General features: G+C 32.5%; 2 protein-coding genes across 18 annotated transcripts; one reads left to right on the top strand and one right to left on the bottom strand.

The window, feature by feature from the left end:
• Positions 1-2060: 2060 nt before the first annotated feature.
• Positions 2061-34659, bottom strand: LOC148623478 (eukaryotic translation initiation factor 5-like). Of its 2 annotated transcripts, XM_088565306.1 has the most exons (12): positions 34613-34659; positions 34368-34500; positions 29978-30203; positions 29090-29171; positions 27159-27331; positions 22537-22653; positions 19920-20075; positions 15475-15636; positions 14759-14923; positions 11791-11955; positions 8784-8918; positions 2061-3025 (listed from the first exon to the last, which is right to left on the bottom strand). In XM_088565306.1, exons 3-12 carry the CDS (start codon positions 30050-30052, stop codon positions 2927-2929), a joined length of 1329 nt encoding a protein of 442 aa, XP_088421432.1. In that variant the 5' UTR covers positions 30053-30203; positions 34368-34500; positions 34613-34659; the 3' UTR covers positions 2061-2926. The 2 variants fall into 2 exon arrangements, with proteins under 2 accessions (XP_088421432.1, XP_088421433.1); XM_088565307.1 differs by lacking the exons at positions 34368-34500; positions 34613-34659 and adding an exon at positions 34099-34265.
• A 10049-nt stretch (positions 34660-44708) lies between these two features.
• LOC148623477 (kinesin light chain-like) lies at positions 44709-96726 on the top strand. 16 transcript variants are annotated; one of them, XM_088565292.1, is made up of 20 exons: positions 44709-45031; positions 55006-55068; positions 65299-65542; positions 66826-67059; positions 67966-68004; positions 70525-70615; positions 73384-73612; positions 74511-74598; positions 77751-77852; positions 78948-79031; positions 80104-80193; positions 81514-81613; positions 83777-83826; positions 85294-85361; positions 87475-87583; positions 88380-88526; positions 89249-89358; positions 90563-90658; positions 92697-92757; positions 93921-96726. In XM_088565292.1, exons 2-20 carry the CDS (start codon positions 55022-55024, stop codon positions 93996-93998), a joined length of 2067 nt encoding a protein of 688 aa, XP_088421418.1. In that variant the 5' UTR covers positions 44709-45031; positions 55006-55021; the 3' UTR covers positions 93999-96726. The 16 variants fall into 16 exon arrangements, with proteins under 16 accessions (XP_088421418.1, XP_088421424.1, XP_088421421.1 ...); XM_088565298.1 differs by lacking the exon at positions 55006-55068; XM_088565295.1 differs by lacking the exon at positions 67966-68004.
• The last annotated feature ends 5293 nt before the right edge of the window (positions 96727-102019 follow it).

Raw genomic sequence — 102019 nt, 5'->3', positions numbered from 1 at the left:
ACACTTTTGATGTCAGTAAAAACGTTCTGAAGTGAACCCCCCCCCCCAAGAACATGAAAATAACACAAGAGGCTCCCAGGAGCCTGAATCGCTCACCTGGTTCAATGTTGCCTTTCAAGGGCAATAAATTAAACAAGTTGTCCAACAATTTTGACTCAAGAAAACTTTGATAGGACTTATCATAAGGATCATTTCAGTAAATGAAAGTCTAAATCTATTATAGTTTTCAAGTCATTGACTGAAACCTGTAAAAAAAGGCATTTTCCCCTGTCAAGGGCAATAACTCTTATAAGAAAGCGTCTCACAAATTTTATGGCTGAAGACTTTTGTAGTCCTAAAAATAAGGATCATTTCAGCTGTTGAAAGAATTTGGCTAACGGTTTTGGAGATATAAGCGAAAAACAACTGTCTGACCCCTATGTTATATTTTTAGTAACAGAGGTCATGTTTTTCGATGGATCACAGAACTCCACTTCCATGAGTTTTGTTTCAATCGGTAAAATAGTATCAGAGATTTCTGAAAGATAACATTAAAAATTGCAAAAAACTTTGAAAAAGGGCAATAACTCCAACATGGCTTCATAGATTAAAATGAAAATATGACCGCAGATAGATCTCATCATGCAGAACACTTTAACCAAGTCAGGATTGGGCTTAACCATACCGTTTTGGAGATATATGCGAAAAACTATTGTCTGACCCCGTTTTATTTTTAGTAACGGTGGCCATGTTTTTCGACAGATTGAAAACCCCCACATTAGTTCTATGCAGGATACCTTAAGCCAGCACTCTACAGTTTAGTTTAGTTTCGCACTTTTGGCTAGGGATGAAAAATGACATAAATGGAAACCGGTAGTTGCTATAGTGATTAAAAATGAAGAATCTATTGTTGATAAAACATTTTCTGAAAAAAGGGGACTTTTAAAAGTATTTTGCAATGTTTTATATATATTCAATGTTGAAGGGGCTTTTTTTCAATGACAATTTGACTTCATTGTGAAAGTAAGTCAATTTTTTACCATGCTAAATTTAATAAGTGGATTACAAAGTGAAATAGCTCAAAATCTAACCGGCGATGCCCATATGAGGAAGGGGTTTTTGAAGGGAAAAGTTTGAACAGTTTCAGGGATTGAAATAAAAATTTCAGATATTTTGCGGGAAATTTGATATTTTTAAACCTGATTTTATGAACTTTTTTGCAAATTTTCGCATATTTTTGCATGGTTTCTATGGTAACCCTATATGCTGTGGGTAATTTTTTTCCAGAAAATTTTTACTGCATCCTGAAGGCCTTGGCTTGAGCTACTTCTAGATATATAGATTTACAGATGCTTGACAATTTTTTAAAGTGATAAATGTTACAAAGCATCAGATTACAAGACCAAAATTAGGCAGTTCTACAATACTGTGGAGTGCTGGCCCAAGGAACATTCATACCAAGTTTGGTTCCAATTGGTCAAGTAGTGTCAGAGGAGAAGATTTTTGGAAGAAATAACATAAAAAATAGCAAAAAACGTTGAAAAAGGGCAATAACTCCAACATGGCTTAAAAGATTAAAATGAAAGAAAATTTGACAGCAGATAGATCTCATCATGCTGAGCACTTTTACCCATGTCAGAATTTGGCCAAATCTAACCGTTTTGGAGATATATCGGAAAAACTAGTCTAATCCCTACATTCTATTTTTAGTAATGGCAGCCATGTTTTTCAATGGATCGAAAATCCCCACATCAGTTTTATGCAGGATACCCCAAGGAACATACATACCAAGTTTGGTTCCAATTGGTCAAGTAGTTTTAGAGGAGAAGACTTTTGAAAAGTTGTTAATAACCACGGACACCAAGTGATGGCAATAGCTCACATGGCCTTTGGCCAGGTGACCTAAAAATCAGTTCAGCTTCTCTTGGAGGCTCTCCCCCGAATTGGCACATATCAACGAAACACCATGTTGTTGAAATTTGGATTAGACCACTGTTATAGCTGAGTATGAGCAGTTTTAAAGAGCTTGATTATGTGACAAGTGTGTAACTATTTACTAGTAATGATGCAATAAAAACTAATTTTAATAATATGACTTTATTACAACAAATCACAGATAAAAGAAACCTACTGAAGACAACCCAACAATTCAGAATGAAATTTAATGTTTGGAATGTAGACCATCATACAGGATTACTCAAGAAGATCTAAGATTTATACAGAAAAGGTAAAATATCAAAAATTATATTATTAGAAATGAAAAAAAAAATCAACATTATATTCCTCATACTAATAAATTTTATAATATGGTAATAATTATCAACATTTCAATAAACCTGTTTCTTGTTTAATTATTTACAAATTATTTGTATTTTACCAATAGTAGCGCCAATTTCAACTTGGAAAGCATGAAATCAAGCCGGACACAAAAATTACGAAATGAGTAGTTTAAGAAGTTTTGGTTCATACATATGAAGTGATAATATGAACTAACTACCCTTTACTCATCGAATCAACAAAAGCATATTTTATTTAGTCAATAACCTAAAGTTGTTTAAATCAGACTTGATGGGGATTAAAATCTGACAAATTCTAATTGATAATATAGCTATACAGCTAAATAGTGCTTTGAAAATGAAAATCATATGCTTTAATAAACCAATTATAGTGTAACAAAAGATAAACAATGGTCCATGAATGTCAAATACTTCCAATTTTGAATATAATAGCCCACAACATAACACATATAAGCTATTAATGTCAGCATCACAATAAATGCCTGATAGAGACAAATATCATTCAGCACTGGTGAATACTGAAGCACTTTTGAGTATGGACAATGGATAAAAATACATAAAACTTTATCAAGACCATTATATATCTACTTAATACTACAGATCAGGTTAACATGTCTTGTTGATTATAAACTAAGGTTTATATAGGAAATTTAAATAGCATCAATATCAAAGTCCTCATCTTCTTCCGCAGCTTCCACCTTCTTCTCTTCTTTAACTTCGCCCACTTTACCTGCTGTGGTATACACAACCTGTAAATATTAACAAAATCATACTATTAATTCATTTGCAAAGAATCACTTCATCTATAATTGAGTTTTTATTTTGCAAAATCAGTAAAATTATGGCTTTAATTGTTCCTGAAACTTTCCCTCAAAATCTTTAGCCCAGAAGACCTTAACTTTAGGATTAATAAAACCCAGCCTTCCTTTGGGGGTATTGCGTACAATATCAGAAAACCTTACTTGCGTCAGGAAAAAGCTTGTTTCTATACTTTTTTTTACCTGACAATCCTAAATGATTCAAGCTAAAAGTGTAAGAATTAATTTATCAAATTTCTCCACAATAAGGGGCAAAATGTGGAGGATACCAATTCAATACTTGTATGAGAAACATATTATGCGAAATAGGTACACAGTTATCAGATAGTGGATATGGTTAGGGATGGAAAATTACATTGGCACTTCATGTTTCAGGGGAGTTGATCTTTGAAAATTGACCAATCAGAAGTTTAGATAACCTCTGGTGGCCATAGTGGATCTTTTGTAAAAGCTCTTTCAAACATTTCTGCAAAGTTGGGTTAAAATTGGTCAAGGTAAAATTGATTAGAAAAATGTGAAAATTATATGCAGGACATATACGAAGTTGTATAATAAACTCGTGTGGACCTTTGGTCTAGTTGAGCTATAGTAAAGAAAGAGACATTCTATGACTGAACACCAACATAATGGTGTACCACTTTTAGAGTGATCTTTTTTCTGTAAGAGATTTTTTTGACATTTTCTTTTGTATTGTGAGTGGTAAGCTCTACCACTTGAAATGCAGAAAAAATATATAATGAAAGAAACTTATTGAGCACGCTCACATACCCCACATGTCCACACAATGGACTCTCAAATAAAAAGTATTTCGGAAAAAAATGTTCAAAGGGCCTTAATTCATAGAAAATCCCTACAAAATTTAAACTTGATCCGTAGCTTATCATGGTGCAATGTAGACTCACATACCAAAAAAATAGCTCAATATCTGAAAGTGTTGAGAAAAAATTCAGAAAACTGTTATTTTTTTGTTTATAAAATTTGATAAGTCCACAGCCTGTTATTTCAGTAAAAACAGCAGAGCAGCACAAAACATTTACCTGTAACTGATCATGGTAAGCTCACATACCAAAAAATTGCTCAATATCTGCAAACCGTTAGAAAATAAAGCATTTACCAGCGCAGCATGATCTGACCGCAGCCAGTTGAACTCTAGTGTAGACACAATATTAGTTTTTGACACACTAAGCATATGGACTTACACTTCATTATGGATACAACAACTAATTTGGACACAATATTGCACAATATTTTGTATAAAGGTCTGCTTCAGGGTGCATTAATTGATCACTCTGCACCTCATTATCTCAAAAACAGTAAATGAAAGGGTAAATTTGGTAAGCATACTTCTTAAAGCTCTTGTATTAATGCTGGGATTTTCATATGAAATCCAATTAACAAAAAAATAATTTCAAAATTAAACCAAAAACAAACAAGAGGCTCCAGGAGCCTGAATTGCTCACCAGGTTAAATTTTTGCCTTTCAAGGGCAATAACTCTCACAAGTTGTCTGACAATTTATACTCAAAGAAGACTTTGTAGGCCTTATAAGGATCATTTCAGCAAAGGAAAGTTTCTATATATCATAGTTTTCAAGATATTGGCTGAAAAATGTAGAAAAAAAATTTAAAAAAATCATTATTCATCTTTTAAGGGCAATAACTCTAACAAGAGTCATCCAACATCTTTGATCCCCTGCAGACTTTTGTAGGCCTTATAATAAGGATCATTTCGGTAATTAATTAAAAGAATTTAGCTAAACTTAACTGTTTTAGAGATATGAGAAAAACTTCTGTCTGACCCCTTTGATCTAATTTTAGTAACAGCAGCCATGTTTTTTGATTGATCAAAAATCCCCACATAAAATCTATGCAGAATACCCTAAGAAATATTCATACCAAGTTTGGTTCTAATTGGTCAGGTAGTTTCAGAGAAGTTTTTTGAAAGAAATAACATTAGAAATAGAGATAATACTTCAAAAAAGGGTAATATCTCCAACACTGCTTAACAGATATAAACAAAAATTGACCATAGATAGATCTCATCATCCTGAACTTGGCTCAACTTGATATATGCAAAAAACTTATGTCTGACACCTTCGTTCATGTTTTTTGACGAATCAAAAATCCCAACATCAGTCCTATGCAGAATACCTTAAAAAACATTAATATCAAATTGGTCAAGTAATATCAGAGAAGATTCTTGAAAGAAAATACATTAAAAAGAGCTGAACACTTTAATCCTATGTCAGTAGTTGGCTAAGCCTAATGGTGTTAGAGATATATGGGAAAAAACTACTGTCTGATACCTATATTCTATTTTTAGTAACAGTGGTCATGTTTTTTGACAGATCAAAACTCCCCAAATCAGTTCTATGCAGATACTCCAAGGAACATTCATACCAAGTCTGGTTCCAATTGGTCGGGTAGTGTCAGAGGAGAAGAGTTTTGAACAATTGTTAACAATAATGATGACAACCGGACACCAAGTGATGGCAATAGCTCATATGGCCTTCAGCCAGGTGAGTTAGAAAATCAGCTTAATATCCTCAAGTGTTTTGAAAAAAAAAGTTCAGAAAACTAAAGATGGAATGACCAAGGGACGAACAGGTCAAAAACATTATACCCTTGGCAACTTTGTTATGTAGGGTATAAATATCTTCAAAAATCTTTCTACTACCACTTCATACGTAGTACACCACCATGTCGGCTATAAGTCTTGCTACTGTAATATAAGTTGAAGGAAAAGACCACCTTTACATTAAGTTAGGCTCTTATGATAAATCATACCCATGTATACAAAAATAACCTTTAATGCAAAATGTGCTTTTGTGAAAGCACAAAGCTATGCACAATTCGAAATCTATGAAATGTATGTGGATAGCCATCTTGCAAAACTCTTCTATCTGAAAGAAGATCATAAGCAGACTTTATTGATTTTTACCAATAGCTTCCAATTAACTCATGATGTCACTAATACAATTACTGCACATATAATGTGTAAACAAAGAATATTCCGCATATATTTCTACGATCTGGTTTTTCTGATCACCAAAAACATGCTGTCTTGTCAAGCTTGCAACTGCACAAATGATAAAAGAGACATATTCAAAAAGTTCACGTACACTCATCGGATTTTCCTCTGATGTACTACCTTTCTAGCTGCATATCCCAAGAGTCAATATTGTCTTACATATTGTGCCTCAATCTATTCTTCTGTATATTTTGGGTTGAAATTATAGGGGGAAAGTCCCAAATTTGCGATTTCTTTGGACATCATAATCAATTACCTATTTACTTTCACTTTACAAACCGACTTCGTGAAGTCACAGCTCAAACGATCATGTTGGCGCCCCCAGATGTGGGAAATTCAAATTCCCTTATTATAAATAGTGATTAAGAAAAGGAAATTATTGTTTTTAAATTTAATTTTCATGAATATTAAACAGATTAGTTTCCATATTAATGACTTGCACAACAACATGGTCTTCTCCTTTAAATGTACTCACTTTACTACATAACTTCATCAAAATCACTTAAACAGTTTAATAAGAGTTACCCTTTACAAAGTTTTAACATGTAAAAAAAATTAGTTGAATTATCTCCATTGGAGGCATCAGAAAATATCCACATCTACATACATTTGTACGAGCCCTTAAACCTCCTTCAAAATAAAATCAAAATAGATGTTTTGAAAAACATTACACATACATGTCTGGACCAACTAATATTTGTCAGTACATAAGTCTTCAATATGTATTAAACACAATAATAGGAGCTGCACTTCTATTTAAATATGAACATCATATGCAAAGCTACAGTAATATATGGTTAATACATTTTGTTCTCAGATAATGACACAAACTATGTTCCTTCCTCGACATTTAGTGATATATCAAAAAATGCTAAGAACATTTGTCAAATTTCTCTATAATAGGACATGCATATATTCAATATGTGCATACACATTGTGAGAAGTTTTCATATGATTGGGAATATACTTTTTGAGTTACAATGCAGATTACATAAACTGGGAACCCCCTAAGTGTGCAAACGGACTGGAGTGTCTCCTACATCAAGCTTCACTGTTAGTGACACAGGAAAATCGAGACATTGCCCCTAACAGGATAAATATCCTCTGCAGCCCAAGAACCCTGTACATTTGGAGATCAGTGTGGACAATCCAGGCAGTAAGAACATCTCCATGTGGTTTCATTACATACCACTACGTTTCATAACACTGCTGCAAGCTGCTTGGAAAATAATTGCAGACAGACAGGGTGAAATCTATACACTTTGTTTGCAGGGGATATAAATATGTGGACAGAAAGACAAATTTCTATATGGCCCAATACCTCTAGTCTAATGAACTTTTTTCTGAGTCGGACGAAAAATGAGTACTGGACAGACACTAATATCAGTTACATTAATTACTCAGACGGAAGTGTATTAGAGATCTTGAAATCTTTGGAATGCTTGACAATAAGATGGATAAAATAAAATATACACTCAGTCCTTGCCTTCAAATTTTTTGTCCAGTAGCCCTTTGGGCAAGCAAGTTTGAATTTTTGGTAGCCCGAACTCCAAACTAATAGCCGAAAAATTCAGAAAAAAAATAAAGAATTTATCAATGAAATATATATTTTATTGATTCAATAAACAGTCAGTGAAGTCTCTTTAGCAAACTTCTATCATTCTTGAAAGACTATTCTTCATATTCTTTCAAGAATGAAAGGTTTTGAATGGCTAAAATTTCAATACCGAAAACTGTCGACGGACAACAACGACCCTCAAATCAAAATAAGAACCACAGTAATTTTAATTTGACAACTATATATTATGTTGTCCTACAAGTATTTGTGAAAGATTTTATTATATTAATTAGTTTTTATTTAGTTTTACTTTTAATCATTGTTTTTTATAGTAACTCTAACATAAAATAAACGTTGCGGCATATTGCTGTTTTTAATTAACGCCCGGTTTTCAGATATCGTCAGGTTTAACTCGGAATGATTTGACACGAAAGGACAAAAGGTCGCGAAAGTAAATAATGACAAAAATAAACAATAGTGACAGTGTTGTAACTTTGTAATTATATTTCGGACAGAATGTAATCACAACAACGTACTGTAGGTCATTGAAACACTTTAATCTTATACCTTCACAACTCAAATCTGACTAGCCCAGTCCGGCTACAGACATTTAAATTGTACTAGCCCGAGGCTGATTTTACTAGCCCCGGGCTTCGGGCTAGTGGCTAACGTCGAGGACTGTACACTCAATTTACATGCAAACTAAGTGCCAGTTTCAAGGATTATTTTGGTGTTCCAGAGGACATTTAGGCATTACCTCAGGGTTTGGAGATAAGAAGAAAAACGAATCACACTCTGTCCCCAAGATTTTACTCCAAATATTTCAAGTTGAGTGTCCTTATATCGTCCTTATATCATACCAGCAAGCTACAGTCAAAAATGTCAGTGCAAAAATGTATGGAACCCTATGGAATCACTAATTGAAGGGCTATAGCCATATACACCGCCATCAATTTTGTTTGTGGTGGGGTTTAATAATTTCAAGTTATTTCATCTGACTTGCTGATCATACCACCTTCTCTAAATACCAACCGAAAAAAAAAAAAAAAAAAAAAAAAAAAAAAAAAAAAAAAAAAAAAAAAAAAAAAAAAAAAAAATTTACCTCAATATTTTCATCTCCTGCCTCTTCCTCGCTATCACTTTCTTCTTCTTCCGCTTCCTTCAACCATTTAAGAAATGGAGCAGATTTATCATGAATTTCTTGAGCAAGCTTTTTGTCAACATACTTCTTAGAAACCTAAACAGGAGAAGAGAAGAGTTAATTGATCTGTGTGTCCCTGGTCTTCCAGTGACACTGTTTGCCTTAAATTACCTTTGAAATAAGGCTGTTTCTCTTGATGAAAGTTTCCCCAACTTTTAAAAAAAAAAAGAAAAAAGAAAACAAAAAGCTCACGAAAAGCCTGAATCCATCACCTGGAAAACCATTTTGCAGCATAAAAATTGATGGGTCGGTGTGCCAGTTTTTAAGATACTGGCATTTGAAATTTCAGCAAGAGGATTTTTCTTCATTTTCATAGGTTTGAATAAAATGTTTTGCAGGGTGCAGCTTGATACAGTTCAGAGTTTGGATTGTAATTTAATGTTTGATACAGAATAAGATACTGATATAGAATGAAACTGTTCTAAAAATTTCCTTTATCTGACCCAATTTCCATAACTAAAAATTAAACAACAGGTTGTATGCTTTGTATACCCAAACTCAACCTGGAAAGGGAGACACTAGGGCAAATGGTAAACAGGAAGCAGATGGGCAAGAAACCTGAAAAGAGGAGACATGGTAAAAGTCATCATGCAAAAAGAATTACATTTGGACTATATTTTTGTGTAGTGTTAAGAAATAATAGGGAAATTCCTCACATAATCCGGTGATGTAAGGTATTTTGATCCTGAAGGATAAAAAACCCAGCAGTATAACAGACGGACAGATGGATGGACATAGCCCCAAACTGGTCAAAGAATAACACTAGTTTCATGTAAGACCACATAAGATAAATCTTGATACTTATATAAATGTGTTAGTTACTCAGCTGGTTGTAGAAATTTAAAAAAAATCGTTAAATATCTCACCACACAGTATACAATAATTATCATGGTATAATGCACTTACAATGAATTTAATGAACCCTACTAACAACAGAAAAACTGTTAAATATCAATAAACAGTAAGTATATAATTACATTGTATATTTTGTAACACCTGAACTGGGTTTATTCAAGAAAATTGCCAAATGGGACCAGCGGCCCTCTTGACAGTAAAACAGGGTCATTTTCAGAAACAAGAAGCTCCCAGAAGCCTGAAACGCTCACCTTCTTGAATTTTGCCTTTCGAAGGCAATAAATTAAACAAAAAGTTGTCCAACAATTTTGACTGAAGAAGTCTTTGGTAGGCCTATCACAAGATCTTTTCAACAATAGAAAGTTTCTTTTAATCTATCATAGTTTTCAAGATATTGACTGAAAACTATTTAAAAAAAAAAAGTCATTTTTTCCCCTTTCCAGGGCATTAACTCTTACAAAGAGTCTGAAGACTTTTGTAGTCCTAATAATATGGATCATTTCAGCTATTGAAAGAATTTGGATAAACCTAACAGTTTAAGAGATATATGTGAAAAACTACTGTCTGACCCTTATGTTCTATTTTTAGTAACGACGGCCATGTTTTTTGACAAATCAAAAATCCCACATCACTTCTATGCAGTATACCCCAAGGAACATTCATACCAAGTTTGGTTTCATTTGATCAAGTAGTGTCAGAGGAGAAGATTTTGGAAAGAAATAACATTAAATGTAGCAAAAATCGTTGAAAAGGCAAAAACTCCAACATGGCTTAACAGATTAAAACCAAAATTTGACCAGAGATAGATCTCATCATGCTGAACACTTTTATCCCTGTCAGGTCAGCTAAACCTAACGGTTTAGAAGATATATGCATAAAACTACTGTCTGACCCCTATGTTCTATTTTTAGTAACGGCGGCCATGTTTTTTGACGAATCAGTAATCCCCACATCAGTTCTATGCAGGATACCCCAAGGAACATTCATACCAAGTTTGGTTCTTATTAGTCAAGTAGTTTCAGAGGAGAAGAGTTTTGTATAATTGTTAACGATGATGACGGACACCAAGTGATGGCAATAGCTCACATGGCCTTTGGCCAGGTGAGCTAAAAAAGGGGGGCAATATGGCTGTGTAATGGGGGCAGGGTTCTCCACGACCTCTTTTTGCATGGCATTGTGTCATGTGTTACTTTCCTCGCGTCATGAATTCAAAACAAGCATCGTATTCATTTGGTTTGAGTCATGCATTGCAAATCAGCACTATATTTCCCAACTACTCTTGCCTATTAATCACCTATACTTGTCATAAATCAATCTGATTGGCACATGTGTTTATTCTAACAGTAATACAATGTTTTGAATGGTAAGTTCCAGGGGGTTAATGTGACAGAGGGTGAAACGTGTGTGTGAACAAATCTCGGATATGTCAAATTGGCAATTATCACCATGACAAAACTAATTAGATCCAAATAAGCTGAAGGATTTTTATGTTTTTTTTTTAATGAATAAAATTTGATAACTTTTCATTGAATATAATATAGAAAGTTAAATTCAATTTGACAAAGGTCGATGTGATCAGAGAGGGAGTAAGTACACCTTTTTAGGGCTGTATCACATATTATAGAATTTGCATGATACTTAGCTGGAGTACTACTTAAATTATTGTCAGAACATCAGAAAAATGCTTGTTTCTGGCCCCTCACTCTGAAATGGTTGAAGTCACAACCCCTACCCATCAAAATGAATCCTGACCTTCCTCAGGTGGTATGGCACCTAATGTAACAATTGCAAAGAGATCAAATCAATTTCACTAAAGTCATTAACTAAACTTGAAAAATGTTTGTTTTCTGGCCTCTTTTACACCCTCATTCTTTAACAGTTAAAATCACAACCCACAAATTGAATTCCAACTCTATTTGTATGGAATGACACATTGTGGTAACATTTAAAACATATCCTAACCATTTTACAGGGGCATTTACCCCGTGAATGCTAAGACAAAGGTCTTTTCTCTTACAACTTGCTACAAAATCAGTTTGTTTCTAGAACTTGCCTTTTCTCCCCAATCAATTATGACCTTCTCATCAAGAATATCCAAATCATAGAACATTTGTAGGATATGAGGCATCTTGGGCAACAATTCGTCCTTATGCTGTCCAACCAACTGCTCAAGAGCTCCAAGTAAATATTTTTGGGCTTTCTCATTCTCATAACAGAACTGAAAAGAAAACCAAAATATACAAAATTAACCAGTTAAGGAAGTTATATTTCTATATCTTATCAGTACAGTTTTATAAATAACATAAATTCTTCAATAGTTGACCGGAAATGAAACATTTTTACCAAATAGCACCTTAATTCAAACTTAATCAGCACTTAGGCCTAAATTATAAATATGTTAGTTAGCCGTTGACCAACAGACCGGGTTTGAAGGGCCCAACCAAAATTATTTTATTACCAGACATGCTCTTATCCATTTCTCGATCTGTGTTACAAATACACTTGGAAAGTCTGGTAATTGATCTTTTTTAAAAGTGCCATCTCGACTTCCTTAATCAATGTGATTTTAATGGATGCTCAGCCCAATGAGGCTAAGTCCTTACATTCTGGTCCTCCGTCAAAATAAAATAAGGAACACTTATTTGTTATAAATATACATTTTTGCACTTTACAATTTTTTGACACAATTCGCATGGAAAGATCTTTCAGATGTGTTTGAATACATTCCGATGATTTGACCCTTGATAACAGAGTCGGTCTTGGACAAATAGTAACAGTGTAAATTTTTTCTGTAAATTTAAAATTGGACTTTGAAGAGGGGAAAACTGTGGTTCATGATTTTGATCAAAAGCTTAATATTTAATTTTGGAAGTTCTGAGGGATGCCCCAAAAACACTCAACAGTAACACAAACAATATCTAAAGACCTAGACATAGTGGTTATGATGTTATTATGGGTCGAGCAATAACACTGTAAACATTCACTAGTAAAAGTGTCTAGTCTGACATTGTTGGTTTTTGTTTGATACTGAATAAACAGTTTGTTCCATTCTATTAGATCATTTGATATCAATTTTAAATTCTCGTGTCCATATATCAAATATATGTATAAACAAAATACGGAAAGATGTACATGCATTATGATTCAAGATATGGAACATTATCATTACAAATTTGCATATCAATGACATAACTGATACACACTTTTTGTATAACTTCTTGTATAACTTCATAAACAACAAAGAAATACAGATAATATAATAAAAAGTCATCAAAGATACTTATGGAGACCAACTTACTACCTCGCATATGTCACATCTCTTATACATTTAATTCTACATTTCTTCCTCTCCAAAAATTTCAATCAAATTAAATTCTTCCCTATCTGCCGACCCACTCTACAAACCATTAGGTAGGGGAACAGCAAACAAACATGTTTATGCTTGGCCTATTGGTCTGTTCTCGACATATTATCTCAAGTAGAAAAAATATGTCCATTGCAAACAGATGCCCCCAAAGTCCCTAAAATTTAAACATTAAACAGGAATTGATGGATCTAATTCCAAAATGGTTCAAGTCTCAACTCCAAAATCAATTTCAGCCAGACCTTCGTAGTACAGAATATTTTAATTTAAAGTGATTGATTGATTGTTGGGGTTTAACGCCCCAGCAGCAATATTTCAGCTATATTCAGGCGATGAACATGAAATGATGATGAAATATGGGATGGGACAGAAAGATAATGGGGTCAACGAATTTTGATTGCCATGTGAAATAGGAAGAGGTGGGCAGGGTTGGGCAATTTAGCCTCCTGTGGCGGAGCCCTATGGTTCCTACAGGAAAATACCACAGAAGGATTCTTTAACGTGAGAAACATGGCATCTTTCCTAACACAGTGCACCACTATGGTTTGCGGTCAGGTTTTCTGTATTATAGCCTGACAACCCAGCATGTAACACGCCAGGGATACTCCATTCCACCACCTGGGGCACACATCCCATTTGCTCTGGCTAGGGTTCTGAGCACCATTTAGTCACCTTTTACGACAAGCTTAGCGCTGCTGTGGGTCTATTCTTTTGACACCCAGACCCACACGATGCGAATATTGTGGAGCAATGTCATTGACATCCTTATGCTTTTAAGTTTTTTTAGTTAATTCCTATGAAATGCTTGTTTTTGGCCCCTAATTCCAAAACACATGGTGATGTTCCATCTATTTTTAAAAGGTGCCTGTGCCTTTCAATTTAGGGAAAAACTTTGAAGTATATGACAAACAGGAAGTAGGAAAGATAATTTTATAAATATTTCATAATACAGCTAGTTACACAAGTCCAAAAATTGACATCTTTTTAATAAAAGATAAAAAGTAACAGACGTGAATTTTTGAGTTGAATGGAATGTTTTCCACCTGATTTGGTAAGCCATGACTTAATGTATCACATTGTAATAAAATGCTTCGCAGGGTACAGCTTCATGTAACAGCAGATCTCAAGCCCTATAGAATTGAGTCAAGTATGAACACATCATTCAAACTTGATATAGAATTGAAGTGGTCACTTTTTGGTTCCTTATTCGTAATTTGTTCCATTGATGGGTATGGCACCTTGTTGTACAACTTCAAAAGCAATCCATTCCCTTTTACAGAAGTTATTACCAAGAAATCAGAAAAAAAATACTTGATCTGTTCTCAAGTTATTATCTGTAAATTATTGTGGGACAGACAGATGGACGGACAGATATGAAACTTTTTTATGGGCATCACATAATACCTAGCAAATTCGTGTGGCAAGGTATAAAACCTAGAATTTGGATTATCTCTTCTTCAAGTTCACATCACGATTCAATAAGGATTCAGAAACAAGTTTCGGAAGAACTTATATAAACCCGTCTATACTATATCATATAAATATCATTCTTACTTTATTCGCATCTGCATATGATGCTTACAGTAATCTTACATGAAATTACAGAAGACTTTTGAGGAGGAGTTTTGGTTATCGAAACTATTTAATTGACAGTTACCTTAAGAAACAAGACTTTGTATTGTTTCAACTGTTGCAGTATCTTGCAGTTTAACAATAATTCAACCAACACCATTGTAGCTTTATCATTGACTTCTAGTCTTTCAGCTTCTCCAAATATATCCTTAAGAGCTCCTGTAACACCTTCACTGCTATTCATTTTATTCTGAAATAAGCAACAAATACAATGCTTTGCAGCTTCCGGCTCCGAACAACCATTGAGGAGTAGCCCTGAACAGTTAGGACAAGTATGGACCTACTAATCAAGCTTGATACAACTTTTAATTGTGATTTAATTTTTGATACAGGAAAAGAATTTGACCAGATTTTAAGTGGTCCATTTTTGGCTCCTCATACTTATAAGTACAACTATCATAATCAACCCAGACTTTGGACCCACAACTAATTCATCCATCAATGGATCTCTCTGAAAATTTTGGCAAAGGTCCATTCCAGCTAAACCCAACTGAGTTATTTGCAAATCTGCAATTTGACCCCTATAGTCTATTTTCTGGCCCTGTTTTTCGCCAAATCAAAAAGATTGTTTAAAATACCCTTAGGAACATTCGTGCAAAGTTTTGGTTACTATCTGTCCAGAAGTTTCAGAAGAGAAGATGTTTGAAAAAATCAACTGATGACGAATGGCAGACAAATAGTGATGGCAATAGCTCACATGGACCTTTCAGCAAGGTGAGCTAAAAAGGAAACAAATCAAACCTTAACATAGCGATAAAATATTTCCAGCCTTTCCTCCGTAGTTTTCTCTAAATCATCTGTAAATGCCATTTGTTTGGCTGCATTACTTAATTCCTCCATCCTCTTTTTAACAGCATCCTCACTAAAGTCTTCACCCCAATCATCATCTCCCTCATCTTCGTTCTATATCAGAAATATATATATATAAAAAAAATAGATCAAGACTCCATGTGAATGTAAAACCTTGAACAAGTGCTGTAACTAGTCTGTTTGAATTTGTTCAATCCTTGAAAAAATAGTTTAAGAGCCTTTATCAGCATGTTCACAATACGCCAAATAAATCAGCAAAACATCAAGTTACACCATTAGTTGTACAGGAGGTTGATATTGGACAGATTAAATTCAAACTTAATCTGTGACTTCTCATAGTAAGACTAAATACAATATATAAAATCAATAAGTGAAAGCATTACAAAAAAAAGTGTGGAAAACTGTAAATTCATTGAAACTTTCTAAGTCAAAGGGCCATAACTTCCCTAAAAATCATTCAACCGTAACCAAAGTCTAACTTAATCTGTAACTTCTCATAGTAAGACTACATACCAAATTTAAAATCAATTGGTGAAAGCATTACAAAAAAAATGTGAAAAACTGTTAATTCATTGAAATTTTCTAAGTCCAAGGGCCATAACTTCCGTAAAAATCATTCAACTGTAACCAAAGTCGAACTTAATCTGTAACTCTTCATAATAAGGCATCATACCAAAAACAAACTTATTTGGTAAAAGCATAAGAAAAAACAAGTGCGGAAAATGCGGACAGACGCCGGCATTTCCATGTACCCTTGCGACACATGGCAGGGACAATTAATTGTTTTCACAGAGATGTGTTTCGCCTGTCACACGTTATTCAATATTTTATAGTGACTGCAAGGGCAAATGCACAAAACAGGTATGAAATTGCAATGTAGCGATGCTAATGTACTAAATACCACTGACCTAGCATGAGTAATTTGTTAACTGATCTAATCAGAAAACACAAAAACCTTAAGAAAAAGATTCTCTAGGTCAATATACCTTGTCTACGGGGCATGTGTACAAAACAGATATGTCACTGCGTTGTAGTGATACTAATGCAACTGCATACCAAATATGATTGACATAGTGTAATTTATTTACATTAAACTGACCTAGTCAGAAAACTTAACATTATAGTCAATAACAGTAAATAGATCATGAATGCCAGGCATATGTATGAAACTGATACAGAATTGTGATACACCACTTTGGCCCCCTTTATCTGTTAAATATTTATAATAAAAATTTCATAAGGAACAATTTAAAACAAGAATTGTTAGAGCTGCATTAGCTGCCAAATTAGTTTAGTTCTATTTCTACTGAATTTTGCTGATTCAATGAAACAAGTTTGTAGTAATGCAATTTAATCAGTAAATGCCGATAATATCTACAGAATGTTGTGAAAACGTTTTTTTTTTATATTGAAGACAGCAAAATTAATTAAATTATTAAGTTCTTTATTAAGGTATTCTATTTCATGTTTTCTAATATGCCAGTGGGGTTTAATACTTTTCACTAAGTTCAAGATTTAAGAATCCAACCTAACATTATTGTTTATGTGCATGCAGCCAGAAACATTACATCAACATTTCATGACATTTGGTTCACTACAACTAAAGCTATCACCAAAAACGAAAAAACCAGCATAACATTACCACAATATTGGATCGTATAAAAATAACGTGTGGGTTACGAATTTCCTATATTAAAGTTATGAATATACTACAGATAGCATATACTGATGAAAAATTGGCTTATAAAAAAGGAGGAAAATCAAATTTTAGGAGGAAAACATTGAAGGTATCTGAGCATTTCTTCTCAAGATCGTGACTGTGGGGGGATTTGCATAATCAGATACAGCATTGTGATATGGTGATGCTTATGCAACTGCATACCAAATATGACTGATCTAGCATAAGTGATACATGTTTAACTAATGTAATCAGGAAACTTAACAAGAAATTTTAAATTTCAAAGTTAGTACTTAGTAGACTGTGACTGCAGGCCATATACATGAAACCCATACGGAATAGTGATGTATTGATGTTAATCCAACTACATAACTAATACGATTGTCTTTGCACAATTTGTTCGTATTAAACTGACCTAACAGCATGCCCACCAGTTTCTACAGGGATTAAGATTAATGATTGCACAGTTGCTAATGCAACCAAAATTTTCAGTGGGCGAATTATTTCTCTCATTCCTGTCGCCCAGGTGGCAACTAAAGGGAAATAGGTAAGTTTGTATACAGATTGCAGTGAATTTTCCCTTATGCAATTTAAACAAATACCTTTCTCGTTAGAGATCAGTGCTTTAGACTCCCATTAGAAGATAAAATCTGATGACAGTCGAATGTTTTTAACGGGAAGCAAATTATTGGCTCTTTTATTTACTGCGGATGTAGTAAGAAAAGTCAGTGGAACAGCCAATCGGGATCAATTAAGTGACTTCTGTTTCAGGTCTGATGCTTTGTTTTCAGTTTTTGATTTCTCATACAACATGAATTTTTCCTGGTTTTCAATTTTTAGTCATAATAAAACATTGAAATAAATAAATTTTAACGTAGTTGTAAACCAAATTAAAACTTGTGTTTAAATCCCTATTGTTTAAATTGTTTACGGTGGGGGCATGCTCCTATTCTGGAGTTATATACATGCAAGTACAAGTAGACAGTGTGGCAGTACCATAAGGGGGTTGAGGAGCCTAACCCTAATAGAAGAAAGTCAATGGAAGAGAAATTGGAATACTATTTAACAATATAATAAACAGAGGAAGTGTCCCTACAATCCTGAATGGGAAATATATTACCATTGGTTAAGGGACACAGAAGATGGGATGATTTGCAATGTGTGCAGGGAACACTGTTCAGATCACAAGGGAAATTCGTTTGTGATAGGTTGTAATAAGTACAAACTAAAAAATGTATGTAAACATTAAAAATAAAAAAACCACGAAAACTCCATGGTATACAAAAAATCAAAAACTGAAAAGTCATTGATTGATTGATTGCTGGGGTTTGATGCCCGAGCAGCAATATTTAAGCTATATTCAGGCGATGAACATGAAAGGGATGATAAAATGAACATAAAATGATGATGATGAAATGAAAAAAGAGATGGGACACAAGGATAATTGCGTCAATAACTTTTGATTGCCAGAAGACAAAAGGGAAGAATGGGAAATTTAGCCTTCTGTGGCAGAGCGCAAAGGTTCCTACTCACATCGAAAACCACAGCAGGGTTCTTTAACGTGTGAAGAATGTGGCATCTTTTCTAACACGGTGCACCACTATGGTTTGCGGTCAGGTTTTCCTTATTATAGCCTGACAACCCCAGGATGTAACACGCCAGGGGTACTCCAAGAAACAGGAAATGTGGTGTTTCAGGACCTGCAGCGCCGGAGTTATAAATGTCTCTTTTATTGGAGTCAAAACAGTAGAGCGTGCAAATGCTGAGAACATTAATGATGGTGTCATGTACATTTTGAAAAAAATAGTCTTAATGTGGAGTATGCTGATATTATTGCCAAGGTTGTTGCTCTTTGTTGTGATGGTGCTAGTGTTATGACTGGTTCCAAATCTGGTGTTGGTGCTCTTTTTAGAAATGACCAACCATGTATGTTGACAGTGCATTGTTTAGCACACAGACTTAAACTATCACTTAAAGACAGTGCTAAATCTGTCAAATCATACGAAGAGGCTGTGTCAACCCTTGCTATGGGCCTGTATTACTTTTATCACAATAGCTCTCTTAATAGAGCAATGCTTACTAGAAGTTTTGATGCTACTATCAAGTCAGACCTGGATGATGAAAAATTTTGAATTTGATGCCATTTTTATTCATCAAACTGCATAGTAATGAACAAGAAACAACACCACCACATTGGAGGAAACTAAAACATACATATTAATCTACGTGTATTTTATCACAAAAATGGGGTCCCCAAATTTTGTGTTGAGGTCCTGATTTCATATACCTGACCTTTAAATTTGGGGGTGCAGAAATCATGTTCAGGATACAAAATATCGATTTGTTTTTATAATTTAATCAGACTAATATTTCACTTTGGCTTTTGAAATTGTACATGAAAAACAAACTGCAGTACACAAATTGGTATACTGCCTAATCAGAAAACTTAACATAAAATCTTAATGTAGACACTGACAAACAACATCTTTGTCTCATTTTTCAAGAAACTAAGTGTCTATAGACAATATGAACAGCACCATACAATTTATACAACCACAAATTTATATAAACAAAACCTCAAGGTAGTAAAGCAATAATCTCTAATTCAACAACATATTTTAAATACACCATCTCTGGTCATCCCCAAATACTTTTGTAGTCTTGTAAAAAAAAGACATATTTTAAAACTTGTAAGTACCTCAATTTCTGGTGGGGCATCAATTACCCCACCACTAGCTCTTTGGGCAGCCATTTGTTCCTGCGCATTAGCTTCCGGACTTGCCCGATCATCATTTTCTTTATCTTTCTTCTTGCTTTTTTTCTTTGAAACTTTTGTTGGAGTTGCTGCTGGATCCTACAATAAAAATAATTACCTCAAAATTGAACAGTACACACAAAAGAAATAAGATCAATCAATCAATCAATAATGTAATTCCTCCTTTAAAGTAAACTTGAGATTATAATCTTTAGTAATCTTATAAAATTGTTTTCACACATTAATAGATTAATACCTGCAAATTAATTTTTCACGCATATTCATTCAAATTTCTAAAAACTGTCCATGGAATATAGGTCAGTTTCACTGACCACAAAGGTCGACCATAAACAGTTAGGGCACATACATACACTTTATTCAAGCTTGATACATACCTGAAAATTGAGTTGCACAACTGCAGGAATTTAATTTCAGGAATTTTCTTGGGTTATTTATCGACTTTACCAAGCATACATATTCCCTACTTGTGGAGCTCAGGATACAGCCATATTTTATCCTGTTTTTGCAGAGTTACCTCCCATAAGTGCAGGTATAATTTCGAAGTCTCTCTAATCGATGTTCGAATCGGGTGCAGAAAAAAGAGGTAACTCGAATGAAAATGGAATCCCCAGCAGACAAACACAACAGTGTTTCTAAAATTTACAGGGTGTTTCATTTGTATCCCGGGTAAAGAAAATTTATTGCAGGGTCAGTAGAATGAGAAATTCCCTTTTGTCTTTCGAGATTTTCTGAAGTATCGTCCATATTGGATGGAAAACCTTGTGTGTTCCGAATAGACACCTGCTCCAAAGGGAGATAAATGTTGACAAAATGTTGGTCCGCAAGTCGGGAATAGCAAATTTAAGCAAGTGGAATAATTTCTAATAGCAAAATTGAATCTCTGCTTGCATTTAGCAAGTATTATTCCTTAAATTTGATCACTGAACTGATTTTTCAGAGCCAACCAAATAAGCAGAAATTGCCAAATTATACAGTAAAAATAGCTGTTGTAACATTTAATTCCTGATTTGAAAAAGTGGAATTCCGCTATAAATCAGAAGAAAATTAGGTCCAGAGTTGCGATTTAACATTGGATAAAGCATAGGTCATGGAAATAGAATGAATGTGGTCAATGAACTCCAGAGGTCTGACAAACCAAATGGACAGTTAAGACCAACTAAATTTATAAAAAAAAATGGGTCAGTAGGTCGGGATTTTCATTTTATTTAAATTACTTATTTTTACCAATATTTTTACAAGATCTTGTATCAATTAAGAATAATTCTTGTAACTTCAGGTACACCAACACAGCAGAAATACCAACCAAGAGTAAAAACCACCAGGTATAGTCTAAAATTTTTCAGATATACAGCCCCAATGATTTGGAATAGTCTTCCAGATGAACTAAGAAAGCAGACAAATGTAAGTCAGTTCAAGACCCTCATTGATACATGGAAAGATCCCATTTGTGCCATGTAGTATCTGTAAATTATAGGGCTGAATGTCTATATGCATTATCCTTGTTTTCTTATGTTTTGTTCAGCTTTTGCACAGTTGCTTTTTTTGCTGAATGCCTTTGTTTTTTTCTTTTCACGCTGTTTAAGTTTCATCTGCTTTATGTGTGTAATATTATAGTGCTTTATATGTTTTACCCTACGTCTTGTGTACTTGAATGTTTTTATGTTTGTATAAGTCAGCATGCCTATGTCTTTTAAACATGTATGATGCTTGTAAGCTTATATGTAGTCAGTAAAAAAGCCCCTGAGAGCTTATGTTATTTGTTACATGTACTCATTAACCTGGCTTTAAATAAAAATTACTGAAGTTACTTACATACATTTGCGAAACAACTTCAAAAACATTAATCACCCGGACTTTGTGGAAACCAAAAATTGACTACTATCTGTAAAATGTCGGGTTGTATAATTGTACTTTTTGTTGTTTGTAAACTTGAAAATAAGTCAGTCAGGAGTCCAGGCACGAGTCGGTCAGGTAACAGGAAACAGAGGTGTAATTTTATTTGGCCTAAATTGGAAAGATCACTGCATATTACCCCATTCTTAAATTTGATAATCACCAGTTCAAGGCCTTTTGAGGCTTTGGCAATTATCGTGCCTTTTTTCATATCTAAGAGGAATATCAATCTTCAAATAAAGTTTCAAAATCCATTGAACAGTGTAACGGTTGTGCATCAGAACACTTTAACTTTAAAAAGTAATTTAATCAAAGGTTGTTAGATATCAGACATGTTATTTACACTTTACATCATTCTCATATTGTTACCTTTGAACATTGGCTTAAACAACACATCTCTGAACTATTTATATGTACCAGTGTACCAGTCAGTGTTCTAGGATTTTTGAAAAATTTAAGTTTCCATAAGAAAACTCCAAATGAAGATTAACTTTCCCACAATTAACGTCTGCATTCAGAACTTACTAAACAACTTTCCTTCCCCAAAAATTGCACTTGCCCCTGGAGTTGTTAAAGTGGAATCCTAGAACACTTTATCATTCTAATCATCATTAAGTATAATATATCAACTATGGAGAAAATGTACCATATCTGGAGGATTCTTCAAAATAAATGGTGTTAACTTGTGCCTCATGTCAACCATTCCATTATAACCACAGGCAATGCACCTCTGTCCAATAGTTTGTTTCTTCTGAGAGACTGCCTACAAAACAAACAAGAGGCTCCAAGGAGCCTGAATCGCTCACCACATGGAATAAGATGAACTTTTTTTTACTCTGGGCCAGTCTGTAAATTCAAGGAGCCCAGCTCAGCTGAGTATAATTGAAAGTTTTTGTTTGTATTTTCATAAAATTTTAGTAAATTTGGTTTCCATTCTATTGAAAACCATTACTTCCAAAGATCGCCAACAGGACATTCACCTGGGTTAAAAATACTTTAACCTTTGTAAAAAAAAAAAAAAAAAAAAAAAAACAATAAGGGATACACAGGTAAGCATGTGTCTTGTTTTCATTTCATTTCATCTATTTCTTGATAAGTTTTCAAATAAATAATAAACATATTTGAGCCACATTATGTCACAATAGGTAAATTTCAAAAGGATCCTTGCATTATATTCGAACTTTTTTCTTTTACTGCTTGAGTCCATCGGTCTTCCTTACCATTGAAAAACCACTTTCACTTTGCAATCTGATTTGTTATGAAAGAGGCAACCCTTACAGCACATGAACGGATTGAGGTCACAAGAAGTCACATGAATACAGATTTATCTAGGTCGATTATTTGTCATGCAAGACAATAAATATATAGACACCTATTTCATGTATTTAATGCATTTTATTTGTGGATATCAAAGTCTCTACTGATACCCCTGCTTTCAATCACGATATCAGGAACATAAAATAAGTCCTCATTAAATATAAAGTTGTTGTTGAATTTTTCTGAAAATAAATCCCACCATATGGCATATCTACAGAAAGAATGAGTTAATATTTCAAGCCGCTTTGATGAGTATTTACTGAGAATAATTAAACCTTTAAACCATTACAAATATTAAGTAAAAAAATAAACAAATTCCTCTGTAAACTGGAAATTGTTGTCAATTTTTTCTGAAATGGAGCCCACCATAAAAAAGAATGTGTTAAAATTTCAAGAAGCTGTGGTGAGCAGTTGCTCAGAAAAGTGGGAGGAAAATTTCAACTTGTAAAACATAAAGTAAACAAGAAGTTCCCTTCACAGGGTTCTCACTAGGAATTTTACATAGTGAGTCCGACCCTTTTTCTTATTTAAAACCAGTTCGAGCGCTACATTAATTACTTTAGTGCGTACATAGTTCTACATATATGTATGTACAATCATACAAAACCATACCTCACTACAATTATGCATGTCATCTATATTAACTTGTGAAGCATCTTTTTCTTTTACTTGAAAGCAAACTTATTCTGTTTGCTGGCTTCATGACATAACTCAATACATAATGTGTATTTAGTTCCATGTAACTACATTTATATACTAACATACCTGCCAACTCTTGAAAATCCCCATGGAGGTTTTTATGCAGGACAATGTATGAACCAATATTTTCAAGACATATCTTGCAAATTGCATGGGTTTTTACTGTATGAATGTATGAGATAATCACTACAGCATTATTGCGCCTTTTTCAGTTGAGCAACAAGTGCATGCACTGAAGTTTGTAAGCCCCTTTTTTGTGTTGGATCCCTCCAAACCTAATTTAAATTCCTAAGTTTTATCAAATTCAACAAAAAAAAAAAGAAAAAAAGAAATGAGAAAATTTACATTTACATTCAAATTCATTTCTACTACATGTATTTGAGAATACATTGAGCAAAATTTCCTTCTTCCCATTGATGTCAGTATAAGGGGGTTGGGATTCAAGTTTTGAAATTGAAGAGTTACAGTTCAGCAAGTTTGTATATATCAATAAAAGGATTAAGTGACAGTGTAATGCTGTATACATTGTAGTTTCCTCAGAATAGAATAGATGGAAAACTTGGGCAACTCTTACTTTTAATTAAATGCATACCATGAGATGCAGTGTATGAGGAAATGTAACAAACATTCAAGCAAGTTGATACTGAATTTCCAAAATCATCCCAATTTTATAGGAATAGTATTTCTTTTATTAATAGCAAACAAAACTTATGGGAAAAATAATGCACTGTTGAAATTACAGGAAATGCGAAGACTGCAGGGGAGGTAACTCATTTTGTATAGGTCTCACTAACCACTTCTGGGTCAAATGGCCACCCCCCTATGTAGTACCAAAAACACACTGAACCTAGACATATGCATTGTAAGTACATTATTTGTGTATATTATGATTAAAAGTAGTCAAAATAAAGCTGAGAATGTGTACTTTAAAATCATATATGTAATTAACTACAAAAGTGTATGAATATTGTTTACAAGTGTGAGTAATTTGCCTCCATGCTGTCAGTTAGCAGAACAGGTAAAAATGTGGATTTTCAGTATTATTTATTCAAGAAAATTTTGTGAAGAATTTCTACAATCATTGTACCATTAGCATAATGATTTTGGAAGCCTTATTTTCCAAGCTTTCAACAGTATGCAACTTTAAGATGTCATTTGTCCTGGGAATTCACAGTGAGACTTTGAAAATTACTTTTTTAACATTTTAACATGTCAAGTAATGGAAACGTTAGAAGTGGTTAGTGAGACCATAAACAGTGATAATTTTAAAATTTGTTTACACATCTAATATCTGTTAAAATGACAGTATTTTCAAATTAATTGTGGAATAGAAATTAGTCTTTAGAAAATGATTGGATGTTCACAAAATAGTGGTATATTCAATCAGGATTCACTTTCCAATTGTCAATGATTGTTCCTTGGAGATTATTTACTTATCACAAAATATACCCTTACCTGTTTAGACAACAATTAACACCTTTTGTCAGATTTATGACTCTTCTTATCAAAGAAATGAGATTGAAATTATTTGTCACAATTTTTTATAATATACTTCGTAACTTAACTTTGAATGGTAAAAAAAATCATATGATGAACATCACGAGTAATTAAACTTCCATTTGTCCAGGTTGTCAAAAAAAGAGATTTTTTTCATGATTTTTAGGATAGTTTTAATGATTTTTAAATAAATTACTGATTTTAAGATACAGCTGATATTGTGAAGACGCGTCCTTGTGGACGCACAATGTTTGAACTAGGTGCGTCCAGCAATTTTTTCTTGCGTCCAGGACACGTGTATGCGCCTTAACAAGAACCCTGCCTTCAGAAAAAATGTGTTCAAATTTTAAGCAACTGTAATGAGTAGTTGCTCAGAAAAATGCAATGAAAATTTCAACTTTCAAAATATGTCAAAAATAAACAAAGACCTCAGTAAACAGGATGTTGTCAAATTTTTCAAAAAATAAATCCTACCATATGACATACCTGCAGGAAGAATGTGTAAAAATTTCAAGCCGCTGTGATGAGCAGTTGCTCAGAAAAATGTGACTAAAATTTCAACCTTAGTAAAAAATGTACAAAGTCCTCGATAAACAGGGATTTTTCTGAAAATGAATCTCACCATATGGCATACCTACAGGAAGAGAGTGTTAAAATTTCAAGCTGCCGTGATGAGTTGCTGCTGAGAAAACTGACAGAAAAAAGTGTTACGGCAACACAGACAAGGGTCAAGTCAGAGGGAGTAGCTTGATACAATTCTGAACAGTTAAGAGAACCCTTTCAAGCATAGTACAGCTCTAAATTTGGATTGCAATTTAATTTTTGACACAGTATAAGATTTTGACCAGAATTTGAAGTGTTCCCTTTTCAGCCCCAAATTTCTAAACATTTCTAGTCAAACCTAGCATTACTTAAGTGGTATGGAGCCTTGTTGTACAATTTAAAAGAGATCTATACAATACTACCTAATTTATTGTCTAAACATTGGGAAAATGATTGTTTATGACCCTTTAATCTTTCATGGTCAAGTTGTTAAATAACTATTATAGCCTTATTCTTTTAAATATATCGGACTCAGTGTTCTAGCTAGGATTTGAAAATAGAGGGGTGCAGGGAAAAGGAATATTATTTCCTATAACTATTGCAATCGTAATTTTTTGAAAATGTCCTGTATTGTTGAAGATATTAAAAATTTATAACATATTGAAATTATAAGTGAGGTAATTGACATTTTGAATAAACAAACATGTGCAACATGCAATTGTTTACATCTGTGGTTCTACAAAACTTAGACCTGTTAACTTGAAAATATTTGTGAAAATTAATTGTGCAATATAAATTAATAATTAACCAATGACGGGCTGTCCATAAAACGGTTACAGATCCAATTGGGATTCATTTTCTACTTGTCAATCATCATCAATAGAACCTGATCAACTGATTAATCAGTGATAATTACCTGAGGTTTACCTGAGGGCTAATTACCACAGGATGTAGTTAATGAAGGTGACACTTTTTAATTGGCTTGGGGTAATTTATTACCAAGAGTGTAAACTTAAAAGGTCATTCAGATAATTGTAAATGGGCACTAAGGGGGTACTCAATAGGGGAGAGGGGTGCAAAGTCCCTCCATTTCGCTTTAACTAGGACAATGTGACTTGTGTATAACAATGAAAGTTTTGAGCAGACTTTTCAAAGAATCTGATAAACATTAAGTTTTTTTTTATACATGTACTAATCTATGAGTCAACATACCAAAGTAGTTTCTGGGTTGTGGCATTCAGGACACAAAACGAACTTCTTTATAAAAACATCTAACAGCTGTTGAAGTTTAGGTGCATCATGTGATCCATTAACAATGAATCGGTCATTTTTTAAGTCAACCTGAGTCTGAGCACCCAGTTCACATCCAAAAAATTTGGTAGGATCTGAAAATATAAATTACATATACAGTCTAACTTTGCTCGCTCAAAACTCCGATGGCTCTAAGTAGTTTCCATCTAACATACTTTTTGATTGAGTATGAAAATGTTCTGAGGTTGGCTTGATGCAAGCACCAAGAAAAAATTAAATGAAAATAAATTATTGTCAGATGAACCCAAACTCTGAATAGTTTTCAAAAGCAAGCATAGAATTTTTAATGTCTACAAATCAACATAACCTTCTAAAAGTAAATAAAAAAGATACAATAAAATGAACCAAAAGCGAAAACCCATAGGGAGTAAATGATTTCTGATAATTAAGTCAAACTCGAACAGGCAATGAAAAAAAATCTGAAAAATTTCAAATTTCAATTTCTCAAACTCCTGATTACTGTAACACATTTGAATGGTCCCTTGGAGTTTGAGCTATAGAAGTTTGGCTGTATATACAGCTTATTTGGCAAGGGAAAAAGGGATGTCAAAATTCTTGTTCAGAAAATATTTCCTATAATTAGACCCATGAAATGTATAGACTCGTGTCACGGTCATATATTTGTCAGAACAAAAACATCTTCATTAGGCATAAACGTTTAGTTTAAATAATATTGGTGAAATGGTTTTTGAGTTCCAGATTACTCAAAGTACATGTAGGTTGTGTCTATGACATAGTGACAAAAATTGTTACAGTTGAAAATGTAGGGAAAACATTGCCAAATGTCTCTCTAATACAAGGTGAAGATCTACGTGTATATAAACACAGTGCCAAGTTTGAATAATGAATGTATCCAATACTATTTGAGCAACCAGTGCTACAAAATGTACTACCTTATTCTTCCGTGTATTCTGCACACTTTTTGCAACTTTTTCTTTGTTCCAGTAGGGGGTGCGCAGTTAAACCAAAGCAACGAGTTTCTAGATTTTTTTCTATAGACATTTCAGGAATTAGAAATAGGTTGTCAAAATAAGACAACATCAAGCGATTTTGTAGTTTTGAGAACAGTTTTATTTGAAATAAATAACAATTTACTGCCATTTAAGAGTTGTTTTATCCATCAATGCTGTTTTTTTGCATTTCATAGTTTGTACAAAAAAACCACGATTAGCTTCTTATTTTTCTCTCAAATTATTATCTCTTCACCTGTGTGCAATGGAGCTTCAAATACACAATACTGGGAGTGCCAGTATGTCCTCGACCACATTGTCATTTAATTATCAAATAACAAAAGGTCGATTTCAAAGGTGATAACAATTGTAACTAATCCTTTAATCTGCTTGATGAAATTTTTTAAGATGTCAAATCTCAATACACAAGCTTGGCAAATTTAAAATATCTTTTTTTTGTAAAAGGTCAGATTTGATGACATTGTTTTAGTGAAACATCTGATTTGAATACGAACAGGAAATGTAAACATATTAGCTGATTCATTGAATGGATCCAATACACCGCAGTATTTTAATAAATAAATGGCTTGCATATGTGGAGAAACATAAAAAATAATTTTATCTAAAAAATTAATGACAAAAGGATACAAATTTCACGGAATAATTTCATCTCTTCTGCTGGTGATATTTCTTCACTTCCCAATGTGCATTGTACATGGAAACAAAGTTTTTCGTGAATCTCCCTTGCCAAGAAGGGGATGCATGGTTTACATGATTGCATGGATAATATGGAAGAATACGGTAGTTTTCACACTTCATGCCAGTGTACTACTAGTTAAACTAGCCAGATCTTGCAGTAGAATATGAGAACAAATAACTTACAAGTTGGTGGTCTTGATAAAGCCTTAGCAACTTCAGGCATGTTAACAATGACAGTTTTAATTCCATTCCCTTTCCCTTCAACCTGAAATCATAGTTTAGATTTATCTAATCAGACTATTTATATAGTTATATATGACTAGATTATTAGATTTAAAGAAATATGCTTAAGTACAACTAGATGCATAGATGATACATTGTAATACCTAAAATTTTGAAAAAATAATTCATTTACAGTAAGTTGAAATAGACCAGTTCCAATTTCAATACAAATCTAGGTAGGCTACTGAGAAGTTTAAATAGCCCACTAGGTAGAAGCCTTACATATACCAATTACTACAGAACACCTGTGTGATCTTCTGACACTGTCTTTTAAGTTAGAATACAGAAGCTGTCCATTATTATGACCTTAACCTCTATATTAGACCAACCACCAGTGTGTTAGGGTAGCATGTACTCTACATTTAAGGGATTTATTTGTTTTGTTCAACACAAATGGATGAGTAACAATATGAATAAAACCAGGCAATAAGGTTAGCAAAACCTTAACGTTTTATGGCCATTTTTGCTCAAGCACCATTACAGTCTAGATTGTTTTCCCATTAACTCAACCTAAAATGTTTTTGAAAAATTAATTTCCTTACCTACCTACCCTATTTTTTCTTGCTGGTAGCAGGAAACAATACTATTATTTTTTTGGCCTAACAAAAGAATTACTTTTGCAAGGCCAAAACACAAGTTAGTTGTTGAATTGAAATTACAGTTGGGTGCTGCAATAAAAACTTTTCTTTGTTTTTCTGCATTACTACATCATTTATGCAGAGGTATAGTACTCTATACAGGGCAAAAGAAAGTAAATGTTGCACAACAAACCTAAACATGTATACTCACCTTAGCTATGATCCTAGGCATCTTATAACGGTAGAACGGATCAGTGATGTCGCTGTTGATGTTGATACTAGCCATGATGATATCAAATCTTTTATACTATGTTTTCCACTCCCCGTATAATACAAATGACAACAAAATCTTTGGAAATTCATAAAACTCAATAAATGACTTATAGTCCGATCGTATTCTTGATGATCAAGTTTTCTCGAATGCCAAGGCAATGGCCCTGAAAAGATTGTTAAGACATGTACATATTAGTCATGAAAATTAGCATGTAATCTAAAACTTTTTAGGGGTGTTTTTTCCAGGGGTAAAAGAAACATTCTGAAAGTCTATGGAATTATGAAGTACTCTTTCCTGCAGAATAAAATGCTTTGCAGGATACGTAACAATTTTGGAGATATATGTGTAGACATTAGTCGAATTCACCTCAGCCTGTTTGCAGTTTTTTTAGATTAATTTTTTTATTACTTAAAAGTTCCCTTAACAAACTTGCCATTTTATTTATGTCGTTCTGTACTACAACTCTCAAACAATTATTTCTCGTTCTTACCTCAGAGATTGAAAAAATTCCATATTGATTTTTTCTATGAGAATTTTGCACTGAACGTATTGTTTATCTGCCATCTTGTGTCTATGGATATTTTAAGATGTTCCCTATTACCTTACAATTGAAGAGTTGAAATACCATGATTTCTTGAAGAAATAACATTAAAAACAGCAAAAAAAAAACAAAACAAAAAAAAAAAACCCCATAAAAATGGGCATTAACTCCAACATGACTTAAAAGATTGAAATGTAAATTAAGCCACAGATAGATCTAACCATGCTAAACACTTTTACCCTTATCCTGTATGTCAGGACTTGGCTTAACCTAAAGGTTTTGGAGATATATGCAAATAACTATTGACTAACCCTTATGTTCTATTTTTAGTAAGGAAGGCCATATTTTGGACGGATCAAAAATCTATACACAACTTTTGTGAAAGATACCCTAAGGAACATCTGTAAGAAGTTTCATATAGTTCTGCTCAGAACAATGACAACGACGAATGCCAAGTGATGGCAATACATGTAGCTCAACTAAAAAAGTCAGGAACAATTTTGATTGGTAACAATGCTTGAAATCATACATTATTCTCAATAACATCCTACTTCCTGGAAGGTATGGTTTAATGCACATCAATTTATTTGTTGTAAAGCAATCAAATTTCCTAAGCAGATTGGGTCCTTGATATTGTCATCTTCTGGTAGATATTGCCCCCTCCTCTTTTTCAATACATGTTATAAGTGAATTAGGAAACTAAATGGCTTCCTTGCCAATAAAAAACTGTGATGTTAATCATATTTCATTCCCATTATTATTTTTTTGGATAAAAATGAAAATTTCAACTTTTCCAACATGTATGCAAATACAATAAAAATTATCTAATTTCAGAATGATAAAATACAAATTTTTATCTTTTACAATTGACATTTTCCATAAAAGCCCCAAATACATTGTATATGTATCAACTGTAACTTTATAATATTTTCCCTACTAAACATTTGATTTTTACTGACACCTACATGTAATCCTAATAAAAAAATTAATAATAATTATTTTTTTTTGTGTCAATATAGCTCAACTGAAATTCCCTTAAATTTTAATCTGATTTTTATTTACAAAATTAATACCACTTTTCCTCTTATGGCGCATGCAAGAATAGAACACCAGAAACTTCGCATTTTACATATTCTTTTAACACTGGAATAAATTTATAATTTAAAGAGTCCTTTTAATGTAGAAATAGAAAATACATGTACACCTGGACCATAGAAATACCCAAAAATATTCCAGAATACACAAAAATACCTAATGAAATACATTTGAACCTTCAAATTGATTGAAATATGTTTTATTTGTAGAAAAATAATATTTTTTGAAAGTTTTTTTTTCTGACCTTTTTTTTTCGACTAACATCCACAGTGATTGGGATTAAAATTTTGCCAATGGGACTAAGGCCCCCTTGCCCATCAATTCAATGGGCCATTCTAAAATAAACATGGGACAATATTTGAAATAGCGGCTAAGGCCAGCTATACATAGATATTGAAGATCAAATGTACATTTGTAGCATAAACAAACTTTAATTCCCCGGTCTTCAAACCTCCGTGAAAACTTAACGATCAAACATTCACCTGCAGCTAATAAAAACATTGTTAAAAGACACGTTCATGCCCTTTTTTACTGCCACATTTAGTGGACAACACTCCAATGTATTACAATGTATTTTCATCAATGATGAAAACTTAATGCACGCACATTACACGACACATTAGTCACTCAATGTGCCATTCTAAGAGGAAACGTGACTATGGCACATGGCGCACTGTAATCCCAATCACAGCGTCCATAATTCATCAATGTGACCAGTAATGCAATGCTTACTATGCATGATAATTGATTTGTTTTCTTTGATATATGTTGACTTAGTTCACAATTCTGTATCAATAAATGGTAGTTTTCAAGATAATGTAAATAAATAAAAGTGTAAGGCTGGCCACGCACTGCATTATCCTTTGATGTTAGGGTAAGGTCTACAATGTTCGATCAAACGAATCCGGATGTGTGGCTATAATTATGGTGGTAATTTCAGTGATTGATTTTATTGCTATTCATAATTATCTCCTTTTGATAACTAATTGTTGGAAAATATTTGTTTATACAAAGATTTGTGGCTAGTTTTTGTAAGAATTATAATTTACTCACAGCAAATACTATCTAAATGTAGAATAAACACTATACTAAAGATCAAACATGGATAAGATATTCGGAAAAACATTTAAAAAAATACGAAAATTTATAAAAAAAAAGCTTAACTAAATTTTGATATGATTTCCTGAACAATTAACATTCTTCATCAATTGTAACGTATGTTATTTCAACATTGTTACATTTTTATTATTATGTAACGGTTGACTGGTCACAAGGGTGAACACACTTTGTTCTTACATATTAAAGAGGATACAAAATATTAATACAATGGTTGAAATAACTTATATTATACAATCAATACAAACCTAGAAAATAGAATACAGCCGTGAATATGTTCACATGAATGAACAAGGATACATTTAATCCATGTCTAAACTCACCATTTTTTAATATTTTTAAAAGTTTCTGTTTAAAATATCATGTCTCAATAGAAAATTTATACTTTCTACAATAATCATGACTACTCTATAATGTTTTTGGGTGTTTCCATGTGAACATGCATTTCAATTTATATCAAACCTTGCTACTGTATTTTCCAGACTGTAAGTCAATGTGGAGTACAAGTCGAATTGCCTAATTTTGACCAAAATATAAAACATAATGTCTTTCCAGTTAACGAATCTTCTAGAGTTTTTTATTATCTATTTTTATAAATTTTGACAGTTTCAAAGTTTTTATTAACACTCGTATTCATTCATAAAGGATAGTGGTACTGATCAATAATCGGTCGCCAGTTTGCCTGTTTGAGCGAGTTATTGTTGATTGCAGTTTACTCAAAATTTTGAAATAGAGCAATCAAAAGTGAACTGAACAAATCTAATGAAATGCATTGTAGATATACATTTTTCTTGAAAAATCCTTATATAAGTTGAAGTGGATGATATATCGAAGCTGACACTAAACTGAAAAAAAAAAACATCGACTTGTAGTCTGGAAAGTACAGTATTACTGCCATCCTTTCTCATGTAAGCTGATTGAGTTAATTTGTACAAAAAACGTAAAAGATATGTTATTTTTTTTATAGTACCCCTAAAGAAAACCCTTTCAGACACTTGTGTGGTTAATCATTGAAAGACAGGCCTTTCATCACGAGGCAGTACCAGGTACTTTTACCCGTCTACACTTCTGAAAGGTACCTCCAGAATTTTAAAATTTCATACATTTTCATTAAACAAAATAATGAAAAGTACCTCCTACAAAACCAAAGATACCAGCACTGCAAAAAAAATAATGAAACCCTGATAAGGTTGTGTATGGAAACAATTCAATGGTCGTGGAAAACATTTATAAAATATCCCTGAATTAAATTTGATATTTTTTTTCTGGTGTAAAGTATTTCAGACTGGATACTATTGGATGTTACAAGATTATGTCCTTCCTTGTTCCCTGTGTTAGTTCCTCGTCCACAAGAAAATTCTTGAAGTAATATTCAATTATAATTCTCAAAAACGTGAAATATCCCAACTTCCCTGCAGCATTTGTTCAGTGCCATATGTCAATTACGAAATTGAGCCACCCACGTGTTATATTATATGACGTTGTATGGCGCAAGTATCACCATGAAGAAAAAGTAGAAATAATTTCTAATACGGAAATAAAAACGCGATTAAAAATTAATTGTTCGAAACTTACTGTCTGGACGCAAAAACTTCATACGACTAATGATTGCTGAATAAGTGAAAAGCTGGCGATTTGCCTGGGATATTCAACTCCCAATTACGTCGGTCAATAACTGTGCTGAGAATCTCTTTAAACAAGCCAGAACCTGCAAAACAGAAAGGATGAGGTAAAAGCACCTGCAGTTAAATATGGCAAGTTTCCATTCGAAGACAAAACTGAGAAAATTAGGTATCTAAAAAAATTGCCAGACGATCGACCTTCAACGAATTCTGGTGCGCCGTTAGTGTGTAACCCGGATGTATCTGATGTCATGTGTTGTCTGGTAACCTCATATCAACTCGGCACAGTGAGCTAAGTGGTAATGGGGATTATGTAACGAATACCAGTTGCAAACGCAGAGATAAAGGAATGATTTTAAAAGCTACGAAGAATTTCATTTCCAAATTAAAGGACTCCATCTGATCCATGGTTGACGGCACAAACAATCATATTTTATACAAAATACACTTGCCTTATGCAATACACAAAAAGTCACTAAATTTTGTAATGATGATAAGAACATATTTGCTATGAAAACTAGAACCATATTCTGGCTAGAGTTACACACAAAAAGTAACAAAGATGTCCATGATCAATCCCTTTTCGAATAACACTAAAACAATAAAGCAGAAAAAGATAGCACTTTCCGTATATCCGTTACACCCATCATTTTGTGCGTTATAAAGCCAGGATATCATGGCTTCTAGCAGACAATTTGATATAAACCACTAAAATCCCCCAAAAATCTTAACACATCGTTAGCCAATCAATTGCACGATATGAATGACACTGACCCACAGGCACTTGAGACCAGGATTTTATTACCTATAAAATATCATTAAATCATTTTGTTACCAGATTTGAGTTACTATGTGTATTCTCTGACATGTCCGCTTGCTATTTAATGCTGTTTATACTATGCCCAGTTTTCAGATATATACTTCTCTAACAAGGCTTGAAACATTGTAAATTCTAAAAATAGAGCATTTTTTAACCAACGGTAAATCCGCTTCGTTTTTCTCTTAGAATTTTTTTTCAGTCGGTATCGACGAACTGTTCGTTTCTTATCGTATTTTCCTTCTTGCATAATATTTATTTTCGGCACGACGGTGTCTTTATAGTCAGAATATAAACTTTTAAAATTCCAATGCATAGTAAACGTTTCCGTGCCCGGAAGTTTCTAAGAATTTCCAAGGGGAAGTAACACAGATGGACACCATAATGCAATTTCCGTATGGGGGTGGGTCCTCACTTCCACTTAAATCTAAAAATAGATCCGGGTGAAATTTCTCTAATCTAATGCAATGTTGCTAAAATACACCCATATAGCTTTTAAATTTTGAAATAAAAACCACCATGTCATGTGGCGTTTCTGCCCGTAAATTAAGGTTAAAAAAAGGGGGATACTTTTTCAAACATCATTTTTGCAGTAGCCACCCTAAGCATTAAGTGCTCCATAAAATACACATATATGGACTGCTAGCTTTCAAATTCGATACTTTTGGTTCCTTACTGTTCGTACAATTTTTTCATGAAAATATCTTTTTTTATTATCCACCAATCGTGAACGTTTCTGTATTTTCCACTGGGCTGCTTGTTTGGGGTAAAGATCTGAATACCGAGGAGTGTAACCAGATGGTTTCGAAAGGCATGAAAAGTTCCGATCAGGAGTATACTTGTCGCTAAATTTTGAAAAGTTCTGAAAATGTGGGAAAAAGGGAAAACAGCCAGAAGCTGTCCATAAGAATGTAGAAGGACAAGAAGGTTGCATTGGTAAAGATAACATCATGTCACGGTAATTTTTGAGACAGGAATACAAAATTTTACAAAATATTAGCCTTAAAAAGTTTTTTTTCTCTCAAAAAGTCCATTTCAAAAAGAAGGAAAAAACCTCTCAAAATTAGTAAATACCCAAAATGTTTATTCATCACAAATTATATTCATTATTAAAATCACTGTATTCTGGTAATGAAGATGTTCTTTGTTTGCTCTCTTTATTTTTAAGCCAATTTGCTATTTTTTCAACAATAGAAGAATAAAATGAAAGCTACTCATAAGATAAACAAGATATTCTGAGTTGACTGGCAGAATTGAACTTATTTTGAAGAAGTCATTTTGCGACCATTTTCACCAGTTGCTCAGATTTCAACGATTTTTTAATTTCTATGGAAAACTAGGTTTTTTAAGTTGAATGGTGATGACAAAAGATCGTTCTGGGTGGCCATTTTTCTGCTAATTTTTATACTTGCTTTGATTTCAACGATATTTGGTTTGTATAGTAAATACGTTCTCCTGATATGAATGGTAATGATGAAAATTTTGAATAGCCATGGTTTAACTTAATTTTATGTTCTTTTTCAGCAAATATATACTGGACTAATGCCCCCGCAGACACGGTCCAAATTTTTCGCAGAGGTTCTAAAAAAACACTTTGAAGGCATTTCCAGCATTTTACAGTGCCTAAGTTACTTTTTTTAACTGACAGCATTCATCAAAATATACTCTTTTTCAATTTTTAATGTCAAACATGGTAACAAAGCACGATACCTTTACTTACTTAAGAGGACAAAGGGCTACACCAGAAAAAAGTCGTTTTTTAAATGTTTTGTCTGATTTTGAATTTTTTTTAAATTAAATATTTTGTGCAATATGATTTGTTGTGTACATAAAAAATTGCAATTTCCTATGCTAAAGTGTGTCAAAAGCTAATATTATGTCCATACTTGCCCCAACTATTCTGGTGTGACCAATGCGGTTGCATTATTCTGTGCTCAGCAAAGCAATTTATTTGTCAAAATGAAAAAAAAAAACAACAACAAAAAAAATGACTGACATGAAATCATTTTAGCATCACTCAGTTCAGGTTAAGCCACCATGGTAACAGACAAAATGAACCCAACTGGCCAAGACAATTAGGTGTCGTGTATTGAAGATTTTGGAAAGCAAAATTAGTATATATATAGTATAGGTTACTTGAAGAAAATGCCAGCGTAAGCTTATGTGGTTAACATAAATAAAAGAAAAACCTATTTTTTCAAGGAGGTGGGGTGACATAAACCACACATATTCCTTTATTAGGCCTTACTGAAAATGAACAAAAACACATAAGGTAGCTAGGGTGTTTGGAACCACATAATTAATGTGTGTGTGTGTGTGTGTGGTTCAATTCTACACGTAAATAAGAAATATGTCATTGGTGACTTTACTGGAAACATGTTTTTTTTTAATATATCTTATAACTACATATTTCAATAACTTGTAAATTCAGTTTAATACATGTACATAATATATGGTATCATATTCATCAATTGTACAAGTATATTAATGGCCATTTATGGTCCTATTCCTATTCATATAATAAGAACAAACCATTTAATTTTTAATTTGTAATCAGTTGCTGGGTTTTATATGTCAATAAGAAAAATATTTTCAATTCCCATTTTTGATAACATATGTATGAAGCCTGTAAACTGGGGGAGGGGCACTTCTTATATATCAGGTGATAGTACATGCCATTTGAATAGAAACTATTTTCCATCTTGCAAATATAGGTAAAGAAAACACAATTATATGATAAGTCAATAAAGTTTCCAATACAAATTATATGCAAGTATTATTCAAGAAGGAAGATACGATAAGAAACGAACGGTTAAAAAATGTTCTATTTTTAGAATTTATAAAGTTTCAAGCCTTGTTAGAGAAGTAAATATCTAAAAACTAGGCATACAATAAACAGCATTAAATAGTAAGCGGACATGTCAGAGAACACACCTAATAACTCAAATCTGGTAACAAAATGATTTAATGATATTTTGTAGATCAAAAAAAAAAAAAAAAAAAAAAAAAAAAAGTGGGTCAGTGTCACTGTCACTCGGATCGTGCAATTGATTGGCTAACACTGTGTTACGAAATATTTTGGGGGAGTTTTCGTGTTTTATATCAAATTGTCTGCTAGAAGCCACGATATTCTGGCTTTATAATGCATAAAATGAAGGGTGTAACGGATATACGGAAAGTGCCATCTTTCTCAGCTTTATTGTTTTAGTGTTATTCAAAAAGGGATTGATCATGGACATTAATTTGTTACTTTTTGTGTGTAAAAAAATCCTGGTCCCAAGTGCCTGTGCACTGACTATCAGCTGACTGTTCTTATACTTGGTTTAATTGTCGCCGTGCCAACATATACATTCAGTACTGTTAGACCCGGTTTGCATTCAATGTGGTATTTGTAATACATGATAGACTGAGGGGTTTCTTAAAGCCCTTGGCTATCATTTAGGGTCCCTCACGGACGGTGTAAAGCATCAAACCGTCAACACAGTCTCCCGGCATAGTCATACCTATGGAACGCCTAAACTGTCTGATGAGATACACGTTTATTTATGTGTTGTCAGTTTTATATTACTTGCTGTGGTTTTATAATTACATGTGATCATTTTGTATTTACGTTATGTATGAACATCATTATATTATGTCGTTTTGTCTTTACGTTCTGCCATTTCGTCTTTTCGTTCAGTCATTTCGTCTTTACGTTCTGTCGTTTTATGATTATGTTATGTCAACATATATTTACGTTATGTGTATTTATCTTTACGAGCAGTGTTTTTTATTACGTGAGGTCGTTTCGTCTTTACGTTATGTCGATCTCAAAATACTTTATGTGCATCTTTCTTTTCTTTACGTGATGTGGACAAAAATGTCGTGATGACGTGTCACCCCGGAACTTTTCGATCGTGTAAACTTCAAATCAAACCGTAAAATGCTACATAGACGTCACAACGCCGATTAAAAAGTGCTGGACGAAATTATTTTGGGTAGTCTGTCCATTAACTTCATTATACAAAATGAAAGAGTAATTCATCGACAAAAAATGCAAAGAAAATGCAATTGGCCATTAACTGCTTCTAATGCTTTGAACAAGCCACAGTAATTTGAAGTTTTAGTGGTGAAAAGTGAAAAAAATAAAGAAAAATCTAATATATACTATCGATTTCACTTTATTTTGTCACCTTTTTTTCACCAATTAAACGGCAAATTACTGTGATCAAGCGCTCCTGTTTTACACGGCTTTTGAAAGGGAGTACATATAATTACAAAGTATCAACACGCAGCAATATTCCAACAGCCAAAACTACAAAGGAAAGTGAGTCAAGATCAACACACTCAAACATCATAGCCACCCATATTCGGTTCAAAAAATAATCACAAAAAACAGAAGTGGTGCCAAGTGTTCCTGAATGGTATACAAATAGTACGTTGGCTGAGATAACAACCGCGCACCCCCACTCATCAACCAAAATATGATTTTCAGCTTCCCTTATACCTCCCATCTACGAACATTTTGTCGCTAAAAAACTCAAGCATTTTTGTATTTTTTGCGTACTTTTTATACCTTGTTGAGGCAAAAATTATTTTTTTACGTTTTTTTTTATCCTTCGAACTTCATTTTTTTTCTACACAACGAAGTAAATTTACATATGTAAGAATCAACATGTAGCCTAATGTCTCAGCTTCACAATGGTACGAAGAAAGTTGTGGTAACACTTAAGGTTTTGGAGTAAAGTGAAATCAATGTACCCTTCTCCACAGGAAAATCGCTTAAATTGACATATTTTTCAATGTCAAAACCCCCATAGTATTCATTCTTCAGTAAAAAGATGTTTTTTTTTGTATTTTCCGTAAAAAGACATATAAATTCAATTGACAAGTTATTGCTCAGCTAAAACGTCTCTAATTTGGTTTCATTCGATAGATAATTTAATTTCTACGCCAATAAACTACGAAAAACTAATTTTCAAGAAAGAATTTTCATAAAATGTTAAAAATATTACCCCTACCCCTAGAAAACTCATTCACAGCATACGGACACCGTAGAGCTCATAATTTAGGCATTCATAATTAAGATGATGATACTCAACATATCTGATCAATTCATGCGCTTAGATTTTCATTTTGGTGTGACAATTACTATAAAATCGAAAAAATGGGAATTTTCAGAATTTCAGAATTTCTTCTATATCGCCCTCAATTGTCATTTTCTTTCATAATACCGTAGTTTAAACAAACTTTTGTGTGATACGATACGGTACATTAATACAGTCCAAGCTTCCAAATTAGCCCAAGTAATAAATATATGAACTTTTCCATGTCCAGTTATGTGGAAAATGACCACCCCTACCCATGAAAAAAAGTACCTCAATATGAACTAAAATGTTAATTTTTAGCATATAATCGATGTTAAAAAAGGTTGGGTACTAGTGTTTTAATTATCGGTGTATCCAACATAGCATATCTTCTCATTTAGGCGCATATTTTTCAGTTTCAATGTGGCAATAATGAGTTTTTCATAAAAAGGGAATTTTCGGAATTACATATTTTCTTCCATTTCACCTATAATTGGCAATATTTTTCAGAATTCCGTACTCCAAACAAGCTTTTGTATATTTGAATACAATTACATTTTGGTTTGTATATAGTGTCTTAGCTATCTAATGAGCCCAAGTAATTAATATTCGAACTTTTTTTAAGTCCAATTAGGTGCAAAATTGCCACTCCTATCCATGAAAAAAGTTACTGAACATGAACTAAAATGTTAATTTTTAGAATATAATCGATGTGAAAAAAAAGTTGGGTACTAGCGTTTTAATTATCGATGTATTCAACATACTCGCTCATTTCAGTCGCGTATTTTTCAGTTTCAATATGACAATAATGAGTTTTTCATAAAAATGGGAATTTTTAGGAATTTCATATTATCCTTCATTTCACCTGTAATTGGCATTTTTTTTCAAGTACCCTATTTCATTCAAGCATCTACGTAAACGTATTCCAGGCCATTTAGGTGAAAGAATGGTACCCCATACCCATTAAAATTTCCGTGAAAACCCACAATTCGTATGTGGTAGATTAGCATTTTTAAATGGTGTTATGGTGTTGGATACAAGTATGCCAATCATTCACCGTAGTTGCTTCTTTGAAACCTGATATGTATATTACCCTAAGAGCAAATTTGAATATACATATGTTTTGTCTTGAATGTGTTTGCATTGTCTAGAAAACCTCCATTTATTGATATCAATAAATGAATTATGCGCATGTTGATAAATATCCATTTATGGTACTAAATAAATATTAATAAATGGGGAACAGATTCCACAATGGCTTACCATAACCATAAGACAAGTCATATACATATTACATTAATGCCTCTTCCTTGAAGGTATACTTGCATGTATGTGTTGAACTTGCAATGTCATGTTAAAGATTGACCATTTCATGTGGGTTAGCTTGGTAGAATTCTGGACTCTCAGTTTTTTTTTAGATTATCAGAAACCAATAGTGTGGTATCTATGAGTTACATGGAAGGGCCTGATTTTAAAATGGTAGGGGCCATAAACTCAAGATCAAATATGAGCATTCCTTTAGTAGTTAGTAAAATCAAAATTTCATAACAATTCCTCTACCATATCTTTAAAATCATCACACAAAAACTAAGTAAATATGGACAACGACGACACGGACGCCGCCGGTGGCACTACTATATTATATATTGGGTAAACATATTTTTGTATATATATATAGACTATACCTACAATGTAAGAGGTTGTAATTCCGTTAATTCCTCCATACCCAAACTAAGTCAGGAAATAGTTTGCCAGACAACCTCAGCACTGCTGGAGTAATGAATAGACCATCCGCCTAGGCCTAAAACAATGTTATGTTTCCGGTCGCCCTACCGACCCTCATTCAGACTCCTACCCAAATTTTTTGTGCTTTTGAAAAAAAAAGTCTGCCGATTGTCTTTCAGAAAAAAAAAGAGAAAATAAGGCAAGAGATGTTTTTTTTTCTATCCTAGATGGAAAAACAAAGATTTAAAAATACTGGTTGTTTATATTTAGAATCGATTGTAAACGCATATGCCGTGAGTGTGCTCTTGGTCGTGGATAATCCCATTTGGATTCGCTCTGGCGATATATTTGTTTTTGGTTTGACCACCACCGTCAAAACAAAACAAAAAAAAAGAAAAAAAAAACATCTAAAGTGCCGAATCCCAACATGGATTAGGCCGTGGACTAAGTCTAGTCATGTTCAGTCTTTGCATATTTGGTTTTCATTGTATTCTGAGTTTGGTGCCATTATGTCTTATTTCATTTCAAAAATTAAAAATATATATATATCCCTATACCTATCACCCTACAAAATTGGAAGCATAATCTTACTTTTCCGGCCCTGGAGATTTCTCGATCATCAGTTGACTGGCATGCACCAATATTAATGTTGACTTACCTATATGTTTTGTCTTACATGCACAAGAAAGTGTTGATTTATCCCCAAAAGTATTTTGCTGGGTCAAAGATTCAGCAAATCCTGTAGGCTGTACAATATACTAATATAACGAGCAGATCATAGATTGGATCACTAGGTCACGGATCGACATAAAACACGTGATAATGCATTTAATGAATTTAATGAATGAACGTGGTCACATGACAACTACTGAATTGAAACGGACTTTTCCATATCTCATGCAATATTCAGTTTTTAAAATACCGTAATAATGAATATTTTAGCAAAAGATTATTTGGGAACGGAGAAAAGTTGGTACGGGTACGGGTTACACATTTTAGACCCTACCACTATAATTTTGTTCGTGTCTTAAAATTACGGATATCTTTGATATTGTTTTATTTCGCACTGCTATTTTCTTAGCCACTTCTCAATCGAAACACCTCAGCCTTTCTAGTTACACAAACGGAAAACCTCGGAGGCACTAGCCAGCACTCCACAGTATTGTAGAACTGCCTAATTTTGGTCTTGTAATCTGATGCTTTGTAACATTTATCACTTTAAAAAATTGTCAAGCATCTGCAAATCTATATATCTACAAATAGCTCAAGCCAAGGCCTTCAGGATGCAGTAAAAATTTTCTGGAAAAAAATTACCCACAGCGTATAGGGTTACCATAGAAACCATGCAAAAATATGGGAAAATTTGCAAAAAAGTTCATAAAATCAGATTTAAAAATATCAAATTTCCCGCGAAATATCTGAAATTTTTATTTCAATCCCTGAAACTGTTCAAACTTTTCCCTTCAAAAACCCCTTCCTCATATGGGCATCGCCGGTTAGATTTTGAGCTATTTCACTTTGTAATCCACTTATTAAATTTAGCATGGTAAAAAATTGACTTACTTTCACTTTCACAATGAAGTCAAATTGTCATTGAAAAAAAGCCCCTTCAACATTGAAAATATATAAAACATTGCAAAATACTTTTAAAAGTCCCCTTTTTTCAGAAAATGTTTTATCAACAATAGATTCTTCATTTTTAATCACTATAGCAACCACCGGTTTCCATTTATGTCATTTTTCATAAAGTGCGAAACTAAACTAAACTGTGGAGTGCTGGCCTAGGCGGATGGATGTGTCCGGAATTTGACCGATCCTATTCTAACATTATAGTTAAGCGGTGGATTTTTTTAAACTTTACTTTTTTTTCTTAGCTCCTCGCTTCGCTCCAAAAGTCTTGGAATGGTTCTTGTTCTTTATTTCTAGTGCTATCCAACTCCTAATTTTTTTAGCGCCAACTAGTGGATAGAACTTCTTTGATTCGAGTATGACTACAATGCCGGCAATTTTTTTTCAAGAAGAAATTCTCCTGTCTGCATCCGAGGTTATTTTTAGTGTAGCGGAAATGACCGAGTAGTTCCGATTGAGCCACTTCTGAAATTTTAAATGACGGTGCAACTTTACATTGTTTCATCACTCTACACAGTTAGAGTGGGGAAACGCTCTCGGACCCACGTGGGGTATGGGAGTAGGCCAGAGCGTCAACACAGCAGCCCAGCCGCTAGTAGGACACACTCTGACCGAGTTCTTCGGTCAGGTATCCCGAAGGCTGGGCTCCGCCACCAATACCGGTTGGTTCTACAAACCTACTAACATCGACCGTGAGAGGCCTTTATTGATATTCAATGTCGCTAAAACCCCCCAATCATCACCACATTGTTTCATTTAGCCTTATGCAACAATGAGGCAGGGAGTGTATATTAAAGTCCCTGGGTGAGGGTAGTACAAAGACTCGGGTCCCCTGCGTTCGAATCCGAGGAATAATGTTAACGAGGGGTTGTTTAAAGCATATCGTAGCCATTGGAGAGGAAACTTTGAAGTGATTTAAACTAAACAGATGAAAATATGTGGCTCGTTCGAAACCACCCCAGTTACAGGATCAATAAAATTATGTGTCTTTACTCATGTTTGTTAGAAATTTCGTTCCGTCTAAATTGCACCAGTAATACTGTCTTTTATTCACCCCGTAAAATTGAGAAACGGCCATTACGGTGTTCAGGGGAGTGAAGTTAAAAAATCTGGAAACATATATCTGTACCCATTCTTACGTTCCTGAGTTCCATTATATGCATAGAACGCAATATAAACAATCAAAAATTGAAAGATTAATATTTATAAGGTTAAATGACCATCTAAGGGGACAAAATGTTACAGTTTATGAATCTTTTTTACGTGTTTTGACGAAATCTTAACACGTACAGTTAAAGAGGTCCCGTTAAAGAGAAAATTCACTGCTGTATTAATTTAGATGTGGATAGAGTGTGAATAGATCGGTGTGCTCCTTAGAAGGTAATGCAAATAGTTCGGATGTTTACTCGTTCTGAAATTTTTATGTATGAGTATTGTATGTTGTGTTCTTGACTTAAAACACTCAAGATTTCACCATCAGACAGAATAATTTTATTAATACATAGACCTGTATTTAAAGAGATTTGCAACTATTAAACTGAAATCATATTAACATGCTGTGGGGAACGAGATCTCGTAATCACTTAATCAACTATAACAGCTTTACTTACTATATAAAATTATCATATAACTAAAAATGTATTGTGAATATTGAAATAAAACCTTCAGTTTCCCACTCTACGATATCTTAGCTTCATGTTCATACCACAGTTTTCGTTCTACCAAAACAAATAAAGGCTAAAAACCACTTATTCCACTTCCCATAGGCTTCTATGCTAATTTCACAATATTCAATGGCTTCTCTGGACTTTACCTTAACTTTAACCTGCAGAGGACTATATATCAGCATGATTCTACATATGTCAGCTCACAATCCTCAGAATAGCATGTGGGGTAAGCAGACTTGCAGTGCAGTACTGGTCACCGGAAGTGAAGGGTCTATAAATAGCATGGGAAATCCCAGTGTTTTCACAAGATAGGGGTATATTTAAAAATCATTATGGAGATTAGGCTTCACATCACAAGAAGCAAAATGCACCTATAAAATGTTCAGAAATGTTTTTCCTTTCAGAAACTGTTTAAATTTTTTAAATAAGATGAGAACTTTTTTCACAGCACTATGAGGAACAGGGGTAATTTCTGTGTAGGACTATTTTTGCGTACGTTCCAAATGCTCATTGGTTGAATTGGTGGTCTGTAACCTAAAGAGTCACTTTTTGTCTTAGAAAAAATAAATAACTATACAGGTATCTTCCTACACACATACTGAATGTATTTGCAAAGTTTCAGTGAAATGTTACAAGCACTTTTTTAAATATTTGACTTTTAAATATAGGGTAACCAAGTTGTGCGAGCAAAAAAGTGACAATATTCTACCATACTTAAATGCATTAAATATTTGCAAAGAACTTTTTCTGACTTTTCAAATAAAAAAAATCAATCAGAACTTGTTTTTTAACAATATTAATAAAGAGATAGATTTAAAAGTAATCATTTTCTGAGAAATTGGTCTATTTTTAAAAATTTATTTCTGGCATGCCTCCCCCTTTTTCTTGATCACATGTCAAAAATCCTAAATCTTTAAATTTTCACAAAAGGTGATATATTTGGCTTTAAATTTGTAAATACAGTGTTTTCACATTAAAACATGACCAGTAAAGGGCACCTAAAGCAAAAAAAGTACTCAATAATGGATTTTCCATGTTGTCATAGGGGAATGCTTATATGGCCTTAACCGCAGTAATGAAAGTGAGTTTTTCCTCATTTCAAACCTAATTTTTGCTCAAATCTACACAAAACTTGATTTCAATTGCTTATTACCACCATATTTAGGTAAATATAGCCCTCAAAGTTTAATATTTGATATTTTTACTAAATTTTCTACTTTTTTTACAAGATAGGACATAAAAATCAGCCAAAAAGACAAATTTTCCATAATTTGGACCTATAACTTAAAAAAATGCATATTTTGAAGGATTTTTGTAGTGTATTCTTCTCATGGCAAAGTTAACAAGATCTTCAAGTAGTTTAAAGCTATTTCAAGAAACTTTTCATTTTGCCATGGCTTCAGCTTAAGGCTAAAAACCACTAATTCCACTTCCCATAGGCTTCTATGCTAATTTCACAATATTCAATGGCTTCTCTGGACTTTACCTTAACTTTAACCTGCAGAGGACTATATATCAGCATGATTCTACATATGTCAGCTCACAATCCTCAGAATGGCATGTGGGGTTAGCAGACTTGCAGTGCAGTACTGGTCACCGGAAGTGAAGGGTCTATAAATAGCATGGGAAATCCCAGTGTTTTCACAAGATAGGGGTATATTTAAAAATCATTATGGAGATTAGGCTTCACATCACAAGAAGCAAAATGCACCTATAAAATGTACAGAAATGTTTTTCCTTTCAGAAACTGTTTAAATTTTTTTAATAAGATGAGAACTTTTTTCACAGCACTATGAGGAACAGGGGTAATTTCTGTGTAGGACTATTTTTGCGTACGTTCCAAATGCTCATTGGTTGAATTGGTGGTCTGTAACCTAAAAAAGGAGTATTGAAAACAAGTTATCTATCTCCCGGATTTTTATGAAAATGAAAATTATTCAAAATTAAATTCATATTTTGACATTAGCCTATCACAATATTTTTGTTCTTAAAGATAATTGAATCAAATATTCAGTTTCCTATTTTTTACATCTCCTGGGTGTCTGCTACAATTTATATCAGATAGTTTCATCAAAAGGGGAAAAAGAAGTTTATTAAATAAATGGGAAGGTTCGGAAATCTCGTTCTCCGCTGTGTGATCATTTTATTGATAAATTGGCTAATTAGCAAGTTTCATATCTCTTTAATTATAGATTTCTAATTAATATGAAGAAGGTAAAATCTTAAACGCTTCTGAAAAACATCAATTAAAACACCTTTGATAATTTTTGACAGCCCTGTTATAACATACTTCCAAAATTTCTTATGATATATGCAGGGTTTTAGCCAGGATTTTAAAACCGTTAGTCACTTTTGGGTAGGTTGAATAACTGAAAACCATGTACATGTATATGTATCCCAAAACCTATGTTTTTGGTGATATAATTGCTCACTATGATATTGAAACATACTTGAAATAAGTTTTTATTGAAAAAAAAAGGTTTTTATGAATATTCCAACACTTTCTAGCTACCCAACGAGTCTGTAATAACCAATGTGGCATTTCAGTCTAACACCATATTGATTATTACAGATGTAGAAAGTGTTGTAATACATTTTTTGTATGAATAAAAACAACATTTTTCATGAAAAAACTTATTCAATGTACATTTAAATAACGTAGAAAAGAATTATACCACCAAAAGTATTTAATTTAGGTTGTAGGTTATGTATACCAGGTACCAGTCACTCTTGTGTGTGCCAAAATTTAACCCCTATAATTACAGTCAGTGGCGTACATGTAGCTATAGTTAATCAATACGTACGCCTATTTTACGGTGAGTGGTCTGGGGACCACTTAAGGCCCCAGCGGGTTGAGGGAGCATTATCTGGTATCCTTTCATTATCAGTGATTTGCTTATATTAGCAAGATAAGTTTAAATTCATTAAATAGCGAAATGTTTAAATTTGTGTATTATACAGATCAACTACAAGTATCAATATTGATATCAAAAAATGCATATGAAAAAAAAACACATCGTGCAGGTATCAGTCAACCTCTACACTGGTTTCAGAAGAGTTTACAGTTCTAGTCAGTTCAATAAATGAGGGCCTTCTTCCTGTTTTTGTGTGATGGAATACTCAGGGGCAGCTCTGGCTTCCAAAATTCTGTTGCCAGAAAAATCGCCAGCTGCCATTTTTTGTCGCCAGTTTTCAGAAATTAGTGCCAAAGGGTGCCAAAAAAAATATACTTTTTAAAAAAAAAAAAGACAGTATAAGTCCACTGATGAATTATCTTTGTCAATTCATCAAAATAACCTCTTCATTCATGACATACATTTGTACATGTACCCAACATTCACTCTTGATGCATATATAAAGCAGTTTTTTTGCTCTAGTCTGTCACTTTCATATGCATAAAATAATAAAGTACTACTCCAGAAACAGGTATTTTACTTCTATCAAAGACTTTATATTACTATTCTCATTTAGTCAATGATTTTAAAACATATTCACCTTTGTCCTTTATTGTCTAATTTATCTAATGCAGTATAATATTTTTTTTATTTTTAACAAACTTGATTCTTTTTCTCAAGTGATAAAATTTCTATCAAACTACATTTTGTACCATGGACCATTATCTTGATATCTGAATAGCATTTCTTTAATTAGATTTGGGAATCCCCATTCTATTAACCGAATTTCCTGCCAAAAAGTCACATGGCAAAAGTATAAACAAATGTCATCCATTTTCTTTTACTAATTCTTTCATTTCGAAGTATTTAGACACTTCCTAATAGGATAATTATTGTTAATTGGATTTAATTCTGTTATTAAGTAAATCTGTTTCTGAATGTATTACATGGTTTAACAGGGCTGTGAAACTTGTGTGTAGCTATGTGCACATGGCCTTAATTGTGTTTACCTTTAACCAGATGATGAGAGTTTTGATTGGCTCAATAATATATTTGCATCTGATTGACACCTCCCATTAGGATATTGTCAGTCACAGTCGCCTGGTCTAATTACCTTGAATTGCCTTCAGTCGTACATTGTACATAGTCAATTAACTCTGACCAGGTGTCAACACAAAATTAGAGAGAATATCTGTTGCTGATAAACTTCCTGTCAATTTTAATATACAAAACCTAGGCGCCAAGAAAATCGCCAACTGGCTATTTTTGTCGGCAGATGAAATAAAAAATTGCAAATTGCGACATTGGCGAAGCCCAGCGCGACCCCTGAATACTGTCAATTACTTTCTCTACTTTTATAGGAACTTCCCGGTGAATGTGCAACATCCCTAATGATTTTTTTTTGTTGATGTGTACGCCCGGGCATTTTGCCATAAAGGTAGCTATGCGCCTGACAGTTGTACTTCAAATGAGAAAGACATTTATACATTTTGACTTGCTGTGTATGATTTTAGTGGTCCTACATGTATTTATTATTGCTGAAAAAATTAGATTTTGATATACATGTACAAGTACAAATTTTCAGTTTTATCTTCATTCTTATGAATCATGTAGCATTTGTCCGTCTCATTGTTCTCTATTGTTGTCATGTAATTCATGAAATTACAATAACAACTACTTGACTGGAAAATTAAAAAAAGACTACTTCTGTAACTGTTTTATTTTTTTATTAACTCCCTACTTGATGTCAGGATATAAGGACTCATTTGAAATGAATGAGTCTATTCAGTATTATAATATTTTTCTCGATTATGTCAGTTTCATTACCATGTGTGCTATTTTTAGACTAGGAATTTTTCGTTCTATTTATTTACCAATTTTCTCACCAAAAACAATTAGATAAGTGTAAACAAAGGCCAGCCATTTTATTTTGTTAATATAGCATTTCAAAGTGTTTTAGTCACTACCTGATGGAAATAAACCTTGTTGTGTGAATTGTAAACATTCTTTTAACAGGTAAACAGGCTGCTCTTGCCTCCAAAATTCTGTCCCCAGAAAAATCGCCAGCTCCTTATTTTTTTCGCCAATTTTCAGAAGTTAGGGCCAAAATAGGTACCAAAAAAATATTCTAATTTTTTTAAGTATGACAGTATTAAGTCCTCTGATGAATTATCATTGTCAATTCATCAAAATAATTCCTTCATTCATGACATACATGTACAAGTACCCAGGGTTCTCGATAAGGCACGTACATGTGTCCTGGACGCAAGAAAAACTTGCTGGACGTGTCAAGTTAAAACACTGTCCGCAGCACTCGTCCTCACAATATCAGCTGCATCCTAACATCCGTAATTTAAAAAAAAATTGTTCATACTATCCTTCAAATCATGGAAAAAACTTAGTTTATTCAACATTTTTTTACAACAGGACAGCCGGAAGTTTACTAAGTAATTTACACGTGATGTTTGCTATACAATTTTATACAATAAAAAAGTTATGTTAAGTAGTATTTAATCAAAAATTGTGACAAATAATTTCAAAATTAGTCAAACAAATCTGTAAATCAGTTTCTGAAATAAGTATGTGATTTTAGCAGACTATCAAGTCTTTAATTTTTCATTTAAGCCATATGCACATTACTGTTGACCATTGTCAATTTTGATTGGCTCAATAAATATTTACATCTGATCTTAATCAGTCCCCCCACCTGACCACAAATTTATTTTAAGGGAGATGTCAATCAGGTACGAATATCTATGTACTGAGCCAGTCAAAACTGACTATGATCAAAGGTAACTCAACTCTGACCAAAAGCAGGTGGCTATTTATAAATGCAAGGTTGAATGTTGGACAATCACAAGAAATTTTCATTCGCATTTGGAGCCTGATTTACCTTGTAACAGAACATAATATATTCTAAAATAATATTATTTATTCCTCTAGATACTTCCTAATCACTTTGAAAAGAAAAATGGAAATTGATGCCTTTTGTTTAAATTGTCACGATGTTGTGTATCATCCTTCAACTCTCGAGAACACATGATTTTTGACTGGAAAATCAATTAAAAAAATAGGTATTAAAATTCCCCAAGTCTAAAAATTGTACCACATGTGTAATGAATGAACATGGACTTATGACAACATGAATTTTAAGACCAGAGTAGTCTAGTACATCTACATGATTAGATAATTCTAAATTTATAAATATATTTGAAAGTTACAAAGACTAGAAAAAAAGACTTTAATAGAGAATGTTCTTAATCAAATGAATATCACATTCAAAAGAGGCCCCCTAAACAAATGAAAGATCGTTACCTCTAATGGATTTGATGTCAGCTAAAATTTTCTGGTCAACATCAATAAATGTATATGAATTAGAGGAAATGTTTATGAAAATTACTTATTATTTGATAGAATATCTTTAATCTTCGTGTTAAATATAAATAAGAAAAAAAACAGTATTCAAGTTATTATTACTTCAAGTTCAGTGGTAAAAAAATTATTAGTTATGAATAATTCATATTGTCATAAACAGCAAAGTACATTTGAATACACAGATCAGTTTATAAATAATATATATAATATGATGTGGCACTTTTGACACGGAAATGTCATGTCATGTGCGCTAAATACAGCGCTATCCAAAAATCCTGGGGAGAATACTGCCACTGAAATTTATTTGTTAGGTTGACTAATTAGTAATTAAATGGATTAATTGTATATCCCTTCAGCTGCTGGCAATCAATGTCAAAGTTACCTTTGATTGGCTTCAATCTTAAATATCGAGGCTTAGCAGGTAACCTGCCTCTTGTTAGACACCTTGAAAATATGGTGTTTGGAAAATTAAAGGGGAGAATTTGGTTGAAAAGAGTTGGTCACTTCTGAAGATGATTTCCACTGGGTATTAATGTTATACAGTTTGAAAGTTCACAGCTAATTAAATAATACAAAAACTAATCTGACCATACATGTACATGTAACCATAACATGTACATATACATTGTATATGTAAGTGAGTTCTTGTCCATAATGTTTGAAGTGTGAAAATTTTACAGTAAGTCACTGGTTTTGTTCCTGTTTTTTATACTGTAAATGTTGTAATTAACTAAAACGAATTTAATTTTAGTAAAGTAGCAGGTGATTCATGCATGTCAAAACCCCACCAAAGTCACAAAGGGCTATGTGAGCTATTGCCATCACTTGGCGTCCGTCTTTGTCTGTTTTTAAAATTATTCTCCTCTGAAACAACTGTGCCAATTTAAGCCAAACTTAGTATGAATGTTCCTTACAGTATTCTGCATAGAACCGATGTTGGATTTTTTATCCTTAAAAAAACATGGCTCTGGTTACTACAAATTGAACATAGGGGTCAGACAGAAGTTGTTCACATATATCTCCAACACTGTTAGGTTTAGCCTAATTCTGAAGTGGATAAAAATGTTCAACATGATGAAATCTATCTCTTTTTAAATTTTCATTTTAATCTGTGAAGCTATGTTGGAGTCATTGTCCTTTTTAGCTCACCTGGCCGAAAGCAATGTGAGCTATTGCCATCACATGGTGTCCGTCGTCGTCGTTAACAATATTTCAAAACTCTTCTCCTCAGAAACTACATGATCAATTGGAACCAAACTTGGTATGAAAGTTTCTTGGGGTATCCTGCATAGAACTAATGTGGGCATTTCTGATCCATCAAAAAAACATGGCCACCGTTACTAAAAATAGAACATAGGGGTCAGACAGTAGTTTTTCTCATATATCTCCAAAATTGTTAGTTTTAGGCAAATTCTGACTGGGTAAAAGTGTTCAGCATGATGAGATCTATCTGCGCTCAAATATTCATTTTAATCTATGAAGCTGTGTTGTAGTTATTGCCCTTTTTCAACGTTTTTTGCTATTTTTAATGTTATTTCTTTCAAAAATCTTCTCCTCTGATACTACTTGACCAGTTGGAACCAAACTTTGTATGAATGTTCTGTGGGGTATCATGTATAGAACTTATGTGGGGATTTTTGATCTGTTGAAAAACATGGCTGCCATTTCTAAAAATAGAACATAGGGGTCAGACAGTAGTTTTTTGCATATATCTCCAAAGCCATTAGGTTTAGCCAAATTCTTTCAATAGCTAAAAGGATCTTCATTATTAGGACTACAGAAGTCTTCAGGGTTAAAAGTTGTCAGATAACTCCTTGTAAGAGTTATTGCCCTTGAAAAGGGAAAAGTGACTTTTTTTTAATTTTTTAGTGTTCAGCCAATATCTTGAAAACTATGATAGAAAGAAATTTTCAATTTCTGAAATGATCCTTATGATAAGTCCTTCCAAAGTCTTCTGGAGTCAAAATTGTTGGACAACTTCTTGTTAAATTTATAGTCCTTAAAGGCAAAATTTAACCAGGTGAGGATTCAGGCTCCTTGGAGCCCCTTGATATATTTGCTTTGATTTCAAAATTATTTGGTTTATACAGTACGGTTGAATGGTGATGATGAAAATGGTGTATAGCCATGATATAACTTCATTTTATGTTCTTTTTTCGGTAAATGTATGGCAAGCTAATGGCCCTCCACCCTATGTCCCGATGGGATATCAGGGCATAGAGGGGCCCTGCCAAAATTTTTTCTGGGGATTCTAAAAACACTGTAAGCGTTTCCAACTTTTTTCAGTGCCTGAGGTACTGAGTTGAACTTGCAGCATTCATCAATATATACTATTCTTCATTTCTTTTTTGGTCAGACATGGTAACAAAGCGTAATATCTTTACTTCTTAGTTAATAAGGCATGGTTTGCCAGATGAGTGATTCAGGCTCTATAGAGCCTCTTGTTACCTTTTCTGCTAACTGACAGCATGGAGGCAAAGTACTCACACATGGAAACAATATTCATACAGTAAATTACAATATGATTTTAAAGTACACATTCACAGCTTTATTTTGACTACTTTTGATCGATAAAACACACAGATAATGCACTTACAATGCATAGATTTAGGTTCAGTGTATTTTTGGTACCACATAGAGGGGTGGCCATTTGACCTGGAAGTGGTAAGTGGATAGTTATCTCCCATGAAAATTGAAGTTACGAAGTGCTCTCTGACTTATTTCTCTATTGTTTTGATAATGTTTATACCAGACTATATATAGGTTGCCAATATGAATTACTTAGGCCAGTTTGAATATCCTTGATGTCTGTCGGATATTATGAGAGTTACCTCCCTTGGAAATAGAAGTTTCTTGAAAAGAAGGTTTAGTAAGTGCTCTCATGCATGCATCTCTTGATAGTTTAATATGATTTGTTACATGCTTTCTGATTGTTTGGTTCTCTTTGAGCAAACCAGGTTATTTTGTATAACCTGGCTACACAAAATAACCTAGCTTGGTACTTTGATGTCATTATCATCGATTGGTCCACACTCTGCAATAATGTTTTGATTATCAATTATTAAGATTGGACTATCACCGAATACAAATAGAATTAGAAGGAATGTTTTTAATTTTTTAACAGGTTATACTCAATAACCTTATTTGGACCAGTTGACATTTTTTATAACCTGCTAAAAATTAAGAACATTCCTTAAACACATTTTGATGAAATCCATACAGAATGTTTCTATAATGAACGTCTATGACTAATTAATAAATCTTGAAATATTATTAAAGGCTTACAAAATGGGTGGGGGACAATCACGTGGAACATTATTGCAGTGAATGGGGGATTGGAACTTTGTTCTTTAACAATAGTTTGTTTGCTCAAATTAGAATAGGTTTCTATGTATGATTTTTTTTTACTTATTTTCAGGTGAATTGCATGTAGCATGGATTCCTCAAAAGAAAAATCTGAATTAGCTGTTGATGATAGTCGGTAATGTTCTTACTAGAAAAAATTGTATACATTTATCAGTATAGTCTACCTTTTGATAAAAAAATATTAAGGTGTAATGATTTGACTACCATATCTTCCAGTCTGTTTATATGTTTTACAGTAATTCTAGAATGCTTTTGGTAGAAAAACATCTTGCTGCAGTCTGTGCTATAGAATTTAGGTTTCCATTTGTCTTTAATTTATTTGTCATAGAACTTTACTCAGCCATGATGGACAGGATCAAAAACTTCTACAGAGAAAGCATAATTGACAAGAAAAACTCTTAATTTGATGATGAGGTCACTATTACTGAAAATAGATTTAGTTTCTTGGAGGGGTCAAAATAACATTATGTCACTGGCAATTCAGACTATTCCCTACTATTTCTGCACACTACATACACTACACTGTGTAAGTCCATTTCTTACTATCATTTGATATTTCAACTTTGATATAGTTAAAATATTTCAGATCATTGTTGTATACAAAATTAAGATCTGGACTTATAATCAAAGATTTGAGTCGACTGCTATTTATACAACAGCAAAAAAATTTGCAGTTGTGTACCAGGTCGGTGTTGTTGTTGTCAGTAGGTGCTTGGTTTTCATGCAATAATTTGAGTATTCAATTCATATTGGTTGGTATTTACATGTATAACAAGGTTCCAAACTACAATAGGAAGGTTGATTTTGAGGGTTTTGGCCCCATTTATTTCAGCAAGGGGCCTAAAACAAGAATTTCATACAATTTATAAGGAGAATAGGACTAAGGTGTATATGTCAAAGAGACCACAACCCCATTGGGAAAATGTCAGCCCAAGGCTACCCATTTGTTTCTATCTGCCAATTCGGTAGCAGGAAACAAGACTTATTTTTTTGGCCTTAGCATGTCATTGTAATTAAATAATAAACCCAATTGAAGTAGGTATTTCTTTTACCTGCCATGTATTGTCTGTTGATTGGTTGTTGACAAGACATGATGTCAGCCATTGCTAAAAAGATAGTACAGAGGTAGAACTAAAGTTGAGTATTCTTTATTTAAAAAATAATTCTTACTGATGTGCAATATCTTAAATATACACATGTAGATAAAAAATGTCAAAATTAGTCTACATGCAATTTCTTCTCTGATGGTCTCGAGAGTTATTTTGTGTTATCATATTTTCTCTGTGTCTAAAGCCTATCCTCTGTCAAATGTTAAAATCAAAATGCAAAGGTGAAAGTTTGTCAACATTTATTATAGTGTCTATGTTTAGGATTAATCATTTGCAGTCATATCAAGCTGTTGTACATGGAGTATTTTTCACGTTCATTAAATGGGCTTTAACTCCTGATTGTTTGCAAATTTTATCTGCAGACCATAATCATGGTAATATTATTTGCCTGGACTGTTGAGCTTTTTTCTGAATTTGAAGACTTCAACTGAAAATTAGCCCACTCAAGCTTCAGATATTCATGCATTCAAAATCTCAAGTGTGTCACATTTCCAACATAATATTCCATAATTTTTTTTTTAATTTGGGACTTACTTGGAAAAAAGTAATTTGAATTATAATTCACTGCTTATTAACTAACATATAATTTTCTATTTTGATATTTTTCTTACATTTGTAATCCCAGTTGATTATGTACATATATACACCCTTACATGTAATCTTAATTTTGAAACTTTCTTTTTCGGACCACAAGTTGAAACCATATTACAATAATTTTATTACTGGATAAATTATTCAATGCATGACATCATGGATGTTTCCTAATCAATATAAAAATCCATCTTCCATTGAAGCTTGGGTATTGGAAGAGTCTATTGTCAGTAAAGGTGGAAATGGGTTTTTTTTCAATTCATCTTCGATGTTGCAATTATTCTTTTTTAATTTTACATTCTATTGTATTTGATTAAATTTACAAATATGAAGATGTTTGTTCTTTGTTTGGATTCTTTTTTCAAAGATGTCTGTAAAACTGACAGAGGTTAATTTATATGATCCCTGATTATAAATCAATAAGGGAAGCCATGTTTTCCTAGAAATTCGTCCTGATATGGAAGCTGTTTGTGTTGATTAGAAAATAAGTCCTAAACCTAAAAAAATGTCAACTGAAGTTATCATGGAGACAGAGACTATGAAGGCCTATAGGATGTAAGTCACCTTATTTGTATTACTGGTATTTTCTTTTCCTAGCATTAGAATAAAACCACTTAGGTTTTTTAATCATATGTAGTCTCATTATGAAAACCACTAAAGAAGACTATTTGGGTATACAATTTGTTTATACCCTCAAGTCTTGTATGCTGTATCACAGCTGTTCAATCACATAGATTAAAAATTGCAACAGATGAAAATAAAAATGTAGATCAATAAGTGGAAACTTGTGGCGTCATCTTTGGGGATGATTGTTGAGTCATCTTCTTGTTGCTGAGCACAGGTAAAATCCTTTACCTTCTGATTTTTAATTTCTAAAGATATTGTTAATTATTTAAGGACATTTTGACAGCAGAAAAAAAATATGCAGGTTAGATCTGGTATTAAATATGGCAAATTAGTAATCTGATTTCCATTAAGTATTTTGTTCCTGACGTATGTACTAACAGGTATACATATTGTTAAGAATATATCTTTGAACTTGAGTGTTCAGAACTGCTGGTCAATATAATTCTTTATTGCACATGAAAGAGTTTGTTTTAGGGTGTGTTGAAGACGAAAAACAACAATTTTCAAAGATTTGTTGTTCATATTTTATATCCCCTGCAAACAAAGTTTGTGGGGGTATTTAGGAATCACCTTGTCTGTCTGTCAGTCCACATTTCTTGTACATGTATGTGCAACTCCTTCTAAAACCCCCAGTTGATTTTGATGAAATTTTATAAGAAGGTTGTGTATCATGCAGATGTGCATGAAGGAATATAATTACTGTAGGAAAAATCCAAAGGGAGATAATCCAACAAGCATTTAATTCCATTTGAAGAGTGGGTATTCTCTTAGTGAGACTGCTCATAGTATTTCCAGTTAATTTCAACTTATTATAGGAAGAAAAAATTAAAATATGGAGAAAACCATTTTAATGTGATGAAGTGGATGGGATGTACATGTATGTCAACATTTAGGACTAGGTACAACTACTTGTACCACATTGATATGTATACTGATATCATTATCAGACAAGATACAAAACCATACTAAATGGTAATGGTATATATGAAAAGTAGATTTTAATGAAAAATAATCCATGATAAAAACTAATATATGGAAGCATAAAATGAAATTTCCTGTTTTTCATTTATTCTGATGCCATGGAAAATTGTTCCTACTAAATTCATTATTTTGTGTCACAAAGATTGCATCAGTTGCAAAAAGTCTTAAATGCATTCTACTAATTTTGATATAAAAAAAGGCTGTATTTAAGATGAATGTTTTTTTTTTATGATGTTAGTAAAGTTTTTTTCTGTGTCAGTAGAGTGTATACATACTTTTTGCAAAAGAGATCTAAATAACAATACATATTTACCATCTTTTGATTGTAATTAATTATATTCTAAAAATCCATCATTCAAGAATTTGATATAAATAACTTTGAATTACAAACTATTGACTTTTTCTTAGGACAAATTGTAATATTTTTATGAGTTAAACAGAAATTATAATACTTGTAAGAGAAAAAACAAGTTTTTTTGTTCTCTTTTTGTGACAAATTTTAAACCATTTGGGATAAGGATTTTGATAATATTTCAACTACAAGTAGGATATATGTCACAAACGTGTCAGCTGGTGTCTAGTCTTACTTTTCTTTGATTTTGTCAAAATTATTTAAATCCTTCAAGTTATGAAAGAGTGTGTCAAAGCTGTATTTAATATGAGAAATTGCTTTGTGTTTTCCATGTCACACAGTTTGTCAGGGCAACTTCTCTTGAACAACTCAACATTTCATGAAACTAGGTAGGCAGTAAGGACAGAATAAATAGTTGTGAATAATACTAGGGAATTTGTATCCTTAAATTTTGCCGGAGTTATGCTCTTTTGAACTAAAAAATTCTCAAAATATACTACTAAAGAACTCCCCAGAAACAACTCAACCTTATATCATGAAACTAGTATGGACAGTATATGTTCATGTAGTTGTGAATATTACCATCAAATTTTAATGTCCCAAATAATTTGTTTAGCTGCCTTACTACCCGGTATAACCTTTTTTTTTTTGTTTTAGTGAATTACAAATATCTGACTGGAAATATAGAGTTGCAATTTTTTAACAAAATCAGAATGTTTGCTGTAATAAACTTTTTTTTGTAATTTGTTTATTTTTAAAGCATGGAAAGTACTGACACATATTTACTGAAAATCACAATGTATATTACAAACTACAAAGAAAGAAAAAAAAAAAAAACAATGTTTTCTTGCAAGATATTACAGTATTTGTTTTAACTGACACCAAGAGCAGTTTGCAAGGGCAATTATCTTTTACAATAATAGATTTCTTGTGCAGAGTTGGCATACATCTGACTTAATATTTCTATCTTAATACACTATTTCAAATATTCCAAACCACTTTTCATACAAGGCATATCACCAGTACATCTACATTTATATATACATGTATATAATGTTTCGTGAAAAGAAAGATACGATCAACAATATTTAGATCATCAATATCTCTAATGCCAAAAAGTTTGTCTTTATATGTAATATGGTTGATTTCATAACCACATTTTTGTAACAGGTCTTTTGCACTTAGCCAAATACATTTGTACTACATGTATTACTAAGTCTGCTTTCTCAAAATAGGTGGAAAATGCTCTCTTTAGTTTCATTACAGAAAGTACACATTTGTGATTCATTAATCCTATACTTATACAACAAAGAGTTTGTTGCTAAAATCCTGTTTACTAATTTGAACTGAAAATTTTGAAGCTTAGAGTTTTTTGTAATGGAAAAGCTATAAATGGACTTAATACAATGTGCTCATATTTATATACATGGTATAATTATGGATATGTTTTATTAATACATCTTGTTAAAAATGAATAAAGATGTATTAATGTGCCCTTTGTATTTCATGTTTGCTGATGTCTTAGATTGAAATAAATAGGAAATTATTAACTAATGAGACATGACTATTGCCTTGTTCAAAGTTATTGTTGTGTCCATGTCTACCACTTGTGTTATGTGATTACTGCAACTTGGCAAAGAATTTTATTGGCCAATAATCATTAACCTTTGTTAGAGATAGTGACATTGTTACCAGGTACCAGTATTGCATATCCCTGAGCTGGTATACATCAAAACATGAAGGGTATTAGAACATAGTGTGTTTTCTTTTTGCTTTTTTTTACAAACTGTTGTTTTGTCAAAAGATATGAACAATAAGGTATAAAATATAGCAAGCATAACACTACAAGATGACAAACTTTTTGTTAAGAATGTTGAATAGACTTTCTTTGCTATTAAATAAAACAACATTACAAAATTGAATTGGAGATGACCTACTGTACTTATCTTCTCTGATGAAACAGAAGGGCACCAACAAGCTTCCTGTTTTTGTTTCTGTCATTTGGCCACGTGCTAAGCATGTCCTAAGGTGTATTCTAGCACTTGCAGTCCTGTTTTGATGATTCTCTTCCCAGGTCTTTCCAGCTTTCTTTTACCCAGTGGTGTCCATTTAAAGGCCGTTCTTTTTTTGTATTTTCTTGCTTGGCATTGTCATTGCACGTAACAAAAAATCATCCAAAGTGTTGCTGTTTTGTTTGCAGATTTTAGCAGATTTGGTATGTTGTTCCTGCTAATTTTCTTTGTATTATTTATTGGTATTTAACATGCTTATAATTTCAAGGGAATGAACATTTTATTGTTTAATGACCACAAAAATTTTGCTGTCCTGCATGTTTGGTTAATTGTATAACGTGACATTGCCACTGTCCTCATCTGTGTCTTTGTCATCATCAGTAGACACATGTATGGTTTTTAGCTCACCTGGTCAAAGGCCAAGTGAGCTTATGCCATCACTTGGCATCTGTCGTCGTCGTCGTAGTGGACAAATTTTAAGAAATCTTCTTCTCAGAAACTACTGGATTTACAGGTTTTAAACTTGGCATGATTGTTCCTTAGGGTGTTCTGCACAAAATGACTGTTGGGATTTTTATCCATGAAAAAACATGGCCGCTGGTACTAAAAATAGAACATAGGGGTCAGATTGCAGTTTTTTGCAAATAACTCAACTGTTGCCTTCAGCAAATTTCTGGTATGGGGTAATATTGTTCAGCATCATGAGATGGACCAATGCCAAAATTTTCAAAACGATTGGTCAACTGATGTAGAAGTTACGACACCTGAAACAGTTTTTTTTTGCATTTTTCGTATGTGTGACTTTGAAAATCTTCTTGTGAAAATTGATTGCACAGAATTCAATAAAAGTTGGCATTTATGTTCCTTAGGGTATCCTACACAAACTGAATGTTGGAATTGTTGATTCATGAAAAAACATGGCCGCCGTTACTAAAAATAGAACATAGGGGTCAGATGGCAGTTTTTTGCAAATAACTCAAAAAATGTTGCCTTTAGCCATTTTCTGGCTTGGGTATAATTGTTAAGCATCATGAGGACATATGCCGAAATTTTCAAAACCATTCATTGAATAATGTAGGAGTTACGAAGCCTGAAACAGTTTTTGTTGTTTTTTTTTTTCACATGTACAACTTTGAAAATCTTCTCTAAAACCATTTAAGATCATTGAATGAAAATAAGCATATTAGTTCTTTAGTGTATTGGGCTCAAAATGACTGTAGTGATTTTTAATCCGTGAATAGTTATGGCTGCCTATACTAAAAATGGAACTTAAGGGTCATAAGACAGGTTTTTGAAAAAAAATTCAAAAAGTGTTTCCTTTAGCAAAATTCTGGTTCAGGTAATGAAAATGCCTATGAAAAGCATTTCTTGTATTGACAATTTAGTTGATTTTAATTTAGCCTGTCTCATTCCTCAAGTTTTTCAAACAGGCAAATGGTTAACCAGGTGAGTGATTCGGGCTCTCTTGAGCCTCTAGTTGTAATTTAATGTTGTTTGATGGATCTGGGTAAACTTTTATAAGTTCTATACTACAAAAGGAAGGTTGGTATTGATTTTTGGGGCTTTAGTCTCAATCATATTTGTAGGAATTGATTTTTAGGTTCATGACCTCAGCTGATAAGGAATTTTTGGCTGAATAAGGCCAGAAAGCAAGCAATTTCTCTTTAATACTTTTGTGGGTTGGTAATACAGGTGGTGGGGTAGGAGTGGTAGTAAGATGGTGATATGGGAGGATGTAGAAGTGGTTGTAATGATGATAGTTGTGGGGGGGGGAGAGGTAGGAGTGATTGTAAAGATATTGGCAAAAAGGAAAGGGGTGGGTAGGAATTATGGTATTGTCGGAAGTAGGAGTGGTGGTATGTATCAGATAATTTTTTTCCTTATTCCGACATGACAATTTTTTTTACCAGCCACACGAAGTGGCTAAGTATTCTGTAACACCCTCCGAAAAGTTGCATATCTGTCCGTCTCCCGACAGTTTCCAGATGATAAGTTTGAGAACGGACTAATGATTTTTTTTAAACTCTGTACAGTTATTAAGTACCATAAAATACAGGCTATGTTTAATTTTCAGCAAAATCCAAGATGTATTGTTTGACTTAATGTTCTATTAATGCCCTCTTTTTGCACTTTTTGTAGACTTGATTTCTAATTCTGGACTTTTTTTTCACCTCACTGGTCCTGCCTTTTATTTTTACTTTGATCCCAACCCCCCCTACCCCTACCCCCCCCCCCCAAAAAAAAAAAAGCAGATTCCTCCTTACTAAATGGGAAAGCTAAAAATTTTATAATACTACAGGATGCATGTAAAACTAAATGTGTTAGAATAGGTATAATAGATTAATCAATATCTGCTACAGGTATGGAATGTTAAGCTACATTCCTGTAATCATTGATTTGTCTAGGTTAAGGGAAACCTGTTTCATCTGAATATTTACATCACTGATCTCATATTGATGTTGTTTAGTGTTCAAATGATAATTGGTCCACATTCTTATATATATTGATAAGAATTTGATGGCAACAAGCACAAAGTTAACAAGTTACTCAAATGTCCAAATGTATTGCTGGAGAACTATAATTGTGTTTCAATGAGTCTACCTGTGTATTCTTATTATACCCCCATTTGCAGAGTAGGGAGTATATAGTGATAGGAGTGTCAGTGTCACCGAAGGTAAAATCAGATCTAGTAGCCACTTTATTTCCTCTGTTTTGTATAAAGTGTAGGTCACAGGGGGATGTACTTTTCTAATCTAACTTCTTAAGTAGTACTCCAGCTAAGAATCATGCAAAATGTGATTCATGGGTAAAAAGCCTACATATTTTTATTTTTGATATTTTGTTTGAAATGTCATAGTAAACAGATATAAACATGTGGTTTTTCATATAACCCGTGCTCCTATGAGATAAAAATTATATAGAATGCACTGTAGATTCCAAAATTAAGGGAGATAACTCTGTAAATGGCGCTGACATATAATAGAATCTACTGTATTTTCAATGTCGATTATCTCCTAAGAGCAGGCAGATTAGAATGAATAATTACACATTTCATAGTATAGATCCATAAAACAACTTAATTACAAAAATAAAAATATGTAGCATTTTTTTGGGGTGTATCACATTTTTCAGATTTTGCATGATTGTTACAAAGACAGCTACTTAATTATTGGACCTATATTATAAAAACTTAGCAAAGTGCTATTATACATATGAAAGATGTGCACCATTTATTATGAAAAAATAGATTTATTTTCCAATATTTGTTATGGTTTAATATCCAACAAAAGAACTTGTTTCATCTTCATTTGTAAAAGAAAGAAAAGAAAGAAAAGAATGAATTTTCATTAAAAAGATGTAGGAAAACAACCTTATATAAAATCTAAAGATCAATTGGGAAATTTAATCATGAAAGAAGTATTCTTATTGACGAACAATATCCTCTTATGGTTTAGTAACCAAGTTTTATCTTGGTGAGATGCAGAGTACTGAAGGATTACCATGTTTACTAATGAACTATGGTTTTTGAATCCCCTTAGCAAAGTGTGGGTATATAGTGATAGAGTATCCATCCTTCCTTCCTTCCTTCTGACCCTACTTCCTTCCATGACCCATCTTTTATTGGTTACTCCTACTACAAAGGAATTAGACGAAACTTTCACAGAATTTTTATTACATATTCCCATTGTGCACCTCCTAATTAAGGTTATGGGGATTTGGGATAGCAAGACTTCATGAATATGGGGACTAGGGGAGGGGGCCCATTTCTTACCCATTACTCCCCCTTCACCACTGAATGGATTTATTGAATCTTTCACAGAAACATTATTGCATATTCCCATTGTGCATCTCCTATTTTAGAATTTGATCCAAATAAATTTGGAGTTTAAAAGATTCCTATTATCAAATAGGAGAGTTGGGGTGTCAATTTAATGAGCATTGTTGGCAGTTTTTTTGGGTTTAATTGTATCTACTGGTAGATAAAAAACCTTCAAATGATATTTAGTGGTACATATTTCCAGTCAATGAAATTTGTCTCTAAATCATGAGATACAAAAAGGAAAGTCAACTAGTTTCCATTGTGTTTGTTTTACTCTTGTTTTTTCTAGGGTCAGTGTATTGGTTTTGGCCATTGTGTGCTCTCTCTCTCTCTCTCTCTCTCTCTCTCTCTCTCTCTCTCTCTCTCTCTCTCTCTCTCTCTCCTTATTTCTAGGGTCAGTGTATGGGTTTTGGCCATTGTGTGTTTTTTTTTTCTCTCTCTCTCTTTCCTTATTTCTATGGTCAGTGTATGGGTTTTGGCCATTGTGTGTTTTTTTCTCTCTCTCTCTCTCTCTCTCTCTCTCTCTTTCCTTATTTCTAGGGTCAGTGTATCGGTTTTGGCCATTGTGTTTTTTCTCTCTCCCTCTCTCCTTATTTCCGGGGTCATTGTATGGGTTTTGGCCATTGTGTGTTTTTTTTCTCTTTCTCTCCTTATTTCTAAGGTCAGTGTATGGGTTGGGGCCATTGTGTGTGTTTTTCTCTCTCCTTATTTCCAGGGTCATTGTATGGGTTATGGCCATTGAGTTTTTCTCTTTCCCATTTGCAGGGTTAGTGTATGGCATTTTGGCTATTTTCTTGATGGTGTGTTTATACAGTTGTTTTAGTTTAATATTTTTTGTTGTTTTTTTTTCTAGTAAGAAGATAGAGGAAATTGGCAAAATGACAACAGTTTCACAGGAAGACATTACAGCCAATACCAAGACAATTATTCAAGGACTAGAAACATTAAAAAATGAACATCATCAAATTCTCAATGGGTTGCTGACCTCTATGAAGTCCATTAAACGTGAAAATGGTGACACTAATCTTCCTGAAGAAAAAACAAATAGACTGAAAAAGTCTCTAGAAACAATAGAATTAGGACTAAGTGAGGCACAGGTATGAACAAGATATGTTTTACATGATCTGGACAGTATCATTCTTAAATGAAATGTAACAGAAATATCATAAAACTTATATGTTTAAAGAGGCCATCTCTTAGCCTAAAACTTGCTTAAACAATTGGTGAAACAATACATTTGTAAACAGCATGAATATGTTAGGATATTGATTTACTATGTAACATGTCTTATTCTAAAGAATTTACTGCAATCAATAAGATAGAACTATAAACTTACTTTTATGTCAGCTAATCTTGCATTAGGAAATTAAATCCCAACACAGCATAGATTAACTGCAGGCTTATTAACCTTCACAGACTTAGTTCTTATCCTCTTTTCCAAATTTTGGACATCCTGAAATATTTTGCATCAGTACAATTTTTATATGTAACAATATAACACCCTACAGGTCTATTAGTATATATGATATTTAACAATAAATAGAACTCATTTTACAACTGAACCCTTTCATATTCTTAAATCAAATGCCATCTGTCATTTGAAAAAAAAAAACACTGACTGAAATTCTTTAAAAATGATAAAGAAAAAAAACAACAACTTGGAAATAGCATAAATTAAATTGAAAACAGCAATTTTAGCTGTATATGAAGGTGACGCGTAACGAATTCCAAAAAAAAAAAAAAAAAAAATGAGCATAGACCAAGTATTTTCACACAGAAAAATTCTGAAAGGTCAATGATTATCCTAACAACCAGTCAGATGCAATGCCAGCTGGTACTTTATATCTATATCTTTGCTGTTAGTCAGTGTTGTAAAGAGAACAAACACTCAATCCAAAATCATTCTGCAATCTTCAGACTCTTTCTGTCTGTGAAGAAAAGATCACACCCACAAGAAAGTTGGTACACATTTACTACACAATGCCTGCTTATTTATGGGTGTGGGTGAAATTTATTGTATTGACACATTTTCTTCTTCATGTAAAAAAAATAAACAACACAGTCAAATTCTCAACGACTTGTTTTTATGCCTGTCTCGATAGATGTAGATTTCACAGTCAGTTTTTCTTACTCTCTTGTACCATAACTGTTTTAGGGGTTTTAATTTTTTTTATACATGTTGGATTTTTGTACTTCTGGTGTGTCGGTATGAACTACAAAATTTATCTACCTGGAAAAAATTGATAATCCAATTATTTCTAGACCTTTATTTTTTATTATCAACAGTGAAAAAAATATTTGTTTTGGATATTATTTGAAATGTTTTGCCTTTAATTTTGAATGCTTAATATAAAAAGAAGTAATGTAAGCTATTTTGTAGGTTATGATGGCCTTAGCTAATCATTTACAACATGTTGAAGCAGAGAAACAAAAACTAAGAGCACAAGTTAGAAGACTTTGTCAAGAAAATGCTTGGTTAAGAGATGAACTGGCAAATACACAACAAAAATTACAAATGAGTGAACAAAAAGTAGCAACATTAGAAGAAGAGAAAAAACATTTAGAATTTATGAATGAAATTAAGAAATATGATGGCAATGATCCTCAAACACAGGTAATTGTTTATTTCATCCCTATATACTTTGGCTTTATTTTCCTGTAAAGTTGATGCATCTTAGCAGTTTAATATACTTATGATGTTGCTTTATAGCATGTAAGCATTTTAAATGAGTACAAAATTTGAACACAGTTATAGCTTGTGTTGTAAGAACACATCCATGTTAGAAGCAGGCAAGTGGTGTTAGCCAGGGGTTGAAATTTTCTAGATGCACATACTAGCCCAGGGCTTTTCAGCAATAAAAAGTTACTAGCCCTGCAGGTCATTGCACTAGCCCAAAGTTGTCCTGGAGATCACATTTAACCCAAGGGAGTTAATCCATTCAGCTTGAAAAGTTGTTTTCACTTCTCTTTATTGTATTGCACATTCTTCTCTTTACTGATTGAGTGATTGAATTTCTGCGAAAGTTTATAATCGTGCCACCACCCTTTATCAGCACTAATTAAGTGTGTAGGGATCATTATGAGATGCTCTGTTTACATGTTAGATCTGATACTGTTTTGCTTGCCAGATTCTAACATGGATCTTTACATATTATCTGTAATAGTATGTCTTAGTTTAGCTTAAAAGGTTTCAAAATTTTTCCTTAATGAGACGATGAAGAGGAAAAACTGCCTATTAGATGTATCACTAAAATTTGTTTACATGTGTGTTCAGTGTTGTTAAATTTTTGTAAACACTACTTCTATGTATAGTTATTTGTAACAACAGTCATTAAGAATATTATATTTGTAGTAGATTTGTTTGAATTAATGAAATGCATCCAAATGGTTGCCTGATTTGTCTCAGATCATCTATAAGCAGTTTCTCCTTTAATTCTTTATGAATGTGTTTATTTCTATTCTTTGCTTTTTTTCTATCCTCACTTTTGTTTATCTTTTTATTTGTTTATGTTTGCTTCAGGATGTAGAGAATTTAATCAAACAAATGAAACCACTACAGGTATAATATTGCCTTCCCTTGCTCTAACACTGCTGCACTGAAAAGGATAATCTGCTAACAATACAAATATTAGCTGAAGTTTGGGCAAATAGTGGGCAACACTTGCATGTTAGATTCATGGTTGACAAAATAGTTGATATAGACTGTATTATTTAAGGAATTACTGTTATATTTTTTCAGTGTATGAGAAAATAACCTCAATCATGCCGTGCACACTAAATAACCTGTGTGGTAGGTTATTTTCAAGTGTGCACCACAGGCATTGAGGTTATTTCAGATAAATAAAAAAGTATAAAAGTTATTTCTTATAATCAAATTTTGGTTTCAAAATTTAAGGAATAAGTTGATGACATCACAGTCACATTACAAAATTTGGTCTATGAGATGATGGACAAAATTTTTTATCCTATCAGAAGCGTGTTACTTCTGAAATTAAATTATATACTAGTAATAATCAAGTAGTTAGAATAAATGTGTATGTTACTCAAGAGAGTGTGATGATGCAATTTTAATAATAAAAAAAAAAACATTAATAGTGTGTTTTTGCTCATACTATCAAGTGCTAATTCTAAAACAGCCACTAACTTTAAATTCTAAAATTATTAGTTTTTTTCTAAATGGAGTAAACTGTAAGTAGATTCTGATCAATTATTTGTCTTAGTTATACCACCAGCAAACGAAGAATGGCAGAAAAATTGTATGTCAATAGTGCTGAGTTTATCCCAAATGAAATTGTGTCCAAATGAACAGGGTTTAACAGGCTGCATGGGGTTTTAGTCCCGTTAGGGGCAATGCCTAGTTAAGTTAATGGATACTGCCAGTTTATTTTTTTTCTTTTTAAAGTTAATCTTGTGATATCGTTCCCTTTTAATTCACTAGTATTATTAGCAAATTTGTGCACTCGTAATTTCAGTACTTTACATTTGCATATGATATTATACACCACATTATACTGCTGATCGGTGCCGTGTTACCGTCATAGCTTCATTGTTCTAGCTTCATACAAGATCAAAATGTACCTCTTAAATATCGTACGCATGTGTTCTACATGTGTTTTAATGCCCCTGTGACCACCTGTCATGGGGCATATTAATTTACCCCTGTCTGTCCGTCTGTCGTGGCGTCTGTCCATCCGTCGGTTCGGATTACACATGATCATGGCTTGTCTGGATATCTCCTCGTACAGTTATTGAACTACATCTAAAATATTTTACAGGATATTTCTACAGATGATGAAGGTGTGCAGGGCCAAAGGATATAGATTTTTGTGAAATATTACTGAATTTGGTGATAGTTACACTTAGTCATTTTCATCAGAAATAGAGCTATATGGCTTGTATGGCTATCTCCTCATCTAAAATATTTTTTCAGGATGTTCCTACACATAATGATGGTGTGCAAGGTCATAGGATCTTGATTTTCATGAAATATTACAGAACCGGGTGATAGTTGGACTTTATATTTGACAATTAGAGACTTTGAAGACTTCAGTCTTTGATTTATTCTGATTTTCCTTCACTTTTCATTCTTTTGTGTAACAGCCAATATTTATTATTTATGAACCAATGGATATTTGTTATACCTTTTTGGTGCAAAGTAGGTGATAGAATGTATATAGTGACAGGGGAAGGGGTCTGTTCTCTCCTCTGTACTTTCACTGCTACTGTCTATTCTTCCAATGGGCAGAGGGGTATCATTCTCTTATCATTTACCCCTTCCTCCCAAACCATTTTTTCTATTTCTATTGTTCTATTGCAAAACGTGAACTTTTATGAATATAATGTACCCTATCTCTTTTCTACAATTCAACCTACACCACTGAATGGAGTTTAATGCAACTTTCACAGAATCTATATAATATATTCCAGTCGTGCACTACACATATTTTAGAATTAGATCTTAATCAATTTAAAGATTTCATGTAGAAAATGTGATTTTTCTGTTGATTAGTGGTTCTCCACTTTTACAAATCTGTATTTTACTTTACAACTTTTTCATTTTACTGGGTTAATTACTTCTGATTTTGCCATTTTGGCATCCCGGTTGTTCCTTGTATCTCATTCCTTTTGTGGACATTATTCTCCTCCTACATCACTGAAGATGTTCACGTCCTATATAAGATTTTGATCTGAATGTTATTTTAGGTCTCACATAGCAATACATGGATTTTTTTCATTCCCCAACAAGCAGGGGTCTCAAGGTTTTTTTCTTTTTTTTTTTTTTTTTTTTTTTTCTTTTTTTTTTTATATTACCTATTGAATTTGCAATTAGAGTCAACATTTTTACAATGTCTATTTGTTTCAGCAAGAATCAAAATATGTCAAATTATGTGAATTGGCAGTCACATTTTGAGTGACAGTCACTGTGAATGTGTCCTTTTGTGGAAATTAATTTTATGTTTGGTGAAAAGGAGTTAGCTCATATCAATTTTAATACATGGATTTTATTCTACTATCCAAGTTTTGAGCAGGAAAGCTGCATTTGTTAATGATTTTTGATTTTTGTTTTTATTTATTTAAGTCTGCTACAGAAGAAAAGGAACAGGATCAGTCTACACAGTCACTGGATTTAGGTTTCCCTGATGATGATGATGATGGCCCTCAACCAGAAGGTATATTACATAAGTATAAAAATATACTTATACAGTCGACTCCACTTAATCACATATCGCTTTATTGCATATCTCCGTTATTAGCATAATTTTCTCCTGCACAAAACCATTTCCTATTATTCTATTAGGGAAAAAATTGCTTATTTGCATAGGCCTTGCAGGTGCATTTTGGTTTATTGCATAGAGGATTTCGCCTCATCCAGGTAAAGACAGGTTTCAATCCCAAATTCTATTTTCAGCCTTCGGGTCATAAATATGTCAATCATATTTATTGTTGTAAAAACTAGATTATCATCAATCAGGAGGTGTTAATAATGGATTAAAAACATAATGGACATAAAAGACAATTTAAATGATTTCTAATTACATTAAAATAAACAAGCACCTAGGTGAACAATGACTTCAGATGACATGCTAAACATCACCTTATGATGCTGCTTGGGGTCCGACTACAAATGATTATTAATGTAAATTTAACTTTCTTTAATGAGCTGAACAGTTTTTAGTGAGCTTGGGTTACTAGGCATAAATATCAATCGAAAATTAAAAGTCATCATTCATTCAGTACAATGTCTAATGAAATTCAACTACCCTAAGGTGCCCCATACTATCCACACTTCATAGGAATATATCGAGGTCAATGACACGTATAATACACAACTATCAGTGTACAATGGTGATTGAACAGAGGAATAAAAACGCACAGACCATTTCAAAAGCCCAGAAACTGCAAACATTGATGAATATTACACTGAATCCTGGCTGAAATATAAAATATGGGATTTTCTTTCATAGAAAGGTCAGGAAATTACTTGACTATTTATAGATGAGAAACACGTGGTTTTACTTATAAATACACACAATGTAAAGAAGGTCAATAAACAAGACAAACACAATACATATTTTTATTTATTGATAAAAGAACAATACAATGAGAAATTCTATAACAATTAAATACCAGATCAGAAATGTTGAACAGTGATATCCCTGGTTGATCCACAGTATCGTCGTCTTACCTGAACTCACACTTCCGGTAAAATCGTAATTTCGGTTATAAGAATAGTCCGGTTATTTGCATAATTTTTACTGGCAAATAGGCTATGCAATTAAGTGGAATCCACTGTACTGTTATGTTATGACAATTAGAGGACAAGTAAACTAACTACATAAAGAGTCTATAGACAGCTGAATTCAAACTTAATTATTATTTAGTATATAATGGAATTTTCCCTGTAAGGACATTTTTTGGTTTTTGATCTTTAGGATCCCATCTGAATGACATTTTTTTGTAATTTGCCAACCAAAGGGTTAGGTACACTCTTCTAATCTGCAACTCCTCTGAAACCCCTGAATGTAATTGATGAAACTTTGTTAGATTCTTTATTGCATGATGCCATTGTACACCCCCTACTTTGTTTTCCTGTCTAAATGACATCTGCGGTTTCTGATGCAAAACATGGACTTTGTAATTTGCGGACCAATGCAGTACCCTCTTCTAATCCGCAACTCCTCTGAATTGCTGAATGGAATTTGATGAAACTTTAACAGATTCTTTATTACATAATGCCATTGTGCACCTACCATTTTGTTTGTACATCTGATTGACTTTTGGGGGTTTCTGATGCCAGATATAGACTTTGTCATTTGTCGACCAAGGGGTCCTCTTCTAATTTGCAACTTTTCTGAAATTGCTGAATGGATTTAGATGAAACTTTCAAAAATATTTTTTATTACATGATGCCATTGTGCACATCTTTTTTGTTTTTCCATCTCAATGCTTAAATCACTTATTAAGTATCTAATATGATTTCTTGGGAAGGAAGTGGGGGTTTCACCAGGTTTTTTTGGTCCACTTTTGAAAATTTTTAATTCAATTTCAAATTTTGTGCTATATTATGTGCAAACCAGTTGTTGTATCCATAATGAACTGAAAGTCCCTATGCTTAAGTGTGTCCAAAATTGATATTGTGTCTACACTTGCCCCAAGTGAATGGAGGTCAGCATGCTGAGGTCGTATCATTCTGCCCTCCGTGAAGCTCTGTATTGTCTTTTGGTATAGGCTTTGATACTTGGCACAGGGCCTAATCTAGAGTGAGAAGTGGACAAAAACTTCTCCTTGTTTGTGCTCACTTCTCCCATTTGTCTTTGAGAGGGAGAAGTTTTTGTAATAGATTACTTAGACAAAAATGTCAATATTGTTATTTTTCAAACAGAATTTACAAAAACCTCTCCTTGTGATTGATGTCTAGATTAGGCTTTGTTTGCATGAGGGTAGATTAGCACTATGATATGGTTGGTGACTTATTAGCTTTAACTTTGACCTCCAGGTCAAATTAATGATTTTTGCATAACTGTTTTGTTTCTGGACTGTAATGAGTGATTAAGTGAATGATTTTAGGCATTTGTGATGTACAGAATTTTTACCACAGCAGGGCCAACAGAGATGGATTCCATCTTAATGATATATACTTAAGAGCTGTAACTGTCCAGGGATTTACTTTGCAGTTCTGTCAAGCTGTGCCATTTGTAGCATTGTCACATAAACAAACTTCTAGTTTAATTGAATGTGTCCTCCATGAAAGTTCTATTCTTGGATTTGAAAGAATAATTAAAGCATGTTGCATGATTTAATAAAACATTATTTATTCATATTTTTTCTAGAATTTTCATGTCTATAACATAGTAGGCTAAGTCTTAAGATATAGAAAAAAACTTTTAACTGTTTATGCTATTTTTAATACTGTTATCTGAATGCTTGATGATTTTAGTTCTGTCCCCTTCCCAACCAAGTGCAATGGCTCAAGCTGCTAGTGGAGGTTATGAAATCCCAGCCAGGTTACGGACTTTACACAACCTTGTTATTCAGTATGCTTCTCAAGGACGTTATGAAGTGGCTGTTCCTCTGTGTAAACAAGCTTTAGAGGATTTAGAGAAAACGAGTGGACATGATCATCCTGATGTAGCTACTATGTTAAACATTCTTGCCCTTGTATACAGGTATAGATATTCTTTACCTTTTACAAATTTTGAATAAAAGCGACTCTGTGTGACAGGCGAGACATTTCTCTTTGATAACAGTTTATTATGGAGATAATAAGTAGGACTGCCTGACAAGTTCTCTAAACATTTCTAAAATTAGATTGCCAATCTTTTTCAAACTTTATATCATTGAACACTCAGGTTTATTGCTTATTTTTGCTTTCTTTGGATCAGTTTTAATTAAAACATCACAACAAGGATTGTTGTTTTATGACTTGCTCCTAATTAAGTGGTAATTTTCTTTGGATTGATTAATTATTATGCTACCAAAAAGATGAAAAATAAGTAATATGCTTGTTCCTTTTAAAGAAAAAGTTGAAATTAGCTAAACAGTTAACTGTTTGCATAATATTTTGTAATATTTCACCACAAAGAACCATAAAGCGAATACTAGTAAAATATTTACCCTATCTTGGCTAGTTGGTTTATACTTTTTCACTGTTTTTTGTTTGTTTGTTTGTTTTTTTTTGTTTTGTTTTTTGTTTTTACTTTTATTCAAAGTAGTCATACATTAATTTTTTTTTTAATTTACTGATGTTTTTGCAGAGATCAAGGCAAATATAAAGAAGCGGGAAATCTTCTACATGATGCTTTAAAAATACGAGAAAAAACATTAGGAATTGATCACCCTGCAGTGAGTGTCTCATAGAATACTACTCCACATAGATTACCGTTCCTTTCTTCTCATCAGCATTTGGTAGTCATCATTTGTTTATCCTTAATCATTAAGAGTCTTAAATGACAGTTACACCAGGTTTGTTACTATGTGAATGACATGACAAAATGCTGATGAGTAAGAAGTCATATAAAAGAAAGTATTTGATCATGTACAATGTGTTGTTGTTTGAAATTTCAGAGATCAAGGGAAATATAAAGAAGCTGCAAATCTACTGAATGATGCTTTAGGCATCCGGGAGAAAACATTAGGAAATGATCACCCAGCTGTGAGTTTGCATGGTCTCGCTCATATTTTTGTTTTACTTGTACATTGGTTGATGGTCATTCTGCATGGGGAAAAGGCTTTATGCAGAAGTTTTTTCACTATGAATATTTTTTATTCTAATTTCTTTTCTTTTCTGATTTTTTTAAATGAAAATGTGTATGTAGTGTATTAAAAAGTTGATTATTTGCTATTGCTGAGCCAATGACAACTGTTAATTGATGGTTCATTTAGATTATTGTTCTTCTACAGTTTCCTGGTTATCTTTATTAAGTAAACTGCCTTTCAACCAGATGTACATTTGTTGTGTTACACAGATAACTTATTTGATGTAGTTGTAATTTTTATTATTTATGTTGTCTGTTTAGATTTTTTCTACACATTAAGTCTTTTTTTTCCCTAGTATTGAAAGACAATGTAAAAAGTTAAACTAAATTACTTTATCTTTAAGAAATGACAAATATAGTGAGCACTGTTGTCACCAAGATTTTATTCTGGAATAGTTCAATACAGATGTTAGGCAAATTAGTTAAAAATCATGCTTATTTCCCCCTATTTCAATTAACCATATACATTTATGATTCCTGATGCTAAATTTAAGTGGTGGGTACAAATGTATAGATCTGTATGAAATTGTACCAAAACGTTCCACAAAGGGGTGGCTTGGATTTAATTTAGGGTAGTGATTTGAACCATTTTGGAATTAGTGGCCACGAAGGGATGAGAAATAAACATTTTCCTGATGTGGACATTTACTTGAGTGTAAGTGTGAATGGATCTCTTTGAAGTTATATCACAAGGTGTAATAATCTTGGCTGATTTAAGTAGTCTGTCTATTACACCAAATAACTTAATATTAACTCCAGGTTTAAGTACTTAACAAGTACATGCTGGAGAAAAACAGTATGAAAAAACAAAGTGTAAGACCTAATAAGAAAGACTGGATCTGATTTTAGGAATTATTGTCTTGGATCTATTGAATCCTTGAGTTTCATATCACATAAGTTTTGTTGGATTTAAAGGGTTTTCCCAAATGTTTTAACAATTGGAGTCAAACTTTTATTTGTTAAATTTCATATTTATAGTTCTTTGACCATGGACCACTATCATTTTCATCAGAATCTTCTCCTGTGTAAATTATTTACTCACAGTGTCAAAGCTGTATCAATTTAAATGTTGTGTTCACCCTTGTCCAGAATGTTCAGGGTTCAACTTCTACATTCATATCAAGCTGTACCCTGTGAACATTTTTATTTTTGTTTGCAATTGCAAATCAAGTTGGGATTCACTCTGTCCATGTATTTCTGTATGTTTGCCTATTATAATCATTGAAATTATTTGAATTTTGGTATGCAGCATTTTATTTACTTATGTTAACTTCTGTTAAGGTTTGTGTGTGGTATAGCTACATTTGTTCTTGCCTTCCAAAACTTAACACAAAAGGAGGTTTTGAAAACAAATTCAGTGATATTAAGTTTTGTTTAATAATGTGTAGTACACTTCATTAACCCACTATTCCTAAAAAAAAGATCTTTTACCTCTTACAATATATACTTAAAAAATGAATCAGTCTTATAGTTTTATTGCATTACAGATTTTTCTATTGATTAGTGGGGTGTTTTGCTTATGGTTGCTTTATTATTTTGTTAGTTATTTTATTGGAGAATGATTGTATGATGCAGACATTGCTTGACAACTAAATGCTGTAATCTTGAGGCATGATGGCTAAAGTGAAATGGTCCTAAAACAATATGAAGCTGGGGTCATCAGCATCAGTGTTGTCATCATCCGTAGACACTTGGTTTTTGTTTGATAACTTAAATATTAGTTACTGGATCTTGATCAAACTTGCAATATTTCAACCAACAAAAGGAAAGTTGTTATTGAAATTTTTAGGTTGTAGCCCATACTGTTTTAGAATTAAGGGCCTAAATGGGACCAGAAAAGCATTTATAGAATTATACTATACTACTCAAGTACAGTCAAACATTGGCTGGAACTCATATGGATCTCTATGAAATTGTTCCACAAAAGGAAAGCTGGTATTGATTTTGTGGGTGTGACTATAACCATTTAGGAATTAAAGGCCAAAAGTAGGCCAGAAACAAGCATTTTCTGAATGTTAATACAATAATTTTGTATAAGTATGCATTTGGTATGTCTAAATACACCACTTTCATGTTGGTCAGAATATTGTCTAACATTTAATCACAATCCAAAATAATAGCTGTATCAAGTTTGAATAGTGTGTCCATACTTGTCCCAACTGTACAGGGTTTGATGTCTGTGGTCATATCAAGCTGGTCTTGTGCAGTTTTTAATGTAATGTAGACCACTTGAAATCAGTATCAACTGTCTATGATGGGTTTGTTCTAATCATTTTTTTACCAGTTTGAACTATTTTATGTTATTTTTATTTTGTGCATGGAACTGTATTGTATGCTGTAGCTTAATGTGCCTTTATACCATACAACTGGTAATTTTTGCAAGTTGGTGTCAATATATTTATTTTTTGTGCTTAATCAATTTTTGCAGTATTTATCAGTACTTCGATTAAAGTTTACAATTTTTAATTTTTGTGGTTTTGTGGTAATTGTGAAATTTTGGCAAAAATTAAATTGCCACAAAAGATTTCCAGTAATACGGTATTACATTTTTGTATATATTATGTACCATGACTGTGTAAGGAATTTTGTATATGATTTGAAAATTTGTTTCTGTCATATAATGGTATGCAGGGTCATCCCAGTCTTGTATTGGTCATCCTTAGAGACTTTAAGTATTAATGAATTTATCGCCATGAAAAAAATCTCATTTCCATTCAATGCAGGCTTAGATTGATTTATGGGGCTATAAACAAGCAGTTGGTTATGATCTGTTTATCTTTTTTCTCTGATTTTGAAAGGGATTTTTTAAGTTCATAGATATTGATCTGATCTGGCTTTTATGGAAATGTTTATAATTTTCTGTTGTATCCTTAATAGATGATACAAACATTTATATTGTTTTGATTATTTTTATTTATTTTGAACACTACTACTCATAACACTAGTATAGTAAATTGAAAAAGTTTTTTTTTTTAAACTAGTATTATAAAAGATAAATATAAACCTTGATGGTTTTCTTTGAGGATAAAATAATGACAACTTATTGTAGGTTGCTGCTACGTTAAATAATTTGGCTGTGTTATATGGAAAGAGAGGGAAATACAAAGAAGCTGAACCTTTATGTAAACGTGCTCTAGAAATCAGAGAAAAGGTCAGTTAGTCTTCATTTCGACAAATTATTCAAAGGGTAGAGGGGTGATTGTTCTTCCTACTCAGCTCAACAGGACTTAAAGGTCCAAATGAGCTTATGCCATCACCTCTTGTTATATAAACTTGATGTTCTGCTCAACTGCATGAAAACCGTTTGACTGGTTTAAACCATTGGCAGAAATTATGTATGGAGACTCTACAAATGATCAACTTTTCATATGAGTAATCAAACAAGATAGACACCAGAGAATTTCTAAGCTTCAGTTGTCAAAGATCAACTCCCTTTAAACATTAGACTTCATGGTTGTGAACAAGCCAAAGACAAATGTTTGAATCTAGTATCATTGTGTAGGTCAATAAAAATGACATATTGAAGTTGTTAATTGAGATCAGTTTTGACATGTAAATTATAATAGGATTACAAATGTATGTGCATTGGGACTAGATAAATAGATTGAAATTAGGAATACACATTGTCTCGATTAAAGAAATATATGGGTAGATTTTGGGACTTCAGAAAACAGTAAGTTTTGACAGAAATCCAGTTTACTCTGGCAAGTTCCATCAGCTGTAAGTTAAGTTAGTTACATAATTGTCAACAATAGTTAGTCAATGCCCCCTGTTTTTTTTTTTTTTTGGTAAGTTGTTGGTGTTCTTTTCATCAGTTTACTTTCTCTACACAGCGGAAAAAGTCTATGACAAAAAGTATGTTATGTTATGTTTACTATAAATGGTCCTTGATTTAAACATTGGTCATATGATTTTTGCACTAGCTTCTGAAAATACTGTTAAAATATCAGTAGCACTTTATTTCTTTAGTTTGGGAAACAAGTATACAAATTCATTTTATCAATTATACAACAACTGTCAGAGTCTCAAATGGTAAATAAGATAAATTCAGAAATTTAAATGCAATTTTATAATTTTTTGACTGAAATGCAGCTTTGATTCTACAGCATTGTTACATCAGTAAGTATATCTAAAAAGATAGGCATACATAGCAGGCATTTCAGGGTGCTGTTCAATATTAACTTTATGTGCATAGCAAGACAACCCATGCAAATTTATGTTTAAATGATTAAATGTGTAATTACAGGTACTTGGTAAAGATCATCCTGATGTTGCCAAACAGTTAAATAACTTGGCTCTATTATGTCAAAACCAAGGAAAATATGAAGAGGTAATCTGTCATATATCAGTATACAAATGTTGAATGGTCATCTCCGGGACAGCAAATTTTATTACATAGAGTTACCTACTATTACTTCAAGCAAAGTTGAAGGTAAAAGTTGGCATTTAAGAGTAATAAATTTACTGTTCCCCAATGAACAGTTGACAAATGTTTTATCATCATGAAATATTAAATGTATTAATAATCGTGCATATCTGACTTTAACTTGTTTGACAATAAACCCAGAGAAGCCATGAACTTTGATAAGCTAATGAAAAAAAAAGCTAGAAAACAAACATTGTTAAAATGCTACATGCAACCTTGATTTATTATAGAAAAAAAATTCTTAGATGAATCATTTAATTTATGAAAATTTCCTTTATTTGATAGAAAATCTCATTTTTAACAACATTCTTAGGTGTTAGGCCACAAAAAAAATATGTTAGTTACTTTACTTTCTCCTTTAAGTTTCAGATAAGTCTTGAAATGTATAGAAGATCTGAAGGTTGAGACCTTAAGTATCACCAGTGTCTCTGAGCAAGATGGCATACTGCTGATCCTTTCAGTCAAGATCTTCATTTATATACCTTATTCATGACATTAGCGTCTTTATCTTTTTTTCATCGTTTATACATTTTAGAGCATGTCATTTATACTATAATGAAGACAAATGAACACCTAAACAGTGAAATTAGTGGCATATACAACTGTTTCTTTCACTGGTGAAAGTTCTTTCTTAAATAGAAATATCTAAATGTAAATTGAACTTGCAAGTAAAGTCTGTCATTAACAAATAATCTACCAGTCAATGACATAAAACTAGTCACTCACATGTGAGTAGAAATTATGAAGTAATTGGTCAGTGAAAGAAATTACAGGATAAGAATAAAGTATGACATAAAATATTGTCACTTTGATAAGTGGTAATGTTAATGAACAGTGAACTGGTAATGAAGTACCAGGTGAGTGAAAATAATCATTGTGAATCCCAAAATGTTCTTATAAAAATCATCTTAAGCATAATATTGGCCAACTTAGTAAAAAAGGATGAATCTCCAGTAGATTACTTTATGTGCTGTAGGTTGAGCAGTATTATCAGAGAGCTCTAGAAATATATGAGAGTAAATTAGGTCCTGATGATCCAAATGTTGCTAAGACCAAGAATAATTTGGTAAGATGGCTGTTGTGACTCGCTGTACTATACTTATTGGTACAGTGTGCTTGTTGCATGGGGAACATTTTATTGCCAATATTTTTCCTTCAGTTTTTTTGTGCCATTGCATGAGTTGACAGAAATGAAGTTATAAAATCAAGTAAAAGGGTGAACACTCAATTATTTACAATTTAACTTAAAAACCTTTATTGTTTTGGACAGATTATAAGGGAGACAATTTATTAACAGATTTTTATTAATCTGATTTTATCTCCATCCTTTTTAAGAGAAAATAAATTGTTTTCATCTTTTCTGTACATAAAACCCCTTATGGCTTATCTATCCATTTATTGGAGTCTATTCAATGATTCAGTACCATGACTAAATGAGTTATTTAGGTGTAGAAGATGGACCAGTTTCCCATTTCTCCATTGTGATTATTAAGATCTGGTATAAGGTATTCAATACAATGTGTAGATATGCAAAACACCAGTAGAGGAGGGAAAAGGAAGATTTCTTTGGCTGAATGAAAGGGTGGAGACAACTAAATGTGGACTTAGATAAAGAGACTTTTCTTGGAACCTCAAATCTGTTTTGTTATTTCATAATTTGAACTCATTGTAATGGCACAAAATCAGTACAAAAAGACTTATTTTTGCTTTGTTTATGTTTTTGTTTGCATGGCTATTTATTTCCAGGTTGAACATTATTATAGAAGAGCTTTAGAAATTTATCTGAAACGGTTAGGTCAAGATGACCCTAATGTCTCTAAGACAAAAAATAATTTGGTAAGAACTGTAATTCTGCTGTATTCTCTATCACAAGTATCAAGTAATTTTATTTATTGAACAAATTGAAAAATAGAACTTTGTGCATTTAAATAAAAGTAAAATATATCAACTTATTAAGGTTATTTGATTTGAAATATTGATAGGCAAATGATACTGATATTGATATCACTGTCTATAGGCTAGCATGATAATTTGATGCTGCTTTCATTTAAAGTAGAAAAAATTGCCTTCCATAGAATATTAAATTGGTGTTAAGATAATTACTAAAATTACCAGACTAGCAGGATAGTAACAGCTCAGAACTCTGTACTATTGACATTTGTTATACATTCAAAAGTGATGTGTTTTGAGATCCTGTTAATTATGATCTAATGTAAACAATAATTTGTAAGTTGTGTATTGTTTCTTTTGGATACCAACATTTACTAGTTAAGTCATATATTAAATTCAACTATTTTGTTTATCATTTAACTCAGAAAAGTTTTAGTATTTCATCATTCATTCCATATTTGAAAATCAGTGTAGGTTATTGACAATTCTATTCCAGGCATCTGCATATTTAAAACAAGGAAAATACAAACTAGCTGAAGCTTTATATAAAGAAGTTTTGACACGAGCACATGAAAAGGAATTTGGTAAAGTTGATGGTATGTTAATTGTATGTAGAGTTTGTTTTAGTTTGTTTGAGCTCTTTTCGTTAAATAGAAAAAAATTCTTATCAAGTTGTTATTGCTTAGAAAAGATTGATAAGGCTCCAGTTGTTATTGCTTTCCTTTTTGCCATAGGCCATAGATTATCTTCCAACTGTTTACAAAAATAATGTGTAAGTCGCTGAGGGAAAGGGCAACAAAAAGTTTGTGGTTATATAATGGTATGATGTTGTCATCTTTCATATATATAGACATATTGTTTCTAATGATTACTATAGGATTAAACAGCTATTTTCAGTCGTTTCATGCATGTATGAATGGATGTCGGAGCTCATTAAACGACCAAAGGCTGTTCATGTAATGTTTAGGAGTAGAGAGATCCATTCATACATGTATGAACAACTGAAAATAGCTGTTTAATCCTTTTAATTCTATCCCAACATTTGGGATTTATTTTTTTAATGTGTTGAACCAGTAAATGTATTTATAGAATCTAGTTCTGGGACAATTTAATTTTAGAGCGAATGTACTTGTAGTTAGATTTTAAGCATTTATTAGTTTCTTTCCCCAAGCTGAAAATTACTCTCTGTAAACAAACTGTACTGGTAAAATCAATTTGGATGTAAAAAACTATTCTTACAGCTATATTATGCAGTTTATGTTGTTGCCACACTCTTCTTGCAAAGACCTTCTTGACCAATCAAAAACGTCTTATAAGCATGAAGAATCTTATGATTAGAATTATTTGGATATAAATGTATGGATCTCCATAGAATTTTACCAGAAAAGAAAGGTTTCAATTGGTTGTTCCTTGATTTGCCCTTATGTTTTTGTGGACCAAACATCTTTGACCATGTTGCTACTATTTTTGTCGCACGACAATTTTGTAATTATGTTTTATCTAATGTTAAATTTGTATCATAAGTATTACACTATTTTTTTTCTAGTTTTTACATAAATTTTTTTTTTTTTAAGATGGTAAAAAAATGCATGTTAGCAAATAGGGGAGTGGGGGTTATCAAGATAGTGAACATTGTAGTTTTTATGCAGCCGCAAAAGTTTTTTCTGTCATTTGCGTCCATTAACTTTTAATAAAACTTTTCCATTCTTTAACTTTTAGTGCGTAGTTCCTCCTAGGATCCTGTAGTTTCGGAGGTTTTTGCTTTACGCCTTTAGAAATGAGTGCCTAAAAGGGGAAAAATAGGTGTTTGAAATTCTGTTTTGAAAATTTTTACAGGATAGGCTTATCTTTTACCATTTATAGTGTAAAGAGGTTCAAAATTCAGCCTGCCCCCCCAAAAAATCAACTTTTTTCTATATGATTCCTTATGAAACTACTGTCTCATATGTTAGATATCTCTTACAGTTTTCGAATTATAAGAGGTGAAATGGACCACAATAACAACAAAAAATCAACTTAAAATTTTCAGTCCAGTTTCACAAATTTTTTTTATTGGATTCCTGCCTGGGTTTTTCAATCGTATTTTAGATTTTTCTTACCTAAGGGGCCATGTGAGCTATTTCCATCACTTGGCTTCCATCGTCATTAACAATTTTTCAAAAAACTACTTAAACAATTAGAACCAAACTTAGTGTGAATGTTCCTTAGGGAATTTTGCATAGGAATGTTGTGGGGATTTTTGATGTGTCTAAATATAGAACTTCGGGGGTCAGTCAGAAGTTTTTCTCCACAACCATTAGGTTTAACCAAATTCTGTTAAGCCATATTTGAGTTATTACCCTTTTTCAATGTTTTTTTCGCTATTTTTTATTACTTTATAAAATTTTCTCCTCAGAAACTATTGGACAGAATCATTGAAAACTGATATGATTGATCCTTAGGTATGAGCATTAGGAATCTTTCACAAAAATAGAATGTTGCTTATGAAGCCAGGTGAGCAATTAAGGCTCTTTAGAGCCTCTAGTTCATTTTTGGTCTGATTTTAAAAAAAATTTATGAATTTTCACATTTTGTGCTATATTGTGTCAAAACCAATTGTTGTGTCCATATTGAACTTTAAATCCCTATTCTTAAGTGTGTCATAAACTTATATTGTGTCCACACATGCCCCAACTGTTTAGGGTTCGACCACTGAGGTTGTATCATGCTGCCTTCTCTGGAGCTTTTTATTTTTAAATTTGATTATTATTTTATTGTAGGTGATAATAAACCAATATGGATGCAAGCAGAGGAGCGAGAAGAAAATAAGGTAAAATTAAAAACAAATTTGTGTAAATGACAGAAATATGATCACAAGTATTAAAACATGTTTATCATATAGGCAATGAAAACAGAAATATGACCACATTTGGTATGTGATAAAGCATGAAAACAGAAATATGATCACATTTGGTATGTGGTAAAGCATGAAAACAGAAATATGATCACATTTGGTATGTGGTAAAGCATGAAAACAGAAATATGATCACATTTGGTATGTGGTAAAGCATGAAGACAGGAATATGACCACATTTGGTAAAGCTCAAAAACACAATTTTGATCATACTTTGAAAAGCATGAAAACAGAAATATGACAAATAGTAAAGCATGAAAAAAAAAAAAAAAAAAAAAAAATATGATCACAAGTGGGAAAGTGTGTTTATCATATACCGTATATTGGGCAATTTTTTTGGTGGTTTGAAAGGGAAAATAGCCAGTTAAATTTTCCCTGTGTTACAATTTCATGTTTTAATAAAACAAAGAATCCATGTATAATAACATCTTAACTTGAAATATGATTTCCAAAAAAAAGAAATTAACTTTACATTGACGATCAGTGAACCATGACGTGTAAAAATAAATATTGTCTTTTGGGCCAATGTAATGAGCATTTTAATTGGTCAGTAGTGTGGTGATTTGATTATTTTAATTGGTCAGTAGTGTGGTGATTTGATTATTTTAATTGGTCAGTCGTGTGGTGATTTGATTATTTTAATTGGTCAGTAGTGTGGTGATTTGATTTTATTCAGATGAATAAAGAATTCGTTAATAGCATTATGCTATATTTTTATTTCATGAATATGTCCATTTCTAGACGTTATCCATGGTAGTAAAGATGTTTAATTAAAGTCCTTCATGAAATGATATGTGTGATGCCACATGCTATCTTTTAATCATCTATAATTTGACTGTTTATTTCTCATCTGGACAAGATAGGTTATTTTCCACAAACTAACTTGGTACAGTGACGTCATTAACTTTTCAATTAATTCAAATAATTCCAAACTAAATAAATCTTTGATGAAGGGACAAACTTAATTTTGACTATACTCGACTTGAAATTAAATGATGTTTTTAATTTTTGACCAAGTTATGCTTGCATAATTATCTTTAGGGCAATTCGCCCTTGTTCATAAACTGCCCCAAAGTCGATACCTACTTAGGGTGTCATAATGTATTGCTAAGTAAACAATCTCAACCTGAAATTGCCATTTTGAAGTAGACTTTTTTAAAACAATGACCCAAGGGGAAATATAATATTATATTTTAACACTGTTTCCTAATGGATTTATCCATTTTGAAAGATCAAATACTCCAATTTTTAAAGGAAGTTTTAGTGTTATTTATGTTACTGCAAACAAAGCAAAAATTAAGACACATGCAAAAAAAAATGGATACAGAGTAGGTAATTATAATGTACTGAAAAACTGGTATTGGTCATTAATGTTTATTTCAGGGAAAATATAAAGATGGAACCCCAGCACCGGAATATGGAGGATGGCATAAAACAGCAAAAATAGACAGGTTTGTCATTTATTGTTGAATCAACTGTAACTGTGGTTTTCACTTGCCAATAGATATAGTGTGCAGATAATCCTGCTGTCATTTTCTTAAAAAATCATAAGTGTAAAATTGAATGTAAGTTATGATTTTACATTACTATTTAGTATTTTGATGTCATAATTTATGATCTGATTTTGCACTTAAAACTATTTGTGAATTTGATGCTTGAAGGCAGTTTAGTAGTGAAATGTGCTAATGTATATACTCGCCTATCAGTCCGAATTTTGGGTCTAAATTTTTAACTGGTGGGAAGGGATCCAACCTATAGATGAGATCTTGACTATGAACTAAAATTTTCAGCTTGAAAATGTCAAAAGCTTGATAATTGACATTAGCATGACACCAACATTGAACATGTAGCCAGACTGATGCCGTTTACCCCAATGTTAATTAAATTGTAAATGTCAGTTTTAGGAAGACTGTCTTCATTTTCTACCTTTTACAGCTAAGATATGATGCATTAAAAGAATATTTACTGTATAGTATTTTGCCACAATACTGATTTTATTCATATTTCCCACTCATCCATTTTGTGTATTGGTTTTTACCAGTGTACACTCATATAGACAAAAACCCAAAGGTGTTATAGAAACATGACCCAATAACATACCATAATTCGTGACAAAAGTTGAAATGATAACTCTTTTTATGAATTTCTTTTACTTTAAAATAAAACCTCTTAACTTACTGAAATATCTTCAAATGAGTTGTAAGAGTTATCATAAACTTTTTATTTTATTCTTTGTTGTTCACTATATTTATGATTTTAATTTGGGTTATTCGTTGTACCAAAATTAGAATGATTGAGCAAATGGCTGTATCAAAACTATCCACATGGCTTGTCTAGAATTGAATTACTGCTACTATAGAAGCAACTCTGGATTGGAATTATTTATTTTAATATTTATTGAAGTTATCAAAACAAACAGGTATACTCATTTTTGGTTTTTTGATCCTTCAGGATCAAAATACCTTATGTAACTGGTCCATCACTGGAACTTGCGTATTATTTCTGAACACTACACAAAAATATAATCCAAATGTAATTCCTTTTTTATCATTCAATACCTCTTTTATAACCAGTAATTATGTTTCTAGCATTTAACCAGCTCAGTAATATTCTATAATTTCTGCAAATAAAATTAAGATATAGTCTTCAAATCAACTCAAGATTTGAGGGACTCCTTTTTGGCCTTGACAAAGATATTGAATAATAAATTTACATTTAGGGAATTTATTTCTTGCAGTAATGTGTCTGGAAGGATAAATGTGTTTAATATTTTCGTCTTAACACACTTATAAGTTAAATTATCCATCCTATCATTAATATTTTACCATTTATGAACAGGAAGTGAAGAACAGTGATTTTAACTAAGTAAAATCTGATGTTAAGGAAATTATTTTCTTAAGCTGATATTGGTTTTATTTAAGTATAATTGTTATGTAGGATAAATACTCTGTTATTATAGCTTTAGAATGTAAATGCACATAAACTTTTGGATAGATTTTAAATTGGGGAAAAAGGTGAAATTGAACAAAAATTCGTAAATGTGTGTGAAGTTGGATCAGTAGTATAGGTTAACTTTTCCTACTGTTTTATTTGCAGTAAAATATGTTAATAGATTGACTTTCAGTTTATACATATTAAAAAAGGACAGTTCTTAATAGTATTTTAAATGCCATGTATGATCACAATTTTATTTAACATCATATAATCTTCGAAATTTTGTTCATGCTAAAGTTTTCACAAGAATCAAAAACTGCTAGTGCTATCAGCATTTTGATTATTAGCTCAGCTGGCTGAAGGTTAAATTTTTGATCCATCCAAAAACATGGCCGCCGTTACTAAAAATAGAACATAGTAGATGTCAGACAGTAGTTTTTCATACTTTAAATCAAAGGTAAAACTAGAATTGATTGGTGTTTTGTGGGCACCATGCTTACTTTACATAAATATAACAAAAATACTCGTTAATAAAGACAAAACATTTTTGAGTCACAATTTTTTTCTTGCCTCATTTCATAGGGCTGACCTCAACCCAAAATCACTTGGATCTTTTCTCTATAATTTCAGTCCCACAGTGTCTACTACACTAAAAAATTTAGGAGCTTTATACAGACGACAAGGAAAGTATGAAGCTGCTGAAACTCTGGAAGAATGTGCAATGAGGTCCAAGAAAAATGTAAGTTTGCTCAATATATGTTTTTGCATTTCTTTGTTGACGTAGTAAACATGTTTACAACTTTCACAATTTTCTTAGAGATAGAAGAAGTGAATGGAGTTTTCTTTATTTTAACACATTTAAAATAAAGATATGCCCTGCTTTTGTTTATTTTTTGGTGTATATGTATTTTTTGTGTTCTGATTATATTTATAAAAACAGCATTATAACCACAGTGATGTGAATTTTGTCTTAAATATTTTGCTTATCTGATAAGGTTGTACTTCATGTATATTTAGAACTTGTAGATTTTAAGATGCAAGTGCAATGCAAGACTTGTTTTAAATGTGTAGATTTTATTATCTTTTATCTGAAATGTAAATAATTATGTACTGTATGAGTTACATGGAAATTAAAAAGTACACTTTCGTTGTGTGATCAACAATATATAAATACTCTGAATATATCTACTCTATAGAGTATCATTTAGACTGGAAGGCTGGTTTTGGTATGCATTTGTCTTATTGTATTTGTTCCAGATTATTTCTCTGACACTGTCTATAGTAGCTGATTTTTGTATTATTTCATCAAATACTAACAATGAAGCACTGTATAACACATTTAGTACATGGTAAAACTTATTGGTGTATTTTTCTATCATAATGCAAGGCAAGATAAAGTAACACTTTGTTTCTTTGGACCTCCCTATCCATGATAATCATGTTCTGGTCTAACACTTCACGTCCTTGTATTTCTTTATTGTACCCCCATGTTGAGGAAGAGGATTAGTCCCTGACACATTTTGGTTTTCTAATAGGCCTTAGATGTAGTCAAACAGACCAACATTACTGACTTAGGTGGTGAATATACAAACAACAATAGGCGCAGATCTGCTAGTCGTGATCGAGTTCTTAGAGGCTCGATGGAAAACATATCATACAATAATTCGACTGATTATGATGAAGTAAGTATGGTTTTTACATGGGTAAGTATAAGTATTGCACAGCCAACTATCGCTAGATTTAGATCCCACAATTCTTACAGACTTTCAATGCTTCTTTTTTGTTGATGCTTTTCTTTGGAATATTTTACTCTGGCATGTTAGATTTGTAAAGAAATGTCTGCTTTGGACATAATTTGATTTTTAACACTTAGAAAAATTCAGTTCTGGCTGCATGAAAGGTTAGTATCACATAAAGCATTTATTTTTCATTTTGATGAACTGATTAGAAGTCTCTTGCTTACAAAACCATATATGAAGAAGCAGTTATAAAATAATAATTGTTGTCCAGCCTATAGTTGCATTGTCATCATTTTCATGCATGACTTCCTATTAACAGCTGTCCCAAAATTTAACTGCATGCTGATCAGGCTAACTTCACTGCACATATTTCTATCTACACATTTTTTTGCAGTTAAGCAAGTTTTTGTGTCTCTCACTTTAAGCTTGCTTATAAGTATTGAGCTAATATGGCTGTGTTGTACTTATACTTTCAATTCTCTTTAAAATAAAATAATTATAACAAATTTTTACTTTTTTTTTTTTTAAATACAATTTTTTTCAAGAGCATTTAGCAATGCTATAATTTTGCTCTTTTATTTATTATTCAAGAGTCATTGATTTGATTTGCTAGCTTTTTTAATTTTTGTTTTGCCGTTCTAAATTTTATCCTTCAAATTACGTAGGGCAAATTAAAGAGGAGTGGGTCTTTTTCCAAACTGCGAGCCTCAATACGACGTAGCAGTGCTAAACTGGTGCAGAAATTAAAAGGGAAAGGTGATGAAAATTCAGGAAGGTAAGTTGCTATGGTGATGGAAGAATCATGGGTAATTTAAAAGAAACTCCCTTCATCTGTTGCTTTCATCTTGCCTTGCATTTATATATTGTTGGTATGATGTCCATTTGGGTTGTTTCAGTGGTTGTTTTTCCTATAGTACTAAAGCTTTTAGCTTTATAGAGCCTTATTGTGTTCAGTATTTCTAACATTGTTATGTGAAAAACAACATTTTTTTTCTTCTTTGGTGTATTGTAGCATTGTAAATGTGGCACTCTTATATTAATGCTAAAAATGCATGAATTTTATGGAATTAAAAGCATTTTTTCCTACCAATTATTCTTCATAAAGCATTTTTAGAATTAAAAATAATGTAATAAAGCATAAGTTTTGAGATTTAGTTAAAATTTTTGTTTATTTAAAATTTTCATGATTTTTTTTTTTGTTAAAAACCTTATATTTTTGTAGTGAGCCTGTTTTGGTCTACACGCTCTCTGACTTTAACTGCAGGTATATCTACTATAGAGTATATAACACATGCTAATAATAATTTGCTAGCTGTGTATAACAAATTCTCCTATAGGTCCTGTATGTCTTTAACTAATCTGATTTCTAGATGGTTTCTGGTCTCTGTATTTTAGCTGGTTGGCCTGCTGGCGGTTGTTTCAGTTGTTCTTGGAGGTCTTTTTATGTTAAGTTAATGTAGGAGAAAGTCAAATTTTGGGATGATTAAACTTATTTTATGCATTCACATTAAAAAAAAAATATATATATATTTTTTTTTTTTTTTTTGCAAAACAGGTTATTCTAAATTGGTCAGCTAATATGAACCGTAACATATATTTTAACTGCATTGATGTTGTATGAATCCTAGTTGTTTTTTTTTTTCAGTTTGCACTCTTTTGATGGTGTTTTAGGAATTATTTTTTTTATCATTACAATATGCTACCTCTTTGTTTATATGTTTTTTTTATACCTCTTTATTTTGCTTACTTATTAAACTTACCAAAAAGATCCACTAATTCTTTCCCCTATTCCAAAACTTAAATAAAGAATTGTAACATATATTTTAGGACTACTAAATCTTATTGATTGCCGGTTTTGTGGTTAGCTTGGCTTGTAGATGTAGAATAGGTTCCAGAACATCTGAATTCCTATATAGACTATGTAGTCCTTCATTGCATGATGTGTTTCCTTATTAATGTATTGGTTTTTTTTATAACAGTTGGTATTTCTATGAACAAAATACTCCTCTACCTCGTTACTGGGGTGTGAATGACACACCTCGATATTGGGATACTAACGATATGCCTGGTCGAAGGTCTGTATGCTGGGTTTTTCCCTGTAACACTAATACCATATAGCACATAGCCTACTCAGCTTGTAAAGATATTGCTGTTTCAGGAGGTTTTATCAGTTGTTGTCACTGAAAATATTTAGGAACTGTGCAAATGTTTATGTTTTGGCAAACCCATACTCCAAATCCACTACAAAATACATATAATTTAACAACTAATTATATGGAAACTTTTCGTTCTCCTTAGAATTACACAGTTCTGATATACCTGAAAATCTGATAATTACAAAGCAACAACTGCTGATAAATCCTGAATAAATTCTATTATAGCTTAGATTTCATTCAGATTAAGACTTGTAAATGAAGTTAACAAAATCAGCCTTCCATTCATTGATAAACAGTGTTTACTTGTTGTTTTCTTCTTTTGTTGTTATTATGTTTTCACTTGGTAAAAATGGTTTACATTAAAGTTCATTGTATTGATTATTTTACTAAATGATTCTCTACATTTCACAATGAAGTTCATCATCCCCAAAAAAAGAAGCTATTTGCTAACATTTTGCCAAACCTAGGACTGAACAAAGGAAGCACAATTTCACTCCTGGTATATCTAGTTATAAACACTGCACAAAACTTGTGGTTATATGGTATTGCACTGTTGTTGTCTTTGTTGTCCATAGACAATTTGTTTCTTTTGCTGGATTCTGATAAAACTTTGAAATAAGGTTCCAAACAACACAAGGAAGGCTGGTATTGATTTGGGTTTATGGTCCCAGCCATTTAAGAATTTGGTGCCAGTAACAAGCATTTCATGGAATGTAATTATGCAATTCAGGTATAAGCATATGAATCTTTATGACATTGTATCACAAGGTGCTAAACCAATATCAAAGACTGAAGTCGCTAATCGTCAAATATTCCATGCAACTGATTTTGGCTTGCTTTCAATATCTGAAATGGCATGAATGCGATATCCTTTAAAATTGGGTGACTTCCGCTAGAATCTTGGTCCCTTAATATGATTACTCTTTCGTAACCCAAATTTTCTCAATCAAAACAACTAGTTACCAGGAAGTGCGGGTAATGTTTTCTTTCCCCCAGTTTCTCTCAAATTTTTAGCTATCTTATGGTCACTTATGTTATTGACTGATATCGGGGCCCTGATAATGTTTTAGACCTATATAGTCATTGCCAGCTGTTTAATCTAATTCCTAATCTCAGGTTCTCTGGTCAATATCATAAGTGACCCTAAGTAGCTCAATTGTAACAAGTCCCCTTGTAATAATAATACATTAAGTTCAGTGCTAACCGATCATTTCATCTTCCCATTCTCATACAAGCAAAAAACACACGTAGAACACATGTATGATATTTAAGAGTTACAGTTTTGATTTTATGTGACAGTTTTATGGCACCAATCAGCAGCATATTTAATTATGCAAATCATATGCTAATGTAAAGTATTTACATTATGATTGCAAGAAGTCACTAACAATATTAACGACTTAAAAAGAAAGCTGGGCAAAAATTTTAGTAATAGTGTATAGATTTCTATGAAATTGTACTATTAAGCGCAACACTACAAAACAAGGTTTTGATGGATGTAGAGGATACTGACTTTTCAGGAAAGAAGAACAGAAGAAGGGTCAGGAATAAGCATTTTCTCCAACTTTGTATAATTCGCTTCTTTCCTATGTCTTAATACAAACTTTTAAGTTGTTCAACCATTTTCATCTTGTCAAGCATTTAATCACAATCCAAATTAAGATGTGTATCAAATTGTCTAAAACTAGTCCCTATTGTTCTTGTTGCCCTCTGTGGTTGTATCAGGCTGTGCCCTCCAAAGGATTTTATTTTAGTAAGCCTAAGTTCTCTGTTTTTTGTTTATAATCTTTCATAGAACTTTTATTAAAACCCGGCTTATGAAAATTACCAAAAACGCTGTTTTCATAAAATGCATTCAAAGAAAATTAATTGGTTGAACACAAGGTGTATGCCTGAAATGATATATAACCATCTTTTCTTTTTTTTTTTTCACTGTTTGATTTTTTTTTTTTTTCAGTATGAAAAGAGCAAGCTCCATGTCGGTTCTCAACACAAACAGTAAAGATGATAAATTAAGTGTAAGTTACTATTATCTTCATGTGATTGATAGTAACATGTTGTAACATTTCACCATGACAGGAGGTACTGTTGTAACTTCACCGTGGCATGAAAGGAGATACATATGTCTTTAGCCTGTTGTAACATTCCACCATGACAGGAAGTACTGTTGTAACAATTCACCATGACAGGAGATACTTAAATAGTTACCCTGTCATAACAGTCCACCATGGCAGGAGATACATTTGTCTCACCTGTCATAATATTCCACCATGACAGGAGATACATATGTCTAACCTGTCGTAACATTCCACCATGACAGGAGATACATATGTCTAACCTCTTGTAACATTCCACATTACAGGAGATACATATGTCTTTAACCTGTTGTAACATTCCACCATGACGGGAGATATTTATGTCTTCAACCTGTTGTAACATTCCACCATAGCAAGAGATACATATGTCTAACCTGTCGTAACATTCCACCATGACAGGAGATACATATGTCTAACCTCTTGTAACATTCCACATTACAGGAGATACTTATGTCTTCAACCTGTTGTAACATTCCACCATGACGGGAGATACTTATGTCTTCAACCTGTTGTAATTTTCCACCATGACAGTAGATACGTTTATCTTAAACCTGTTGTAACATTCCACCATGACAGGAGATACATATTTCTTTAACCTGTTGTAACATTCCTCCATGACAGGAGATTCATATTTTTTTGACCTGTTGTAACATTCCTCCATGACAGGAAGTACTGTTGTAACAATTCACCATGACAGAAGATATTTATGTCTTCAACCTGTTGTAACATTCCACCATAGCAAGAGATACATATGTCTTTAACCTGTCATAACATTTCACCATGACACAGATACTTACGTCTTTAATCTGTTGTAACTTTCCTCTATGACAGGAGATATATATGTCTCATTTTTCAGTCATACTTTTCATACTGATATAAAACATGATAAAAACTTACTTAAGTTGATGCATAGCATGACAGATGTACATTACTTATCCACATAGCCAACATATATGATTTGGAGGAAGAGAAAATAAACAAAAACATGTACTTAATGTCTGCATAGATTATAGACTTAAAAGATAGTTTTGCTCAATGATATAACCCAAAAACAAATAAAATATCAGTTTTTCTTTTATTTTCAGGAAAGTCGACGTTCATATGGTGATTTACGACAAGGAAGAACTGCCAGTTCTGACCAGTTAACAAACCGACCTTTTTAAAAAAAAAAACAACTTATTTTATGTACAATAATGCAATACTTGACAGCTTAATGATTTTTAATTTGTGGACATCTTTACAATTTGTCTTGCCGCTTTTGTTTTAAGTTCAGTGAAGATGGCATATATGGTCATTAATGTTAATAATTTATTCCATATTTCTGTACAAGTGTCATATCATTTAGGTGGGGATAAGGGTAGGTTAATCCATATGGACAGCGGTCATTCCAGAGTGTGTCATTCAGCGCTTCCATGTATCATTCATATGCATTGTAAATTTTCAAATGAATGAGCACTATCATCATCGAGCATACTTCAGTGTATGTGTTACAGATATAGGACAATGTTATATATGTGTTACAGACAAAGATACAAATGAATGTTGTTGTTTCAGTCTTTCAAATTGATATATAGCACTGTATTGCTGACAAGTTTTGACAGGTTGATTGTGTATATCAGTTATATAGCCCTTTTGTGTACATAAGCTAATATTATTAGTAATCATTTCATTTGGACTTCAATTGTTGATAGAATAATTTGTTCAAGCTCTTAATATACTATTCATTGGAAGCTTTCTGTTGATAGTAAAAATGACAAATTTTGATAATTGATCATACTTGTAAAACCTTAGTGTTCAAGAAGAGTGTATGGGCATTGCATGTAACAATACTTAGTTGACATATTCATGCTTAGATACTCAGATTCAGATTTGATCTCATTGAGATGATATTTCATCATTTCTTCAAACATAACAAAGCCATCAAAATAGACCAATTTATTTACTTGTAACAAGATATAAATGGCGCTTCTTATTTTATTTATTGATTTTATTATGTAATGCCATTTTTTAACAAAGGAACTAATTCATTCTTGATGGATTAAACCAGATTGAGTGCATTCTTGGCACTTCATGATGTCAGTCTGTAAATTTAATAGATAATGTAAAGGAGAATATATTTAGGAGGAAGTTTCCTATGAAAAATGTTATACGTGAAATTTCTGTCTTAAATTAGCAATGAACATTTTTTTTCAAATTTGCATTGAAAATTCTTCATAATATTTTTTCATGATATTAATGGATATTTCACTGTAATTTGAAATTTTGTGAATAGCTAACTTACAGAATTTCAAGTATTTTGCACAATGTGTTTCTTTTCTCTGTACTATCTTCAGTATGGATATAGAATCCCTGTTAACAAATTTCTTTAATGGTTAGCATTTCGGACTTCTAACAGCAAACTAGGTGGTGCTGTAAAGGAATGGCTTCTTATACATTAACTGTTAAAAATTGATATATATATATATGTGTGTGTGTGTGAAAATAAGAACTTTTGTACTAATTTGTGATTATTTTGAAGTTTTTAGAAGGAAGCAATTATAAATGGAAATCATTAGATTCTTGAAATAAATTATATTTTTGCTTTTGACTTTCATAGAAAATTGACTATAAGCTATAACTTATGAATATAGGTCTACTTTTCTCATTATTACCTGGGATATAGGACAGGGAAAAGACAATATAAGAATGTTGCCCTATGAGCAAATTGATCCTGTATTTTAATGTACTATCCCCAGTATCCGTTGTAATAAAATGACTTCTTTATGGATGGTGAGGCATTGGAGGTTGAGCCAATGCTGTGTAGTACATTAAATTGGGAATCAGTATCCTTAAGCTTTCAATTCAGTTATTCATGTAAGTGTTAAATTTATTCATATAATTTCTGTCAAACTTTGCTTTCATAAAATTTCCTTTTAATAAACAAATGTATATTGTATTTTTGTAGATTGATATTAAAGCTGTAAAGATGGTTAAGTTTACCTCTCCTTTACATTGTTTCACATTACATTGTATTATTAGTTGTAACTCTAGCTATTATTTCTATGATACATCTGCATGAATTTACAGGAGTTTTCTGAATTGTAAGATGGCTGTCAGAAAATTTATCATTGGATAATAAAGCAGGAAGCTGAATTTTGTTTTCCATAAAACATTTGTTGATCATCGTACTGAATTTTACATATCCATCATTGGCATCCTTTTTAATTTTGTTTTTAATAAGTTATAAATAGAATTTTCTTGCTGAGCTACAAAGATTTCTGTTGTTTTCATTGAGCTCTTCTGAACAAAGTATGATATTATTTCTGTTTTCTTTGAAATCTGTAATTCAAACACTTAAGCAAAGAAAACACCACATGAATAATTAATTTATTATTTGGTACTTTAATGGAAATTACAAAGAATGTTTCTTAAACTGCCAACAAAAATAGTGAAATAGTTTTATACAGTACCTATATCTAGAAATATGAAGTTCATTAGGTGTAAATTACAATGTCAGAAGTGCTTTATCACCAATAATTTCATCAGGTAATTTGTGTTCCTGTCAACTAAGCCTACAAACAATGCCAAATACATATAATACTATTTGTTACAGATGGAAACCTCCCTTTCCCTACTTTGTGGTTAAGGCCAGATCGATATTCTCAAAATTGTACTATGTCAGTTTATGTGATATGAAAATATTTAAGTTAATATTTCAAGTTAAATTGGAATTATAGTCTGTAGTGACACATGACAAATGACTGAGCAAGTGCTAATTTTTTTTATTGGTTTTATTTGCCTTGTGTGATAGGAAGTGAGATTGCATAGCATGGTGATAGTTTGTGTCCAGCTTATTGTGTAAAAATATGAACAACTTTCCATTGTTAATTTATTAAACATTATGTAATATGATTGTTTTTGTCTAGTCTTCTGATTGTTTTGAGGGTTGAATTTATGCATTTATTTTGGCTTTATTTTACCAGACTATTAGTTTGAGAAAATAATCCCTTGTTATGTTTATTATATCCATTTTTCTGCTTGAATTGGGGGCAGTATGTCTGCTAGTTTGTTACTCTTTATTAGGTGATGCTATTTTGTACCTGCTATTTTGACTTGTACACAACTACAAAAAAATTGTGGTATGATGTTGTTGTTCATGTCATCTGTGTTGTAGTTTCCAAATTCCAAAAAAAAGTTGGTACTGATTTTGGGGGTAATGGCTCCAACCGTTTTACAATTAGGGACCAAAAACAAGCATAGAATTTCTTTTTAGTAAAATTGTATGTATATATGTCTTTGATATTGTTTCAAAATATTCTATACTACAAATATCAGACAGGGATTGATTTTGGTGGTTAATAAAGTCTTTAACCATTTTAGTTGAGGAGCCACAAAATCAGCATTTTCCTGATGACCGAACAATAACTTAACTATAAGTAAATGGACCTCCTTAAAATTGAATCAGAAGGTGCCATATCACCAAAAGAAGACTGGGATTATTTTTTGTGGTATGACTTGAACCTATAATGAATTAGGGGCCAGAAACAAGCATTTTCCTGATGTTCAGACAATTGCTTTAATAAAAGTGAATGGATCTTTTTGAATGTGTACCAGAAGGTGCCATATCCCCTCCCAAAAAAAAAAAGGAAAGTTTGAATCGATTTTGGATGTTGAGACTGGAGTTATAGGGTCTGAAGGGGCCATTCTGGTGGTATATTCATGGTCCAATTTTGAATATGTGTTGCCATCACTGTGTGTGACCCTTCGTCCATCGTCATCTGTTAACTTTTTCAAATATCATCTCTGAAACTACTGGACAGATTGTAACCAGACTTTGCTTGAATGTTCTTGTGGCATCTTTAACAATCCGCGTGTGTGGATTTTTGATCTGGCAAAAAACGTGGTCACCATTATTAAAAACTACAAGCAAGATTTTTGTATATAAATCTAAGAAGTTTGGGTGTAATTAAAATCATGTATGGGGCGAAATTGAACAGCATGTTGAGATTGATCTATGCTGAATTTTTCGTCCACTACAGCTGGAGTTCTGTTCTTTTAACCTATGTCACATTATGTTCATAGTTTAGTATGTACATATATTTTTTTCTGTTTTAAGCTCACCTGACCAAAAATATCTATGATGAGTGAAAAACTAAAATTCTCTCTATTGATTAAATGATTCTTATGACAATGGTACAGTAGGGTCAAGAGTCCAATTTCGAGTTGAGAAGACTTTTGTAGCTCACCTGGCCAAAGGCCATGTGAGCTATTGCCATCATTTGGCGTCCGTCGTCGTTAACAATTTTTCAAAACTCTTTTCCTCTGACACCACTTGACCAATGGAACCAAACTTGGTATGAATGTTTCTTGGGGTATTGTGCATAGAACAGATGTGGGGATTTTTTATCCGTCGAAAAACATGACCGCCGTTACTAAAAATAGAACGTAGAGGTCAGACAGTAGTTTTTCGCATATATCTCCAAACCGTTAGGTATAGCCAAATTCTGACGTGGGGTAAAAGTGTTCAGCATGATGAGATCTATCTATGGTCAAATTTTCATTTTGATATGTTTAGCCATGTCGGAGTTATTGCCCTTTTCGACGTTTTTTGCTAGTTTGAATGTTATTTCTTTCAAAAATCTTCTCTGACACCACCTGAGCAACGAACTTGGTATGAATGTTCCTTGGGGTATCGTGCATAGAACTGATGTGGGGATTTTTGAGCCGTTGAAAAACATGGTTTGTGTTACTAAAATAGAACATAGGGGTCAGGCAATAGTTTTTCACAAGTATCTCCAAAACCGTTACGTTTAGGAAAATTATTTCTGTAGCTGAAATGACCCTTATTATAAGGCCTTCAAAAGTTGTCAGGGATCAAAGTTGTCAGGTGACTCCTGTAAGAGTTATTGCCCTTGAAAGATGAAAAATGGCAGTTTTTTTTAGTTTTCAGCCAATATCTTTAAAACTAAAGGAAAGAAATTTTCTGTCGCTGAAATGATCCTAATGATAGTCCTACCAAAGTCTTCTTAAGTCAAAATTGTTGAACAACTCCTTGTCAAATTTATTGCCCTTGAAAGACAAACCGTAATCAGGTGAGCGATTCAGGCTCCTAGGAGCCTCTTGTTTACAAGATTAGCGATACAGGTTTTCTAGAACCTCTAAATCGGTTCCACATAAAAATTCATGCCTGTTTTTCTAATCAGATTTCATATATCTCTTGCAGATGTACAAGCTATGAGTAGATAAAGGGACCAAAAGTTAACTTTCCACAGATGTTTTAATTAAAATTGATGGAAATAGTTTGTTATACTGATTTTGATGTTTTATAGGTATATCTATAGGAATCAGAGGTAAAGTTGTTTGGTGGATTTCTGTAGAGCAGAACTTCTTAAAACTTTTATTTAATTGCAAATGTTGTACAATGGTGTGTCAAAAACCAGATGTTTTGTCCATAATGAACTGTAAGTTCCAACTCGTCCGTCCACCTGTAACACTTCAGCTTGTCATCGCAACTCCTCTAAAACTACTCAACAGAAATTCCAGAAACTTGGTATATAGCAAGAGCTTCATATGTAGTTGTGCATACTATCGGGAATTTGTTATTCTCTAATTTTTATAGGAGATATGCCCCTTCGAACTTAGATATTTACTGAAAATGCTTGTCATTGCAACTCCTCTGAATCTACCAAACAGACTTTATGAAACTAGATATGTAGCAAGAACACCAAATGTTTTTGTGTATATTATCAGGAAATTTTCTCTAATTTTTATGGGAATTATGTTCCGTAGTTCTGTATATCTGTCCAAAACACTTTTTTCGTCGAATTTTCCTTGGCAACTATAAATCACAGCTGCAGTGCGTCACAGGTCCAGACATCGATTGGTCTAGCTTGTTATCTACATTAATGTGGTGTTTCCGTTACTTGTATCATGCCTGCAACTCCTTCTGAACCACTTAATATATAAGGCGACGTGATTTCGATTTATAGTGCAAAGGAATTAGGTTACCATTACAATAACTTATTCCGACACAAAGATCTTATGGGATACAAATTTCGCACATACAATTCAGTCTAAAGCACTTAATGATTATTTTCTTGAAAGCTTTAGGGAATGATTATAAGGTTAAGCTAGATGGTAGGGGTATCCAAAACCATGAATCTTAATGAAATGGAATTATTATTATTTAAGTAATGTTTGTTCGTAGTAAAAACAGAATGACCACAATTCTAATAAACAGAACATAGGGTGAAGTTAGCATAGAATAAAAAAACATAAACCCACTGATATAATATGGCACAAAAATGCATAGCAAATATATACCTAGCACAGATACACATGGTAAGTACATAGTTACACGTTGTACAGATGAACAAGGCTCTCTCTCGTAGTATTTTTTTCTTATTTTTTTTTGTTGATGTTTCTTTCACTACAAAAGTGCCATGTACATGTAATAGGGCAATAACTTTTTTGGTCATGATGATAGAATGCTATAATTTAATGTGTTTATCCGGGTTTTATCACCTATTACTATGGCCTAAAACTTTTCTGGGTAAGTTGCATTTTCTTTGATGAAAACCAGATATTTAATAACTGAAGATAAAATGTCGCCGGATTTCGGAAGTGTGTTGTCATCAGCATAATTATACAAATCACAGTGATTAACAGAAAAGAAAAATATCGTTAATAAAAACATAAGATAATACAAGTATAGATCTTCATGGTGATATCTTTGTAAATTTCTAGTATTTGACTCAGATTTTGCCCAATTTGAATACATTTCTTCCTCTCAGTTAAACTAATAACTTTGAAGTGGAGATAGAGAGAGACTGCCATATCACGAAGACCATGATATTTTAGTTTTAAATGTAACAAATCCTGGGGTATGCAGTCGAATGCTTTACTCAAATCCATTGCTGCTATGTATTAATCTCCGTCCAATGCTTTTTCCCAGTCCTCTATTATTCTCAGTAATGTCGATCTAAAAGCAGCTAGAAATGGATCAAAAAGGAACTTGAATTGTATGAAAGTTGGTCTTATAGATTGATGGTATGACACCAATGACCTTTTTCTAGTATACTATTTTTCACTTGAGCAGTTTTGAGTCCGGTTGAGTGGACATGGATTTTACAAGGTCATTATTTTTTTTTCACCTTTGGGTTAGCATGGTGTAACAATTTTGGTGAGACGCCATTTATGCCTGGTGTCCTTACTCATATGCTTGGACACAAAATATTTAATAACGAGGTTAAATTTTGATACTGGTAGTGATTCCTTTTATTTGATGTAACTTTTTATATTTGAGTGTGTTTCGTCAACTTACATGCTATTATTATACCCCACGCAACGAAGTTGCGAAGGTTATAATGTTTTTGACCAGTCCGCCAGTCCATCATCATTTTTCCGGTCTTTTTTTTCTAAACGCTTGCAGATATTGACATAATTTTTAGTACATAAATTCAATATGATAAGTTACAGGTAAAGTCTCTTTCGTTCCGCTCCGATGATTTTTACCGAAATTACGAGCCTTGAACTTAGTAAAATTCACAGAAAGAAAAAGTTTTATCGGACTTTTTTTCTAAACGCTAGCAGATGTTGACTTGATTTTTGGTATATAAATTAACCATGATAAATTACAGGTCAAGTGTACGTTTTGTTCCGCTCTGACGATTTTTATTGAAATTACGGGCCTGAAACTAAGCAAAATTCACCGAAATAACAGTTTTCGATTTTTTTCAAAACGTTTCAAATATTGACATGATTTTTGGTATATAAGTTCACCATGATATGCTACAGGTCAAGTGTACGTTTCGTTTCGCTCTGATGATTTTTACCTAAATTACCTAAATTGACTTGAACTGAGCAAAATTGACAGAAAAAAGTTTTCCGGACTTTTTTTTTCTAAACGCTAGCAGTTATTGACATGATTTTTAGTACAGAAATTCAACATGATAAGTAACAGGGCAAGTATGTTGTTGGTTCCGCTCCGATGATTTTGACCAAAATTACGGGCCTTGAACTTAGCTAAATTCACAGAAATAACCGTTTTTCGGACATTTTTTTTCTTAACGCTTGATTTTTGGCTTATAAGTTCACCATGATAAGTTACAGCTCAAGTATACGACTTGTTCCGTTACGCTGATATTTACTTTGAACTAAAACTCAAAGAAATCACAGTCTGGAGTTTGAAACTACCACTCTGAGT

This window comes from Perna viridis, chromosome 2 (assembly GCF_037379345.1).
Source record: "Perna viridis isolate PV_CMFRI_1.1 ecotype Kerala chromosome 2, ASM3737934v1, whole genome shotgun sequence".
Taxonomy (NCBI): Eukaryota; Metazoa; Mollusca; class Bivalvia; order Mytilida; family Mytilidae; genus Perna; species Perna viridis.
This window is presented reverse-complemented; position numbering and strand designations above follow the sequence as displayed.

Coding starts and splice junctions, on each gene's coding strand:
- LOC148623478 (XM_088565306.1), bottom strand. CDS start 30,052: ATGGCTAGTATCAACATCAACAGCGACATCACTGATCCGTTCTACCGT. Junction 29,172..29,977: donor TGCCTAGGATCATAGCTAAG/GTGAGTATACAT, acceptor CTATGATTTCAG/GTTGAAGGGAAAGGGAATGG. Junction 14,924..15,474: donor TATTTTATCGCTATGTTAAG/GTTTGATTTGTT, acceptor TGCTTATTTCAG/AATAAAATGAATAGCAGTGA.
- LOC148623477 (XM_088565304.1), top strand. CDS start 57,159: ATGTCAACTGAAGTTATCATGGAGACAGAGACTATGAAGGCCTATAGG. Junction 81,614..83,776: donor GGAATTTGGTAAAGTTGATG/GTATGTTAATTG, acceptor ATTTTATTGTAG/GTGATAATAAACCAATATGG. Junction 90,659..92,696: donor AACGATATGCCTGGTCGAAG/GTCTGTATGCTG, acceptor TTTTTTTTTCAG/TATGAAAAGAGCAAGCTCCA.